The sequence below is a fragment of the Oncorhynchus mykiss genome, chromosome 13, assembly GCF_057628025.1.
Source record: "Oncorhynchus mykiss isolate SJ-2025 chromosome 13, ASM5762802v1, whole genome shotgun sequence".
Lineage (NCBI taxonomy): Eukaryota > Metazoa > Chordata > Actinopteri > Salmoniformes > Salmonidae > Oncorhynchus > Oncorhynchus mykiss.
The window spans coordinates 42,815,397-42,959,575 of NC_143034.1; the positions used below are offsets into that span (position 1 = coordinate 42,815,397).

The window sequence follows — 144,179 nt, forward strand, 5'->3', positions numbered from 1 at the left end:
CGTTCCCTTTTCTCTCGCTGTTCTCCGGGCCCTTTGTCACGTCACAGATCTATGGCATTCCAAATCTCACATTCGGATGAGTCAGAGGTTCCGATGGACGCACGTTCCCTGAAAAATGTCACATCCTTTGGACGTTTGCGTGGTTAGGCTGTTGACCCTGTATGTGTGACGGTTCAATACTGAAGGAACAGTGGTATGTAAAGGCCTACTTCAAGACGGCACATAATGACAGCCATGTTACATGAGCTACAATGCTTCCCTCTTTTTGCTCTGATGGAGATATGTAGCTACTTGGGCAAAGAGTGAGAGTGCTGAATGATGTGGTAGCAGGCTCTCTACTGTCCTTTTGTGAAGTTAAAATCAAGTACTTGGGTGGCCTATTCAATCAAAACCCCGAAGACAGGGAGTTTTCTCCTGTCATCTGCCTCTCTTCCTGTCTTAAGATGCCTCTCTCTTTCCTTCCCCTCTTGTCCACCAGGGAGTCTACGTCAGTGCTTTTCTCAGCTCTTTCCTTTGACCTATAACCCCTGTTCCTCCATTGCCATGGTCCCATCTCATTTCCTCCTTATCCGTCGCCGTGTACCTTTCTCCTCTCACTCCCTGTTTTTGTCCCTTTCACTCTGCATCTCCTTCTCCCTCTCCTCCTCCTCTCACACGCGCGTGTGTGTGTGGAGAGTAGGATCACTTGCAGGCCCGTAGGGGATTGCCGTGGAAGACGAGCAGGAAGCCAGTAGGGATTCTGACATCAGCCAAGCACTGGAGGAGACCAAACAGAGAGAAAGAGAGAGGGAGAGGTAGAGTAATTTACAGAACGATACACACACGCTGACAGAATCTTGTAGTCAGCTGGAGGCTAGAGAGGGTCAGCGTGGCAGGACTACGGGGGAGTGGAGGGTGTTTGAGGGGTTCCCATCCCTCCCCAGGGGCACGCACAATAGGGGAGTTTCTTCCGCGCCTTTCGGTGGCAAGGGGCCCCCTCCCTCACCCCTGGGCCCGGGCCCCTCTGGTGTAGTTAAGTGAGCCCTGAGTGAGATTGATGGGGGTCAAGACCCCTCCCCCACATACCCCGGGGCAGTGCCCAGCCCTCATCCCCTCCTTTTCCACCCCCTTTTAAAACACGCTTGGGCCAGTCCAGCTGCTCTCGTTCCTCTCACTCTCACTCCTCTCTCTGTAGCCTACTCTCCCCTCTTCCCTCCTTTTCTTTTCCCACTCCGTTTCTGGATTCTCTCTGATTGGGTTTGTGTTAACTGCCTCTTTGCTGGAAGACCATAAATTACACCGGTGGGAGGAAATGGGGTCCTCCGGCATCCTCCCTTTCTCTCGGTTTCCCCCCTCTTTCTACAGATATTGGGGCTGGAAGGGTCAGGGACGGGGAGAGAAAATAGAAAATAGACCGAATGAGTGAAGTCAATGAAAACGTGTAACACATTTCCTCCTCTTGAGCCGTCTTTGTTGAGCTGAACTAATTATCAAATGAAAGGGGTGTTTGTTCAGGAAATAAGGTTTTGAACCCAAAAACATACTCGTACCCCCCAAAAATCTGTGGAATTTGTCTCTTTTGAATATGAGCCACTGTGTTGTTGATGGAGTACACATGGGATTCCCAATACACCCACCTCTCTCTTTCTTTCTCTATACCAATCTATCTCTCCTCCCTCTCACACACACATCCACACACACACACACACACACACACAGAAGCCCCCTTTCTCTCTCGGCCCAGCGGTTGTTGTTTATCTTCAGCTGAGATGAAACCATCGGTCCACTCCTCTCAGTGCAGGAGGACATTTGTCTTGCCTGGCAGCCCTGCTCCCCTGACCCCTCCTTTGGTCATCTCCACTGACCAGCCATGGAGCATTCCCATCTTCCCCTCCCCTATGTCCCATAAGTCCTCCCCTCCCTCCCCCCCTCCTCCCCTCTGCACCCCCCTAGCCACCACATCCACACAACCTATCCAGCAGAGGACTCAACAGTAAACAAGCTTTTCTGTGTCCATCTTGGGCAGGGCTCCTTCATGGACCATAGTTATAGAGCATGCTGGTCTAAGGAAAACCCCAACTCTCTTCTTCTTGAAAGTTCTCTCAGCCCTGCCAGCCGTTCTAAAATGATACCTTGTTGCATAGCCTCATGGGACATGTAGTCAATGACCAACATTATTCAGGTTCTCTGTGTCTGAGTCTCCAACATGAAGAGGTGCCCTTCTTACTGATATCGCCTGTAAGACATTCTTAAGTGAATGCATTTATGGCGTGGTTGTGAAAGCCCTAAAGGCAATATGCTAATGTGTTGTCAATAGCTTTAAAAAGTGTATGTGATTAAAATGACATGCAATGACAAGCACATGAATGCTTTCTAAAAATGTGTCAATGAAGCGCCGTTAGGAATCAATAGCTCAAATCTGAATCAACATTTGATCCTTGAAGATATTTTACACCAGAGGATGAGAACACCATGCCACATGATTTGGCTTGAATGAAAAGCCAAACACAAAGGCACACAACATCAACAACAGCTGAAGCCTCTGCCTGACATTAACGTAGTGCCAGAATTGTGTTTTTAATGGCCATAACTTTCTTCTCTCTGAATTTTCTCATTGTCTCTCACCTGCCTTTCTATGGTTTCTTACTTTCCTCCTTTCTCGCTCTCCCTCCTTTATTGTTGCTCCCTCTAATAGTCTCTATATCCATCTCTCTGTCTCTCATATTCCATTTCCCTGTCTCTCATATTCCATCTCTCTGTCTCTCATATTCCATCTCTCTGTCTCTTATATTCCATCTCCCTGTCTCTCATATTCCATCTCCCTGTCTCTCATATTCCATCTCCCTGTCTCTCATATTCCATCTCCCTGTCTCTCATATTCCATCTCTCTGTCTCTCATATTCCATCTCTCTATCTCTCATATTCCATCTCTCTGTCTCTCATATTCCATCTCCCTGTCTCTCATATTCCATCTCTCTGTCTCTCATATTCCATCTCCCTGTCTCTCATATTCCATCTCTCTGTCTCTCATATTCCATCTCTCTGTCTCTCATATTCCATCTCTCTGTCTCTCATATTCCATACTGCTGTCTCTCATATTCCTTCTTTCTGTCTCTCATATTCCATCTCTCTGTCTCTCATATTCCATCTCCCTGTCTCTCATGTTCCATACTGCTGTCTCTCATATTCCATCTCTCTGTCTCTCATATTCCATCTCTCTGTCTCTCATATTCCATACTGCTGTCTCTCATATTCCATCTCTCTGTCTTTAATATTCCATACCACTGTCTATCCTCAAGATCATCTTCCTATCTCTCTATTTCCCCTCTCTCTCCCTCCCCCCTCCTTCTCAACATTTTACCCCCCTCCCTCCCTCCCTCAATCCTTCTCTTTCTCTCCCTCCCTACCTCGTTCTCTCCGCAGGAGCAGCGCTGTAGCAGAGAGATAATGGCTGCCGGCTCCTCAATCTTGCAAGTGTAATGTGTTTCTGACGTGGGATTGTGCCGCCCGCCCCAGGGGGAAGCATGGAGACAACACCATGATCGAGTGTCAGGTGCTGCTGGCAAATATCTCTGTGTGTGCACTGTGCAGAGTGTGTGTGTGTGCGTGCGTGCGTGCGTGCGTGTGTGTACAGTGTATATGTGTGTGTGCCGTGCCGTGCTGGAGGACTGCTGTGAATCGCTCCGCATATCAAGAAGTTACATAACGATGTCTATTTTCTTAGCCAGTATCCTTGACAGGTGGGACCACCAATGTGTTTTTCCCAAGAATTCCTTCAGAAATGGATTGGGAGCGACTCTATTCAAACGTGAGAAAGTGATGGCCCCAAGCTCCCACTGTTATGACCAAGGAATCATCATGCCATGCTGTCCTCTTCAGTTACTGCGGTGTGACATGTGGTTTGATTGTACTGTATGAGTCTAATGGGCTGCGTGTGCTGCAGGAGAACACTCGCTGGCCACGCAACTCGACGTGCCGAGGCGTCGATTTTGTCCTGCCCTGCAAACTCCCTGTCTCGGGGTTTTGATAGAATAGGCCACCCAAGTACTTGATTTTAACTTCACAAAAGGACAGTAGAGAGCCTGCTACCACATCATTCAGCACTCTCACTCTTTGCCCAAGTAGCTACATATCTCCCCCAGAGCAAAAAGAGGGAAGCATTGTAGCTCATGTAACATGGCTGTCATTATGTGCCGTCTTGAAGTAGGCCTTTACATACCACTGTTCCTTCAGTATTGAACCGTCACACATACAGGGTCAACAGCCTAACCACGCAAACGTCCAAAGGATGTGACATTTTTGAGGGAACGTGCGTCCATCGGAACCTCTGACTCATCCGAATGTGAGATTTGGAATGCCATAGATCTGTGACGTGACAAAGGGCCCGGAGAACAGCGAGAGAAAAGGGAACGCCACCTGATACTGCACATCTCTGTAAGAGACGGCCTTCCTCTGAGAGAGCGCCATGCTTTATGACTACAGGGTCTGACCTCAGAGGCCTGAGCAGAGAAAGAGAGAGCCATTTAAAAACAGATATTTCTCTGTCCTGCTGGCACGGGGGATCCCGTCATCAGAAGCCTACGGCGACACAGAAGCCCTGTGCACGGATCATGTCCACGTTCTGATTGTGCTCACATTTTCAGACAGGTGTAGATGATTAAAAGGGGCATTGTGAACTGATTGTGATCAGATCTTGTAAGTATAAACGCACAAGATCAGGAAAAAAATGACGCATGTTAGAACCATATATAAACGGGGTTACTGAGGCCATACATTACCGGCCTGATTGACTCAAGGGAAGAAGAAGTTTTTTTTTCTGGTATGAAGAAGAGAGCTTGCTGGGAAAAGTGGGCGACTGAGGACAGTTCTGAATTCAAAGATGTTGGGTTGTTCGAGGAGTGCATCTGAGAGAGTGATTTTGTATGTCTGTGGATATATATCTGTGTTCTGTAAATGTGTACAAAGTACAAACCTTTGCTGCCACTATCTACAGCAGGGGTTCATTTGGCTGGCAAACTAAATACCTGTTTCTTTATCCCATCTATGATCATTGTGTATGTCCTTGTGTATGTTTGATGTCTGTCCGTGTGTGTGTGTGTGTGTGTGTGTGTGTGTGTGTGTGTGTGTGTGTGTGCGTGCGTGCGTGCGTGCGTGCGTGCGTGCGTGCGTGCGTGTGTTTGTGGGCTGTGCTGGGCTGGGCTGAACCGAACAGCAGTCACTTGCCGACATTAGGAAACACTTCCCACAAACCCTTATGCTTCCCCAACATCATAACACAGCAGGCCGTGAGCAGTCCTGTGTGTCTTAGTTGGTAGAACATGGCGCCTGCAATGCCGAGGGTCGTGGGTTTGATTCCCGCTGGGGCCACTCATGCGTATGACTAAGTTCCTTTGGATAAAAGAGAACCCTTTTTGTCCCCTAAGAGTGTATGTAACAGTGCGGTTAGCGTTCATATCGTTAGCATAGCATGCAAAGCGATTGTATAATTTCACCTATAGCAGGCCACGACTCAACGTTGGCTCGAGAACTTTGTATTTTGCTGTAGTCTGTCTTCACTGGATGTGTGTGACCAACTCCCAGAGAGGGAGAATAAGTGTGTGTGTGTGTGTGGGTGGGTGGATGGATGGGAGTGTTCTAATGAGACAGGGGTGTTAATTAATTTGGGGTAATTGATTATTACCATGTAGCTATTAAAACTGTGCCGGCGGTGTGTGACTCACTTGAACAACAACGGCAGTGTGCTTCTAGCTGCTAGTATAGCAGTGGTTCCCAAACGGAGGGTTCGGCAGGGGAGGTGGGGGGGTAGTAGTAGAATGCACAAAGGGCAGTTTCGAAATTGGGTAGTGCATCATCAGTTCCTCTTGTCATGTCAGTCATTGCAGACCTTCGAGAGCTTTTTATGACTTGTCGGGAAATGTCCAGATCAACTAGCCCACGTCAGCTAACGGGTTTTTTTTTTGCGTTGTTTTTTTAGACTATAGACAATGTTGTAATGTTTGAGTCACTCATATATCACACGAATACACATTAGACATGAGCTTTTCTCTGCACCCCATCACACCGTGTGTAGAATTGCGGGAGATAAGCTATAAACCTGCAAAACTTTGGAGTCCCTGATGAATAGCATCTTTCAATTAGGATCTTGATAGAAATCGAGAGCTGTGGTTGAGAGATTAGGTGTTGTAGCTCTCGGGACGGTGGTTAGACCGGGTGGTATTGCTTTGAAGTGTCTGTCTTTCATCCTCAAGCAGCATAGTGGAGGGAAAAGAACACATTAAAACGGTGTATTTGTTGTGGTAGGTTTTCTGAGGAACTGTGCTTAGTGTAGCCTAACTGTGAGCAAAGGTTTTATCTTCCACTAGCATATTATCAGCAACCTAAACTCAGCAAAAAAAGAAACTGTCTTTCAACGATAATTTCCTAAAAAAATCCAAATAACTTCACAGATCTTCCTTTTAAAGGGTTTAAACACGGTTTCCCATGCTTGTTCAATGAACCATAAACAATTAATGAACATGCACCTGTGGAACGGTCGTTAATTAATAACCTCTTTGGGCTAGTGGCACTATTTTCACGTCTGGATGAAAAGCGTGCCCAAAGTAAACTACCTGTTACTCAGGCCCAGAAGCTGGATTTGGATAGAAAACACTCTAAAGTTTCTAAAACGGTTAAAATAATGTCTGTGAGTATAAGAGGACTTATTTGGCAGGCGAAACCCCGAGGACAAACCATCCAGGAAAAAAAAAATTGAGGTCACTGTGATTTCAATTGGTTTTCTATGGGAAACTATATTTATGAGGAACCTGGCTGCAGTTCCTATGGCTTCCACTAGATGTCAACAGTCTTTAGAAATTGGTTGATGTTTTTATTTTGAGAAATTAAGAAGTACATCTGTTCTTTCTAAGTGTCAAGCCAAGTGGACTCTATTGTTTGTTGCGTGCGAGCTGGAGCGCGGACAGCTGATCGTCCTCGCAGTGTCAGACCACGTGTAACAACACCTGCACAGGATCGGTACATCTGAACATCACACCTTCGGGACAGGTACAGGATGGCAACAACAACTGCCCGAGTTACACCAGGAACGCACAATCCCTCCATCAGTTCTCAGACTGTCCACAATAGGCTGAGAGAGGCTGGACTGAGGGCTTGTAGGCCTGTTGTAAGGCAGGTCCTCACCAGACATCACCGGCAACAACGTTGTCTATGGGCAGAAACCCACCGTCGTTGGACCAGACAGGACTGGCAAAAAGTGCTTTTCACTGACGAGTTGCGGTTTTGTCTCACCGGAGCTGATGGTCGGATTCACGTTTATCGTTGAAGGAATGAGCATTACACCGAGGCCTGTACTCTGGAGCGGGTTCGATTTGGAGGTGGAGGGTCTGTCATGGTCTGGGGCGGTGTGTCACAGCATCATCGGACTGAGCTTGTTGTCATTGCAGGCAATCTCAACGCTGTGTGTTACAGGCAAGACATCCTCCTGCCTCATGTGGTACCCTTCCTACAGGCTCCTCCTGACATGACCCTCCAGCATGACAATGCCACCAGCCATACTGCTCGTTCTGTGCGTGATTTCCTGCAAGACAGAAATGTCAGTGTTCTGCCATGGCCAGCGAAGAGCCCGGATCTCAATCCCATTGAGCACGTCTGGATCTGTTGGATCGGAGGGTGAGGACTAGGGCCATTCCCCCCAGAAATGTCCAGGAACTTGCAGGTGCCTTGGTGGAAGAGTGGGGTAACATCTCACAGCAAGAACTGACAAATCTGGTGCAGTCCATGAGGAGGGGATGCACTGCAGAAATTAATGCAGCTGGTGGCCACACCAGATACTGACTGTTACTTTTCATTTTGACCCCCCCCCTCCCCTTTGTTCAGGGACACATTATTCCATTTCTGTTAGTCACATGTCTGTGGAACTTGTTCAGTTTATGTCTCAGTTGTTGAATCTTGTTATGTTCATTCAAATATTTACACATGTTAAGTTTGCTGAGTTTATCTCTAGATTAAAAAACATGAAGCATTTTAAACATGACTGATCATGTCCAATTTAGTAGCGAAATCATGGGAAGTTGTTTATATATTTCCTGAAACAATCACGTTTTGGTTAGTTCAACCACTACACTTACAGCTTCCAATGTGCTCAGGCTACGAGTTTCTGGTTCACTCAACTGGGGTATCAAATTATACCAGTTCTGAGACCCCACACTCACTTAAAGAGAAATAGAGACAGACATGGGGAAAGAAAAGGTCAAAAAGAGGGGAGAAACGTGTGCTTGGGTGGCAGGGAAACAGGAGGAGGACAAGGGGGTTGAAACACTAAAATCAATTTCCCCAACCTAACCAGATGACCCTAAACACTCTACAGCCCAGTAATGGCGGGGCCCTCCCATGCTAAATCTGATTTTCTAAGCAGAACCAACTCAATTTGTGGATCCATTTGGCCCACGGGGGGGAGGACCGACTCCCCCCAGCCACCGAGGCTCCTTTTGCATATGTTCCAGTTCCCAAACCTAATCACAGTGACTCAGAGGGCCCTGGGAGACCCCCCTCCTCTCTCCTCATCTCTCCCCTTTGACAGCTTTGATCAGGGAGGGGGGTCCAATCTAAGTAACGCTCACGGACAAGACAGGACTCTGATCACTCGGAGTCAGTGCAGTAGTGGTTATGTAATCTTTCACATGCTGAAAGGTGTTGGTTTTCAAGATAGATAACTGAGGAACTTGTGGAAAATATGAGAATGAAGGAGAAAGGGGTTATCTCTCAGTCTCCTTTGCATTGAGTGCTATCCAGAGGGATTCACCTAGCCTTGAAGTCAGTCTTTCATTTCCGTGCTACTACCTGACTTGTGAGACTAGGGCTCACCAGGAAGTCCTGCCCCGTAATACCATAGTGACAGGGACACTATGCCTACAGTACAACCTCCTGAGACATTTCCGCAGAAATCTACTGTCATAACTAAGGCTCTGGGTATTTCCTGATCATGTGACATGACCAGAACCAGAACCACAAACGTTTTCCTTGTCTGGTCTGGTCATGTGGTCAGGAGAAACTCCTGCCCCTTAGTCATAGCATATGACACTAACACGACACTATGCTGACATAAATAAAGTCACAAGATGACATTCACTGAGTGTACAAAACATTATGAGCAAGAATTGGAACGGATATAGGAACGGATATTGGAACGGATATAGACTATGATCACAGACACATATGCCCAGCAGAATGAAACAATGATTAGATACATCTATGTTGGATTGTGTTATGTCTATAAGCATGACTTCTTTCATTTATGTGCAATGTGCGTGTGTGTGTGCGTGTGTGTGTGTGTGTGTGTGTATGTGTGTGTGTGTGTGTGTGTGTGTGTGCGTGTGTGCGTGTGTGTGTATGTGTGTGTTTCTATTTGTGTGTGTCTAGGCCTCAGCAGTGATCACTGATCCCATGTGAATGTGTGTTTGTATATATACTGAGTGTACAAAACCTTAAGAACACTTGTTCTCTCCATGCCATACACTGACCAGGTGAATCCAGGTGAAAATGATGATCCCTTATTGATGTCACTTGTTAAACACACTTCAATCAGTGTAGACGAAAGGGAGGCGACAGGTTAAAGAAGCCTTGACACAATTGAGACATGGATTGTGTGTGTGTGCCATTCAGATGGTGAATGGGAAAGACAAAACATTTTTAAGTGCCTTTGAAAGTGGTACGGTAGTAGGTGCCAGGTGCGGCGGTTTGTGTCAAGAACTGCAAAACGCTGCTGGGGTTTTCATGCTCAAACAGTTTCCTGTGTGCATCAAGAATAGTACACCGCCCAAATGGGCCAGCATCCCTGTGGAACGCTTTCAACACCTTGTATAGTCCATGCCCCGACGAATTGAGGCTGTTCTGAGCGCAGAAAGGGGGGGGGGGATGTAAATCTAAATAAAGAAGGTGTTCCTAATATTTTGTATACTCAGTGTAAATCTGACATTGACAAATCAGGGCAGATTATGACAGCTGGCATTACTTTTAAGAAAACTATACATATTGAATATTTGAAGCTTGTCGTGTTACAGTGTAATGTATGCGATTATAAATATGATACATGAGTTATACTTTATTTTACTGTCCTCTAGTTGCCTGGTATTTATTTAGTATTGACTTGGGAAATGTAAATTGCCTAAGTAATTGCAATGAGATTTTATTTTCTTTCATCTTAATTGAAACAAGCACATGTACCATCTGGTTTCCAGGGTCGTTTTCATGTTGCATTCTTTAATTTTAGCTCTACGACAGGACTCCGTTTCAGTGACCCGGTGTACTCTGTGTAACCCAATGAGGTTGACGTAGGTACGGGGTTTGAAACAGCAGGAATGGACGCAGGTTGGTAAACTGAGCAATATTGGTGATGGCAGATGAATCCACTAACACCAAGTGTGTCAGTGCCCACTGTGCCAAGACAAAGATTTGGACACACTAGTCACGTTTCCTGATCCTTGTATCCAAATATGTAATCTAGAGTAATTGGACAGGCTCAATACAAAAACCTCTCACAATCCCTCCCTCCTCTTTCTCTTTCTCTCGCTCTCCCTCTCGTCTTCCTTCCTCTCTCCCAGCAATGCAATAGGACAAGCAAATCCCTCTCTCTCCTTTTCTCTCTCGCTCGATCTGCTTCTTCCTCGCTTATTGGTGAGTTGTACCTCTTTTCTCGTACACCATTGGACAAGTAGAAATCTCCTTCTCTCCCTCTCTGTCACGATGCTGCCCATGATAAGCACTGAGCTGGGGGTCTGTCCAATCATTGTCGGAGCCATCAATCAGGGCTGACAGGCCCAGACGACATGAAAAGGAGCGGCGGCGGCAGCCATTAACCGCCGCCCCACACCCCCCCCTCTGCATCCCCCCGGCCCCCTGCGCTTTGTTTTCCTTTCAGCGGACAAAAACAGACTGACAAGATGGAGGGCTGGACATTAATCAAACCACCCTGTGGAACAACCTCTTCCAAGCAGACAATAAATAAATTCCACTCCTCTCATTGGACAGCTGCTCTCATTTGGGCCCTAACCCTGCTTAGTTGCCTGCCGACGTACCCAGCCCACCTCCCTTTTTCCCTTTGCCTTCTCTCTCTCTTCCCTCACTACATTTTAAGGGTCCTCATCTGCTCGCTGCCACAATTCCCCACAGATCATGAGTGGGCAGGTGTTAGTGCTCTGTGAGGCAGACCCGGGCCGGGGCTGAGTCGAGCCCTGTCCCCTGGTTCAGAGTCAGACATCCCCCTCCTCTCCCCTCACACACACACACACACACAATCTACGATCGGCCATCTCGAGGGACTGGGGTTGCCTTGGCAACCGGCCATGCTGTGGTGATCGGTGCGTTGTGTGTTTGGCTGCTGGGGGGCGATGGTAACCTCTTTTACCGCCTGGGCTCCAGACAGACATACAGACCGACGGACAGACAGACAGACACCGAGTCGTCCCCAAGAGGAGCGGCTACCATCAGAGAGAGCACTACCACTGCTCCTTGCGCCACGGCAAAGAGATGACACTCACATGGACATGTGTACGTCTCCAAATACTTATGGATCGCAGCGGTTTTGTACGTGAAGACAAAAATGTGCGTCCAGTTTACACACACACACACACACACACACACACACACACACACACACACACACACATAGACACAAACGTCAATTCCTTTATTCTACCCTCTCGTAACATAGTGTTTATGAGTGTCCTAACCCTTTTCTTTGTTTCGCAGAGAGAGAGAGAGAGCGAGGCCATTAAACAGAGCAGAGAAGCGGATCACTAGCCATTCAATCATGCAGACCAGACCCTTGTCCTAGGAGCCTTCTCCTGTTCTGTTCCCGACCACTGTCCTAGATCCTCATTGGGGACTTGAGGAAAATGATCCCATCTCAACATGTTCCTGCATCGCTGTGATGACTGTACGGCCCCGCGGTTGTTGTGACATCACAGGACTCTTGTTTGTCTGCTGAGTGTCATGGGAACTGAATAAGGTAGAGGTGCTAACGCAGATGAGTGGACAGCTACAGTGTTAGCCACTTGTATCAGTGTTATTGGATTCCATACGGTCCTATTTCTGAGTACTGTAACACCTGTAAGCCTCTCTAGGCTCGGTCTATGGGACACATCACAGTTGAGGACATTGGGAAAGCATGTGTTCCCTACACAGCCTTGCCAACTGACTGGCCACATACATTCATTGGAATAAAGCTGATTTGAAGAAATATTGCTCATAGCTTACAGCATTCTTGAGCAGAGAACAACTTAATATCCTAACTGTAACAGTTATACATGAACATTGCAGACACAAATGAATTTCCAGAGCTACAAATCTAAAAAACACTTGTTTGGAAGAAATGTATTGTTGCCAAACTCCTCACAACTAAGACAAATCATTCTTCTGTCAATTAGACAGTCTATTTTCCCCCAGAATCATTTTTCTACGGTTTGACAGAGATGGGAGATGAATATAATGTAAACGCGGCGCGTGGGTTGTGCGAGTGTGGCACTGTGGGTACCCTGGCGCCCTGCGTTCCAAGGCATTGTGGGATATGTTTGCTTGCCACCGGAAACGTGGTGTAAATGATATATTGAAAATTCACAGCAGGGGAAAGACACTCAATTCACTTTTAATACACGTCTAATCTGTGTTTCCCTCCCTGCTGTTTCTGACCCAGTTCAGGGAGAGAGCCATGGTGAGGTTATACATCTATCTATGTCCCCCACGGTTTAGAGAAGAGGGGCCTGAAGGGGCCACAGTTATCTAGGCCCGGTCGTTACGCCACACCTTAGGAGAAACCTCTGATTCCTTTAATTGAGAGGTGACTATCTTGATGTTAGATGGTCTCAAAAATGTACTGAAAGAGAAGATCTCTGGATCACAAATGAATAGGTATAGTGTCACAGAGCAATGTATTTGGGTAGAATAATATCTATTTTTCAAGATGTAAGGCAACATCTTTGATGATTTGCTGAGAAAATGACAGGGACACATTTTACTCATTAATATTGCAGGACAGAGACACAGTGGCAAAACAAGGCAGATGCTCATAACACAGGAATGAAATCTACAGAGAGGGGTTTCGACACACACACACACTTTCATACTCTTCACATACGCTGCTGCTACCCTGTTTATCTACCCTGATTGCCTAGTCACTTTTACCCCTATGTACATATTACCTCAACTACCTCCTACCTCCCCTGCACATTGACTCGGTACCATGCTCCTCGTATACAGCCCCGTTATTGTTATTTTATTGTGTTACCAAATCAGATTTCTTTTTTTAACTCTGCATTGTTGGGAAAGGACCTCGTAAGTAAGCATTTCCCGGTAAAGTCTACGCCTGTTGTATTCGGTGCATGTGACAAATATCATTTGATGGCTGAGATAACCGATTGTCCAAAAAGAGACACTCCCTTGTCCCACCCAGGTCTAAATCAACCCTGGTCCTACTCAAACCATCGTCGCAGACTTATCTGTGGTGTTATTGACACCCAAAATGATTTAGCTTCATGCAGCACAGATAATGACGGAGCAGATTTGTGGGGTACATACGTCTGTCTGAGTGTGTGTGGGTGTGGGATAAGAGAGAAAGCACGGGGGTGTATTGATTATGGAGCATATGTGGTTCCCACGCCATCCTTTGTTCCCGGTGGGAGACTCTCCGTTGTGGGTCTTTTGTGAGGAGCACAGCTGGTGAGTGGGGACGAGGCTGGGTTCCTCTGAGGACCCGGGGGAAACTCCTTTTCATCCTGGGGCTTCAGGAAGAACACAGGTCCTTTAGAAAGACAGCTGAATCTTGTGGCCAATATCTGGTGAAGTTATTGGTCTCCAGTTGCACTGGCATAATTGTTAGGTAATAATTAGGGGTTCATTTTGATGCAGCATGCAACGTAAAGAGTAATCATTAGAAAAGGGTGGGTTGAATCTCTTCATTTTTAAATAATGTCAATGTAATGTTTTACAAGATACCATTTTGAAAATGTCTCGAGGGTATTGCTGCTATGATAACATGACGTGTAAGTATCAGTTCTAGCTGAATTTTTTTCTTTTAAAAAGGACAATGATGCTTTTGGGGGGGGGGAAAGTATTTTTTTTATTTTTTATAATTAATTCAATACTAAGGCTAGGTTCATTTCACGAGGTCAATGACAATACTGTACATCAAACTGAAGTGACACAGAGTGCAGCGCAGCTTCACTGACGGCTATGTTGTTCGGGGCTTCTGTTACGACTTCTCTATGGAGCACCGACTGACTGCTACCTCTTTCACAGAAACAAGAGTACTAAACTTGGTAACAAATCACTTGCCATCTACTAGGCCTACTACTGCTGGCTGGCTAGCTGGCTGAGGCTTGCGAACGATGCCAGAGGACAGAGGAAGAATAAGCTACAGTATCATCTTACTTCACCTGAGCAGTAACTAGTCTTGATCAGACTGGAGTCCATAACACTTCCCCTGGAATGATCACACTGTCAGACAAATAGACTCCTCCCTCACTAGCCTATTTCTCTCCCAGCCCAGAGACGTGGCTGGGAATGGACAGACAAACAGATAGACTAGACTGGTGTTGATAAGGCTGCTCCATTTTGGTTCCCTCTCACAGCAGTTTTTACGTGTGTCTCCCTCCCATAATTGCACTTTAACCTGGACAGAGGCAGGGCACTTCACTCCCTGGGTGGAACAGGGGGTGGGGTTTGGCGTGGCCACACCGCTTAGGTGTAGAAAGTAGTCTCTGCCCCCTCAGCCCCGGCCTCGGGCTCCACCTTCACGGCCAGATGAGGCTTCTTGCGGAGCCGCTTGGCTTCGTTCTGCAGCTTCTGGCGGATGTAGCCCTTGATCTCCGAGTCCGTCTTCCCTGGGAAGTAGTGCTGCACCGCCCCTGTGGGTGAGAGGTCAAAGATCAGAAACCTATAGAGATGTAAAGTTATCATTACTTTGGAAATAACCCATTTTTGCATGGACATTGCCGTTCCACCATTTTAAAGGCGTCAACTGGGTGGGGATTCCTATGAGTTGGGAGCGATCAGCCAAAAATCAGAGCATCAGAGCATTGTCAAATGCATTTGTCACATGCGCCGAATAAAACAATGAAGAGGTGACTCTGGGATGCTGACCTTCTAGACAGAGTTGCAAAGTCAAAGCCATATCTCAGACTGGCCAATAAAAATGTAAAATGAAGATGGGCAAAAGAACACAGACACTGGACAGAGAAACTCTGCCTAGAAGGCCAGCATCCCAGAGTCGCCTCTTGACTGTTGACGTTGAGACTGGTGTTTTTCTGGTACTACTTAATGAAGCTGCCAGTTGAGGACTTGTGAGGCATCTGTTTCTCAAACTAGACACTCTAGTGTCCTTGTCCTCTTGCTCAGTTGTGCACCGGGGCCTCCCACTCCTCTTTCTATTCTGGTTAGAGACAGTTTGCGCTGTTCTGTGAAGGGAGTAGTACACAGCGTTGTATGAGATCTTCAGTTTCTTGGCAATTTCTCGCATGAAATAGCCTTCATTTCTCAGAATAGAGTTTCAGACGAAATGTCTTTGTTTCTGGCCATTTTGAGCCTGTAATCGAACCCACAAATGCCGACGCTCCAGATACTCAACTAGTCTAAAGAAGGCCAGTTTATTGCTTATTTAATCAGAACAACAGTTGTCAGCTGTGCTAACATAATTACAAAATGGGTTTCTAATGATCAATCAGCCTTTTAAAATGATCGACTTGGATTAGCTAACACAACGTGCCATTGGAACAGTGATGGTTGCTGATAATGGGCCTCTGTACGCCTACGTAGATATTCCATTAAGCTACAATAGTCATTTACAACATTAACAATGTCTACACTGTGTTTCTGATCAATTTTATGTTATTTTAATGGATAAAAAATGGATTTTCTTTAAAAAACATGTGCGGGAATACAGGCTAGTCAAGGTCATTTGCAAAGTGACTATGCATAGATAATAAACAGTGAGTAGCAGCAGTGTAAAAACAGAGGGGAAGGAGGGGTCAATGTAAATAGTCCGGGAGGCCATTTGATTAATTGTTCAGTTGTCTTATGGCTTGGGGGTAGAAGCTGTTAAGGAGCCTTTTGGTCCTAGACTTGGCGCTCCGGTACTGCTTTCCGTGCGGTAGTAGAGAGAACAGTCTATGACTTGGGTGACTGGAGTCTTTGACAGTTTTATGGGCCTTCCTCAGACACCATCTAGTATATAGGTCCTGGATGTCAGAAGCTTGGCCTCAGTGAAGTACTGGGCCGTACACACTACCCTCTGTAGCGCCTTACGGTTGGATGCCGAGCAGTTGCCATGCCAGGCGGTGATGCTCAGTCGGTCAGGATACTCTCGATGGTGCAGATGTAGAACTTTTTGAGGATCTGGGGACTGATGCCAAATCTTTTCATTCTCCTGAGGGGGAAAAGGTGTTGCGTAACCTCTTCACAACTGTCTTGGTGTGTTTGGACCATGATAGTTTGTTGGTGATGTGGGCACCAAGGAACTTGAAACTCTCGACCCGCTCCACTTCAGCCCCATCGATGTTAATGGGGGCCTGTTTGGCCCGCCTTTTCCTACAGTCCACAATCAGCTCCTTTGTCTTGCTCACATTGAGGGAGAGGTTGTTGTCCTGGCACCACACTGCCAGTTCTCTAACCTCCTCCCTATCGTTGTCGGTGATCAGGCCTACCACTGTTGTGTTGTCAGCTAACTTAGTGATGTTGTTGGAGTCGTGCTTGGCCACGCAGTTGTTGGTGAACAGGGAAAACAGGAGGGGACTAAGCATGCACCTCTAAGGGGCCCAGTGTTGAAGATCAGCATGACAAATGTGTTGTTGCCTACCCTTACCACCTGGGGGCAGCCTGTCAGGAAGTCCAGGATCCAGTTGCAGAGAGAGGTGTTTAGTCACAGGGTCCTTAGCTTAGTGATGAGCTTTGAGGGCACTATGGTGTCTTCTTCAGCTAATTGTTTTGCCTAGTTTGTAAATGGCTTAAAGCTGTATCACTGCCATCTATCTAATGGGCACAATAAATGAATGATAAGATTTGGTTTAAGACTCCAGCACTGCAGGTGGCGGTAAATCACCGATATTAGCTTTACACTTTTTTTCAAACATCAAACTCTGTAAAATGGAGAGAGCCTCAATGGCGCTGCCCATGTTGTCAGATGCCATAATGGCACAGATACAAAGCTGAGATCTCTATACATCTCTATGACTGTACCAAGATTACTGCGGTCTATAAACGACAGTTTGAGTCCCAGGCAATGTCCAGAAGTCAAACGGAAATAACAGCACTGTTACAGCAGTCATTTAGCAGACACTCTTATCCAGATCGACTTACAGTCACCGCTTTAATAGGAAAGTATGAAGTTGACGTGAAAGGTATTTACATTGTAGCATGATGTTAGGGCGGGAAGTGTGACATAGCTGTTATCAGGGGTGTGCCTAACTGTTATGAGGGGGTGTGCCTAGCTGTTATGAGGGGGTGTGTCTAGCTGTTATGAGGGGTGTGCCTAGCTGTTATGAGGGGGTGTGCCTAGCTGTTATGAGGGGGTGCGCCTAGCTGTTATGAGGGGGTGTGCCTAGCTGTTATGAGGGGTTGTGTTTAGCTGTTGTGAGGGGGTGTGTCTAGCTGTTATGAGGGGGTGTGTCTAGCTGTTATGAGGGGGTGTGCCTAGCTGTTATGAGGGGGTGTGCCTAGCTGTTATGAGGGGGTGTGCCTAGCTGTTATGAGGGGGTGTGTCTAGCTGTTATGAGGGGGTGTGTCTAGCTGTTATGAGGGGTGTGCCTAGCTGTTATGAGGGGGTGTGCCTAGCTGTTATGAGGGGGTGTGCCTAGCTGTTATGAGGGGGTGTGTCTAGCTGTCTCAGGCTGCAGTACAGACGAGACCTTACTCAGTATTGCCTGGATCTCGTCTGCAGGCAGGGCAGGCTTGGGTTGGCCCCTCTTGTTGTTGACGATGCCGGAGATGGAGTGAGAGGCCAGGCAGTCCCTCTCATAGAGGCCCCGGAGCAGGTCGTTGGTCAGCTTCTGGGCAGTGGTCCCCGTGTTACAGCGGTCAAGCAGCTCTGCAGTGATGAACTGGAGGGCATAAGCCATTAGGTTGCGTCTTTAACATTGTCGTGGCCCATCCCATTTTAGAGATACAGTGGGGTCTGCAATCATTGCACCCTCGATGGGCATAAAAGACAGTATAAATAATACAAATACTGAGCTGTACTGTATGCAAAAAAAGAAAAGAAAATTATATTATTTTATTTTATACTAATACAACTGCTCAGAGAAAGAGAGAGGGGTCAAAATGATTTTGCTTCCACTGTTCCCGGGGCCCTTATGGTCAACGGCATCGTGAGCTTTACCCGGTACCAGGACATTTTAGCCCAAAACCTGGTTGCCTCTGCCAGGAGGCTGACACTTGGCCACAAGTGGAACTTCCAGCAAGACAATAACCCCAAGCACTAATCAAAAATCCACAAATAAATGGTTAATTGATCACAAAATCCACATTTTGCAATGGCCACCTCAGTCTCCGGACTTGAACCTCATTTGAAAACCTGTGGTTTGAAGGATATTAAGAATCTGGAAAGATTCTGTATGGAGGAATGGTCTAAGATCCCTCCCAACGTGTTCTCCAATCTCATAACACATTTTAGAAAAAGGCTCAGTGGCATTATCCTCACAAGGGGGGGGGGTATGCAAGAGCATTGAAAACAGGGGTGCCAATCATTTTGACACCTATATTTTATTGTATTACTTGTTAAACAAAATCTCTTTCTCTGAGCAATTGTATTAGTATAAAATAATGACCTTTCCCATTTTTTTTGCATACAACACAGCTCAGTATTTGTATAATTTATTTTATACAGTCTTTTTTGCTCATCTTTATCAAGGGTGCCAATCATTATGCCCCCCACTGTATACTGACATTCTGCTATAAGACCAAGACCAAAGCCCTATTCAGTTAACTTCAAAGAAAACATATAATTTTGCATATTGCATGACATCAAAAGTGACTTCTAGTACAGCTTTGAACCTCTCCCGAAAACCTTTGCTATATATTTTTGATGTCAAAGACACTTAAAAGTGGTTCATCACCTCCTGATAGAGAGGTGGTCCGTTGATCTGGGAACCCCCATCATGAGACCCCGGAGGTTGTCCATTCTGGTGGGGGTGGAGGGGCTCTAGTTTGGTCGCCCAGCACCCGTTCAGCACCCCTGGAGAGGCCAGCAGGGCCGACGTTGTCATGGCACCACTCCTCACCAGGATCTCGGGCATGCTGGGAGATGTAGTTCTCCGGTCCGTGCTGCTCGACCACACCTCCGTCCTCTCGATCAGGGCCTCCAGGTTACGTGCCAACTTTCCACACGCTAGCATACGATAGATTGTATGGCAGTCAATAGCATGAATCCCACAAGAATTCAAGAGATTAAAGCATCCTGGGTTGCTCTTAGGCACAGATGTAGGAACAGCATACCCTCCCTGACTCCTGACCTTAATCATTAGCAGGGGAAATTAAAAACTGAACTTAGATCAGTGTCTAGGGGCAACTTCCTCCTTATTCTCCTGCCTGGACCTCACCTGTGAGGCATCTGATTTGCTCCCTCAGGTTGTCCATCTCTCGCTGCATGCTCAGCACCATGGCAACCAGGTCAGCCTTTGAACGTGACTGTAGGCCTCCAAGACCCTTTAGAGACATTAAGAAGTCAAAAAGTCATACATAGAAAGTCTAAACCACATGCATGCAATCACACACACCCACACACACAGCCATCAGCCAGTGTACCTCTGCCATGAAGTCACCCTCCTCGATGCGTTCCACACTGGGGTTGTCTGACACTGGTATCTGTTTTGAGATAAGAAATCAGTCATATACGTTGTCTCACGTGTGTGTAATTGTCACAGTTTTTTTAATGTATTATATTATGTATAATCAGCTATGGTCTGCTATGGTGAAAAATCAGAACCAGGTTGAAACAACAGAAAATCCCTGTGATGATACCATATTCTTCTTCATAAATTATTTTGTCTTGACAAAAAGTAAATAAAGTTTCATTGTCAAGCTATGATTCAGCATCCTTCCTTTATTTAGGAGTAGTAGCAACAACATGTTACTTGTTGCTGTCTTGGCTTGTCGTTCTTTTCTCCACTTCCCCTTGCCAAAGGTTTGTGCTCTCCTCCTCCTCTCCGTCATTGAGATCAATGGCTGCCCTCACCATGCCCCTCTCACAATAAGCGCCATTAGAACAAAACACCGCTGAGAGGTGAATGCGCTCTGTGTCACTACTACTACAGCCTTGTGGTTCCAAGTTGTAACCCCTTAAGTGAGGAGGTGGGGTGCTATATTTCTAACGTACAAATAGGATTTATGTCGGTCGGTCAACATGCTCATATGATGCCACCACAATGAGCAGACGCGTGCCAACCCCGAAAGATAATAGAGAAAACTTTGTCGCAAAAAAATATGATATGATAATAGTCGACCCAAACCCTCGTTTTCAACTTCTGGAGAGCAATGTTGCATGGTGGATTCTCTTCTACGTTCTCATTCACCGGGTGTGTGTGCTTTCTTCTCTTCTGCAGTCTGTGCTGTAATAGACAGTCCGGGTAGGGTAATTAGCGACATAAATCGTGAGCGACAAATACTCGCCCCTCACGGAATGGGCAGTTATCGTTACTGTATGAAGACCAGACTACAAATAACCGTTAAACGTTTACGTACACATGGAGGCTGGCTGTGCGATGTCGTGTTGCCAAAGTCTTCGTATTTGGGGTCTTCCTCCTCCTCTTCTTCATATTCGAGGTCGAAAATGCGCTTTGCTATTGTTTTCCTTCTCATCTTTCTCCCATTATCCTTTCCCCCCACTGAAACACTGGCTGCTTCTTGAACATGCTGGTCAATACACTGTGCTCGGCTCCCCGACTTTCGCGTCAATGCTGGGTAGGCACCCGCATCAGCCGTGGTGCGGGGAACAATATTTGTTACGGTTGTCCTACTTTGTGTACTTATTGCATCTCAGTTAGTAGAACTGTGTTCAACACACTTGATTTAAAGCTGTTTTTCGGTGAAATGTACCGTGGCATGACATGGCAAGATTGGACAAAGCCTGCTCAAGATGAAAGCAGCAGTTATAGCTTTGGGCATGATCATGACTTTCAAGTACATTTATTGTTTAATTATTTCACAATTATTTGAATGGGAGGGTTTATTCGAAGGGATAAAGTACACTATGTGAATTTCAATTGCATTACTAGGCTATAGGGTACTAGGGGGTAACTAGCCCCCTGGCTTTTCTGAAAGGGGGCTTTTCTAAAAATGTTAAATAAAAAGTTACCCCAGTAGAAGATTATGGGATAGGGTTTCACGCAAGTGTGTTAAAATCCATTTAATCCGTTTTATCAAGACATTATTTAGTGAGTAATACTTACAAGCTAAGTCTACTTGTCTTATTTTAATTATTTAAATAAAATATGGGGGGAAATGTTGTTGCACATGTCCCAATGAATATCCGCACTATGAGCAGATATGATGTCAAGTCCCTCTTTTTAACTCACCTGCACATTCATTTCCTTTGTTATTTCTTTGTTGATCCTTTTCAATACAATCCATTATGTACAATTGCACAAAATATGATTTGAATATTGCGATATGTTTTATCGCAGCTGTCTTTAAAATGACATTCAGGAGCAAAAGGTTTTCAATAGTTGTTTTTAATTCATTAAAAAAAATGAATTGGAATATTGGAATGGAACATATCTAATAACACTAAATAACATTAGAATATAAGCATTAATAAGAATAACTCATAACTTAACTGATTCATTCAGTCTAATATTGATGTGGCAACTCTCTTATGCTCTGCTATTGCTCAATTCTAATTTGTACATAGGTCACAAATAAAGCTATCCCCAGTCAAATCTGAGCACAACTCATGAGGCCACCTCCTGCTCTGCTCACATCTAATTCAATCCCCACCTGTGACTGAAAACAGGGGGTGAGATGCCAATTGAAAGCTCTCTCTTAAAAAACGTAGCTAGCTATTTAGCTATATGACATAAAATGCTGTGTAAAATAGCTAAAAGGCAATAAAGTAACATCAACTGTAAAGCTATCAGTCACTAGTGGAAATGCTTACAACTGCAATTAAGTCACGTTATCTTTTTTAATGTATTTTACCTCAGATGATCTAGTAGTAAGGTCGCTAGTTAGCACTAGCTAGCAGCTCATGCTAACTAACTATTTACTGCTTGTGAAGTTGCCAGCTAGCAAGTTAGCATAAACTAACGCTAACAGGGGGGGGGGCAATACACTCATCCAACATATTACTTCTTTACTCAAGTACCAGTCAAAAGTTTGGACCTACTTATTCAATGGTTTTTCTTTATCTCTACTATTTTCTACATTGTAGAACAATAGTGAAGACATCAAAAACTATGAAATAATTAATGGAATCATATAGTAAACAAAAAAGTGCTAAACAAATCAAAATATATTTTACATCTGAGATTCTTCAAAGTAGCCTTGGCGAACACTTGGCATTCTCTCAACCAGCTTCATGAGGTAGTCACTTGGATTGCACATCTTAACAGGTGTGCCTTGTTAAAAGTTAATTTGTGGAATTTTTTTCATTCTTTAATGCGTTTGAGCCAATCAGTTGTGTTGTGACAAGGTAGGGTTGGTATACAGAAGACAGCCCTATTTGGTAAAATACCAAGTCCATGTTATGGCAAGAACAGCTCAAATAATCAAAGAGAAACGACAGTCCATCATTACTTTAAGTCAAACTGGAAAATCTCATGAACTTTGGGTCTTCCGTTCCTGTGGCGGTCCTCATGAGAGCCAGTTTCATCATAGCGCTTGATGGTTTTTGTGACTGCACTTGAAGAAACCTTCAGAGTTACCTCTGCTGCAGAGGATAAGTTCATTAGTTACCAGCCTCAGACATTTCAGCACAAATAAATGCTTCACAGAGTTCAAGTCACAGACACACCCCTCACACAGAGGAGACTGTGTGAATCAGGCCTTCATGGTCGAATTGCTGCAAAGAAACCACTACCAAAGGACACCAATAAGAAGAAGAGACTTGTTTGGGCCAAAGAAACATGAGCAATGGATATTAGACTGGTGGAAATCTGTCCTGTGAAATTTGTGGATCCAACCGCATTGTCTTTGTGAGATGCAGAGTAGGTGAACAGATGATGCAGATGATCTCTGCATTGTAGTTCGCACCATGAAGCATGGAGGAGGAGGTGTGGTGGTGTGGGGGTGCTTTGCTGATGACACTGTCATTGATTTATTTAGAATTCAAGGCACACTTAACCAGCATGCCTACCACAGCATTCTGCAGTGATACACCATCCCATTTGGTTTGCACTTTGTGAGACAATCATTTGTTTTTCAACGGAACAATGACCCAAAACACACATCCAGGCTGTGCGTGGGCTATTTGACCAAGAAGGAGAGTGATGGAGTGCTGCCTCAGATTACCTGGCCTCCACAATCACCCAACCTCAACCCAATTGAGAAGGTTTGGGATGAATTGGACCACAGAGTGAAGGAAAAGCAGCCAACAAATGCTCAGCATACTCCTTCAAGACTGTTGGAAAAGCATTCCTCATGAAGCTGTTTGAGAGAATGCCAAGAGTGTGCAAAGCTGTCATCAAGGCAAAAGGTGGCTTCCTTGAAGAATCTAAAATATGAACTATATTTGGATTTGTTTAAGACTTTTCTGGTTACTACAGTTGAAGTCAGAAGCTTACATACACTTAGGTTGGAGTCATTAAAACTCGTTTTCAACCACTCAACAAATTTCTTGTTAACAAACTATAGTTTTGACAAGTTGGTTAGGACATCTACTTTGTGCATGACACAAGTAATTTTTCCAACAATTGTTTACAGACAGATTATTTCACTTATAATTCACTGTGTCACAATTCCAGTGGGTCAGAAGTTTAAACACACTACGTTGACTGTGCCTTTAAACAGCTTGGAAAATGTCAGAAAATTATGTCATGGCTTTAGAAGCTTCTGATAGGCTAATTGACATAATTTTTGTCAATTGGAGGTGTACCTGTGGATGTATTTCAAGGCCTACCTTCAAACTCAGTGCCTCTTTGTTTGACATGGGAAAATTAAAAGAAATCAGCCAAGACCTCAGAAAAAAATCATAGACCTCCACATGTCTGGTTCATCATTGGGAGCAATTTCCAAACACCTGAAGGTAGCACGTTCATCTGTACAAACAATAGTACGGAAGTATAAACACCATGGGATCTCGCAGTTGTCATACCACTCAGGAAGGAGACGCGTTCTGTCTCCTAGAGATTAACATACTTTGGTGTGAAAAGTGCAAATCAACACCAGAACAACAGCAAAGGACCTTGTGACGATGCTGGAGGAAACAGGTACAAAAGTACCTATATCCACAGTAAAACGAGTCTATATCGACATAACCTGAAAAGCCACTCAGCAAGGAAGAAGCTACGGCTCCAAAACCACCATAAAAAAACCAGACTATGGTTTGCAACTGCACATAGGGACCCAAGATCATACTTTTTGGAGAAATGTCCTCTGGTCTGATGAAACAAAAATAGAACTATTTGGCCATAATGTTTGGAGGAAAAAGGGGGAGGCTTGCAAGCCAAAGAACACCATCCCAACTGTGAAGCACAAGGGTGGCAACATCATGTTGTGGGGGTGCTTTGCTGCAGGAGGGACTGGTGAACTTCACAAAATAGCTGGCATCATGAGGCAGGAAAATTACGTGGATATATTGAAGCAACATCTCAAGACATCAGACAGGAAGTTAAAGCTTGGTCGCAAATGGGTCTTCCAAATGCACGATGACCCCAAGCAAACTTCCAAAGTGGTGGCAAAATGTCTTAAGGACAACAAAGTCAAGGTATTGGAATGGCCATCACAAAGCCCTGACCTCAATCCTATAGAAAATGTGTGGGCAGAACTGAAAACGTGTGTGCGAGCAAAGAGGCCTACAAACCTGACTCATTTACACCAGTTCTGTCAGGAGGAATGGGACAAAATTCACCCAACTTATTGTGGGAAGCTTGTGGAAGGCTACCCGAAATGTTTGACCCAAGTTAAACAATTTAAAGGCAGTGCTACCAAATCCTAATTGGGTATATGTAAATTTCTGACCCACTGGGAATGTGATGAAATAAATAAAAGCACAAATAAACAGTTCTCTCTACTGTTATTCTGACATTTCACATTCTTAAAATAAAGTGGTGATCCTAACTGATCTAAAACAGGGATTTTTTACTAGGATTAAATGTCAGGAATTGAGTTTAAATGTATTTGGCTAAGGTGTATGTAAACTTCCGACTTCAACTGTACATGATTCCATGTGTTGTTTCATAGTTTGATGTCTTCACTATTATTCTACAATTTAGAAAATAGTAAAAATAAAGAAAAACCCTTGAATGAGTAGGTGGGTCCCAACTTTTGACTGGTACTGTGTATAGATCTAACTTCATCTACAATTTTTACCACATTTGTTGAATTGGAAACAGATCACTATCAGTGGTTCCTCTTCTTAACAAACAAAACACAACGGCACCACAATACTCTGCATCAGAGTTCCCTAATTCGTGATGTGTAGCCAATTCCTGGGTTGTAAACTTGTGACCAGATGCATGTTGTGTGGTTTATCAAGATCTTATCATGGTGCCAATGTGCTCTTGGTGTTTTCTAGACACTGGGCAAAAACGGGTTGAATCAACATTGTTTCCATGTAATTTCAACAAAGAAATGCAATGTGATGATGTTGAATCAATGTGGAAAACGGACTGGATTTGCAAAAAGTCATCAACGTTAAAGAATTAAAGAATGTATTTTTTTCACCCAACGTTTAACCTAAATCCAACGACTTGGTGACATTTTTTAAAATTTTATTTCACGTTAGTTGACAAGTCAACTGAATGTAAATCCAAAACTAGACGTTGAAATGATGTTTGTGCCCAGTGTGTAGTGACTCATAATAACCACCGAAGTAAACAATATGACCCACAACTTGTCGCCTGATGTGCAATATGAATCAATAGCCTTTTCATTCATGCCCAGTTCATTCCTGATATCCTGATAGTTCCCTTTGTGTCCTTCTAATAAAATGTTTGTAGAACGTAATCTCATTGTGACCTAAAATGCCAGGATTTATATAAAGTGTGGCATTGAACTATGACATGAATGTTGAATAAGTATATCCAAGAAGTGTATATTTTGACTCTAGCTAGACATAAAGGATTTACATAAATGTAACAGTCCTTTTCCCGTGTAGCAATTGTGTCTCACATAGCACAGAGCGGCTTCCCCTGGGAATAACCTATTGATCCACCCACTGCATATTTTTCACACTTAAGTGGGTCTGACACAGGAGAAGCAGGAATATTGATAACACATCGGCATCTACTGTTCTCTCAGAGAAAGATTTGTCTGCAGAGCACCAGCAAGCCATCGAATCTATACTTTGCCTCCTGTCTTTGATGAGAGAGAGAGAGAGAGAGAGAGAGAGCGAGAGCACAAAACACACAAACCCAACCACAGTTATAGCTTGTTTGCTTCACCTCCCTTCTTCTCATGCAATCACACTTATTTTTAGAAGCCTATCTCCACCAAGCCAGGTGACTGGCCCCTGCTCAGGGCCCTGACTGCCCCACTCAGGGGTGTCCCTATTGACAGCTGAAGAGCCAAACACAGATTACAGCGATATTAGAGGGGCCAAAGTGGGGGTTCAAAGGAAAAAGTCATGTTTATCAGGCGGCAATAAGGTTACACATTGAACCTCTCCTCCGGAGTGAAATTGAAACTGTGGCCCCATGCCCCTAGAGATAATTGAAAAACGAAGGCTCCAACCAACAGAAGCAGGACTTTTTCCCTCCCTCCCCGGCCTGGCCCCCGTTACAGATTGATAGAATGAATGGGGCCATAAAGAGAGAGGCTGGACTTTGGCATTGAGTGGGTTTTGATTGACCAGACGGGGGCGTCAGGGTTGAACTTTGACTCCTTACCCCAGCAGCCCTGGAGGGCTGTAAATTATTTTTGTGCTGATGAACAGAGCTGGTGGTGGCCGAGATAGACACACACAAGCACGTTTATGCAAACACACACACACACATATACAAACACATATTCACATGGGATCAGTGACCACTGTTGAGGCCTAGACACTCACACACACACACACACAAGCACACATACAGTGCACTCAGAAAGTATTCAGACCCCTTGACTTTTTCCACATTTTATTAAGTTATTCTAAAATTGATTCAATTGTTTTTTCCCTCATCAATCTACATACAATACCCCATAATGACAAAGCAAAAACTGGCTTTACATTTTATTTTCAAATGTATCAAAAATAAAAAACTGAAATATCACATTTACATAAGTATTCAGTCCCTTTACTCAGTACTTTGAAGAAGCACCTTTGGCAACGATAACAGCCTCAAGTCTTCTTATGTATGGCGCTACAAGCTTGGCACACCTGTATTTGGGGAGTTTCTCCCATTCTTCTCTGAAGATCCTCTCAAGCTCTGTCAGGTTGGATGGGGAGCGTCGCTGCACAGCTATTTTCAGGTCTCTCCAGAGATGTTTGATCGGGTTGAATTCCGGGCACTGGCTGGGCCACTCAAGGACATTCAGAGACTTGCCCCAAAGCCACTCCTGCATTGTCTTGGCTGTGTGCTAAGGGTCGTTGTCCTGTTGGAAGGTGAACCTTCGCCCCAGTCTGAGGTCCTGGACGCTCTAAAGCAGGTTTTCATCAAGGATCTCGCCGTACTTCGCTCCGTTCATCTTTCCCTCAATCCTGACTAGTCTCCCAGTCCCTGCCTCTGAAAAACATTCCCACAGCATGATGCAGCCACCACCATGCTTCACCGTAGGGATGGTGACAGGTTTCCTCCAGACTTGACGCTTGGCATTCAGGCCAAAGAGTTCAATCTTGGTTTCATCAGACTAGAGAATCTTGGTTCTCATGGTCTGAGAGTCCTTTAGATGCCTTTTGGCAAACTCCAAGCAGGCTGTTATGTGCTTTTAACTGAGGAGTGGCTTCCATCTAGCCACTTTACCATAAAGGCCTGATTTGTGGAGGGCTGCAGAGATGGTTGTCCTTCTGGAAGGTTCTACCATCGCCACAGAGGAACTCTGGAGCTCTGTCAGAGTGACCATTGGGTTCTTGGTCACCTCCTTGACCAAGGCCCTTCTCCCCCGATTGCTCAGTTTGGCCAGGCGGCCAGCTCTAGGAAGAGCCTTGGTTGGTCCAAACTTCTTCCATTTAAGAATGATAGAGGCCACTGTGTTCTTGGGGACCTTCAATTCTGCAGACATTTGTTAGTATCATTCCCCAGATCTGTGCCTCGACATCCTCCTGTCTCAGAGCTATAGGGCCAATTCCTTCGACCTCATGGCTTGGTTTTTGCTCTGACATGCATTGGCAACTGTGGGACCTTATATAGACAAGTGTTTGCCTTTCCAAATGACCTCCAATCAATTGAGTTTACCACAGGTGGACTCCAATCAAGTTGTAGATACATCTCAAGGACGGTTATTAAGGGAAACAGGATTCACCTGAGCTCAATATCGAGTCTCATGGCAAAAATTTATGTAAATTAGGTGTTACTGTTTTTTATATGTAATACATTTGCTAAAATTTCTAAAAACCTGTTTTTGCATTGTCATTATGGTGTATTGTGTGTAGATTGAAGAGGACATTTTTTCATTTAAGAATCAGGCTGTAACGTAAACAAAATGTGGGAAAATGCACTGTACATTACACATGAATGCAAGAATTGATGCTTATAGACATAACACAATCCAGCATTGATGTATCTAATCATTTTCTACTCTCTTTTATTTCTATCTCGTGTGTGATTGTGAATCAAAGAAATATGAGTCTATTTGTTTCATTCTGCTGGGCATATGTGTCTGTGATCGTGGTCTATGTCTGTGTGTGTTCCTGGCTGCCTGTGCTTCTCTGAGTGTAGCATGAGTGAGCTTGTGGCTAACCTGCTGTGCTTCAAGTCCACAGGCCTAGCGTTGATGGACAGGTTGAAAGTCAATGTTCAGAGAACGTTCCACGCTCTGTCTCTCAGATCAGACCCCCCCCCCACCGTGCCGATTCTTCCTCTCCTCTGACACTGTTTTGTTCGCCCCTCATGAATATGCAGCGGCTGATTTGAGGGGATGATAATGTTTTCTGGGAGAAGCATGCCCTGGCCATAACTAAGACTGACACAGTCTTCCTGAGATACGAGTAGAGGGAAAGGCCTCAGACATGAGAAACCATATGGAGAGCAGAAGTTCCAGCTGCTCGCTCAGCAACCCTTATAAAGATTAATGCTTTCTATTTCTCCAATGGGACTAATGCTGTTTGAAAATATATGGAGGTAGATTGGTTGAAAATGTAGGGATGTGGTTTGGATGTAATTGTAATGGAGGTGGTTTGGTTGTAAATGTTTGGAGGTAGTTTGTTTGAAAATGTAGGGATGTGGTTTGGTTGTAAAATGTATGGAGGTAGTTTGGTTGAAAATATAGGGATGTGGTTTGGTTGGCCAAGGTGCACTATTGTGATAGTTGTGAGCACAGTCATCCAGAAATACTATATGGCAATGTATGGCCTTGGTATAAATCTGAAGAGAATTTAAATTAATCTGCTGAATTGATTGATACTGAGACTGGATTGACCCCAAACGTCCCAGATACAGTACATGACTACAAATGTCTTAGAGAAGTTAGCCATTTTGTCTTCAGGACTAGCAGTATAGTTTTGGGTGCTTTAGTTGTCTAGATGCCATTCACCCCGCCAAAACCCTGTCAGCCAGTCTGTCATGTTTTATGTCAGCCATCTTAGCCTCTGTGTCAGCCATCTTAGCCTCTGTGTCAGCCATCTTAGCCTCTGTGTCAGCCATCTTAGTCTCTGTGTCAGCCATCTTAGTCTCTGTGTCAGCCATCTTAGTCTCTGTGTCAGCCATCTTAGCCTCTGTGTCAGCCATCTTAGTCTCTGTGTCAGCCATCTTAGTCTCTGTGTCAGCCATCTTAGTCTCTGTGTCAGCCATCTTAGTCTCTGTGTCAGCCATCGTAGTCTCTGTGTCAGCCATCTTAGCCTCTGTGTCAGCCATCTTAGTCTCTGTGTCAGCCATCTTAGTCTCTGTGTCAGCCATCTTAGTCTCTGTGTCAGCCATCTTAGTCTCTGTGTCAGCCATCTTAGTCTCTGTGTAAGCATCTTAGCAGAGTCCTTTTTTCCTCTCCCCTCAGTGAAGTCACCAATGGGAGTTTCACCCCTGTTATATCATTTGGCGCAGGTCACTGCAGAATCCGGACAGCGGGCTTTTTGCATGTGCTATAATTCACAGTGTGACTTTGATGATAATAGCACTAATAGTGGTGTGACACTGACGGATGGGGCAGAGCGGCTTTAGAGGTCTACAGACTGACCCCTGGTCCAATCAGAGCACTTCCAGGTTAAAAGGCTTCTACTGCCCACCAAAGGCCTTCCTCACTGTGAATGAATGAAAGAGAGAGAGAGAGAGAGAGAGAGAGGGCGGGGGGGAGGGGGGTGCTGGGAGGTTCAATCAAGATCCCTTAGTCAGGACTATAGACAATAGACACACACACCAATTCCTTCAAACACCATCCATCCAAACATAAATTATTTTCCTATTCATCGGAATCCAACCCACCACCATAGCTAACGAAAACGCAAAGGCAAAAACATTCCCTAGGCCCGAACCAAACCACACGTCAAAATCCCTGAGAAAAAAAGATTGTTTTGTTTACCGCTTGCCAAAGCGGTGGTCTACGACGCCTGGCTTTTGGTTGGTTCCTCTCTTGATCAGAGAGGGCGCCTCTTCTGGAGCTCTGGTGGGAAAGTTGCGCCGGCCAACCAGGGCCATGTGTTTGACATTAAGCCCAATCAGGCTGGGTCTCATTTCTGGTGAGTGCCGAGAGATTGAGAGGCAGGCAGATCCAGCGGGTGATAGATGGCTGGGCCTACTTTCCAGTGGGCGGATGGAAATCAAACATCACGACAGAACCATGGGGGCTGTTTGCTTTATTTGCAAGGCCCGTCAAGACCCAGAGATTTATTGCAAGCGCACGCGGGGTCCTGATTAGCAGAAACACGACTCTGCGTCGAGAGAGAAGAAAGACCCGCGGTGGGATGTGTGACCTGTGTCAGTCGTAGAGGTGTATTTTTATTCCTGTATGACATAAACCAGCGTTCCAACCAATGGAGGTTGGATCCTTTACAACGAGTAATGGTTTCATAAGTGGAGAGCTGACGTGGGGTTGAGGGAACACTAGAGACAGCTCCAGCCTCAAACTGCTGGGTGCAATTTGCATCATTTGGATCATAAATCTCTCTCAGCCCTCCGCCAGTATGGCCTCAGACACTGATACTAACGCCTGCTTGTACTTAGACTCAGGCACACACTCTCGGAGGTCCATTGACTTGAGATGTACCAGTAAGTCGAGCTTTCAATCAAATCTTCCACTGACATCAGCAGAGGCTACATAGTATGCACCAATGCCAATAGATTCACTTGACAGTTTGGGCTACTCCGTGACAATCAAGTCAGTCGCTTCATGACGCGTGTTTACTATCATGAGCACGTCTGACATACGTCCGGAGTTTGCTCCTCCTTCAGCCTCGCACACTCCTTCATGTGACTGCCTGCCTGTGCTTTCCTCCATGGTTCTCCTCAGAGTTCTCAATGTGTCGACCTGCACTCTAGGGCCTCCTGTCCCATCCCGTCCTGCTCATTGATTCTCATCCCTCATACCTCGTAGCTTCTTGCACATTGGATCCATTCTAATATCATCACAGGAGCCTGCTTTGCGATTAGCTCAATTAGAACCCCCGCCCCCTGCTCCCCCAATGCCCATTAAACACCGGACCGCCCCCTGCTCCCCCAACGGCCATTAAACACCGGACCGTCCCCTGCTCCCCCAACGCCCATTAAACACCGGACCGCCCCCTGCTCCCCCAACGCCCATTAAACACCGGACCGTCCCCTGCTCCCCCAACGCCCATTAAACACCGGACCGCCCCCTGCTCCCCCAACGGCCATTAAACACCGGACCGTCCCCTGCTCCCCCAACGCCCATTAAACACCGGACCGCCCCCTGCTCCCCCAACGCCCATTAAACACCGGACCGTCCTCTGCTCCTCTGCCACTCCGACCCTCTGCCATTGATCCCCTTCCAGCCTTTCGGATCAGCCTTAATCACCGACCGCTGTCCCCTCGACCATAAACAGCCACGCCATGTCAAAACCCTACGGGGGTGGCGGGATTTGTCGGATCCTTAAAGGTAGGAGTTTACACAGGGGAAGGAGAGGAGGCCAGCGTAGTCTGCAACATGGCGGGCGCCCGTCTGAGCTGCCTAGCGTGTCATAGTACAGCCCCAGAGGCCCCAGGACGAAGCGTGGATGGCGGATTGATTTAGTGTCACGGCAGGTCTTGCCCCCTTCATGTGCCTTAATTAAGTGATCCGCGGAGCGTGACAGGTTGACGTTATTGAGGAGCACCCCGCTCACTCGCCCGTCTTTTCCGTTATCCACCAGTGCATTGGCGATACCTTTCTTCTACCTTCTTCCTCTAGTCCCATCTCAGGTCGTCCTCTTTCTTTTCAGGGAGAAACATTGGTTAGTTGTTGTTCCATTTTGTCACAGCCATTTTGGCCTCCAGCTTTCCAGTGTTGGCATGGCCTCAAGGGGACTTGGGAGGCAGGCTGTGTTCGGTCACATCACACCTGGAGGGGTTATTTTGCTGACCTTGTACCTCTATATGTAACACAAAACAAAAGGGTCCTTGTCCCCCATTCGTGCAGCATGTGAGCCAATTAAAATATTTCGTATTAAATTCTATCTGTTGTCCTTCAAGTGATTTTCAAATCCTCATGCTACCATATCAAGCCCTATTTTTGTATATGTTTGTCTTACATTTAAGTGAACAGTTTAGATAGTCAGTTAGAAGAAAAGGGACATCAAGAAAGAAAAAATATGAACTCGTCAAAGTCTCAGAGTGGGGAGACCTTTACTGTCTGTGGTGGCTGATTCCTGGTAAATCCTAGCCACTCATGGCGTCTGATTTCCTAGAAGAACAGAGCAGTTCCACCCAGGGTGAGTCAGCTGATTCACCAGTTAGCAGAAATAGACAAAGCACACATAGTTGAAAGTGTGTCATCCATTTTTTTTTACACTGAGCGTTACCACACCCTCCGTGCAAAGCCGAGGTAGTTTATGGGCTTGAGCAAAACATGCTCTTTGATGTTAACTCTCTCTGGTACGGTTGTCCACAGAATGCGTAGAAATATATATTACTCTGCCTTTACACAGTCTGATAAAGAAGAGGCTACATGTCAAGCACAGTACATGAGAATGAACATCCTTGGGGCTGCTTTGTGTATGTCCAACTTTCTAAGGATCTCTGCGTGTCTGAATGTGGTGTGTCCTGTAATTGCCACAGCGTCTGCTTGTGAACTCTTCTCAAACACTTACAGAGACCATTGTCTTTACAATTTGCAGGACTAATAAAGCATTTGAGAACAGTGTCATGCGAAATATTTATGCTTCTCCAGACCAGTGGTTAATAAACTTATTCTAAGTTCACTATACTCCCAGGGGTGCATCATGGGCCTCTATGTGGCCCTGCAACAATCTCCAAAGTTATGTAACAGCTTGAACTACTGTAACCTCTGAATGGCGACTTCTTCATTCAGCAGGTGTGTTTTTGTTGTTGTTTTTTACCTTTATTTAACTAGGCAAGTCAGTTAAGAACAAATTCTTATTTTCAATGACGGCCTAGGAACAGTGGGTTAACTGACTTGTTCAGGGGCAGAACGGCAGATATTTTTACCTTGTCAGCTCGGGGATTCAATCTTGCAACCTTTCGGTTACTAGTCCAACCCTCTAACCACTCGGCTACCTGTCCCCCCAGTGTAACCTGGGCGCTGTGTTAAACCTCTCTCGCTATCACTTTTGGTTTCCCTCTCAAACCCTTTTCTCCGTCGCTAACATCCCTCTCCCCCCTCTCTCTCTTTCTCTTGCCAAGGCCTGCCACCAATTACGTGTGTGTCTGATAGTCACACCCACCGTCTGACATCACAGCCCTCCACCAATTTCTCCGCCCTGTTTCGCAAGGAGAGAGAGCGAGAGACAGACAGACAGACAGACAGACAGAGACAAAGACAGAAAAATGTGTTTGTTTGCGCCTGTGTGAGCATTCTGACAAGCCTTTGTCGACTGTGTCGGCCTTTGTAAATCTGACCAGTGATGGGGTACTGAGGCGACATCAGTCTCCCACACAACCGCCCTAACTGCCATGCTTTGTCAATCATAGCCAGCCACAGCCAAGCAAGAAGCCTTCACTTCCCAGTCACCACCACTATTTGGTCCAGCTAAATAACTGCAGTTGAAGGCAAGTGATGGCCATTGAAAGCATTTGACAGCGGCAGCGTTTGAAAGTTTGAATAAGCTTTGGTCCCTATCTGACCCGATTAAACTCGACCCTTGGGTGTCAAACCCCAAAGTAACGTCATGGCAACGTTTTCAGAACGCTGCATTCCACGTATGCCTTCCTATTGAGTTTTATCATGGAGTATAGGATGGGGAGTTGGTGAGAGAGTGCTTGTTTACATAACACACCATGACATTTTGATAAAACTCTGGAAATTGACATGCATTGTAAACCAATGGATTGTAATCGTACTGGAAAGAACTTATAAATATACGATAGCTCTGTAAACCTCTACCATGTATGTTTACCTTGTATGTTTACCTCGTGTTTCCCACACTGTGTAGCTGTTTATGTTTTAATCATCCTCCTTTGTATTCAGACTGTCTCATGTTTGAAGCAAATGTCTTTGTTTTGGGAAGATTCTTCTGGAATGACTGTGACCACATTTGCTATTGAAGACAGGTTTGTTATGTCTGTGTTCATAGTTTTGGACTGAACGCTCTGAAGATGCATTTGCAGCCAAGGTGGATACCGTCATTGTATCTCATGATAAAGATATGAGCCCACGTTGGTTCCTCTTAGTGCCGTTTGTATGTAACACACGTCACCAGTTTTATTTTACGGCCAGAGACTGTAAAGTCCATGGAGAATAAGAGCACCTCCTGCCAGCGGCCCACTGCACTGAGGGTAGGAAACATTGTCACCACCGATAAAACTACAACAATCGACAATTTCAAGAAGCATTTTTCTATGGCTGGCCATGCTTTCCATCTGGCTACCCCTACCCCGGCCAACATCTCAGCACCCCTTGCAGCAACTTGCCTCCCCCCACTTCTCCTTCACCCAAATCCAGACAGCTGATGTTCTGAAAGAGCTGCAAAATCTGGATCCCTACAAATCAGCTGGGCTCAACAATCTGGACCCTCTCTTTCTAAAATGATCTGCCCGAAATTGTTGCAACCCCTATTACTAGCCTATTCAACCTTTCTTTCGTATCGTCTGAGATCCCCATAGATTGGAAAGCTGCCGCTGTCATCCCCCTCTTCAAAGGGGGAGACACTCTAGACCCAAACTGTTATAGACCTATATCCATCCTGCCCTGCCTTTCTAAAATCTTCGAAAGCCAAGTTAACAAACAGATCACCGACCATTTCGAATCCCACCGTACCTTCTCCACTATGCAATTTGGTTTTTCCGAGCTGGTCATGGGTGCACCTCAGCCACGTTCAAGGTCCTAAACGATATCATAACCGCCATTGATAAAAGACAGTACTGTGCAGCCGTCTTCAACGACTTGGCCTAGGCTTTCGACTCTGTCAATCACTGCATTCTTCTCAGCAGACACAATAGCCTTGGCTTCTCAAATGACTGCCTCACCTGGTTCGCCAACTACTACTCAGATAGAGTTCATTGTGTCAAATCTGAGGGCCTGTTGTCTGTACCTCTGGCAGTCTCTATGGGGGTGCCACAGGGTTCAATTCTCGGGCCGAATCTTTTCTCTGTATATATCAATGATGTCTCTCTTGCTGCGGGTGATTCTCTGATCCACCTCTACGCAGACGACACCATTCTGTATACATCTGGCCCTTCTTTGGACACTGTGCTAACAAACCTCCAAACAAGTTTCAATGCCATACAACACTCCTTCCAAAGCCTCCAACTGCTTTTAAATGCAAGTAAAACTAAGTGCATGCTCTTCAACCGATTGCTGCCTGTACGTACCCTCCCGCCCAACTAGTATCACTACTCTGGAAGGTTCTGATTTAGAATATGTGGACAACTACAAATACCTAGGCGTCTGGTTAGACTATAAACTCTTCTTCCAGACTCACATCAAGCATCTCCAATCCAAAATTAAATCTAGAATCGGCTTCCTATTTCGCAACAAAGCCTCCTTCACTCATGCTGCCAAACGTACCCTCGTAAAAGTGACTACCCTACCGATTCTTGACTTTGGCGATGTCATTTACAAAATAGCCTCCAACACTCTACTCAGCAAATTGGATGTAGTCTATCACAGTGTCATCCGTTTTGTCACTAAAGCCCCATATACCACCCACCACTGCGACCTGTATGCTCTCGTTGGCTGGCCCTCGCTACATATTCATCGCCAAACCCACTGGCTCCAGGTCACCTATAAGTCTATGCTAGGTAAAGCCCCGCCTTATCTCAGCTCACTGGTCACCATGACAACACCCACCCATAGCACATGCTCCAGCAGGTATATTTCACTGGTCACCCACAAAGCCAACACTTCCTTTGGCTGCCTTTCCTTCCAGTTCTTTGCTGCCAATGATTGGAACTAATTGCAAAAATCACTGAAGCTGGAGTCTTATATCTCCTGCTCTAACTTTAAGCATCAGCTGTCAGAACAGCTTACCGATCACTGTACCTGTACACAGCCAATATGTAAATAGCACACCTAACTACCTCATCCCCATATTGTTACTTATCCTCTAGCTCTTTTGCACCCCAGTATCTCTACTTGCACATAATCATCTGCACATCTGTCATTCCAGTGGTAATGCTAAATTGTAATTTTTTCACCTCCATGGCCTATTTATCACCTTACCTCCTTACTGTTCTACATTTGCACACACTGTACACAGATTATTCTATTGTGTTATTGACTATACATTTGTTAATGTGTAACTCGGTGTTGTTGTTTTTGTCGCACTGCTTTGTTTTGTCTCAGTGTCGCAGTTGTAAATGAGAACTTGTTCTCAACTGGCCTACTTGATGAAATATATATATATTTTTAAAGACTGAGGAACGATTTTATTGTGCTTGGCTTTACTAAAGACCATTGTACTCTACTGCCATCTACTTGCCAAAAGGAAGTACCACTTGCATGCCCATCATGTTTATGTAGCATGTCTATACACTGAGTATACAAATATCAGGAACATCTCAATATTGAGTGGCCTGTCATGGAAGATCAGGTGTTCTTAATGTTTGGTATACTCGGTGTATAGGGAAAACAACTCTTGTGTTCTATGAGATACTACAAATAATTTATTGTTCCCCAAAATCAAATAATTATGAATAAGCCTTTAAATATGTAAGTGTAATACATTTTACTAATTGATTAGGGGTTACTTAGTTATAAACAAACAAATGATAGCGTACCAAACACTTATTTCATCGTTGTCAAACATGTGTGTTAGAGTGTATGCATTGAAGGAATAAAAACTCCGTAATTGGCCCTCAATATTTTGCATGAAATGGACCTTGATGTGAACTATTGTAAACATAAACCGTTGGTAGGCAAAACAATTGCAATGTCCAGATTTGGGGAAATATAGGCCTTTTTTAAAATTTCAATAGACTATCAAATGTAAACTGATGCCTACATGTTTATTTTCCAGATAGCTTACCATATACATTACATAATTTGAATTAATTTGAAACGGAATTCAAAGTTTAAGTGTAAAGTGTAGCCCTAAAGCAAGGCTATAGGCTATGTTTTATGTTTTATTTAAATATATATATATATAATGAAGCACATCAAATTATGGTGACATAGCCTAAATATAGAGGCCTATTGGACGCTCTGGGCCTTTTAGTGACAGCGTGTGGTGTTTTGGAGACCCGAGTGTCCAGGTCCAATATTGGGAAAATAGCCTACAAACTTCGGCCTAATATGGCATTTGGAATCCCATTTTCAAAACAAGGTAGTCTAGGTTAGCCTACTTCAGCCTTTATTTTCCAACATAAGGCTCGAATTTACTTTCGCTTGATTGACTTCCTGTTAATTATGTTTTTTTTTGGTGAAACCTCTCAGCCCCGCCGGTCACCTCATATTTTCAGAAACCTGTCGCTTGTTTACCTTTCCAGACGATAAATCGTTTTATTTTTTTCTAATTTGGCTCCATTTTACGAAGACTGTGCGTCCGCGGTCTGAGATTGTGTGCAGGTTTATTTGTTTAAGAATGGGCCATCATTTATATCCCGCGCGCTCTGTTTGGGCAGATGGTGGGCTTTGGTACGCCAAACGGGGCTACGTGTTTATTTGAAATGGAGCATGTGGCACGCTAGGGTGCAAAACGGCCCCAAGGAGCATGTGGTCCTCCGTCGCTGATTGAGAAACGAGAGTTTGGCAGCCTGACTCGGTTTTTGACAAGATGCAGGAGACAGGACTGGTGTTCTGTTGAAACAGACTCGCCTGTTTCCACGGGGCCGGGCGCCGGGCACAGAGACTGACTGGCCTCGAGTGCGGGCTGTTGGCTGTCCGTATTCTTTATGGCGTCGTTCGCAACCCCGTGTGGATGTGATAATGAATTTTATATGTCCAGCTGGAACTTCATAGAAATATAATTACATTTCAAGATGACATTAAATATGACATTTCACAGGCTTAAAGCGTTGGATAGTGGAAAAAATATTGGAGAGTTTAAAATGTGCTAATTGCAGGACATCTTGTGCTTCCATAGCGCAGGTGAAAATATGAAATTAAACTTTCGTGTTGAACCAATTCAATCTTTGCAAGATAATTCGATTGGGAAGGGGGTTATTGATTGTTCAATAAAAACAAATGCAGTCCTTAAAACATAATAGATACAGGGCGTACTACCAGTCAAATTATAGTTCCAAAATGATGATGGTCTATACTCCACAGCCAGTCATCAATAGACCTACAGGGTAGAAGGGCTCACATTAAAGTTCACAGCACTAAGGCAGAGGCATTTGACAGCTATAGCCGAGAAAATAAAATGGAGTTCATGAAAATGTTACAATCTTATATAAATTGTAATTCCATAAGAGGTTTAAGTTCTCATAGGCCAGTTAATCAGTAAAGCACTTTCCATTTGTATTCTTGATTTATGCTGTTATAGACAACACATAACATGATGTTAGACTGCAAAACACGATACAACCTATAAGTCATCCCACAGTCTTATTTAAAGAGAAACAACAAAAAAAATAGCACGTCTTCCTTTGATCACAGTTGATGATTGACAGTGTACCCCCCTATTCCACCCCACCCTTCCCTGTCTCCATCCAGCTCAGCCCACTTTTACATCATCACTGGAATATCCAATCAGCTGGAGACCAATTTGTCAATGTCAGGTCACACACCAATCGGCGAAAGATATGGTAATACATTCGAGCCAATAAGAATCAGCCTTTGTTCTCCATGGCTATAAATAAATATATATATATATGTATATATTGGACCTGGGCTGCATCTGTCACATAGACAGTTGGGAGCCAGCTGGATCATTGTATGGAACTAAATGAAACTGAGCAGAACAAACCTAAAGGCTGATGTTATAGGCGTATTGATGGAGACCAGGAGTTGATCAAGCTCGATTACTTTTGTATTGGGATGTAGGCCTATCTTTGGGGAACAGAAAGGCCGAAAGAAAGGATATACACACCTATGTGTGTGGGTGTCCTTTCTGAATGAGATTTCCGTCAATACCAACTACTTAAGTATCCTACGTTAAGAACATCAAAAACATGAATAACACATTAGTAACATTACACAACAGCCTGAAAATACATTGATAGAGTGGACAAGGGCAGGATTTACGGAATGACATAACCACATTCTAGGTCTGTCAGTAACACTGTCCAGTGTTGTCTTAGCTAAGTGCACCCTTTCTAATCCTATGACCCCGTTTTTGGGGAGAATCTGACCCAACGGCCCGACCGCAGTCCATGTGTCTCAGCAATCTCAGCCCCAAATACTCATTCTACTCCTGGACACTCCTCCTGAACCCCTCCCATTACCCAGAGCACCATGGCCCCATCATGGCCAATGCAATGCCTCTGCCTGGCTTGTAGAAATCACCCCCTGTCACTCTGTCAGAGCTGTGCAACATAATTCACCCTGTTTGACTTGGCTCTCTCACAAAGGGGGGCTGAATGTGTGTAAGTGTGCGCTTCCCACTTGTGCTCAGAGCCTCGGACCTCTGCGTCACACCTGCTTTGGTGGAGGCCAGACCATGGGGCTGCAGAGCCAGTGTGTGTGTGTGTGTGCGCGTGTGTCTATTGTTCATAGTCCCTCACTCTCTCTCTCTCTCTCTCTCCTATCACTGCTCTCCTCCCTCGCTCCCTCTCAATTTCCCACCCTGTGTATTTTCTCTCTCATTCCATTTCTCTCTATTTTTCTTTCGAACTCACCTGCTCATATTTGTAGGCTATCCCTGTGTGAAAGCCCCTTGTCAAACTCCCACTCCCACTTAGGCTTTGTCGGTGGGCGTCACAGGCATGGGGGCTAGGGGCTAGGGAGGTTGTTGCCAGAGAGCCCTCCTCATTCATCCTCTCACCAGTCACTGGCAGCTGTTTGAGGGCACATTTTGACTGATGATATGGCCACTTCTCTGAACTCAAGCTGCTAAAAGATCATACAACCTAAATAAGATGTATTTTTTGTAGGTATTTATGGGAAAGGGTGGTGTGAAAGGCATTTTTAAAATTTTCTCTCTCTCTCTCTCTCTCTCTATATATATACGTATATATATTTTCATATTTTACTTTTCTCTGATTAGCTCTGTGGCTGAAACCAATATGAATTCATCATTTTACTTGGTAAGCCTATTTGCTAGGCCAAGGCCTATAGGTCTATCAAGCTATAAAAATAAAAACTGTTTCATATCTGACGTGTGTTAAAGTGTCTGTTTTAATTGAATTATGGGGCATTTGCGTCTCCTCGTGAATTTGAACTACGGCTGACCTTTCAGCATTCTCTTCTGCCTCCGTCCGATATGAGATGATGGAACCACGTGTTTGTGTGCGTTCCATTTTCCCCATACAGTTCAGACAGAGCGCATTTGAGAAAACGTCTGGAAAACAGATGTTCGTAGGCAACAGAAAAAAACATGCTCATAAAAAGGCCAGCTGGGTTGCTTTTGAGTTTGCCGTGACAGATGGAGATGTATCTGATATCTATTAGCACTCATGCCTCGCTTCTAAAAGGCCATAATGGATGTTGCGAGTTTCCTGAGGATGTGGCACACATGCGTCGCTCGCTCACAGTCAACTGGTGCGTTGATGACGATAGCTGGTGCTGAGTGCAGCTAAGGAGAAGAGAGGATGTTGTGACATGACCCTTTCGCTCAGGAAATGTATCATCCCACGTAATTAACCGATTAATGCCACGTAAATGCCACAGACTGGAATATATTCTGGGATTCATCTGATAGCATCGAGGAGTTTACCACACCAGTCACCGGCTCCATTAATAAGTGCATATACGCCGTCATCCCCACAGTGACCTTACGAAAATACCCCAACCAGAAGCTATGGATTACAGGCAACATCCACACTGAGCGAAAGGATAGAGCTGCCGCTTTCAAGGAGAGGGATACTCTTCCAGACGCTTATAAGAAATCCAGCTATGACCTCCTGGGCGAGCCATCAAACAGGCAAAGCATCAAGACAGGACTAAGATCGAATCCCGCTATGCCGACCTCTGACGCTCAACGAATGTGGTAGGGCTTGCAAACTATCACGGATTACAAAGGGAAACGCAGCGGCAAGATTCCCAGCAAGGCTGCAGGGCTAGACAGAATACCAGGACGCATACTCAGAGCATGCGCTGACCAGCTGGCAAAGTGTCTTCATTGACATTTTCAGTCTATCCCTGACCCGGCCTGTAATACTACCTTGTTTCAAGCAGACCACCATAGTCCCCGTGCCCAAGAATGCCAAGCTAACCTGCCTAAATGACTACCGCCCAGTTACACTCACATCTATAGCCATTAATTGCTTTGAAGGCTTGTCACTGCTCACAGCACCCTGGACCCACTCCAAAATCGCATACCACCCCAACAGATCCACAGGTGACCAGCCTTTCAAAGCATTTCATGGCTACAGATGCGAGTGCTACGGGTCGATAGTCATTTAGGCAGGTTAGTCCCCTCCAAGCTCATCACCAAGCTCAGGACTCTGGGACTGAACGTCGTTCACTTCCTGACGGGCCGCCCCCAGACGGTGAGGGCAGGCAACAACACATCTGCCACGCTGGCCATCAACATGGGGCCCCTCGGGGGTGTGCGCTGCTTAGTCCCCTCCTGTACTCCCTGTTCAGCCATGACTCCACGGCCGCGCACGACTCCAACACCATCATCAAGTTTGCTGACGACACGACGGTGGTAGGACTGATCACCAACGGCGATGAGGCAGAGCTTCAAGTTCCTTGGCGTCCACATCACTGAGGAATTAACGTGGTGCACACACACCCACGCAGTCGTGAAGAGGGCACGACAGTATCCCCTCTCCCCACTCGTGGGCCCAGAGTCTTGGCTGGCTGCATCACCGCTTGGTACGGCTACTGCAAAGCACCCGACCGCAAGGCTCTGCAAAGACCTGCGAGTACGGCTTAGTACATCACTGTGGCCGAGCTCCCTGCCATCCAGGACCTCTATACCAGGCGGTCAAAGACTCCAGCCATCCAAGCCATAGACTGTTAGCCATAGACTGCTACCGCACAGCAAGCAAAATACCAATGCACCGAGTCTGGAACCAACAGGACCCTGAACAGCTTCTACCTCCAAGACATAAGACTACTAAACAAAATGCTAAATAGCTCATCAAATGGCCAACCGGACTACCTGCATTGTCCCTTTTGTTGCACCAACTCTCTTGGACTGACTCTACGCACACACACGGGACTCTACCCACACATACTTAAACTGACACCCCAACACACACGGGACTCTACCCACACATACTTAAACTGGCACCCCAACACACACACGGGACTCTACCCACACATACTTAAACTGACACCCCAACACACACGGGACTCTACCCACACATACTTAAACTGGCACCCCAACACACACACGGGACTCTACCCACGCATACTTAAACTGACACCCCAACACACACACGGGACTCTACCCACACATACTTAAACTGACACCCCAACACACACACGGGACTCTACCCACGCATACTTAAACTGACACCCCAACACACACACGGGACTCTACCCACACATTCTTAAACTGACACCCCAACACACACACGGGACTCTACCCACACATACTTAAACTGACACCCCAACACACACACGGGACTCTACCCACACATACTTAAACTGACACCCCAACACACACACGGGACTCTACCCACACATTCTTAAACTGACACCCCAACACACACACAACATACGCACACATGCATACTGACGACACACACACGCTGCTGGTGCTGTCTATTATCTGTCCTGTTGCCGAGTCACTTCACTCCTACCTATATGTACATAGTTACCTCAATTACCTGGTACCCCCACACATCGGTTCTGTACTGGTACTCCCTGTATATAGCCATGTGATTTGGACTCTTTAAAATGATTTGTTACTCACTGTGTATTTATTCCCCGTGTCAATATTTGTGTTTTATTTTCTATTTTCTTATCTTTATCTTAAATTGTTCTGGAAAAGGGACCTGTAGGTAAGCACTTCACTGTTAGTCTACACCTGTTGTTTACGAAGCATGTGACTAATAACATTTGATTTGATTCGAAATAAAAGCTTTGGCTAAGGCACAGAGGGAAAGTGAACTACGCTATAAAAATGAAGTTTCAATCGTTGTAGATAAATACAGATTACAATAAACTTACTATTGGATTATAGAAGGTTCTGAAATAACCTAGGCCTATATGGTTTTTCAATTATTATTAGCCTATGATTATGGAAATTGTAATAAGCCTAATGCTAATGAACAAAACGTGATAGGCTATTTAAGTATAGGCCAACATTACTACAAGGCACTAGTACTAGGCGATCCATGATGAGATTGAGATATTCTGGTAATATTCCCAACTATTTGATTGGGCTGGGTGATGAGATTGAATGTCATGGTAGTTTGTCAATCCCAATATTATGTGAATGATATCCCTATCAGTGACTTTTCGGTGGGGAGAGAGGGAATGACTCCACATTAAATGCTGCAAGGCGGTGATACGCCACTAGATGGCAGCAATGCCAAGGTTGGGGAAACTAATCCTTGGTGGGCAGTGTACGCAGACAGGTTTTATCATCAGGCCGATTATAATTATGAGCTGGCAATTTCGTGCGTTCGATAAAGATTCATTCGTTTTTGGTGTCGTTAAAACTAATGAATGGACCACTGTAGCCTAACACAATTTATAGCTTACAGACCCTGTGAATTGAATATGTTGCATTTGTCTTCACTATTACACATTTATATTCACAGATACATTTTAAAACGCCAGACTGACAAGCGTTTTGAAGCGTATGTAGCCTATAATACAATTTTTATTTATTTATAATGCAATTGTGCATATTATTTTCAAACGAAAATAGGCTAAACACGAATGGCAGTAAAATTGCATATAACATCGTAAACTAAAGATTTAGAGAGTTAATTCGATTTTTAGATGTGTAGGCTAAATAAATATAATGTAATCCGTTTCCTTTTCCTCCATCCTTATATGAAAGTAGCAGGTGCGCCTTGTACATTTGGACCAGTGTTCATTTTAAGAGACCTATATGCCCTCTTGCCATGAAATTCGTTAAACATTATAATTTCAGAATCGAAATAATTCTTAAAACCTATAATAAATGTTTTCCAATTATATAATAGCGAACCAGTTCTACAAATTCTTAAATCTAAAGCATCGCAATGTAATCTAAAATAGGCCTTACAAGCAACTTTGCTTGCTATTCAATGTCTTTACATGTACTATAATATTCACCACAGACACATCTTCATTGTCTGTACTAAATTTGCCTAATTACAGCCTACATTGAACAATTAAAACGATATTTAGCACAGAATGATATGGAACACAGAAAACTCCACCCTGCACCAGACACATCCAATCACAATTTTATATTTAACATCTGAAACGCTTCATTGGCTCTTGATATGAAGGCGGGGATTTTGACGTCAGACCCTGACGTCCAATCAAAACAGACACATCCCATGTCTCATGAATATTAACAAGTAAGATTTCATTTCAAAAGACACTGGGCTACAGCCTTCACTACTCACAGGAAGCCTTTTCGAGGAAACAAGATTTTTTTTGTTGTTGTCAAATTAGATATAAATATGGAACAAGAGACATTTTGACAACACAAAATACAAAAAAATAGTTTAATTAGCTTGACAACAGGCAGACTCAAATTAGAAAACAGACGGCAATATAAATCAACAAAACTAACAATTATTAGCCTATCTTCCTATTTGGCGTTAAAATGAGGAAATATTCAAATAGTTTATTTGTCCATCACAGGCTAGTAACAAAATATATTTTATTATTGTCTTAAAGGTGTTCTCAGTGCTTTAGAAAAAAACATACGCCTACCTACCTATGCCAACTTCGTTTTATTATGAACACACAATCATTCTATAATGAACATGGGGGTAACCTGACTTTCAACCAGAAACTGAACTACTGTAACAACACACAGGCTATTGCCCTTTTTCTGTTAAACTTACAAAGCTTTAACATGTAGTATATCAAAATGTCATGTTTAAAGTTCTCTGTAACATAACTTCATAATCATTGAAGCCTAAGCAACAGTTCCCCTTGTTGTGTAGGCCTGAGCAAATTAAAACAAAATTCAGTTCTCTTGGTTTGTTTAAAACGTTCTTTACAGAGCATTTTGTGTGGGTTAAGGGAAATTAACAAAATCATATGCTATAATCTAGCATAATTCTTCAGATTTTTATTGCAAATCAAATAAATTAAAACAGATTATTTCCAAAATAATAATTACAAATATCATCTTGCCTTCATAGGAAAACCACTGTATTTGCCACTAATTACTATAAATATAGCCTATTTAAGCATAAATCGCTAAATACACCCCTTAATATTTACACATAAATTCGTACTGTCCATTACTGTAAAACATTTGACCTTTGGACAGGCAGTGTAGATCATTTGAGTATTGACCACTTTATTTGTTCTTTGGCAGACTGCATTATCTGGAGAGAAAAAAAAACAGAAAACACCTTTTCAGATTGAGTGTGGAGAAACGACACTATCGCAGATCAATAATAGTAGCCTATTATAGTATACTGTAGTAGTGTTAAATGTATTGTTAATTGTGACACAAGTCAACCAGTAGGTGTCACTATTGTATGCATGTGAATTTGAATGGAACTCCTCAAATGTTCATATTTTACATGAAACATGAGCCCCATAAGCTTCGTAAGTGTAACAAACTTTGTAAGTGTATTTTGTGTAGTAGACACAAAACAAAGTGAGTCGGCTTCTCTGAGCAGACTTAAAATGAATTTTCATCTAGCTTAGAAACACAATTCAATTCTATTCAATATTGGTAACGACCTGATGCAAGTGTGCCTCTGATATATAATCGTCACTCTCCCTGCTAAAATGAAATTCCACAAGAAAAACAGAGACGCAGAGCGTAAAACTATACACCAGGGGGCGCAAGGAACCCAGGTAAAAGGATAAACTTGTGTCTAGTGTCTACGTCTAGTAGTTTCCGTTCAGTGTTTTGTGTTTATTGTCTAGGTCTAGTTTAAAAAAATAAATAATAATATAGGCACCATGACAATTCCATGTCTCTTAGAGGCTTTTCAAGGTATTGTCGTTTGAAGTTTGGTTCCAACTTGGGAGAGAAAATACCACAAGGCAAATAGTTAATTAATAGCTTTGGATATGAACCCTTCCTTGCAAGCAGGGTCTGATTCAGGAGTACAGGGCAGTCTGAAAGTCACACAGAGATGACCAGTATAGAACAGTCATGTCCATTCTATATACTTCATATCTATCTATCTATCAGGGGCGGCAGGTAGCCGTGGTTAGAGCGTTGGGCCAGTAACTAAAAGGTTGCTAGATCGAATCCCCGAGCTGACAAGGTAAAAATCTGTCATTCTGCCCCTAAACAAGGCAGTTAACCCACTGTTCCTAGGCCGTCATTGTAAATAAGAATTTGTTCTTACCTGACTTGCCTAGTCAAATAAAGGTTACATTTAAAAAATATATATATTATTATATCTGCAACATTCTGGTCTTCTGAACAAGCCCCAGGAGACTCAAAATGTCCCACGTCGGAGGGTGAGGAGTGAGAGGACTTACATTGGAGGTCATAGCCAATTTGTCCGTAATGTGCTGTGAGGGTTAAACCAAAGTGTTAGGAGAAGAAGGAAAGAGGAAGTAACAGGCAAAGCATTGCATGATGGTAAGAGCAGTTAATCAGCCAAGCTGATCATGCAATGTGAGCCATTCCATCATTGACTATGCAGGTGTGAGCATGGCATCAAATTCAGATGCAGGTTAGTACATGCTGGAAATTCTCCTAAATGATATCGAAAGCATTGTGTGAATGCAGTGTGTTTGGCGCACATAAAGAATACACGAGTCAAATGGATGAACCTATGACTGAATGCAGTGACTTCAGTCAAATGGATGAACCTATGACTGAATGCAGTGACTTCAGTCAAATGGAAATCCTATTGTAGTATTGACAGCATGTCATAACACTGGACCCGATCAATTAAATCAACCAGGTATTATGAGTAGTAATATTTGATCATTTTAAAAATTGAACAACACTGGGAGACAATTATCCATATATTGTGTACTGTGGCTTTATTCTACAGAGAACGTAGTGTACAAATGATGAAAATGGGTAACTGGGAAGATAATAATCAGGGTTGGGCGCAATTCCATTGAAATTCCAGTCAATTCAGAAAGTAAACCAAATTCCATTTCAAAGCATTGAAGATAATTGGAATGACAATGTGTGTACCTCCTGAATTGACTAGAATTCAAAAACGGAACTGACCCCAACCCTGATAAGAATCATGTTATAGTTTATACGCAATTCATATACTGTATATGACAGTAGAACAGAAGGTTATGTCATCAGGTGTGAGCGGAAATTAAATGGCTAAAGTCCTATCAATAGAAAAGATAGTCGTACTATACATGCAGGGTGCCATTGCTTGGCGTGTGGGTGCGTGTGTATGACCTCACCTGAGCCACGCTCTGCTCTGACAGTGGGTTCTCATCCGCCTGGAATAGATACCGTAAAAGAAAGAGGGGACATGACGCCATAGCAAATCAAGCGCACACACCATTAGGGGCTGTGTGCGTAAAGAGTCAAACACATAGGGCAAGCAAGATAACATAATGCCCTAAAAAAAGGAAATTGATGCCTTGCATTGCGAATGTAAATTCACTCCGACATTGGTAAATATGTCAGTGACCACCACAATCTAATTAAAATGGCTGCCTCACACAAGGCATGCATTGTGCAAGGGAGTACAACAAAGGGCCCTGCTGCTCTTAGCGTACCAACACCTGTGGCATTTCCTAGAACCCCATATGGACTCCTTGAAACACGCCGGGCAACCGGAGGCTAACCACTGACAAACCACAGCAAGACACAGACTTAGAGGACAGTTGTTCCAACGTTGTGAGGTGGTTATCTGGAGGTTATCAGAACCTAAAGTGATATGCTCTCTCACCATGCAGTTACCTGAGCTGGATCTCCCTCACCCGCTTATCCCTCACCCGCTATCCCTCACCCGTCATCTCTGGTGGTAGGGGCAGTCTGTTGCTATGCACACTGGCTTCTGTCCGTCTGTTCATCAATGTTACCAACGATGTAATCAAAGAGGCCTAAGCCGTAGGCTTGCTCTGAACCATCCAGCTGACAATGTGAGGGTGGGGTCAGGGGAGAGAGGACACATGAGAGGAAGATGGACCTGGTGTTGAGGGGGGGGGGGGGGGGGGGGGGGCCTGAAGACTGGCATTTGGTGTTGTGACATCAAATAAGTTAATTAATTTTCCTCAAACATACAGGTTGTCAGATTCAACAACAATCCACGAGACACAATCCCCACGTCTGTTGGTCTGAAAATAAAAATCACCATTTCCTATAGTCATCTGTGTCTTCAAGTATTGTCCCCATATCAGAATCCATGTATTCATCCATACAGTAGACACAGTCAGTGACTGTAGCTGTCTTACCCTGTAATTGACCTTCTGGATGACCTGTTGGGGGTCGCTTTCCAAGATCACCCTGGTAACACAACGGTAAGGTCAGTCATTAAGAGAACACAGGATAGCATACCAGTAACTCCCAACTCCATCCCTTGAATGATACCTCAAATCAAAGTGTATTGGTCGCATACACAGTATAGCAGATGTTATAGCGGGGTGCAGTGTTACTAGCTCCTAACAATGCAGTAATATGTCAAACAAGGACACAAATAAAAATCTGATTTGTTTTGCCAAAACAAGAAATCAAGAACGAATCCAATTATCAACCCAATCTATACGTTACCCCCCGTCAATAATTTCGTCCACTACTAAGAAGACGCCGTCCATGTTGTCCAATAGGCACCTTCTCTCCACATTTTTCCTGTGAGTAAGAAAACTTCATTGACTGACTTGAATTGTGGTTAGTATGTCTGAGCCAATAGGGCTGAAACCTGTGATAGGATCTCATATTATTGCCTTGTGGGCCAGAAATGCAGGGCTCACAACACCTTAGGCTATTCTGTACATTTCAAAACACTGACTTAAATTAACTTCCTGTAGCACCAGTTGTCAAGGTTTGAAATGATACCGAACAGTTGGCATTTGAAAAAAAATATATAGGAGAAAACTGCATGAAAAGGAGTGGAGAGAGGAAACAAATAGATTCATTCACTCCCTCCCTCTCCCTCCCTGCATTGCTACTGCATTGGTTTCTATGGTAACGGCACCAGCCCCTGTCAAGCTGTTCCCCTTCACTGAGAGGCCAAGGGTGTGTCACTGTCGTCCCATTATATATATATATATATATATATATATATATATATATATATATATATATATATATATATATATATATATATATATATATATATATATATATATATATATATATATATATATATATATATATATATATATATATATATAACCCAAAATAAACAATCACTAACTTAGTGCAGCCTTCAACTGACACGGTTCCCCATATTTGGAACGCACGAAGGAAACAATTACACCAGAGCTAGTCAAAATCTGAAATTAACTTTTCTAATTTTGTTGACCTGTCCCTATATTTGGGGCGGGAGGTAGCCTAGTGGCTAGAGCAGTAACCCGAAAGGTTGCTAGATCGAATCCCCGAGCTGACAAGGTAAGAATCTGTCATTCTGCCCCTGAACAAGGCAGTTAACCCACTGTTCCTAGGTCGTCATTGTAAATAAGAATTTGTTCTTAACTGACTTGCCTAGTTAAATAAAGGTTAAATATATATATATTTTTAAATATTTACGAGATGTTCTCTAATAATTAACCAAACTATTTTGAATAATCGTTTCATGCATTGCTGTTGACTGTTACATTTTTCTCCTGCAATCGTTAGCCCCCTAAAGGAGACCGACTTCCTCACATTTTAAAAAGGGAGGTTACTTCAACATAGACAACACTTACCTTAGGATTTGACCGAGGGACTCAAACAGACAGTTCAGTACAGCCATGAGCATGAGCTATAGGAAGAGAGAGCAGGGCAGTGGGTGAGGGGAGGATGAAAGGAAAACAAGAGAATTGAGAAGTATAGATGGAAGCCAGGCGAAGTAAACAGAGAAAAGGTTGTGGGAAAGGGACAGAGAGAACGAAAAGTCAGGTGTGGTTTAATCACAATGCCTGTAGAATATAAATGCCAATTTGCCATAAAAGGACTGGTCCTTCGCTAGCAACGTACATAGCAACAAGAAGTGCTGAAGAAAATCTAATTATAAGTCATTTATTCTCATGGGCATTTGCAATATATAGGGTCTCCAATTATGACGTCATGCCAACAAATGACCAGTGGCGTGTATTCATGGATGCAAAAGGAAGCCAGCGCCCCCCCCCCCCCCATAAAAAATTACATATACACACTGTGTATATGTAAAAAAATATATATACAGTGCCTTGCGAAAGTATTCGGCCCCCTTGAACTTTGCGACCTTTTGCCACATTTCAGGCTTCAAACATAAAGATATAAAACTGTATTTTTTGTGAAGAATCAACAACAAGTGGGACACAATCATGAAGTGGAACGACATTTATTGGATATTTCAAACTTTTTTAACAAATCAAAAACTGAAAAATTGGGCGTGCAAAATTATTCAGCCCCTTTACTTTCAGTGCAGCAAACTCTCTCCAGAAGTTCAGTGAGGATCTCTGAATGATCCAATGTTGACCTAAATGACTAATGATGATACATACAATCCACCTGTGTGTAATCAAGTCTCCGTATAAATGCACCTGCACTGTGATAGTCTCAGAGGTCCGTTAAAAGCGCAGAGAGCATCATGAAGAACAAGGAACACACCAGGCAGGTCCGAGATACTGTTGTGAAGAAGTTTAAAGCCGGATTTGGATGCAAAAAGATTTCCCAAGCTTTAAACATCCCAAGGATCACTGTGCAAGCGATAATATTGAAATGGAAGGAGTATCAGACCACTGCAAATCTACCAAGACCTGGCCGTCCCTCTAAACTTTCAGCTTATACAAGGAGAAGACTGATCAGAGATGCAGCCAAGAGGCCCATGATCAGTCTGGATGAACTGCAGAGATCTACAGCTGAGGTGGGAGACTCTGTCCATAGGACAACAATCAGTCGTATATTGCACAAATCTGGCCTTTATGGAAGAGTGGCAAGAAGAAAGCCATTTCTTAAAGATATCCATAAAAAGTGTCGTTTAGAGTTTGCCACAAGCCACCTGGGAGACACACCAAACATGTGGAAGAAGGTGCTCTGGTCAGATGAAACCAAAATTGAACTTTTTGGCAACAATGCAAAACGTTATGTTTGGCGTAAAAGCAACACAGCTCATGACACTGAACACACCATCCCCATTGTCAAACATGGTGGTGGCAGCATCATGGTTAGGGCCTGCTTTTCTTCAGCAGGGACAGGGAAGATGGTTAAAATTGATGGGAAGATGGATGGAGCCAAATACAGGACCATTCTGGAAGAAAACCTGATGGAGTCTGCAAAAGACCTGAGACTGGGACGGAGATTTGTCTTCCAACAAGACAATGATCCAAAACATAAAGCAAAATCTACAATGGAATGGTTCAAAAATAAACATATCCAGGTGTTAGAATGGCCAAGTCAAAGTCCAGACCTGAATCCAATCGAGAATCTGTGGAAATAACTGAAAACTGCTGTTCACAAATGCTCTCCATCCAACCTCACTGAGCTCGAGCTGTTTTGCAAGGAGGAATGGGAAAAAATTTCAGTCTCTCGATGTGCAAAACTGATAGAGACATACCCCAAGCGACTTACAGCTGTAATCGCAGCAAAAGGTGGCGCTACAAACTACAACTTAAGGGGGCTGAATAATTTTGCACGCCCAATTTTTCAGTTTTTGATTTGTTAAAAAAGTTTGAAATATCCAATAAATGTCGTTCCACTTCATGATTGTGTCCCACTTGTTGTTGATTCTTCACAAAAAATACAGTTTTATATCTTTATGTTTGAAGCCTGAAATGTGGCAAAAGGTCAAAGTTCAAGGGGGCCGAATACTTTCGCAAGGCACTGTATATATTACATGCAATAATAATAATCTTTCATCTCTCTGTGTTTCATCATTTTCCTACATTCAGCCTCTTTTGCAAATTGATCTCACAGGAGAAAGCACCCGAGCGAGCGAAACAGCGCCCCCTCTGTCTCTCTACGTGTAGGCCATCTGTCTGATACTGTCTGGTCCAAACGAGTACGACATTGTTGCCGCCCGTAGCATTGAACGCAAGGGAAGCCAACGAGCATTTGGCATCCCTCGATTAAAAAGAAGTATACAAAATTTGCCAATCAGCGTTGGGCTAAAACTGAGCGAGCTCAACTATGAGTGATCCTGGCGCACCAAAAAAAAGTGTCAAGGTGAAGCCAGTTTGAATTTTTTTTATCACTCCTCTCAAATTGCAATAAAAGCATATGTCATTGACAGAAACATCTCATTGTTTTGTTGTCTTCCGGTGGTGAGCTGGCTAGCTCAAATTTGCACATTCCTAAATTAGCCGTGGACTTGTGGTTGTAATTGTTTTTCTGTACTGGCCATGGAGATTCTGATCCAACCATTAATTTATATATGGTTGTGCCCTTAGCCTGAGAGGATGGAAGTTCAAAATACGCTACAGGTCAAAAGTTGTAGAACACCTACTCATTCAAAGTTTTTTCTTTATTTTTTACTATTTTCTACATTGTAGAAAAATAGTGAAGACATCAAAACTATGAAATAACACATGGAATCATGTAGTAACCCAAAATGTTATATTTGAGATTCTTAAAATAGCCCCCCTTTGCCTTGATGACAGCTTTGCACACACTTGGCATTCTCTCAACCAGCTTCATGAGGTTGTCACCTGGAATGCATTTCAATTAACAGGTGTGCCTTCTTAAAACTTAATTTGTGGAATTTATTTCCTTAATGCCTTTGAGCCAATCAGTTTTGTTGTGACAGGGTAGGGGGATATACAGAATATGGTATTTTACCAAATAGGACTAAGTCCATATTATGACAAGAACAGCTCAAATAAGCAAAGAGAAACAGTCCATAATTACTTTAAAACATAAAGGTCAGTCAATAAGGACAATTTCAAGAACTTTGAAAGTTTCTTCAAGTGCAGTTGCAAAAACTATCAAGCGCTATGATGAAACAGGCTCTTATGAGGACCGCCACAGGAATGGAAGACCCAGAGTTACCTCTGCTGCATTCGATAAGTTCATCAGAGCTCCCAGCCTCAGAAATTGCATCCCAAATAAATGCTTCACAGAATTCAAGTAACAGACACGTCTCAAAATCAACTGTTCAGAGGAGACTGTGTAAATCTGGCCTTCGTGGTAAAATTTCTGCAAAGAAACCACTACTAAAGGACACCAATAATAAGAAGAGACTTGCTTGGGCCAAGAATCACAAGCAATGGACATTAGAACAGTGGAAATATGTCCTTTGGTCTGGAGTACAAATTGGAGATTTTTGGTTCCAACCGCCCTTTCTTTGTGAGACGCGGTGTGGCTGAACAGATGACCTCAGCATGTGCATTTCCCACCGTAAAGCATGGAGGATGAGGTGTAATGGTGTGGGGGTGCTTTGCTGGTGACACTGTCTGTGATTTATTTAGAATTCAAGGTGCACTTAACCAGCATGGCTACCACAGCATTCTGCAGCAATAAGCCATCCCATCTGGTTTGGTCTTAGTAGGACTATCTGTTTTTCAACAGGACAATGACCCCAAAACACCTCCAGGCTGTGTAAAGGCGATTTTACCAAGAAGGAGAGCGATGGAGTGCTGCATCAGATGACCTGGCCTCCACAATCCCCCGACCTCAACCAAATTGAGATGGTTTGGGATGAGGTGGACCCCGCAGAGTGTAGGAAAAGCAGCCAACAACTGCTTAGAATATGTGGGGACTCCTTCAAGACTGTCGGAAAAGCATTCCAGGTGAAGCTGGTTGAGTGAATGGCAAGAGTGGGCAAAGCTGTCATCAAGGCAAAGGGTGGCTATTTGAAAAATATCAAATATATTTGGATTAGTTTAACACTTTTTTGGTTACTACACGATTCCATATGTGTTGTTTCATAGTTTTGATATCTTCACTATTAAATAGTCAAAATAAAGAAAAACCCTTGAATGAGTAGGTGTTCTAAAAACTTTTGACCGGTAGTGTATATAGATGTACATATAGATGTAGAAAGCTCATGTTACAACTTGCTAACGTTGCCTATGAAAGGAAGTTAGGCTAGCTAGCAATCATTTTAGCCAGGTAGTCTGGGACAACAAAAAATTAAATTGTGTACTGTATGACAGAGCGATTGACCATTTCGTCAACGTGAGAGAGGAGGATGGTGTTGGCGTTTCACTACAAGTAGGGTGAGTCAACATGATTTCCTACTTGCACTAATGCGTGTGCACGCACACACAGAAATCAGAACCATGGACAGGCACATCATATTTAGCTTACGTTGACTGGATGAAATTGTTTTTGGTATCTTTTTAGTTGTCACTATACTAGACTAATCAGAGGAGATTTGATGATGATGAAATGTTGAAGTTGAAATGGTGCTGGACTAGTGAAAGCAGCGCTTTGTGGACTTCACGGGACAGAGGTTGCTCTCCGGTTGTGTGATAAAACAAAAAGGTGTGGTTGAATTTATTCTGCCACTGTGTCTTCTTATATCATGGTCACAAGGCATATTAATTAACAGGTTAAAGACGAAACAATGCAATTTTCACAACACATAGGCTGTAATTCGGGGGGGGGGCTTGGCTTCCCAGTGATTTCACCCATGCACCGCTACTACAAATTACATGTTGCTTTCTGAGATCCGAATTCTAAATTCATATGTGAGCGCTTAACTCAGACTGTGTGAATTATGCATTGATGCCAATGGAAGATTTGTGCAAAAAGGATCCGGGCCATAATGTATAGTCTTTGAAGCACCAGTCTAGCCTTGTACTCCCTCTGCATCAGATTACCTACCTCATTCTCCTGTGCACTGCCCACCACGTAGAAGAATAGGTCGATGCTGCACTTATACACGATCGTCATCCCCTCCACGAAGGCAATCTCATCTGCTTGGGGGGGGAAGAGAGAGAGAGAGATCAAGCCACCAAGTAAACATTAAAGCACATTCACACTTACCGAGAATACCCAAGTGAGAGGTTTTATGGTCGTCTTCCAATTTAAAATGTGAGTTTTGTCATATAAAATGCTCAACTCCTATGTGTGTGGGGAAGAAGGGATGGAGAGGAAGGAGGGATATAGAGATAGAGATTGGGCATCCTCCTTAGGGGCAGGTGGACCCGGGGTGTCGGATGACTGCTGTGAATTTCATTGGAACAAAAGAGTGCGAGAGCTGTCTGTCGCTGAACTGGTTCCCTCCCCTTTTGTTCGATGTAACGTGAGCTTGGGAGGACTGAAGAACCCAGAGGAACCAATACCGTTTCTCGTGTTTAGATAAACTGACCCATGAGGGTTGAGCCGCAGGCTAATGCTATACAGCTAACACAGTCTCTTGTTTTTCTATGGTGGAGGACACACAAAAGGGTGTGTGAACAACGGGTCCTAAGTAAATCATTATTTACACAGTCGTCTACTAACGTGAAGCCAAAGACGACTGGTACACATATGCATTGATTTACATTATGATCCTGTTGATACTGATTTCCCTGATGGTGCACATCTTCTCAACATCTTCTCAACTCTCTCGCCACATTGTTAGAATGTTTTTTATTTTTTATCTTACAGGTTCATTAAAACTATAACATGGAATAGACTATCAGGACTCAAGCTCAATCATCTACTCCTATAGTCTCCTGGGTCATTTTTTTTTTATGGGGCAAAACTTACTGTCAGCTTTGTGTGTCTTGTTGAAAACGTTCTTTTCAAAGTTCTTCTGCTCCTTCATGGAGGGGTAGAGCTCTGTGTCGTAGTACTAAAAACACATCGGAAGTCAGACATTAGCCGCATTAGTTATGATGAATACACCTCATTTGGGGTAGGTAGTTGGGGAAGTTCTCACAATGTCTTGACGCCACAACAATAGCCAACGTGGGCCGCCATGGGACAACTGTCATTAGCATACCTTTGATAGAAGTCTATTGCCATCGTTGTCCAGAATGAAGACCGCTTTCACGGTGTACAGCGAGGGTTCCTGAAAGACAGTGTGACCACACGTTGACTAGAATAAAAAGGACAATTTGCATTTCCCATAGGGACCCGAGGCGTTACTGAACACATTCCTAAACGGTTATTGATAGAGCACTGATGATGAAGACAACATTTTGGTGATGATAATAAAATCTAGTCGTGTTCTTCAACAACATGAGGGATACGACAATGTCAGAAAGAGACGTGAGCGTAGATGTCGATGGTCCTTCAGATCCTTCAGTTCTTTTCCATCCCACGGTGGCTTGGTTGAACCCGGGCCAAAGTTCTGTTATGCACTGACTACCACAGACTCAGAGCCTAAGTGTATCACAGAACTTGGGCCAGGAACATCACATTCGGGACTTTAGACCTCGAATTGAGATGAACTGGAGGAAAGTGCAAACCAGTCATCCAGATGTCTGTGTCAAATTAGAAACAGTCCACAGTGGAACTCATTCGTTGAAAAGTTCAATGAGGTGCAGGTGTCAGGTCAACAGTCCCAAGGTCCTTTGTGCAACATTATCTTGTGAATTAAGCACAGTGAATATCAATATCAAGAGTGCATAACTTATGAAGTCCACATCCAGACACTGTACTGTGCAGCCATAATGACTGCCTACTAACAGAAAACACTGGGCAATACATCAGATACAATTATATCAGTAAAAAAAAGTGTATATATAGATATATCTATATATATATATATATATATAGAGAGAGAGAGATATTTTGAGGCCGAGGGTCAAGTACAGCAGGTTGGATAATCAACGAAAAGTAATTGCGGCCTTGTCCAGCGCTGCTTGTTTTATTCTAAATTTAAATTACAGTAGAAAATACTAACACAAAAACAATTTATGCAACGATCATCTGTCTAGAGTTTAGTTCAAAAGTGGAAAATTATTCTATGCATATTTAGTTGAACAACCCACCTGTGGAATCAAGTTTTTGGTAAACGTAAAATGCTGCGAAACGCAGCTCCTCCGGTTGAAACCAAATATCGTAGACGTGGCACACAATATATCCAGTGTTCACCCTTCAATGCTTGGGCAGGCTGATGTCAGTTATAATAAAAGTATAACGGATAGCCGACAACTCATGTCATTCATTTAAGTGTAAATCATAAATTATGTTATAATCTCAGATATGCGACATGGGGTAGCTTTTTAGACAGTATGCCCCTCTCTCTGGGCTAATTTGTCAACTGTTCGAGTTTGTACAACAGCAATTGCCCATTGACGAGGAAAAGTGCAACACATGTTGCTGTTGGTTGTGGAATCTCACTACACTACACTCAAATAGCGCATAGACTACATTCAGATTACAACGATAGTTGTGCAGAATACAGTACCTCCTAATGTCTGCTATCGTACCTGAAAATATTAGATCCAGCCAGTCAGAGACCTAAAAAAAATCACTTCTTAGGCTGGGCATGATGCAAAAATACTGAATACAACATTTTACGCAGCAAAGGGCTATAATGAATGCTATTCAAGCAACTGGCCTAATCATGCATTTACAAGGTAATACTCGTTTAGAAAATATATAAAAAGCTCCATATCCCTACCGATTGCTTACCAAAGACGCGATCTCCATAGTGGTTCTCTGGTGTTGACGTGGACAGGTTTGAGCTGTCATTCTAGTAGACCTCACAAAATCCTCTGACTCATGGGTGGGCGGATCCTCCGCTGGCCTAGAGGAGGCTCCGCGAAACCAAGCCCCTCATTCGGCCATGTTGGCTCCCTCAAATCCGTGAATGATGTTAGGTCCTTGTTCTCTAGGAACCACAATGGCGTCAGTTTTTTACAGTGGTGTTTTTACGCGTTACTCCAAAATGAACACCGATAAGGTTTTGATGGCCAAGTAGTGAATTATGGGATATTATGCACATACATCCTATCAGTAGTATCTTTAATCTCATGTGTATAGAATATGTAAAAAATCAACTACTCTTGTTACAAGTGATAGCCTACTTTATTTAAAAAATATATGTGATTCAAACCATGTTGCGAGGCTCGTCTGGATTATCCAGCGTGGATGTCTTTCTGTTCTAGTTCATTCTAGCACGGCAGATGGCAGCAATGCACATAGGGATGGACTGACAGCCAGACAGTAGGATATTCTACTTTGGAGCCTGCGTACGGTGTGGCTGTGTGTGTGTTCAATTGATTTGGCAGGGTTGATATAGATGGGCGGTATAGCCTATAGGGGGGTATGGTTTTTTGACGCCGCGTAGTTATAGAAAAGAGAAATGGTAGGCTTCACGTCATGTAGGGAGGGGACAGCGAGCTGCTCGGTGAACTGAGCAGGGTTTAAAATTCTCCACTCTCTGATTTAGAGTCAGAATACAAAATCTTCCAAAAGGATTGGGCTTGCTGCGTTTCCACTGATGTGCCCATTCGTTTTGACAACTCCTGTCTCCATAGTCCGGTAAGAGAGTCAAACCAGGAAACTAACATTACCTACACTTGTTTGTGTTATTTGACAGTTATGTAGGCCTAATATGGGTGTTATTACTGTACGCAAATGTGTAAACAGGCTGTACACATTGTATACCTTAAATTGAGATGAAGTGGAGTTTACGGGACAGTTAAAAACAGTTCTACATTCAGTTGCTCGACCCATTTCTATTTGCCAATAAAAGTGGAACATTTCTGAATGGGGGTGGACAATTAATATCAACGGTTTTTAGATCCTTGACGTCCATACATAATTCCAGATATTTTCAAATGAACTTCTAATGATTTCGCGGGTTCCTTCAGTGCCATTTGATGAAAAAGCCCACAGGTTAAATTCTCAACGTTCTCCCTGTCAGACAGGTTCAAATTCAGTAATTTAATCCATTTTTGGTTGAACGGGCTCCTCACATGACATGATGTTTCATGCAGGAACAACTGCAATAGACATGCCTATTGAAAACATTACGTAATACAATACAAACAGTAGCCTACAGTTACCGAAGTAATTGCGTTGTCAAGTTATTAATTGACCCATTGATTGGCAGAATATGCTTGTTATTTCCCGGGTAACAGTGTGATTACATAATGTGTAACCTTCACCACTGTCTGTCTAGTACCCGCCCTGACGCTAACTACTGTACCAAACAACTTCTAGAACGAACAGAAGGAAGTAAGTGGAAGTGAAGTCACTGGTATTTGTTGGTAATAAGAACACTCCCCTGTTTGTTATCTTTAGGAATATTTTTTTTACATTCGCTTTGGGTCATACTCTTTAAGTATACAATAATCGTATATAGGGCACACTTAAGCCTTTTGGGGCCCCGAAGCAAGATTTGGTTGGGTGCCTCCCCCACCTCTTGACGGTGGAGAGACATTTATTTGTTTTTAAATTAATCTCCCGCAACTCTACACATTTTGCCATGGGGCATAGAAAAAAATCTGTTTTATAGCAAATTTCCTGCAATTCTACACATTTTGCCATGTGGTGGAGAGAAATGTCTGCAGTTTTAAAGCACATTCATGCAATTCTACACATTTTGTAACGACAGGCATATTAATATAATATCTGAGTGAGAATGACTAACAAAATCATTGGGGGCCCCATGGAGGTCAGGGCCCACGTGCTCAGTCAGTATTCGGCCATGATTACTACAAGTTTAGATAGTCTATGAAGCTAACAACTAATCTAAAAAATATGTTATTTTTGGGTTACGGGACCCCTAGCGGCCGTAGGCCCTAAGCGACCCTGATCTTATAGCATGGTGTTGAATTCAGCAGCCTTTTCCTCTGCTGTTTCATCAATTACATTGGATTCACTACTTTTTATTTTATGAATGGTCTTTTCAATGTGATATTCTTTTGAAATAACTAACCAATTAATTGTATTATCTAACTTTATTCTTTCATGTTGTGTTTGTCCGTATAGGATTTAATGATATTTGGAAGAGTGAAGAGGACACTTTTTTTTATCTCACCATAGTGTCCATTTTGGTGTATCCAAAATAGCTTTATTTTGCCTCTTTATTACATTGACTTGAAGCTATAGATAACCCATCAACAGACAATAAGTCTTCTGAGGCTTGCACTTGGCATTTTGCCACCCACCACGTCTCCATTCTCTTTCCCTCGTGTCTTGCACTCGCCCTGTAAAACTCTGAAGACAAGACATAATGTGCCTGAAGAAATATTTCACAGAGGGCTTGATCCAAGTCGCCATCCTGCTCAGCCTGGTTGGCGTCAGATTAGATGTGGGCCCTTACTTGCCCGCCTCGCACGAGATGATCCTGGGCCCCACCTCTACCCTCACCCAGACCCAGTTCCACAACCAGCTGGACGGCCAGGACCTCCACCCCAAGAGTGTAGACCTGGACGGCTTCTTCACAGCCCGGAGGCTTCTGGGCTGGGTCCGCTCCCTGGACCGCCTCCGGGTGCCCAGCTCGGAGCTAGAAACCTGGCTGGTGCGGCGCGAACCTGATGCCCTGGTGGTGGGGGCTCCTGGCCAGCCAGCCACCCTGGAGGGAGGTGCAGGTGGGTTGGAGGTTCATGCGGGTGACCAGGTGGGGTCGGTCTCGAGGTCAAGCGTGGTGGCGGGGTCGGATTACGGGCCAATCGGAGAGGACAATCTGGACACCATGGTGGCCCTTCTAAGAAGAAGCCTTGAGGAGGAGGATAAGGATGAGGATCTCTATGAAGAGGTAAACTATGGTGAACTCTTCTACACTCTATGTCAGTAATACCAGTGGCAGCATAGAGTGGTGTTCAAGAGAATTGGCTGTGTCAGAGCTTATTCCATGTTCAAATACAATGCAGTGCCTTAAACAAATGAATGCACAATAGTGAACTACATTACTGCAAATCAGTCCAAGACTATGCCACTGGAGAAGTGGGTTCAAATAGGCAACAATCAAACTGTTGATTTACAGTAGGCAAGTGATACACCGGTCATATATCATTAGGGATCAAGGGCAGGATTTACCGGCGGCTGAGATCACTATAAAAGGAGGCTTAACTGGGAGAGAAGAACACCCTTGTATGAAAACAGCCTTTCAGTAAACACAGTGGGGATTCCCACCCTCCTCGGATTCAAGCAAGCGAAAGCTTCCTGGTTGTATTTGCTGTATCATGCTGTTCATTTCAAACCTGCATAACTAAGAGATTGCGATGCACACAAGGCAAGATATTTACTATTTATAACTCCCTTAATTTACAGTATCTAAGATTGCAAGTCAAGAATGAAGTGTAGGTTACTTTTCAGAATAAGTGACTGATAACTAATCCTCAAGGCTTGCAGACTGTGCGATTTTAGCCGTCTTACGCCACAATTTTGCCGTCTCAGACAAGATGTCCACGTCGTGCGCAAATCCTTAGGTCGTCAACGATTGCCAGACGTCTTGGCTTATTCAGTGTGACTAACATACCTTAGCAGGCGTAAAAGAGATGCCTGAAATTAGATCCCCTACATACTGGTCTTGACGAGAAGGGGGGGGGGGGGGGGGGGTTGGGGGAGGTTCCCTTCTGCACTATTATAATCAAATCTTATAATAATCGATTATAACTATGTAATAATCGTAAAAGACTGAATCCGACGTACAGGGTCGGGAGGCCTTAAAATTAAACATTTTTCCTGTTATAACGTTTGTTTTATTATAGTAAAAGGGTTCCCGGGGATTGTATATTTGGCATGGTGTCTGGTGGGCTGGCCTCTTCAGATTTCAATAGCAGAAGTATCATGACCAATATGACGAGGCAAACCACTTAGGTCATTAGTAGTCAATATTTACTCTCTGAGGACTTGCTGAACTTGAAAACACGACATAAATCACATTAAAAGACGAACAATTATCAACAGTCTTGTTTTATCCAGTCTATTTTTTGTTAAGTGTGGATATCCAACTGTTTTGCAACAGTTACATTTGAGTAATGGTAAGAAATTACAATTAACCCATGTCACAACCCCGTCATTATGTTTTAGCATGTGCTCACTTTTGTTCGAGCCTGTGTTTTGGCACCCGAAACACTCATTGAGCAACAGTGTTGGGCATTGAATGACAGAATCACGGGGAGTTAGTGCAGCAGCATGCCAAAAGCTTGGCTGGACATCCCCTTGTTTTTCCAACAGCTGAGGGAGAGCTGCTTGTTGATATGTTCCACTGTGAGGGGCGCGCTGGCCGGGCCCAGGCGACTCTGTGTCAGGGGGAAAGTAGGCCAGAGAGGGGTGTGTGACTGGAAATGTGTCCCACTTTAGCCACTGGCTGTTCAGTCTTGCCCCATACATACAGCTTTCCATACCCATCGAAGCCCAGCAGATGTGGTGTAGGGATAAACTGTCAAAGTACACACATTCCGTGTAGGATAATTGTATTTGTACACCAATCATATTTAGAAGTGAAATCACAATAATCCTTGATTTTACTGAGGAAATAAATATATCTGAAGATACCTGAAATATTACAGTTAAAACATGTATTTATTTATTTACTCTTCACAGAGAGACAGCTTTTACACAGGGGACAGCAGGGGACAGCTTTTACACAGGGGACAGCAGGGGACAGCTTTTACACAGGGGACAGCAGGGGACAGCTTTTAAACAGGGGACAGCATTTACACAGGGGACAGCTTTTACACAGGGGACAGCTTTTACTGCTAAAACCTAGACCTTGAAGGGAAATTCCAAAATCACTTTCATTTAGCACTGAGGTACAATATTAGACACTTTGGGAGTGTAGGGAGTTTTCAGTCACTTTAGGGTGTAAATATATATCTGCTTGGCAACAAGCCCGAGTACGCACCCTACACCGGACTTGTTTTGGACTGGGGAAAGTATGGGGGTTGTTTTGTTTTAGTCCTCTGCGTGTCATTGCCATCTCCTGGATTCTGGTCTTTTGGGTTATTTGACTGTGTACCCAGTCTCAACCACGATGACTACCCCCCCCCCCCCATGGATAGTCCTGTTGACAAATATTTTGTAACATAGTTAAAAATATATATTCTTGAGGCTCTTCCTACCATAGATGGTTATGCTTTCTGGGTCATCCAAGATTCCAGTAAGGGATATTGAACTGAGCATCTGAGACCAAGTTAGGTGCTGCAATCGTGATGCAACGATTCAGACATACTGATACTCTTAGTTCCTTCCAAGGATCCAAGTGTCCCTGATAACGATCTTCACCCAGACGAACTCATCAGTGAGGCAGCAACCGCACCGAGAGAGCTGGGCTGTATTTTTTAACCCCAGCAGGTTCATATTGTGGCAGCAATGTGTGGTACTGTCTGGGTCTGGGGCATGTCACCACATCTCCCCCTCTTATAGGTGTTGCTATTTTTACAGGGCTAGGCTGGACATGTCTAGCGTGCCAGACATCACCAGTCCTACAGTATTAAGTGAGAGGAGAAAAGTCAACAAAGCTTCCTCTGGGATAGTGCTCTGTGAACCCTTTGCCCTCTCCCCTCGCTCTGTACATTCGTACAGAGGGGCCAAGGACCTCTCCTAAGTCCATGTGCGATAATTTGTCTTAACTTCCCAGACTTGTTCTATTACAACTAATCTCTGCTCTATTACCTTGACTTGCTCAATGAAACACAAATGCTGCCTAGTTCATTTGTCTGAGCATCTCAGGGCAGTAATATTGTGACGCGTCAATATTGTGGAAGGTGGCAAACTGACAACATTAGTCTGGACTCGCCAGCTCTGCTGTAAACCACAGATGTTTGTCTTGGAAACTTGGACTCGGAGCTCAGAGAGCTTTGTAGTTATGCTACAATCAGAACATTGCCCCCGTGACCACTGCTCGTTTGTTTTGTAACACGAGGTGGCATCATTCTAGCACACAGTTAAACCTTTGATTTCACAACGCTTGTTTACCAACTTAGGCTAGTAGTATATTACCTCTTCAGAGAGGCACATGTATATGTATAGCCCTATACCACATAGCCCCATGGACCCCATCCACTGCCCAAATCTGTCCAGAGCTGCTGCCTTTGGCCTCACACCCCCCCCCTTACCTAACATTTCTCATGTTGTGCTTTATGCTTGAGGAAAACATGCTGTGCAATCCTTTCCAGTCACATTCAGGTACACATTGACCCAAACCCATAAGAGTGATGCCAGAGTAGCAGGACCACGGGCCTCAGGGAATGGTCAGAGGCAGGGATTGGAACCGGTTCAGGGAACAGAACAGAAAACCAGAGGAAAACATTTTGAGGAAGGGAAACAGAACCTGGAACCAAAGTGATCTCTATTCTTCCAGAACAGAACCGTTATTTTCTAACCTTGAGAACCGGTTATAAATGTTATTTTCTGTTACCAAAATATTCCTAATGTGTAGTGTATAATTTCGTTTCCAACCCCTGGTCAGACGTCAAACATGTTGTCAAATACGGTTCAAGGGGTCACAATATCAGAATGTTCCAAACAGTCAAAGTGTCAAAGCCAAGGAGAGGCCAAAGACGGTTTGTTAGTCAGTTTCAACCAGGTCGCTGTACTGTAAGGTAGAATCGGGGCATCACCCCGAACTCCAGTAGTCCCTTTTCAGTGGAGGGCGAGAGGATCAGCTACAAATTTAGAACTGGTTTAGGGACATGACTGGAGCAGTTGGTATCACTAAGCTCCAACTTAAGGAAAAGGTTAAGTCTATTCATAGGCATCTCACTGTTTGTATGCAATGTCTACTAATGTATTGGCCTTCATGGAAAAAATAAACAATAGTAGATAAAACGCAAAGTGGCTCCGATCCCCTCTTTTTGTCCCCGGCATGTGTCCCATCTAAAAATGGTACAGCGATAACTTTAATCAAACATACAAGGGTACATAGGGCATTGTGTGGATGATTGAATGTCATAGTTATGCTTAATATGGAGGTGCAGATAACATTGCTACGCCTAACATTTCAATTATTATTGTGTGTTCACAGGATACAGATACACTTTGGCAGGATCAGTCTGATCGTGGACGCCATCAGTGGCCTGAGGGGGGAGAGGAGGAGCTGCTGGTGGGGGACACCTGGAGAGAAATCTGGAGGGATGGTGGACCCTCTTACGACCGTGCGAATAGAGAACTTGCACAGGATTTATCTGATCAGGTGGGACTCAGGTGGGACTGGTATTACCTGGATTTCTGCATAAATTGGTCATCAAATTTGATCTGATCACAACAATAGACAAACAGTGTACTTAAACGAATAACACACAAATTATTATATTTTTCTTGTCTATATTGAATACATCATTTAAACATTCACAGGTTGGAAAAAGTATGTGAACCCCTAGGCTAATGACTTCTCCAAAAGCTAATTGGAGTCAGGAGTCAGCTAACCTAGTCCAATCAATGAGACAAGATTGGAGAGGTTGGTTAGAGCTGCCTTTCCCTACAAAAAAACTTTAAAAAATTGAGTTTGCTATTCACAAGAAGCATTGCCTGATGTGAACCATGACTCGAACAAAAGAGATCTCAGAAGACCTAAGATTAAGAATTGTTGACCTGCATAAAGCTGGAAAGGGTTACAAAAAGTATCTCTAAAAGCCTTGATGTTCATCAGTCCATGGTAAGACAAATTGTCTATAGATGGAGAAAGTTCAGCACTGTTGCTACTCTCCCTAGGAGTGGCCATCCTGCAAAGATGACAGCAAGAGCACAGCACAGAATGCTCAATGAGGTTAAGAAGAATCCTAGTGTCAGCTAAAGACTTACAGAAATCTCTGGAACATGCTAACATCCCTGTTGACAAGTATACGATACGTAAAACACTAAACCAGAATGGTGTTCATGGGAGGACACCACGGAAGAAGCCACTGCTGTCCAAAAAAACATTGCTGCACGTCTGAAGTTTGCAAAAGTCCACCTGGATGTTCCACAGCGATACTGGCAAAATATTCTGTGGACAGATGAAACTGCAGTTGAGTTGTTTTGAAGGAACACACAACACTATGTGTGGAGAAAAAAAGGCACAGTACACCAACATCAAAACCTCATCCCAACTGTAAAGTATGGTGGAGGGAGCATCATGGTTAGGGGCTGCTTTGCTGCCTCAGGGCCTGGACAGCTTGCTATCATCGACGGAAAAATGAATTCCCAAGTTCATCAAGATATTTTGCAGGAGAATGTTAGGCTATTTGTCCACCAATTGAAGCTCAGAAGTTTGGTGATGCAACAGGACAACGCCCCAAAACACATAAGTAAATCAACTACAGAATGGCTTCAACAGAAGAAAATACGCCTTCTGGAGTGGCCCAGTCAGAGTTCTGACCTCAACCCGATTGAGATGCTGTGGCATGACCTCAAGAGAGCAGTTCACACCAGACATCCCAAGAATATTGCTGAACTGAAACAATTTTGTAAAGAGGAATGGTCCAAAATTCCTCCTGACCGTTGTGCAGGTCTGATCCGCAACTACAGAAAACATTTGGTTGAGGTTATTGCTGCCAAAGGAGGGTCAACCAGTTAAATCCAAAAGTTCACATACTTTTTTCCACCCTGCACTGTGAATGTTTCCACAGTGTGTTAAATAAAGACATGAAAACCTATAATTGTGTTGTTGTTATTAGTTTAAGCAGACTGTGTTTGTCTATTGTTGTGACCTAGATGAAGATCAGATCCAATTTTATGACCAATTTATGCAGAAAGGTATTTCCAAAGGGTTCACAAACTTTGTCTTGCCACTATAAATGTCCATATGCCATATATACCTGTACACTTGGACATCCTGGTTCAATTATGTTATAAACGCACATGCTGAAATGTTAAGACATGGCAAGACTGGCATTCAAGATGGAATAGGAGCCGCTTTCCCCAAACACTGGAAACTTTCTGCCTCAGCTCACAGACCGATTGAGAGGCCCTGACAGGTGCACTTTGGGAAAGCGTAACACTCCGGTTGCTTGAAACAAAATATGGGTTTTCTATCCTGGCTGTGCGTCATGAAGCAGGATAGGGTGTTTGGGGTAAATGAGGTGTAGATAGGAAACAGTCTTCCCAAGTGTGTAAAATAAGAACATAACCCAGAAACCTTCCCTTTTATAGGGCAGTTTCTAACCCCAATCTCTTGCACTCCTACGGGTTAGAAGAGACCTGAAACCCTTCCTAATCCGCTATACCTAAATATGGGAACCGGGGCAGCCACATATCATTACAAAGGCATTTGCATGCCTCAGTGGTGTATAGCTGGAGCATGAGATTACTGTGTTCCTCCTTAGGTCAAGCAGAGTGAAATGAAATTGACATTCGATACCACACTACAAAATGATTCAGATAAAGCCACACTGTTCTGTTTAGTTTACCCTCTTGCCATAACATGTTCTATAAAAGCCTAAATCATCTCCACCATCTATGTCAGTTCAGCCCGGAAGAAAAGGAACCATTGTCACCATCCAGAACATCCAGGTAGCTCTCTGCTCACTCCCCTTCTCTTCTCCATCAGTTTGCCAGCTTGGAAGCTCAGTCCTCAATGTCCTTCCAGGAATGTCTACGGCTCTTGGAAGACACCTTCCCCTGTGGAGAGGAGACGGAGGTACAGTACAGTTGTTTTATTTGATGGTACTAGGGCAAGAGATGACCATTGATAGGTTTGTTGACCATTGGATGACCATTGGGATGTTTCTGTTTTTAGCCGTCAGACCCAGTTGGCGTAGATCTGAGGGAAGCCAGCGGAGAGGACCCAACCCCTGTCCGAGAGCTTCTTCTGTCCCCCTTGTCGTCCCACGGGGATCCCTCCCTGGACTTGGAGCAGCAGTGGCATGATATTCTTGCCATCATGGAGCCAGAAGTAAGTCCTAAGTGGTTTCTGATTTTATCCCCCTCATAATTTATTTAAAATGTTGAAAAGTGTATAAACTCTGAAATACTCTGGCCCTGAAAGTAAGAACATCTAATCTAACTTCTTGTACTATTTTGGAAGGATATGGACCTTGGCACAGATGTAATGCAATCTGGATCTATTCAGAGTTCCAGCTTGATGGACCCCGTTCACCAGGATGTCAGCCTTCAGCAGGCAATCCTGCCCAGAAGCAGCCAGGATAGTCACCCCTTCAACTCCAGCTTCGGGGGCAGTGTTCCCCTGGAGGCCCCACTCCAGCTAGCCCTGCTCAGTCCGTCCTCCAGCGTACCTGACTTTGACCTTAACTTGACCTTTGGCCCATCTGACCTGACAGATAGCGCCCTTTCTTTGGAACTCAATGGCACAGTTGGCAACCCCATGCCTTCCATTCAGTCAAGTCTCTTTCTGGAGGAACCAGTCCTGCCTAGTCCACTCGGCTCCCTCTTGGATGATGCCTTGCTGGATGAGCTTAGCTTCCAGGACCTGGCTCTGGAGGAAGGCTTCAACCCAACACAGGCCTCCCAACTTGAGGAGGAGCTAGACTCTGACTCTGGACTTTCTCTGACCTTCAGCCACAGCCCTGCATCCCCTAGCGGCTCAGAGGCATCCTATTCCTCTTCTTCGTCCTCTACATCGTCTGACTCTTCTGTGTTTTCTGAAGAAGGGGCTGTGGGCTACAGCTCTGACATGGAGGTTATTGTGGAGCGAGAGGAGGGTGCTGTGGGAGGGTACTCCCCAGAAGTCAGCAAGATGTACAGCACAAGCTACCAGAAGCCTGGGCGTTTCAACAACCTCCCTTGGCTGGAACAAGTGGGCCACGACCATACCTACAACCAGCCTAGGGCCACCTCTCCCAGGCAGGGAAAATCCCTCAAGCTTCCAAAGTCGCGTTACAGCAAACCCTATAAGCATGACATTTCCGATAAGCTTTGGGGCCGTGATGAGCGCCGGGCTCGCACCATGAAGATCCCCTTCTCCAACGATCTCATTGTCAACCTGCCCGTGGAGGAGTTCAACGAACTTCTGACCAAGCATCGCCTCAGTGAGACCCAGCTCAAACTGATCCGAGACATTCGCAGGCGGGGCAAAAACAAGATGGCCGCCCAGAACTGCCGCCGGCGCAAGCTTGATGCCCTGTTTGGGCTCGAAGAGGGGGTAGAAGGATTATGCCGCCACAAGGCCCGCCAGTTGAAGGAAAAGGCAGAGAACCTTCGCTCCGTCCGGGAAATGAAGCAGCGGCTCAGTGGTCTTTACCAGGAGGTTTTTTCCCGTCTGCGGGATGAGCAAGGAAGACCCTTGCCTGCCACTGACTACAGCCTCCAATTTGGCAATGATGGACAGGTCCTGCTTGCTACACGGAACGGTTCAGCCAGTGAGCAAAACTGCAAGCCCCACAAGAAACAGAAGGATGGAAAAAAGTGAAAAAATGATTTGGGTGTGTAGTTTGGAGTCGATTGACAAGGGGATGGCTGTAATGTTTCAAGAATTTCTCACAATAAGAGGGACCTGAAAAGGCAAGATGCAAGAGGGTGCTCTTCCTAAATCGGTTTAATCTGCACTGATACATTTATTTTCTGGAAAGGACATGTAGCACAAATATGATCATGCAAGAATCTTGTGATGGTCATGGAAAAACAAAGGGAAAACCTGTCTCAGGAGCAGAATAACTGTTGGGAGGACCCTGTCAGCTTTCCAAAGAAATACAGCACATAAAACACTAAAAGGTGACAAGAAGGAAGGGCTAGCCTAAGGCCTTCAGCCAAAAGACAAGACCGGGCCCTTAGACCAATGCGGGCACATTGCTGTTCCGGTTTTCCAGTGCCTATATGTTGAGAGGTTGGGCCTAGGTTCCTTGAAGTCATCACTCACAGGGCAGTTTATTAGGTATACATCTAGTACCGGCTCAGACCCCCCTTTGCCTCCAGAACAACACAAACTCTTCTGGGCATGGATTCTACAAGATGTCGGAAACTTTTGTTGCTCAATTGGTATCAAGGGGACCTAACGTGTGCCATGAAAAACATTCCCCACACCAGTACACCACCTTCACCAGCCTGTACCAGGCAGGATGGGTCCATGGACTCATGCTACTTATGCCAAGATCTGACTCTGACATGAGCATGACACAACAGGAACTGGGATTCAGCAGACAGTGGTGGTGATTGTGATAACATGCCCACTGGAGTCACTTGTTTTTAGCTAATAGGAGTGGAACCCGGTATTGCGTCTGCTGAAAAAGCCCATCCGTGACAAGGATCAACGAGTTGTGCGTTCCGAGATGCCGTTCTGCACACCACTGTTGTACTACGGCGTGATTTGGGTTTGTGGCCCAACTGTTAGCTTGCACGATTCTTGCAATTCTCCTTTGACCTCTCTCATGAACAAGCTGTTTTTGCCCACAGGACTGCCGCTGACTGGATGTTTTTTATTTATTTGTCGCACCCTTCTCGGTAAACCCTAGACACCGTTGTGTGTGAAAAGCTCAGGAGGGTGGACGTTTGAGATACTGGATCCGGCGAGCCTAGCACCGACGGTCATACCGCGCTCAAAGTCACTTAGGGCACTCATTGCCCATTCTAATGTTCAATCAAACAGTAACTGAATGCCTCAATGCTTTATATAGCAAGCTTCGGCCACAAGACTCACTGTCTGTAGGAGTGATCCATTTTAATGAACGGGGTTGTGTACGTAAACAAATTGACCGGTGAGTGTATACCCTATTAAAAAGGGTAAGACAGGGGAGCCTGGTTGAGAACAAAAGGGAACCAAAAAGGTTTGCTCCTGTCTAAAGCCTACCGAACACAAGTTGCCATTAACTAGTAGTGAAGGAGTTGGATAGTGCCTTTAGTAAAGCCTTAGTTACCCACACAGCTATCTGTGGTTCTCAGGGGATGTGACTGCATGATATGGTACAATGATATTCAGGAAATAGACTAGTTTAAAAATACCTGGAAATAGTATCTACTCAGGCCCAGGGCCAACAATATTGTGTTAATGATATGGTTGTGGACTTTTATTTGTAGCAAGTTGAAATTGGAATATAACTGTTAAAGCTGCATAAAATATCACAGCATTTTTGTAAACGTTAAAAAAAAAGTTTGAAATGTATTAAATGCCACTACAAGTACTGTGATTGTGTCCTCACACTACTGTTTAAAAGTTTTGTCAAGCACTTTCCAAGTGTCCAATATCAGCAAAAAGAAAAGTATTGAACAAAAACACTGATTTGGAGGTGCTTTATTGTATTATTGGTTTCAAAAGAACACGATTTTGTTTTAGGAGGTGTTCTCACCCCATTTCTGTTTCATACTTTTGAATACTTGCTGGCAACCAAGGGATGTTACTTTTGGGTGGATAAAACATTTTCAACCTTACATCTCTTTTTGATCCCTTATTCCTTGACGATTTAGTGATATTACAAAGAATTCTAATACGTAGTAAAAAAATTACAAGTTAACTTGCTTCCACAAATTATATGAAACACCATTGTTAACAAAAAAAAAGATTTATTTTCCAAAAACGTTTAAACAAGTGAAAGTAACCACTGCAAAATGGTGACTGATTGGAAAGCAAGAAACATGCAACAAGAGATGTATCTTCAGTAGACACAAGAAAGAGCCAGAGACAAAATAACAAAAAGCTTACATATGAGCCACTTGACTAGGATATAGAGATATATATATATATATATATATACACACAGTGCCTTGCGAAAGTATTCGGCCCCCTTGAACTTTGCGACCTTTTGCCACATTTCAGGCTTCAAACATCAAGATATAAAACTGTATTTTTTTGTGAAGAATCAACAACAAGTGGGACACAATCATGAAGTGGAACGACATTTATTGGTTATTTCAAACTTTTTTAACAAATCAAAAACTGAAAAATTGGGCGTGCAAAATTATTCAGCCCCTTTACTTTCAGTGCAGCAAACTCTTTCCAGAAGTTCAGTGAGGATCTCTGAATGATCCAATGTTGACCTAAATTACTAATGATCATAAATACAATCCACCTGTGTGTAATCAAGTCTCTGTATAAATGCACCTGCACTGTGATAGTCTCAGAGGTCCGTTAAAAGCGCAGAGAGCATCATGAAGAACAAGGAACACACCAGGCAGGTCCGAGATACTGTTGTGAAGAAGTTTAAAGCCGGATTTGGATACAAAAAGATTTCCCAAGCTTTAAACATCCCAAGGAGCACTGTGCAAGCGATAATATTGAAATGGAAGGAGTATCAGACCACTGCAAATCTACCAAGACCTGGCCGTCCCTCTAAACTTTCAGCTCATACAAGGAGAAGACTGATCAGAGATGCAGCCAAGAGGCCCATGATCACTCTGGATGAACTGCAGAGATCTACAGCTGAGGTGGGAGACTCTGTCCATAGGACAACAATCAGTCGTATATTGCACAAATCTGGCCTTTATGGAAGAGTGGCAAGAAGAAAGCCATTTCTTAAAGATATCCATAACCAGTGTCGTTTAAAGTTTGCCACAAGCCACCTGGGAGACACACCAAACATGTGGAAGAAGGTGCTCTGGTCAGATGAAACAAAAATTGAACTTTTTGGCAACAATGCAAAACGTTATGTTTGGCGTAAAAGCAACACAGCTGAACACACCATCCCCACTGTCAAACATGGTGGTGGCAGCATCATGGTTTGGGCCTGCTTTTCTTCAGCAGGGACAGGGAAGATGGTTAAAATTGATGGGAAGATGGATGGAGCCAAATACAGGACCATTCTGGAAGAAAACCTGATGGAGTCTGCAAAAGACCTGAGACTGGGATGGAGATTTGTCTTCCAACAAGACAATGATCCAAAACATAAAGCAAACTCTACAATGGAATGGTTCAAAAATAAACATATCCAGGTGTTAGAATGGCCAAGTCAAAGTCCAGACCTGAATCCAATCGAGAATCTGTGGAAAGAACTGAAAACTGCTGTTCACAAATGCTCTCCATCCAACCTCACTGAGCTCGAGCTGTTTTGCAAGGAGGAATGGGAAAAAATGTCAGTCTCTCAATGTGCAAAACTGATAGAGACATACCCCAAGCGACTTACAGCTGTAATCGCAGCAAAAGGTGGCGCTACAAAGTATTAACTTAAGGGGGCTGAATAATTTTGCACGCCCAATTTTTCAGTTTTTGATTTGTTAAAAAAGTTTGAAATATCCAATAAATGTCGTTCCACTTCATGATTGTGTCCCACTTGTTGTTGATTCTTCACAAAAAAAATACAGTTTTATATCTTTATGTTTGAAGCCTGAAATGTGGCAAAAGGTCGCAAAGTTCAAGGGGGCCGAATACTTTCGCAAGGCACTGTATATATATACACACACATATACACACACACACACACATACACACATATATATATATAGAAATCTTCCGGTCTGGTATATTAGAAAAGATATGCAGCCTTCTTAGACGTGTCATGTTAAAATGAGCAGTAAAATACCAATGAAAAATAAATCCAAGGCAACAGGCTCTATACCAGGGCTGTAAAACCCCTGGTAACGGTGGTTGTCTTCAGTACCTAAACATTTAAATGTTAGTCACCATTAAATCGGTTAAATCGATTAACAATTTTTCATACAAGCTATTGTTAGCCGTGATGAATCAATTCAATTCATTACTTTAACAATGTAGGATTTAAAAGATGCCAGAAGAGGGATATTCAGACGCGATAGAGCAGTGAACAATTCTTCAATTAATTGAGAGGTAGCAAAACCCCACAAACCAAACTTGAATATAACCCAACCCACCTCTGTGAGGGTGTCAGATCTTTAATTGGCAGCTCATTTTAATATAACAGATCCAGACACGCCGAGAATTAACATCAGCGCTCAAAGGTAAAGTCTGAAAGTAGAATTAGCTTGGAGAGGTCGTCTTCATCTGGTCTTGCGATTTCAGTTTGTCAGTTGTGTGAGATGAATACATTGCTAGATTGATCTATATCCCATGGCTGCCAACACCTTGGATAGATTTACTTTACAGACCACCATAAAACCGTTGTATTTACTTTGAATCACAATATAGACTACCTAAGGACCCGTCGTCTGCATTTAAAACAGGGATTTAGTAAAACAGAAGTCCACGTGCATAGACCAGGGCATTCTCCTGTTCCTGGAGAGCTACTGCCATGTACAGTTGAAGTCGGAAGTTTACATACACCTTAGCCAAATACATTTAAACTCTGTTTTTCGCAATTCCTGACATGTAATCCCAGTAAATATTTCCTGTCTTAGTTTGGTTAGGATCACCACCTTATTTTAAGAATGTGAAATGTCATAATAATAGCAGAAATAATTTTTATTTCAGCTTTTATTAATTTCATCGCATTCCCAGTGGGTCAGAAGTTTACATACACTCAATTAGTATTTGGTAGCATTGCCTTTAAATGGTTTAACTTGGGTCAAACATTTCAGGCAGGCTTCCCACAATAAGTTAGCTGAATTTTGCCCCATTTCTCCTGACAGCTGGTGTAACTGAGTCAGGTTTGTAGGCCTCCTTGCTCGCACACACTTTTTCAGTTCTGCCCACAAATTTTCTATAGGATTGAGGTCAGGGCTTTGTGATGGCCACTCCAATACCTTGACTTGTTGTCCTTAAGCCATTTTGCCACAACTTTGGAAATATGCTTGGGGTCATTGTCCATTTGGAAGACCAAGCTTTAACTTCCTGAGATGTTGCTTCAATATATCCACATAATTTTCTTTCCTCATGATGCCATCTATTTTGTGAAGTGCACCAGTCCCTCCTGCAGCAAAGCACCCCCACAACATGATGCTGCCACCACTGTGCTTCACGGTTGGGATGGTGTTCTTTGGCTTGCAAGCCTCCCTCTTATTCCTCCAAACATAACGATGGTCATTATGGCCAAACAGTTCTATTTATGTTTCATCAGACCAGAGGACATTTCTCCAAAAAGTACGATCTTTGTCCCCATGTGCAATTGCAAACCGTAGTCTGGCTTTTTTATGGCAGTTTTGGAGCAGTGGCTTCTTCCTTGCTGAGCGGCCTTTCATGTTATGTCGAAATAAGACTTGTTTTACTGTGGATATAGATACTTTTGTACCCGTTTCCTCCAGCATCTTCACAAGGTCCTTTGCTGTTGTTTTGGGATTGATTTTCACGCACCAAAGTATGTTAATCTCTAGGAGACAGAACACATCTCCTTCCTGGTATGACAGCTGCGTGGTCCCATGGTGTTTATACTTGCATACTATTGTTTGTACAGATGAACGTGGTACCTTCAGGCATTTGGAAATTGTTCCCAAGGATGAACCAGACTTGTGGAGGTCTACAATTTTTTTCTGAGGTCTTGGCTGATTTCTTTTGATTTTCCCATGACGTTAAGCAAGGAGTCACTGAGTTTGAAGGTAGGCCTTGAACTACATCCACAGGTACACCTCCAATTGACTCAAATTATGTCAATTAGCCAATCAGAAGCTTCTAAAGTCACTACATAATCTTCTGGAATTGTCCAACCTGTTTAAAGGCACAGTCAATTTAGTATATGTAAACTTCTGACCCACTGGAATTGTGATACAGTGAATTATAAGTGAAATAAATAAACAATTGTTGGAAAAATTACTTGTGTCATGCACAAAGTATGTGTCCTAACCGACTTGCCAAAACTATAGTTTGTTAACAAGAAATTTGTGGAGTGGTTGAAAAAAATTGTTTTAATGACTCCAACATAAGTGTATGTAAACTTCCGACTTCAACTGTAGGTTTTCATCAACCCCCGTTTTAATTGACCTGATTCAACTTATCAACCAGCTAATTATTAGAATCAGGTGCGCTAGATTAGGGTTCGAGCAAAAACCTAAAGGATCGTAGTTCTCCAGGAACAGGGTTGGAGAGCCCAGGCATAGACACTACATTTTCCTCTGTGTATACCTCTTGGGATAGATTTGGTTGCATTGCAATGAAAATAAAAATGCCATTTGTTTTGTCCATCCCTCATCTTCGCAACCACATTAAAACCATGGGTCTTGACTGAGCCGAACCCTTCCCACCACCTTAATCCAAATCCACGTATTTCCAGTGCAGTTTGACAATAATACCAAACCTCCTAAAAGCCCCAATCACCTCAAGGAAGCCTGTGAATGGTGAGCATGTACTGCACGTGGGAATAGCTCAACAAGAAATAAGGACAGAATATGTGTGTGTTATAGTAAATAAAGCTTTCCACCAAAGATTCATCTGTGTGAAAGCCGATCTTTCGCATCTTCATCTCTAGCTTCTTACTTGGTGCCTCTTTTCTGAGGGTGTGTTATCTGGCAGGAAAGTAGATCACACCAATCAATTATTTTTAACCATGGGTACGAAACCAAACAACTCAGGTTACATAGGTCATACTGGTGCTCCACAACAAAGTTAGTAGCTCCAAACCAGGGTTTCTGTTAGCCGGTAATAAGACTTTTTTTGTCCGATTAAAAAAAAGTGAAAAGCCGATAAATAAAATTGCCGCTAGCCAATTGTCTGTGAGGAAGAAGGAAAAACATCCCATTGCAAAATAATGCTCTTTAGCTTATTCATTGATGCAAATACATTTGACTGGTCAAGCGTATCTGTCTATAGGTTAATTTGCATAATTAAATTGCTGCATGGGTATTTCTGTTAGTCTTTATGCATCTTATTTACCACAAGCACACAGATGCAGAGGCTAATTTGAGTGGGGGAAAAAAAATTGGTCAGACAACGGAGGAGCTGCTGGTAAAGCGTCTCAAACCGCCTGTTTGTTGCTGCTCGAGTGAAACGTGCTTTTATAAATAGTTTTTTTGGGGGGTTGTATCATTTACAGAACATGCTTACCACTTCAAAGTTTGCAAAATATTTTTTTGTGAAACAAACAAGAAATAAGACCAAAAACTGAAAACTTGAGTGTGCATAACTATGCAAAGTCAATACCTTTTGAAGCAATTACAGCTGCAAGTCTCTTGGGGTATTAGCTGGCCACTGAGCTTTTTGCCCATTCTTCAAGGCAAAACTGCTCTAGCTCCTTCAAGTTGGATGGGTTCCACTGGTGTACAGCAAACTTTAAGTCATACCACAGATTCTTAATTGGATTGAGGTCTGGGCTTTGACTAGGCCATTCAGATGTTTCTCCTTAATCCACTTGAGTGTTGCTTTAGCAGTATGCTTAGGGTCATTGTCCTGCTGGAAGGTGAACCTCCGTCCCAGTCTCAAATCTCTGGAAGACAGGTTTCCCTCAAGAATGTCCCTGTATTAAGCGCCATCCATCATTCCTTCAATTCTGAACAGTTTCCGAGTCCCTGCCGTTGAAAATCATCCCCCCAGCATGTTGCTGCCACCACCATGCTTCACTGTGGAGATGGTATTCTCAGGGTGATGGGAGGTGTTGGGTTTGCGCCAGACATAGCATTTTTCCTTGATGGCCAAAAAGCTCAATTTTAGTCTCATCTGACCAGAGTACCTTCTTCCGTATGTTTGGAGACTCTCCCACATGCCTCTTGGCGAACAACAACTGTGTTTGCTTATTTTTCTCTTTAAGCAATGGATTTTTTTCTGGCCACTCTTCCATAAAGCCCAGCTCTGTGGAGTGCACGGCTTAAAGTGGTCCTATGGACAGATACTCCAATCTCCGCTGTGGAGCTTGGCAGCTTTGGTCTCTTTGTTGCCTCGAATTAATGCCCTCCTTGCCTGGTCCGTGAGTTTTGGTAGGTGGCCCTCTCTTGGCAGGTTTGTTGTGGTGCCATATTCTTTCCATTTTTTTAATAATGGATTTAATGGTGCTCTGTGGGATGTGTTTTATAACCGGACCCTGATCTGTACTACTCCACAAATTTGTCCCTGACCTGTTTGGAGAGCTTGCTTGGTGGTGCCCCTTGCTTAGTGGTGTTGCAGACTCTGGGGCCTTTCAGAACAGGTGTATATATACAGACACAGATCATGTGACACTTAAATAAAGTCCACCTGTGTGCAATCTAACTAATTATGTGACTTCTGAAGGTAATTGGTTGCACCAGATCTTATTTAGGGGCTTCATAGCAAAGGGGGTGAATACATATGCACACACAACCTTTTAGCTTTTTGTTGTTTGATTTTTTTTTTTTAAACATGTCATTTTTTTCATTTCACTTTGCAAATTTGAACTATTTTGTGTATGTCCATTACATGAAATCAAAATAAAAATACATTTTAATTACAGATTGTAATGCAACAAAATAGGGGGAAAAAAAACGACAAGGGGGATTAGTACTTTTGCAAGGCACTGTATGTGAAGAAATAATAGTTTAATCAACATTTTAAGCTAAATGTTCTGATCGGTTGCATCAACTTCATTGCTTGAAGGTTATTCTTATAAAAAAAATTATGTAGCCTAAGCCTACTGGTTGTATGCATTTGGGATCTGTTGTCCCAGAGTCTGTCTGGAGTAGGCCATTTCTTTCTCGCACAGAACGACAAGCTGACCAATAAATAGGTCAAATGTTCTACTATGGGGGAATAGTATATTGACATAGGCTAGGGATTTTTGCTGTTCGTTACTCATCTTGTTGGCTGAGGAAAAGTAAATGTGGACAGTTATTCTAACCTCTTCAAAGTGCGCATCGGAATTCGGTAAGGACGCACACTGTTGCGTCCTCGATTTGCACGTTCTTTTAAAACGAATTACCATCATCTAAAATGTGAGCTGTCATTCTGAGCGCCGTGGCTGTACGCCCTAATCAGGTCACGCACACAATGCATATGGGTCGGGAAAATGTCTCAAATGTCTGGTAAATTAAAATGCTGCCAGTCAAATGTTCAGCACCACGTTTTTCTAATGGAAACCCTGCTCCATACCATTGTTCACAACTCTATACACCCCCTATGCGTAACACTTAGAGAACAGGATCTAGGTTAACTCTAGTCTGAACATCCCAAAAAATCTCAAATAAAATCCTTCTTAGATTGCTCTCATAACCAATTAAAACTAACCAAATATAACCACGACTATTTACACATTATATGATAATGATATGGCAAGGGAAGGCAGGTGCCAACACTTAAAACAGATTTCTTAAAAAGTAGAAAGACAAACAAAAAGCACTGAGTTGCTCAATGATGGATGTGTAGGTACAAGGTAATGTTCTGACAAGAAATCAACTTCAACATTTCACGCAAGAAAACTGGAAATTAAGATTGGCTATTTCAATTGAATTAGCTGAGAACTTTAGCTGGGTCGTGTTTTGGAATCTGACCATTCCATTTTGTAAACTCAGCTGCTGTAGTGATACCTCGCTAACTCAAAAGTGTATCTTGACAAAAGCTTTTCAGAGGTGAAACTACAGTATGAGGAGCTGGTGATTTTGAAGCAATTCAGTGCTCAAGGACTGAAAACTACTTATCCCATGATTCTAGCTGATGAGACCAAAAGTGAGGCCTGATAAAGTGATCTTGAGACTTAGGGGTTGTATTTACCCATGCCACCCCCCAACCCACCTCCTTGCCAAGTCTTATCATCCCTACCCATCTGTCAACCTCTGTTTTAGTTGTAACAGTCCGGGTTTGCAGAAAGGTTTTGAAATAAATCAGCTTCTCTATCCCACACCCTCCACTCTAAACCCCACCCTCTGTACCCCCTTCCCGTTCATCCTGGACCTGTGGCTAGTTCTTATCATCCTTCTTCTCTTCCTCCTCGGTGGGGTAGGAGTGCCATGTCAGACGCTCCTCATAGAAGGAGATGACCACCTGTGGACATTTAATGTTGGCCTCCTTGGCCGGCACCAGGTCAGCCTCATCACTGTTCTTCCTGTGGAGACAGAATTTAAGGGTGAAGCCACTTCAATCAGTTATGTCCCACTTCTTTGGAGGGGACAACTAGTATTTGACCAATCTTCCACTCTCGCAGTACCGTATAGCGAAAAGTGTCAAAATCCCAATGCAGCCCAGAACTCACCATTTCATGAGGAACATCAGCTCTCCACTGGAGTCCGTGGCTCCAATGATCCGTTCGGGGTCAAGACCACGAGCAAAGCCTCTGGGCTTCTCTACCTGAAAGAGTGATGGATAAGGAGAGAAGGTTCAGTACAGGGCCACATTCACGGTCTACAGTATCAGGCATGTTCTTTAATATTGACACCAAGTACAGGCTCTCACCTCATCTTTCCTCTTCTTGGGCCTGCCTTCTTCACCCCCTGCCTCTGTGTCAGACTCGCCAGCTTTCCTCTTGCCACCAGACTCTTTCTTGCAACTTTCTTTTTTGTTATGATGATTCTGCATGTACTCCGCAATCAGGTCAGGGCAATCCAGGTTGTCCTGCGGTTCCCATGTATTGTCCTCACTGTGGTAAACAAATACAGGTTAAAAAGGCTACAACAGCTTGAATTTCCAAACTAAGACACTACCTGTAAAAGGACCATTTATACCTGGGCTCCAACCATCAGATGATTCGGTTCCAAACCCCCCAGAACCAACTGATCGAAGGTTCCCCAGCCCAGGGACCACCTAACAATTGAGATCATTCCAACGTGGTCGTAATAGCACATGGGGGGGGGGGGGGGGGGGGAGGTGCAGGGCCCGATGTGGCAGGACTACCACCGCAACACTGGAAGATGAAGTAGCAAAACAGACAGATGCCAAATATACAGCAGCCGAAGACCAAGCAAGTCCCATCTCTGTGTCACCATGGACCAGAAAAAGATGGAAATGTTTACAATGGCTACTGACTCTTTGTAGAAAGATGAGAGCAACCAACGAGAGCAACAACATACAAACAAAGGAAAGAATAAGAAGAAAGAACTTAAAAACTAATTCAGCAAGCTTTGACACACTGACAGTCTTTATTTTTATTTAACTAGGCAAGTCAGTTAAGAATGAATTATTATTTGACGGCCTAACCGGACAACGCTGGGACAATTGTGCGCAGCCCTATGGGACTCCCAATCACGGCTGGTTGTGATACCACCTGGAATCGAACCAGGGTCTGTAGTGATGCCTTTAGCACTGAGATGCAGTGTCTTAGACCACTGCGCCACTCGGGAGACCACGGATGCAGTGCCAAGCCCAAAGAGTAGGGCCCTATAAAATCTGCGATATGGAGAACCCGGACAGAATCCAGACATTAAAATGGAATATTCAAACATGTATTGAACTTAGGACATCAACTAAATGTAATCTATAATTTAGAAAATGTATTTTCCCAAGGTTATAATAAGACATAAACTAAAAGCATAAGGGATTCATATTTTCCTTTAACTTTGAAGGAGCCCCTATGTGTGCACGAGTTTGTCTGCCACATAGCCACTTGCGATGATGATAACTACAAGGCTTTCCCAAAAACCTTCTCAATTAAATGTTTACTACAAAGTAGTCTATGTCTACCTGGCAGAATTATTATTTGCATCAATCCAGTGGTGATTTGTTTAACTAATCTAAAATCATGTGTGCTACAGGTCTCTTGCTGGTGCCAGGCTGCACACTTGAATATAAAAAAGGGTATCTACACCCAAAAATGTATATTTTTCCCAGACCTCAAAAGAGGTCTGCTGGTGTGGTTTAAGCACTGCTGTGGACTTACAACATCCAATTTTGTTCTATAATAAAAATGGGGGGGGGGGGGGGGGGACAAACGGAATTAGGCAACAAAAAAAAAATGATTTTATAGGGCCCAAAAGGAGCATACGCAAACTTGTGTAGGGAGCTGGAATTGGGTGATGTACCCCAGTTCCATAATCTTTCCTGGTTGTATCTTAAGCAATTCCGTACACTAGTGGAGTTGGTGGTTCCTCTAAATCAGGAACCAAGACACCAATTTCAAGGACAGCATTTCTGCGATTCCTGACAACTGGTGAGCAATAGCTAACCTAATTTTTCAATGTTTGATGTTGGTATTAGATGGTCATCATGACAATGAGACAACCATGAAGACAAGTAAGGGGAGACCCCCATGAAATGGACAAAAATGAATGGCAGCTTACTGGCATTGGGCGAACAATATACACAATCGCAAATACCACAAATAAACGGCAGATCATCAAAAACATTGCAAGCGGAACATGCCAAGTGTGATACTCCAAAACTCCCAAAGGTGGCGAGTGAGCGCTACTGTAGATTTTCCATATGAGAAATGGTCACAAAGTCAGATCTCAAAGGTGACATTTTCAAAATCACAAAATAAATTCACACTTTTAAAACATCATATATTATACATATGTAGTAACTTTCTGGATATACATTTGTCTTATTTTATTGAGTTGTTCCATAAGGCCCATGTTTTGTCCATTTGCCATATATGATCATAGGAAGTCGGATTCCGAACCCAAAAGTAAGTGAACCATGTCCAAATGACATAAGAAATGTCCAAATGGCATACATACTGAACAAATTATAGATCACTATGTTAAGCCCTGAATCAACCTAGAAGATCTATTTGTCATGTTTGATCATAGGAAGTAAGAATTTCTCGTTGATGTTGATTCAGCATGTCCATTTCAAAACGGGAAGTCCTTATGGATACGCAATGGACACTGTCAACTTGCAGAAGAGCATGTTCACACTGACAATATAGCATATGTGTAATGGACACTGTCCAATCGCTCGTTGGTGTTGATTTCAGCTGTCCATTTGGTGATATTAAATCCCTTATTTGTACATTTCCAATTGTACCATCACGAATTGGACATGCTGCAGAAATGCCCAATTGACTGGCTTGTTGAATTAGGCATGGCCGAGCAGTGATAGTGGTTCCTCTCCATCGCTCGTTGGTGTTGATTTCTGCCTCTTCATTTGGTGATGGTAAACCCCTCAGTAAATCCCTCATTAAGATGGCTTAGCAGTCGGAAGTGTGTTTTGTCTTGTCCCATCATATCCCGTTGTAAATATAGTTTTCCTTGTATTATTTCATTTATATTTTAATCTCACTTTCCATCAACAGACTGAGTATACTCTCCTGCAACCCACCTCACCCAATGTAGTATGGATCTGCTATTTTTATACTTTAGAACCAGAACCCCCATCAGAGGCTAGCCAGCTAACTAGCTACAAGCTACTGGTCAGTTAGCCACAGCTAGCGGTCTTCACCTTCAACGTCTCTGTCCCGAAGAAGCCATGTTAGCCTCTAGCTAGGCCCAGCTTGCCTCTAGCTAGGCCCATGGGGCGGGAAGTAGCCTAGCGGGAAGTAGCCTAGTGGTTAGAGCGCTGGACTAGTAACCGAAAGGTTGCAAGATCGAATCCCCAGGCTGACAAGGTAAAAATCTGTCGTTCTGCCCCTGAACAAGGCAGTTAACCCCTAGGCAGTTAACCCCTAGGCCGTCATTGAAAATAAGATTTTTTTTTTTGCATTTTTTACCCCTTTTTCTCCCCAATTTCGTAGTATCCAATTGTTGTAGTAGCTACTATCTTGTCTCATCGCTACAACTCCCGTACGGGCTCGGGAGAGACGAAGGTTGAAAGTCATGCGTCCTCCGATACACAACCAACCAAGCCGCTGCTTCTTTAACACAGCGCACATCCAACCCGGAAGCCAGCCGCACCAATGCGCCGGAGGAAACACCGTGCACCTGGCCACCTTGGCTAGCGTACACTGCGCCCAGCCCGCCACAGGAGTCGCTGGTGCGCGATGAGACAAGGACACCCCTACCGACCAAGCCCTCCCTAACCCGGGCGACGCTAGGCCAATTGTGCGTCGCCCCACGGACCTCCCGGTCGCGGCCGGTTACGACAGAGCCTGGGCGCGAACCCAGGACTCTGATGGCACAGCTGGCGCTGCAGTACAGCGCCCTTAACCACTGCGCCACCCGGGAGGCCCGAAAATATGAATTTGTTTTTAATTTAAAAAAGAAAAATCTCCCTGCTTGCCGAAGAGGTCCACCAGCTAATTCATAGACTACAATACCTCTTTTGCCAATTGGCCTGGACCCTTTACTGCCGACACGGAGCTCCGCCGACCCATCACGACTGGTCTGCTGACGTAATCGTCCGAGGTGGTTTCAACAGGCTCTACCGTTGTGACATTGCCAAAGGCCCATCTGCTAGCCTCGGCCCGCTAGCTGTCTGAATCGCCGTGTCTCAGGCTCGCCTAGCGTAGTAGCGACTAATTGAATCACCTATTGCTTCTCATTGGACCCTATGATCACTCTGTGACACATGCCTTGCCCTAATGTCAATATGTCTTGTCTATTCCTGTTTTGGTTAGTGATTGTCTTATTTTACTGTAGAGCCCCCAGCCCTGCCCAATGCCTTAGATAGCCTTTTTGTCCCACCCCCCACACATGCAGTGACCTCACCTGGCTTATCTGGTGCCTAGGTTTACTCAATGCCTAGGTTTAACTCCACTGTACTTACATCCTACCATACCCTTGTCTGTACATTAAATCTATTATTCCGCACCCAGAAATCTGCTCATTTTACTCCCTGTTCCGAACGCACTAAACGACCAGTTCATATAGCCTTTAGCCGTACCCTTATCCTACTCCTCCTCTGGTAGTAGAGGTAGAGGTTAACCCAGGCCCTGCAGCCCCCAGCACCAGTCCCATTCCCCAGGTGCTCTCATTTGTTGACTTCTGTAATCGCAAAAGCCTTGGTTTCATGCATGTTAACATCAGAAGCATCCTCCCTATGTTTGTTTTATTCACTGCTTTAGCACACTCCACCAACTCGGATGTCCTAGCTGTGTCTGAATCCTGGCTTAGGAAGGCCATAAAAAATCCAGAAATTTCCACCCCCAACTACAATTTTTTCCAACAAGATAGAACTGCCAAAGGGGGCGGAGTTGCAATCTACTGCAGAGATAGCCTGCAGAGTTCTGTCATACTATCCAGGTCTGTGCCCAAAGAATTCAAGCTTCTACTTTTAAAAATCCACCATTCCAGAAAGTAGTCTCCCACCGTTGCCGCTTGTTATAGACTCCCCTCAGCCCCAAGCTGTGCCCTGGACAGCATATGTGAATTGATTGCCCCCCATCTATCTTCAGAGTTTGTACCGTTAGATGACCTAAACTGGGATATGCTTAACACCCCGGCCGTCCAAAACCTAAGCTAGATGCCCTCAATCTCACACAAATGATCACGGAACCTACCAGGTACAACCCTAAATCCGTAACCATGGGCACCCACATAGATATCATCCTGCCCAACTTGCCCTCTAAATACATCTCTGCCGTCTTCAAGCAGGATCTCAGCAATCACTGCCTGCATCCGTAATGGGTCTGCAGTCAAACGACCAACCCTCAGCACTGTCAAACACTCCCTAAATCACTTCAGCGAGAAGGCATTTCCAAATCGACCTGGCCTGGGTATCCTGGAAGGATATTGACCTCATCCCATCAGTAGAGGATGCCTGGTTGCTCTTGAAAAGTGCTTTCCTCACCATCTTAAATAAGCATGTAGAACAAAGAACAGATATAGCCCTTGGTTTACCCGACTTGACAGCACGTGACCAGTACAGAAACATCCTGTTGCATTCTGCATTAGCATCGAATAGCCCCCGCGATATGCAACTTTTCAGGGAAGTCACAAACCAATATACACAGTCAGTTAGGAACGCTAAGGCTAGCCTTTTCAAACAGCAATTTGCATCCTGTTGCACTAATTCCAGAAAGTTTTGGAACACTGAAGTCCATGGAGAATAAGAGCGCCTCCTCCCAGCTGCCCACTGCACTGAGGACAGGAGACACTGTCACCACCGATAAATCTACGATAATCGATCATTTCAATAAGCATTTTTCTGGGGCTGGCCATGCATTCAGCCTGGCTACCCATATCCCGGGCAACAGCTCTAAACCCCCCTGCAGCAACTTGTCCAAGCACCCCCCCCCCCCCCCCCCACCTAAATCCAGATAGCTGATGTTCTGAAAGAGCTGCAGAATCTGGATTCATACAAATCAGCTGGGCTAGACAATCTGGTCCTCTCTTTCTAAAATAATGTGCCGAAATTTTTGCAACCCCTATTACTAGCCTAATCAACCTCTTTCGTATCGTCTGAGATCCCCATAGATTAGAAATCTGCTGCGGTCATCCCCCTCTTCAAAGGGCGAGACACTAGACGCAAACTGTTATATACCTATATCCATCCTGCTCTGCCTTTCTAAAATCTTCGAAAGCCAAGTTAACAAAACTTCCCACTGTACCTTCTCCACTATGCAATCTGGCTTCCGAGCTGGTCATGGGTGCACCTCAGACACGCTCAAGGTCCTAAACGATATCATAACCACCATCAATAAAAGACAGTACTGTACCGCCGTCTTCATCGACCTGGCCAAGGCTTTCGACTCTGTCAATCACTGCATTCTTATCGACAAACTCAATTGCCTTAGCTTCTAAAATGACTGCCTCGCCTGGTTCACCAACTACTTCTCAGATAGAGTTCAGTGTGTCAAATCGGAGGGCCTGTTGTCCAGACCTCTGGCAGTCTCTATGGGGGTGGCACAAGGTTCAATTCTCGGGCCGAATCTGTTCTCTGTATAGATCAATGACGTCTCTTGCTGCGGGCGATTCTCTGATCCACCTCTACGCAGACGACACCATTCTGTATACATCTGGCCCTTCTTTGGACACTGTGCAAACAAACCTCCAAACAAGTTTCAATGCCATACAACACTCCTTCCGTGGCCTCCAACTGTTTTTAAATGCTAGTAAAACTAAATGCATATACATACTACACACCACTGAGACCTGTATGCTCTCGTTGGCTGGCCCTCACTACATATTTGTCGCCAAACCCACTCCAGGCTCCAGGTCACCTATTAGTCTCTGCTAGGTAAAGCCTCGCCTTATCTCAGCTCATGGGTCACCATAGCAACACCCACCCGTAACACACGCTCCAGCAGGTATATTTCACTGGTCATCCAAAGCCAACACTTGCTATTGCCGCCTTTCCTTCCAGTTCTCTGCTGCCAATGACTGGAACGAATTGCAAAAATATCTCCCTCTAACTTTAAGCATCAGCTGTCAGAGCAGCTTACTGTACAGCGATCACTGTACCTGTACACAGCCAATCTGTAAATAGCACACCAAACTACCTCATCCCCATAATGTTATTTATCTTCTTGCTCTTTTGCACCCCAGTATCTCTGCTTGCACATCATCATCATCATCTGCACATATATCACTCCAGTGTTAATGCTAAATTGTAATTATTTCACCTCTATGGCCTATTTGCCTTACCTTCCTAATCTTCTACATTTCAACACACTGTACATAGATTTTTCTATTGTGTTAATGACTGTATGCTTGTTTGTGTAACTCTGTAGTTTTTTTGTCGCACTGCTTTGCTTTATATTGGCCGGGTTGCAGTTGTAAATGAGAACTTGTTCTCAACTGACCTACCTGGTTAAAAAAAAAAAAAATGGAAATGTACACTGTCCATTTGCAATATAAAATGTACAATATATTATACTGCCATCAGGTCAGCCATCAGTCAATAAGATATCATACCGACACCAAACTCACTTTGTCCAACTCTTTTAAAAGCCAACTATCACATATTTCAGAGTCGGCCCACAATTCACAGCGCCTCCTGTTAAAATATATTTTTTAAACGTCAAAAACAGTTACATTCAAGCTGCAGGTGCAGTTCTGACATTATGTGCCTAGGCCTAGCTGAGGCGACCCCGAATCCCGGGTTTCGGCTCGATAGGTCATTCGGAGACTGAGCAGCGACCTTAATTAGTTCTGAAAATTCACTTTTTTCCCGATCATTGCTACGGGGTCCCTGAGAACTATCGGACAGAAACTTTAGGGTCTGTCTCTATGGGCCGAGGCAGTTTCAATGCGCCTAGTCTTGTGATTCTGGGACTTTTCTAAATGTCGTCACTTTCGCAACGTTAAAAATGAATTGAAGTTAAGTTATTGCAAATGGAGGAGGCTGTTTCTCGGCTTGAGAACCTTCTAGAGCCACATAACTCACTGTGCTGGATTTTCTTGGCACACAGCCAAGACAACGCAAGCATAGCTTCGGGGCAAGTCTCTGAATGTCCTTGAGTGGCCCAGCAAGAACTTGGACTTGAACTCAATTGAACATGAAAATGGTGCATGAGGAGATGGCTCTCTCCTAAGGAATGGTGCTATTGTGTGTTCTCACATTATTTGTAACTGATTTTGTACGTAATGTTTCTGCAACTCTCTCTTATGACCAGAAAGAGCTTCTGGATATCAGGACAGCGATTACTCACCTCGTACTGGAAGAAGATTTTCTCTTTAACGAGTCGACACAAAGGACTTACTTCACACACCCGACAAGGCCCTCATCCTAATCATTCGCAGGAGAAAGACTGAGATATCAGTGAAGTAGGTCGGGGTGCCTTGTAAGGATCCGACGGTGAGTGGGTAATCTGCCTTTACCATCAGTCCTATTAGCCAACATTCAGTCATTGGATAATAAAATAGATGAACTACGATCACGTATACCCTACGAAGGAGACATTAAAAACTGCAACGTCCTAAGTTTCACCGAGTCGTGGCTGAACGACGACATAACTTACAGCTGGCGGGTTTTACGCTGCATCAGCAAGATAGAACAGCCGCCTCTGGTAAGGCAAGGGGTGGCAGTCTATGTATATTTTAAACAACAGCTGGTGCACGAAATCTAATAGTAAGGAAGTCCCGAGGTTTTGCTCGCCTGAGGTAGAGTATCTCATGAAAAGCTGTAGACCACACTATCTACCAAGAGAGTTCTCATCTATATTCTTTGTAGTTGTCTATTCACCACCACAAACCAATGCTGTGACTAAGACCACACAATGAGCTGTATAAGGCCATAAGCAAACGGGAAAACTCTCACCGAGAAGGCGGCGCTCCTATTGGCCGGGGACTTTAACGCAGGGAAACTTAAATCTGATTTACCTCATTTCTACCAGCATGTAAAATGTGCAACCAGAGGGAAACACATCTAGACCACCTTTACTCTAAACACAGACGCATATAAAGCTCTCACTCGCCCTCCATTTGTCAAATCTGACCACAATTCTACCCTCCTGATTCCTGCTTTCAAAAACGAAAGCAGGTAGCTCCAGTCACTCAGTAAATTAAAAAAAACAGGTCAGATCAAGCAGATGCTAAGCTACAGGACCGTTTTGCTTGCACAGACTGGAATATGTTTCCCGGGATTCTTCCTATGCCATTAAGGACATCAGTCGCCACATCAGTCACTGGCTTCATCAATAAGCCCATCGATGACGTCGTCCCCACAGTGACTGTACGTACATACCCCAACCAGAAGCCATGGATTACAGGCAACTGTTGTGGCAGAATCAGAATTCTTTAGGTAACATTGATAAATAAGATGTTTTATCAATGTTCATATGTATGCTTATGTGGAAAAAGTTACTTTTGGCCCAGAGAGGGGAGAGGTCAGGTTTGTCTTATATGTGAATGTGTCTAACTATTCCTAAACCATGTGAAGGGATGGTGTGATTAATGGGGAACCAGTTAGTTGGCTCCACAATGTCTGTGTGCCAGTCACTCCTCTCATTAGATTTTGTCCAAGAGGGGTTGTATTTTTGATGGGAGTATCTAGATTTGACAATTGATATATGCCATTGGATGAGGTAATGTTTTGGTCCTAAGTGGTACCAAGAACGAGATAAGAACTTCGTTTAGGAGACCAAACTGAACAATAATTTATAGCTAATGCTATCTAGCTATGGGATCGTCCTTTTTCAAGTAAAAGGTTATTTGTGTAATGTTCCTAATATCTGTTATTTGTCATGTGAGTTGAGATGGGTGTGTCTTGGCTATAAATGATACTAAGAACTGTTTTGTAAGCACTCTCAGTGAATTCATTTATAGACACTGAATTGATCTGAGTCAAACAGGGCTATGGTGAAGCTCAAATAATTAAATATGGACTTTATAATATACTTGTGTGTGGTTTGCTCTCTCATGATTTGGTAATACAGGAAATTTCCACAACACAACATCCACACTAAGCTAAAGGGTAGAGCTGCCGCTTTCAAGGAGTGGGACTCGAACCTGGAAGCTTATAAGAAATCCCGCTATGCCCTCCTACAAAACCATAAAACAGGCAAAAGCATCAATACAGAACTAAGATTGAATGGTACCACACCGGCTCCGACACTTTCCGGATGTGGCAGGGCACGCAAACTATTACAGACTAAAAAAGGGAAGTACAGCCGCAAGCTGCTCAGTGACACCAGCCGAGCTAAATTACTTCTATGCTCGCTTCGAGGCAAGCAACACTGAAACATGCATGAGAGCATCAGCTGTTCTGGACAACTGTGTGATAACGCTCTCTGTAGCCGATGTGAGTAAGACCTATAAACAGGTCAACATTCACAAGGCCGCAGGGCCAGACGGGTTACGGATATGTGTACGCCGAGCATGCACTGACCAACTTGCAAGTGTCTTCACTGACATTTTCAACCTGTCCCTGACCAAGTCTGTAAGATCAACATGTTTCAAACAGACCACCATAACACCTGTGCCCAATAACACTAAGGGAACCTGCCTATATTACTACCGACCCGTAGCACTCACGTCTGTAGCCACGGTGTGCTTGAAAGGCTGGTCATGGCTCACAACACCATTATCCCAGAAACCCTAGACCCACCCAAATTTGCATACCGCCACAACAGATCCACAGATGATGCAATCTCTATTGCTCTCCATACTGCCCTTACGCACCTGGACAAAAGGCATTCAACACCATAGTGCCCTCAAAGTTAATCACAAAGCTAAGGACCCTGGGACTAAACACCTCTCTCTGCAACTGGATCCTGGACTTCCTGACAGGCTGCCTCCAGGTGGTAAGGGTAGGTAACAACACAACTGCCACGCTGATCCTCAACACAGGGGCCCCTCAGTGGTGCGTGCTTAGTCACCTCCTGTACTCCCTCTTCACTCATGACTGCACGGCCAGGCACGAATCCAACACCATCATTAAGTTTTCCGATGACACAACAGCTAACGATGAGACAGCCTATAGGGAAGTCAGGGACCTGGCCATGTGGTGCCAGGACAACATCCTCTCCCTCAATGTGATCAAGACAAAGGAGATGATTGTGTACTACTGGAAAAAGGAGGACCGAGAATGTCCCCATTCTTATCGACGGGGCTGAAGTGGAGCAGGTTGAGAGCTTCAAGTTCCTTGGTGTCAAACACACCAAGACAGTCGTGAAGAGGGCACAACAAAGCCTATTCCCACTCAGGAGACTGAAGAGACTTCAAAAGGTTATACAGCTTCACCATCGAGAATGGTATGACAACTTCTCAGCCTCGACCGCAAGGCACTACAGAGGGTAGTGCAAACGGCCCAGTATACAAGCGGGGCCAATATTCCTGCCATCCAGAACCTCTATACCAGGCGATGTCAGAGGAAGACCCTACAAATTGTCAAAGACTCCAGCCACCCTAGTCATAGACTTCTCTCTGCTACCACACAGCAAGCGGTACCGGAGCACCAAGTCTAGGTCCAAAAGGCTTAACAGCTTCTACCCCCCAAGCCATAAGACTCCTGAACAGCTAATCAAATGGCTTCCCAGACTATTTGCATTGCCACCCGCCTCATCTTTTACACTGCTGCTACTCTGTTAATTATCTATTCATAGTCATTTTAACTCTACCTACATGTACATACTACCTTAATTACCTCGACTAACCGGTACCCCCTATATATAGCCTCGACACTGTTATTTTACCGCTGCTCTTTGATTATTTGTTATTTTTTACTTAACACTTATTTTTCTGAAAACTGCATTGTTGGTTAAGGGCTTGTATGTAAGCATTTCACTGCGTTGTATTCGGCGCATTTGACAAATAAATATTTGGTTTGAAATAGCTGTGCAGCAACGCTCCCCATCTAACCTGACAGAGCTTGAGAGGATCTGCAGAGAGGAGTTTTTTTTATCAAATGTGCAAAATAAAAAAGCTATTTGTCATTATGAGGTATTATGTGCAGATTGATGTGGGACATTTTTTATTTATATCCATTTTAGAGTAAGGCTGAAATGTAACAAAATGTGGAAAAAGTCAAAGGGTCTGAATACTTTCCAAATGCACTGTACTTGCCAACCACTGGCAAGTGTTCCACACCACCACTTGTCACAAGCCAGAGACATTGGAGACCATTGTAGACCTTGCACAACATGCTCTGTGAGGAAAATGGCGACCAATACGTCCGACCTGTTGCAGATCAGGAGGGCCCAGGTTTTTTTTTTTACAACTCCTGTTGCATGGCAACAAGACCCCCAGCTTCCCCAAGCGGCACTACCCCATAGGTACCAATAAAGAGATGCAAAATTATAATAAAAAAATGTATACAGGATTGTATGTAATGTATGATCATTTCATTTCTGTGACTGTAGCATTACAAGCATCAAGTCTCAACTCACTCGGAGAAGCCTTTCCATTTGAGCAGAAACTCCACGCGTCCCTTTACCACCCGTCGGTCCAGCACCTTCTCCACCACATATTCCTCCTCCTCTTCCTCTACCACCTCCTCCACCTTCTTCTTGGTCTGTTTCTTCCCTGTTGTTGCTGCCAACTTGACCTCTTCCTTCGGGGGCTCTGGTGAAGGGAAGGAGTGCAGAACAGTTTGGTTAGACTCCAAAGACTTTGTTCACAGCTATAAAGCCCCAATGATTATGGGCACACTTCACTATGATCAGATTTCACAGAAGTGATTCGTGACAAAACATTGGATTCAAGTCCAAATCGAGTCTGTTGGACTTGATTTGCCAATCAAAATGCAAAATTGTGGTCTTTTTCACAATTAAGCAGCAGTGGCAGAATGGCAACCTTTGTACCTTTTTATCATCAACCCTGTTTGCCAACCCTTTTTTCATTACAGTTCATGGAATTGTAGAGGCGGGCTCTCTGATGTAGGCTTCAGTGTGCCTCAAGATTTCTGGCTCTGAATAACTAGCATCTGGTTGATCCACTTTCAAATTGGGTTTTTGTAAGTCTGTAAGTACAACCAAACCATGGCAATGGGTTTCTGTATTCAAATAGAGATCCTCATGGATTTGTTTTTAGAGGGAGTTAGATGAGCTTGGTATGCTCCTGGGGTAGTTTTAAGGTGTCCGGTATGGGGAATGGACACAAGGATTTAACATTTCAAGGACATACACTACCGTTCAAAAGTTTGAGGTCACTTAGAGATGTTCTTATTTTCCATGAAAACATACATGAAATGAGTTGCAAAATGAATAGGAAATATAGTCAAGACGTTGACAAGGTAATAAATAATGATTTTTAATTGAAACAGTGTCCTTCAAACTTTGCGTTCGTCAAAGAATCCTCAATTTGCAGCAATTACAGCCTTGCAGACCTTTGGCATTCTAGTTGTCAATTAGTTGAGGTAATCTGAAGAGAATTCACCCCATGCTTCCTGAAGCACCTTCCACAAGTTGGATCGGCTTGATGGGCACTTCTTACGTACCATACGGTCAAGCTGCTCCCACAACAGCTCAACAGGGTTGAGATCCGGTGACTATGCTGGCCACTCCATTATAGACAGAATACCAGCTGACTGCATCTTCCCTAAATAGTTTTTGCATAGTTTGGAGCTGTGCTTTGGGTCATTGTCCAGTTGTAGGAGGAAATTGGCTCCAATTAAGCGCCGTCCACAGGGTATGGAATGGCAAAATGCAGTGATAGCCCTCCTTCTTCAAGATCCCTTTAACCCTGAACAATTCTCCCACTTTACAACCACCAAAGCACCCCCAGACCATCACATTTACTCCAACATGCTTGACAGATAGCATCAAGCAGTCCTCCAGCCTCTTTTCATTTTTTCCACGTCTCACAAATGTTCTTCTTTGTGATCCGAACACCTCAAACTTAGATTTGTCTCTCCACAACACTTTTTTCCAATCTTCCTCTGTCGAGTGTCTGTGTTCTTTTGCCCATCTTAAACTTTTCTTTTTATTGGCAAGTCTGAGATATAGCTTTTTCTTTGCAACTATGCCTAGAAGGCCATTATCCCGGAGTCGCCTCTTCACTGTTGACATTGAGACTGGTGTTTTGCGGGTACTATTTAATGAAGCTGCCAGTTGAGGACCTGTGAAGCGTCTGTTTTTCAAACTAGACACTAATGTACTTATCCTCTAGCTCAGTTGTGCACCGGGGCCTCCCATTCCTCTTTCTATTCTGGTTAGAATTTGCGCTGTTCTGTGAAGGGAGTCGTAAACAACGTTGTACGAGATCTTCCGTGTCTTGGAAATTTCTCGCACGGAATAGCCTAGACTGACGAGTTTCAGAATAAAATTATTTGTTTCTGATGTGATGGTTGCTGATAATGGGCCTCTGTACGCCTATGTAGATATTCCATTAATTTAAAAAAGCTGTTTCCAGCTACAATAGTCATTTACAACATTAACCATGTCTACAATGTATTTCTGATCAATTTGATGTTATTTTAAAATGGACAAAATGTCTTGCTTTTCTTTCAAAAACAAGGAAATTTCTAAGTGACCCCATACTTTTGAACGGTAGTGTACATACACTGTCATGGAGAAGGATGCACTATCATTGCTGATTTGAAGCCCAAATAGACATACAGGTTGGGCAAAGGATAAGTGGTGCCACATACAGCCAACGAAAGGTTTCGGTCACACTTTATTTGGATATTATCTGTAGAGCATCTACAGACGAACTATCAACAAACTATCTGTTGATAAGCAACTGCTTGGTGAGGTTAAGGTTGAGAATAAGGGTTAGGGTAAAGGTTAGGGCTACGTTTAGAGTTAGGATAAAGGTTGGGCAGATAATTAGTTGAAATGTTACTGATAGTCTGTAGAGCATCTATAGTTCGACTAGCTAACAAAAAAAAGTGTTACCAATTGTTTTTGAAACTATGGTCCACCTCTAGCGTGGACCATAACATCAAAGGGAGGGTCTGCAGCCTTGAACAAGTCAAGGTCACGACCTATAAGATTCTTGGATATCTGAAAGAGGTTGGACAAGATGGTGTTAAGGATGACGATCAAAGCAAACAGTCACATGAGTGCATAGTTGACGAATGCGTGTGTGTGTGTGTGTGTGTGTGTGTGTGTGTGTGTGTAGAGGGTGGACACAGTGCATTACATATTAGGCTTGGGCACTATACCGTATACCGGGGTATTTGGAAAAAACCCATGGGATGGTTTTTCCAATACCGTCAATACTGTTTAAACTATTTATTTGAAATTTTTTAATAAATTGGAATATTTGTAGCTACTTAAGTAAATACCTGTAATATGTTAGATTTCAGCTGTCACATTATTATGAAGCTTACGTTAGCCCACAGTCAGGTGATTTGTTTACAAGCACAAAGACGAAAGAGCGGAGCCTTGAGTCACTCACTGTTGTGCAGCATGCGCCAGGTAATCTAATTACAGCATGGAATTCACAGTTAAATGTTTGCCAGCTAGATATCTTATTACTATTAAGTTAACTGTTTAAATGTGCTAAATGCTCTGCAGTTGTGCATATAGTTTGCTAATTTAGAAGCTAGTTAGCTAAGTGGTTAGTTTCTTCCAAAATCAAGCATTTGCTTGGTAACAGCAGAGAACCCCCTCCGGGATCAAGAGCCTTGCTGGCTAATATTTGTTATTCGAGTGAAGCAAACTGAGTATCATTTTTGAGTTACAAAATGTTTGCAATGGGCTTGTTAGCATTTAGTTAGCATTCTCTATGGAATTTTAGATGTACTTTTTACATTGCTAACCTTCAGATTACTGAGTATCAGTGGTGTTTGAAAACATGGCCCCTTGTGTTCAGTGCCAGTATTATCTCCCGGTATGGCACAAGGTCTGTATGAAGGTATGACAATCTGGATACCGCCCAAGCCTAGTACATATCCCCCTAATCTTGTCAAGGTGGGCAGCCAAGTAAGAGAGAATCCTTTGGAGGCCCCATAAAAAAATATTTGGCGGTAAATCCTCTTTCAGAGCAGAAAAGCTTGCTCAGGTTCCACCTCTGAAGAATGATGCAAGCAACATTACATATTCACGAATTGGAAGTGAGAAGGAACGTAGAGGGAATGATCTCAATTGCAGAACCCTCACGTCCTCATCTTCTCAAAACCCATTGGATGAGAAAGCCAGAGGTCCTTCCCCTCTGACCTTGTCCTCCAATGGGTTTTGAGAAGGAGACGAGAGAGGACGCGAGGATTGTGCAATTTTGAGATCTTCCAGAGGTGATTTCCACGTGGAGTGGAAAAACTTGAGACTGAAAAGTATTAGCACGTAATCACATAGGGGAAACACATTGACACGGAAAATATCTGAAGTTATCACTTCAAGCCCAAATATATCATACTTTGACTAAAGTAACTGACTTAAATCCTTGTGCAACATCATGGGTAAGCTACACGGCATTGTCTTTTACCCCCCAAAAAAACGAATTTCCGCTTGCGGGCGTTTAAGTTCTGCCGAAGCTGGCCAGTCCACCACCCACCCCCATTGCATTCACAAGACAGAAACAATGGATTACCGTTTGCATTAGTAGAAGGTTGATCTACACCTTCAGTGGTAACACCAGTAGTAACAATGGGGGTCACATCGCTAGGGGGTTCTGTAGCAGTAGGCTCACTCATTTTCAGGCTGGGAGAAGGCAGTGGAACCAGCGGGTTCCTTGTCAACAGAGCTAAACAGGGTGAGAGGGGAGGGGTGTTACTTAGGCATAGTTGATGGGAGAACCGGGAGGGGGGGGGTCATGGATCAGAGGCATCAGGGAGATATCACAGAAGGCAGGAGAGAATGACAACGGTAAGATAACCACATGGTATCATCTCTCACAGTCAAATAAATTACTAACGTGTAATGCATGCATACCACGACAGCTCAGATGGAACATCTGTCTCATTATTCTATCGGCTGTGTACATGTGAAGTATCCAGTTTGGCATTTCCGCTCACCACCAAATATGGTGACCAGAGGAAGACCAGTGGTTGGCAGTGGGAGAAGATGGAGCGAGATGGATTTTGGCCGACATTCTGCTTATTTTCTCATCTATAAAACATTTGATCTCAATACAGTTCTGTGACCAAAACTCCATTCTGTTACAAACAGAAAAAGTCATATGCGCCTCTTGGAAACGTCTATCTTGGGTTAGTTCTAAAATAATCTTTGGTCAGTACTACATGGTCAGTACTAAAACGCATGGAGCGGCGATATATTATGTTTCTATTAAAAAAACTGCCATGCATTGTACTGCAAGTCTGCAACTAATACAAACAAATACACAGAAAAGCAAATATTTGACTAGAAGCCCTCTTAGGTTTGTCATCACTACTTCCAGAAATATTTATGACTAGAGATTCTAAGGGATGGTACACTGTTGGCGTGATTCCCAGAGGAGAGCCCTGGGGGTTGGTACCCATCTTGAATACATGATCTCGGCAGGGGGTAGGGACTATAGGAGTTCTTGAACATTCCATTGGGCTGTAGCCTTGATGTGGTGCAGACCAACGCACAACTACTAATATGTTTGGAAAGTTTAAAATGTCAGAAGCACAATCATATCAATCAGACCAGCAATCACGCAGTCAAGCACATCAAATGACATGAGATTCAGCATGAAGGGGTCAAGCTTCAAATCAACTTAGGCACACAATCACTACAAACCACTGGTAGAAAACAAACATGGTGAGAACAAGGGAATGTCTGGGGGGCACACAGACGCCCTGATTCTTACCCTATGGAACACAGGACACCAAGAAAACGCTTACCCCCACCCCTTCCTAACTCAACATTGGGGTAAGCATCACTATCATACAAACACAAATGTATTCAAAGCATAATTAAATAAGACAACGTTTTTCAGTATCATCAAAATGTTGTGTAGGCTAAACAACGCATTTGAGTGCCAGCTCTGACGTGCAATTCAACAGTTCGTTTCAAAATGTAAGTCATTTCAACAAGGTGATGATTTCTGATTCCATTGCCCTATTGGGGTAGCATTGATTTTAGGTGAACGCTGCAGTTCGCTGGTGGCTACACTGTTCGTATTAACGGGCAATGTCAATCAATGATGTGAATTTAGCCACTTGTAAATCGATGCAAATATATTTGTCTAATAAGCAGTCCTTTCTTTGCTACAGCACGTTTCCTCTCTTTTAGGAGTAACCAATTCGACGAGCCACATTCCTGCCCGAACGGGGGTAATGAAATGTTGCAACCTAAATCGTTTTCCTACTTCAATAATAACGGGCAATCGCGCAGTGCAACCAAGTAAAAGGGTCGAATACAGGGGAAATGTAAAGAAAAGGGTCGAATACAGGGGAAATGTAAAGGGCTACACACAATTCCAATGTATTAACCAACCCGTTCACTATGCCATCAGCCGATCCCGTTTCACATGATGGTGCTAGGGGGTTTCTTCCCCCCCCCCAGAGCTGTCGAGATGGAATGACTAGTCGTCCATGTTGACCTGAATCATAGCACGAGAGCAATCTACACGAACTCGCGCGAAAACAATACCATTGAACACTCCAAACAGAATCCGCATGCAACAATGTAGCAAGATGCACATTGCCGTGTCAATATATTGGCCTATCGAGATATGTTTATCACCCACTGTGCATAATACAAGGTTAACGCTGGGGGGACCACTAAAGAGCAAAGGCGATGGTGAAGTAACTAGCCACTTACCTTTACAGAGATTTGACTCTAATGAATGAATTGTCGTAAATTTAGTTATTTTTATCAAATGAAAACCAGTATTACACCAACGGTTTGTCTAAAAAATATATATAGATGTTGTGCTTATCTTATGTAAAGATCAGCTTGTAATATATTTTAAAAGGACACTTCTCGTTTTTGCGTAAAGCTACAGACAATAGCCATCCAGTGCCTCCCTCGTACCCGCCAACTCCGGCGAAGCGTGGCTACGCAACGTGTTATTGTATGGCACCATGGGAGATGAAGTCTTTAAACATGTTATTGTTCTTTCTTTCTTTTCTCTATTATAAACAAATTATTCAGAGATGTTTGATGATCTTTATTTTCAATGTTTAGTTATTGGTCAAGCTTGCCAATGGGTAGAGCAATAACTTTACTTAATGTCTTGTACTTAGTTCTATACTCTAGAGTCTCAGGATTGATTCATGAATTTTACCATTAAAAAATATATAATATTAGAAAGACAGCAGTAATTCAAAAACCTATGATCAGTTGTGGAAGCCTGAACTCCCCCCACCTTGCTCTCCATGTTTCTCTCGCTATCCCCTTTTGGCTGGTTAGCCTTCACTGACTTCAGCCAGTGAAAAGCAAATGACAGTCTTTCCCTTCTTCTTCTCCACTGCCAGATGTATTTTTTAACTGACTGCACTGACACTTACATCATGCATATTCTGAAGGTATAGCATCTTTGATGTCCCGACTGACAAACTGCTGTATGTGAAAACCCTCAGAACTCTGATGAAGATGTCACCCATGAGAGGTGCCATCTCAATCAATCAATCAAATTTATTTTATATAGCCCTTCGTACATCAGCTGATATCTCAAAGTGCTGTACAGAAACCCAGCCTAAAACCCCAAACAGCAAGCAATGCAGGTGAAGAAGCACGGTGGCTAGGAAAAACTCCCTAGAAAGGCCAAAACCTAGGAAGAAACCTAGAGAGGAACCAGGCTATGTGGGGTGGCCAGTCCTCTTCTGGCTGTGCCGGGTGGAGATTATAACAAAACATGGTCAAGATGTTCAAATGTTCATAAATGACCAGCATGGTCGAATAATAATAAGGCAGAATAGTTGAAACTGGAGCAGCAGCACAGTCAGGTGGACTGGGGACAGCAAGGAGTCATCATGTCAGGTATTCCTGGGGCATGGTCCTAGGGCTCAGGTCCTCCGAGAGAGAGAAAGAAAGAGAGAATTAGAGAGAGCATATGTGGGATGGCCAGTCCTCTTCTGGCTGTGCCGGGTGGAGATTATAACAGAACATGGCCAAGATGTTCAAATGTTCATAAATGATCAGCATGGTCGAATAATAATAAGGCAGAACAGTTGAAACTGGAGCAGCAGCACAGCCAGGTGGACTGGGGACAGCAAGGAGTCATCATGTCAGGTAGTCCTGGGGCATGGTCCTAGGGCTCAGGTCCTCCGAGAGAGAGAAAGAGAGAAGGAGAGAATTAGAGAACGCACACTTAGATTCACACAGGACACCGAATAGGACAGGAGAAGTACTCCAGATATAACAAACTGACCCTAGCCCCCCGACACATAAACTACTGCAGCATAAATACTGGAGGCTGAGACAGGAGGGGTCAGGAGACACTGTGGCCCACTCCGAGGACACCCCCGGACAGGGCCAAACAGGAAGGATATAACCCCACCCACTTTGCCAAAGCACAGCCCCCACACCACTAGAGGGATATCTTCAACCACCAACATACCATCCTGAGACAAGGCTGAGTATAGCCCACAAAGACCTCCGCCACGGCACAACTTAAGGGGGGGGGGGGGGGGGGCGCCAACCCAGACAGGATGACCACATCAGTGACTCAACCCACTCAGGTGACGCACCCCCTCCAGGGACGGCATGAGAGAGCCCCAGTAAAGCCAGTGACTCAGCCCCTGTAATAGGGTTAGAGGCAGAGAATCCCAGTGGAAAGAGGGGAACCGGCCAGGCAGAGACAGCAAGGGTGGTTCGTTGCTCCAGAGCCTTTCCGTTCACCCTCCCACTCCTGGGCCAGACTACACTCAATCATATGACCCACTGAAGAGATGAGTCTTCAGTAGAGACTTAAAGGTTGAGACCGAGTTTGCGTCTCTGACATGGGTAGGCAGACCGTTCCATAAAAATGGAGCTCTATAGAATGGAGCTCTAAATGGAGCTCATCTTCACCCTCTCTGTGTCCTCTGGGATATCATTAGAAGCCACCCTGTTCATTTTCTTTATATTAATCATAATAGTTTACAGTCAATATGTGCAATCATTATGTTGTCATGTAAATCGAAAGGAACACACACACAAAAAAACACAAAAGTAATGTGTTAAGGATTTAAATACCAGTAAAAAGCTTGCATTACCTGCACATGCACCAGTCACAGTTTTGTTAAAAACAAGACTAGGCTGCTGCGGAGCTTGGCCTTGCGGCTGACACTGTATCCAACGTGTTTGTGTGTGTGTGTGTATGTGCTTGTGATGATGAGTGTGTGTGATATTATGATTTGTATCTGGAATGCACGAACCAAAGCCATTAAACAGGATCTTCCGCTCTCCCACATCTACAGTATGTAATCTTGTCAAAGCACATAGGGCCATATCCTCTTTGTTCCTTTGACACTAAAAACAAAGAGGTGTCCAACCCTACCTGTACTTTTGGAATGGAAATGCCTCTCCGTTTCCCATCAAAACCACAAATCCAATCAATTGGATACAATTGAATTAGAGAAGGAATGAACTCATAGGTCTATAAGGGCAGGTGGACAGTATAATGTATATTTGTTTATGTAGACCCCTAATTGATTTGACTGTGTGGCGAAGCGTTAAGGGTTAGGCAGGATGACAAGTGGTGTGATCGTGTCCCCTGTCTCCTGAGGCTGGGTAACATATGTGTTCTTCAAATACATGAATACACACAACACGCACATGTATGCAAACACACCTATTCCCCCTCCAAACACACATCTGCACCCCTACCCCCTTTTGTATGTACACAAACACATGCACACATGTGGTGTCTGCATTAGAAGTATGAGTAAGTGGGAAGAGGAAGGAGATGCAGAGGGGGAGAGGAGGGAGATGGGTAGGGGGAGGAGGACAGGGCAAACAACACGTTCAGCTTCATTAGCCAATAGCAACCCCTTTTAACAGGAAGCCCATTATTCACCCAGGATCCCAAGTCAATTACAAGTAGGAAGGAGGTGACTTTCGTGGGAACTTTCAACAAACCCTAACTCTCATGGTATATGAAGAAAAATGATATAGTGGCCAAAGAACTTCTCCAATTGTCTAGTCCATGTCCTTAATTTAGTATTGCCAATTTTATATTCAAATGTAAGTTGCAGACACAAATCAGCATGTTGCTGTCACTTGCCACAATGTTCTGTTGAAAATCAGAAAAGAAAGAACATTCTCTATCTATCTTCAACCAGCAATCTCAGTTCCCAATAGAGGAAAGAGGTGAGCAAAAATTGAAACAGGTTGTGAACGAACTGGAAGGAAACGGGGACAAGGAAAAGTTTGAGATCTTACTGAAAGAGGGGAGGATAACCGAGGTTGAGAGGGGTGAAGTCTACCCCAGTAGGATGAAAGAGGGTATAGAGAGAGAAGGGGTGAAGGGAGAGGTGGGGAAGGAGGGAGGGGGATAAGGGGTGAGAGGGTCTCTCTCAGGTAATGTTGAGGAAAGAAACCTGATTGGGTTTTAGCGGAGAACAAAAGAGGAGAGCACACAGAATTCATCTTGTGTCTCTGCAGCATGATTGGTCTAATTACCCCATTACTCACTAGGACCAGGGGCCCTGTGGTATGAGAGAGAGAGAGAGAGGGGGGGGGGGGGGGGAGACAGAGACAAAGAAGGGTAGATATAGAGAAACAGAGTAATAGGAAAAGAGAGGGTCAGATGAAGAGAGAAAAATAAAGACAGAAAGTGATGTGTTGTAGAAAAGTGTCTACAATCTACATACAGTGATGAGCCTGAGATCAACCTTCCAAGAGATGTGCTACCATTGGAATGACTATTATAATTAAGCAATAAGGACTGAGGGGGTGTGGTATATGGCCAATATACCACAGCTAAATTCTTATGCGAGAAGTGGAGTGCCTGTATACAGCTCTTTGTCGTAAATAGAACAGTAAACAAGTATTTTTGAATAGCGGTGGATTATTGTCCGATATACACACGGCTGAAATGCTGTTTCAGCCAATCAGCATCAAGGACCCATCTGGCACATGCTTCATAAACAATAGGCGTAGACTAATAGTGAAATGCATACTTTCCAACAATGCATAGTTAAATATATATTTATATAGAAATAGTAACATGAGGAATAAATACACAGTGAATAATGATTAACAATAACAAGTAAAAATAGCATGGCTAATACAGGGAGTACCGAGTCGATGTACAGGGGTATACGTTAATTGAGGTAGCTACACTATACAGTGGGGAGAACAAGTATTTGATAACCTGCAAAATCATCAGTGTTTCCTACTTACAAAGCATGTAGAGGTCTGTAATTTTTATCAGAGGTACACTTCAACTGTGAGACGGAATCTAAAACAAAAATCCAGAAAATCACATTGTATGATTTTTAAGTAATTCATTTGAATTTTTTGCATGACATAAGTATTTGATACATCAGAAAAGCAGAACTTAATATTTGGTACAGAAACCTGTGTTTGCAATTACAGAGATCATATGTTTTCTGTAGTTCTTGACCAGGTTTGCACACACTGCAGCAGGGATTTTGGCCCACGCCTCCATACAGACCTTCTCCAGATCCTTCAGGTTTCAGGGCTGTCGCTGGGCAATACGGACTTTCAGCTCCCTCCAAAGATTTTGTATTGGGTTCAGGTCTGGAGACTGGCTAGGCCACTCCAGGACTTTGAGATGCTTCTTACGGAGCCACTCCTTAGTTGCCCTGGCTGTGTGTTTCGGGTCGTTGTCATGCTGGAAGACCCAGCCACAACCCATCTTCAATGCTCTTACTCAGGGAAGGAGGTTGTTGGCCAAGATCTTGCGATACATGGCCCCATCCATCCTCCCCTCAATACGGTGCAGTCGTCCTGTCCCCTTTGCAGAAAAGCATCCAAAGTTTCCACCTCCATGCTTCACGGTTGGGATGGTGTTCTTCCATCCTTCTTCTTCCTCCAAACACAGCGAGTGGAGTTTAGACCAAAAAGCTCTATTTTTGTCTCATCAGACCACATGACCTTCTCCCATTCCTCCTCTGGTCATTGGCAAACTTCAGACGGGACATGCGCTGGCTTGAGCAGGGGGACCTTGCGTGCGCTGCAGAATTTTAATCCATGTGTGTTACTAATGGTTTTCTTTGAGACTGTGGTCCAAGCTCTCTTCAGGTCATTGACCAGGTCCTGCCGTGTAGTTCTGGGCTGATCCCTCACCTTCCTCATGATCATTGATGCCCCAATGATTAAGCTGCTTGCCTATTGTCCCGTAGCCCATCCCAGCCTTGTGCAGGTCTACAATTTTACCCCTGATGTCCTTACACAGCTCTCTGGTCTTGGCCATTGTGGAGAGGTCGGCGTCTGTTTGATTGAGTGTGTGGACAGGTGTCTTTTATACAGGTAATGAGTTCAAACAGGTGCAGTTAATACAGGTAATGAGTGGAGAACAGGGGGGCTTCTTAAAGAAAAACAAACAGGTCTGTGAGAGCCGGAAGTCTTACTGGTTGGTAGGTGATCAAATACTTATGTCATGCAATAAAATGCAAATTAATTACTTAAAAATCATACAATGTGATTTTCTAGATTTTTGTTTTAGATTCCATCTCTCACAGTTGAAGTGTACTTATGATAAAAATACATGATACAGACCTCTACATGCTTTGTAAGTAGGTATACCTGCAAAATCAGCAGTGTATCAAATACTTGTTCTCCCCACTGTATATACAAAAGTATGTGGACACCCCTTCAAATGAGTGGATTTGGCTATTTCAGCCACATCCGTTGCTGAAAAGTGTATAAAATCAAGCACACAGAAATGCATTCTCCATAGACAAAAATTGGCAGTAGCATGGCCATACTGAAGAGCTCTGTGACTTTCAACTTGGCATCGTCATAGGATGCCACCTTTCCAACAAATCAGTTTGTCAAATTTCTGCCCTGCTAGAGCTTCCCCGGGTCAACTGTAAGTGCTGTTATTGTGAATTGAAAACATCTAGGAGCAACCATGGCTCAGCCATGAAGTGGTAGGCCACACAAGCTCACAGAAAGAAACTTCCAAGAGATGAAACCAGTAGTGCGTAAAAATCGTCTGTCCTCGGTTGCAACATTCACTACCGAGTTCCAAACTGCCTCTGGAAGTAACGTCAGCACGAGCTGTTTGTCGGGAGTTTCATGAAATGGGTTTCCATGGCCGAGCAGCTGCACACAAGCCTAAGATCAACATGCGGAATGCCAAGCGTTGGCTGGAGTGGTGTAAAGCTCACCGCCATTGGACTCTGGGGCAGTGGAAAAGCGTTTTCTGGAGTGATGAATCATGCTTCAACATCTGGCTGTCTGACGGGCGACTGGGTTTGGCGAATGCCAGGTGAACGCTACCTGCCCCAATGCATAGTGCCAACTGTAAAGTTTGGTGGATGAGGAATAATGGTTTGGGGCTGTCATGTTTCGGGCTAGGCTCCTTAGTTCAAGTGAATGGAAATCTTAAGGCCATTCTAGACAATTCTGTGCTTCCAACTTTGTGGCAACAGTTTGGGGCCCTTCCTGTTTCAGCATTACAACACTCCTGTGCACAAAGCGAGGTCCATATGGAAATGGCTTGTCGAGATCAGTGTGGAAGAACTTGCCTGGCATGCACAGTGCCCTGACCTCAACTTCATTGAACACCGTTTGGATGAATTGGAACGTCGACTGGGAGCCAGGCATAATCGCCCAACCTCACTTATGCTCGTGGCTGAATGGAAGCAAGTCCCTGCAGCAATGTTCCAGCATCGAGTGGAAAGCCTTCCCAGAAGAGTGGATGCTGTTAATGCAGCAAAGGGGGGGACCAATTCCATTTTAATGCCCATGATTTTGGATTGAGAGAGTAGTTGGTCATGTAGTGCATGTATTGTGCCAAATTCAATTCAAAAGTCGAATGGGGTGGGATGGTGCTCACACGAAAGATGAAACATCATTGGGCTACTGAGTGGCACAGCGGTCAGTAGCAACTAAGTGCTAGAGGCATCACTACAGACACCATGGTTCGAATCCAGGCTGTTTCACAACCGGCCGTGATTGGGAGTCCCATAGTGCGGTGCACAATTGTCTCAGCGTCGTCCGGGTTTGATAGGTGTAGGCCGTAATTGTAAATAAGAATTTGTTCTTAACTGACTTGCCTAGTTAAATAAAGATTAAATAAATACAATTGCGCGAACCAACACTTGAGTTGCGAGAATGGAAATGTTGTCGAGCGAGCAGGGGACGGGTCTGGCGAACGCAGGACAGCGTGGTGCGCAAATTAAACTAGAGTTTGGGAGTACCACTGCATTTATGCATGCAGAAAATTAATAACAGGGCAGATCTTTTTTGTTCGCCTGAAGAAATCCCTACATGTCCTATACGGATGTCTTTTCTCCCTCTCACACCAATTTTCCAGTTTTCTTTCGCTACTGCTTAATATAATTTTATAACAGGTGAAAATTCTAGCCAATGAACAGGGTGGGTATAAATTGTGGAACATTCCAACAGGAATCCAACAAACAACGCATTCAAAGTTGTATCGCGGGCGAATAAAATACCGAGTAGGGAGTGGACTATTTACATGAAGTATTTCACTCACCACGTTTATTCCGAAAAATGTCTGTCCTCACTCTGGTAGCCTATGGCCAAACATTAAGAATAAACTACGTGGTGAGTTGATGCCTATTCTGCAGCTAGTTAGCTAGGTTAATTTATCGTGCTACTTTGTATGCGTTGTTTGTTGGAAATCTTGTACTTTACGAAGTTTTTGGAACAGATTCCTGTTGGAACGTTCCACAAATTATACCCACCAAATGAACACAGCCGGTGCTGTAGCAGTCTGCTGAAATCCACTTGGTCAGATTGTTGGACCAATCACGGATTGACTGTTCTCTAACCAGATTTTTAACCATAGAGGTCAAAGGGGCACATTGAAAGATGAACGATGGCTGACAAGAATAAAGAGGCAAGTTCAATAGTTTTTCAATAGAGGTACTAGCTAATCAACTATGATTTCAATATTGACATTGAAGTGGTTATTTGGTCTTCTGTTATTAAAGCAGGTAACGTTAGCTAACTGTTAGCTAGCGTTTAACCATGTGGTTTAGTTTAATATACCGTCTCTGGTTTAACTAAGAGCACTGTACCTAAATTGAGTATGGGTTTAGTAAAGGAGGACTTGGAAGACCAGCATGACGGGGTGGCAGAAGAGGGGTGAGAGGCAGGGTGAGAACCGACAGGGGAAGAGGTCAGTGATTGAGGATGGGTAGCCAAGAGAGATCAGGCTCTTAATCAAATAATAGCCATTGTTGTAAACTGCTAACTGCATAATTTGAGATATACAATCTGATTGAAATAAAGATTTGTAAATGTCACTTTTTTTGTGCAGTTACAATAAATGAGATTGACCTTAAACTCTTTCTTTCTCTCCATCCCTCTTTCCATGTAGGTCCACTGTCACCAACATGTAGTGGTGAAGTTGTTCTCAGCTCAGCTGACAAGTGACGGGAGGTACAGGAGCCCATTCTGTTCCAAGTAGGTTACCTTGGCCCTCCTGTATGCACAGCACTCTGGAGACTTCCTGCAGGGAACCATGACATCCACCAATCACCCATTTTAACTTAATCATTAGTGGTACTGAAAGTTCCTCCAATTCCTTTGATGCTGTATGAAGGCATTGTGCATAGGACATTTGTCACGTAGAGAGGATGATGACCAGCTGCTGTCTATTGGTTAGAAAGATGGTTCTATACTGAATGTGTGTGATAGTCATTGCTAAACAATAGCTCTCCACGAGGTGGGTTGGGCATGAAATGACAGCAGGCTGTTCAGTACTGTACAGGACAATTCCACAGTTTCAGAGTATTTATATTTATTATGGATCCCCATTAGCTGCTACCAACGCAGCAACTCTTCCCGGGGCCCAGCAAAAGTAAGACAGTTTATACATTTAAAAAAAAAAAACATTATGATACATTCACAGATTTCACAACACACTGTTGTGCCCTCAGGCCCCTACTCCACCACTACCGCATTTTATATTATATATATTTTTTATTTAACCTTTCATTTAACTAGGCCAGTCAGTTTACAATGACGGCCTACCGGGGAACAGTGGGTTAACTGCCTTGTTCAGGGGCAGAACGGCAGGCTTTGACCACATATCTACAGTACAAAATCCATGTGTATGTGTGTGCATAATGTTATCGTGTGTGTGTGTGTGTGTTGCTTCACAGTCCCCGCTGTACCATAAAGTGCATTTTTATCAGTTTTTTAAAAAATCGAATTTTACTGCTTGCATAAGTTACTAGATGTGGAATAGAGTTCCATGTAGTCATGGCTCTATGTCGTACTGTGCTCCTCCCATACTCTGTTCTGGACTTGGGGACTGTGAAGAGATCTCTTGTGGCATGTCTTGTGAGGTGTACATGGCTGTGCGCCATTAGTTCAAACTGACAGCTCGGTGCATTCAACATGTCAATACCTCTCATAAATACAAATAGTGACAAAGTCAATCTCTCCTCCACTTTGAGCCAGGAGAGATTGACATGTACTTCCAAGGGCCAGCTGTGCTGCCCTGTTCTGAGCCAATTGCAATTTTCTTAAATCCCTTTTTGTGGAACCTGACCACACGAGTGAACAGTAGCTCAGGTGCGACAAAATTAGGGCCTGTAGGACCTGCCTCGTTGATAGTGTTGTTAAGAAGGTAGAGTAGCACTTTATTATGGACATACTTCTCCCCATCTTAGTTACCGTTGTATCAATATGTTTTTACCATGACAGTTCATAATCCGGGGTTAATTCAAGCAGTTTAGTCACGTTAAACTAGCTCAATTTCCACAGTATTTCTTCCAATATTTAGTTGAGGTTTAGTGAATGATTTGTGCCAAATACAATGCTTTTAGTTTTAGAAATGTTTAGGACTAACTTATTCCTTGCCACCCACTCTGAAACTAACTGCAGCTCTTTGTTAAGTGTTGCAGTGATTTCACTCACTGTAGTAGCTGACATGTATAGTGTTGACTCAAAGCCACCTGAACAGTTTCTTCCCCTGTGCCGTGGCCCTCACCAACCATCCACCTGGTTCACGATTAACCTCTCATCCGTGGACTTTGCACTATTCGTCCACAGACTATGCACCTTGGACTATTATCCCAGAACTGCACGTTGCTCTTTGCACTCTCCTCACATCTTGTACATGTGTAGCACATGGGGATGTGGGAAACGTAATCCTCAGCCTTAAGTGTCCCGTTTGTGTCTCCTTATTACAGGGATGACACTAGTCACCTTTTGGCCAAATTTGCCGTTTTGAATCCAAAATAGGTGACCTATGTGATCCGTGTAGATCCGATGGGCTTTGGATGACTACTGGCTGTAAGCGAACGAGTTATGCGCGTTTGGAGCAATACTGGCTGCAGGAAGTGCAACCCCAAAAAAAGAGTCACCTTTTTGGGCCCATTCCTCCTGTTATTAGCTAGCTTTTGAGGTGGTGCGATTGGCTAAGACGCTTGAGAGATGTGTGTTTGTGAGGCAAAGGTCCTGAGTTTCAGCCAGGTATGGGCTGACTCTAGAGGAAGTGGCACTCGCTAAGCAAGCAGCGTGACATCCTTTACACATGCATCATTTATAATGTAGCTTATTGTGCTCATAGTGTACATACTGTATGTGGATTTGCATCTGTGTATTGTGTTTGTGGTAGCACCATTTCACGTAGTCATATTCCTGTACATGCTAATTTATTTGGTGAATTAAAGCTGATTGACATGTTTTAACTTGAGTAGCTGGTTTATCATGTCAGTTTACATTCTATTATTTTTGGACTGGTTATGTACTGTATGAACTGCAGCAGGTAGCAGCTTCTCCCCTTTGTGTCTTCCCCTATGTGTCTTCATGTATGTTGCAGGGTCTACAGACAATCACGGATTACAAAGGGGAAAACCAGCCACGTCGTGGACACCGACGTCTTGCTTCCGGACAAGCTAAACACCTTCTTCGCCCGATTTGAGGATTACACAGTGCCACTGACACGGCCCGCTCCCAAGGACTGTGGGCTCTCGTTCTCCGTGGCCGACGCGAGGAAGACATTTAAGCTGCTGGCCCAGACGTCATCCCTAGCCGCGTCCTCAGAGCATGCGCAGACCAACTGGCTGGAGTGTTTACGGACATACAGTGGGGCAAAAAAGTATTTAGTCAGCCACCAATTGTGCAAGTTCTCCCACTTAAAAAGATGAGAGGCCTGTAATTTTCATCATAGGTACACTTCAACTATGACAGAAAAAATGAGAAAAGAAAATCCAGAAAATCACATTGTAGGATTTTTAATGAATTTATTTGCAAAATATGGTGGAAAATAAGTATTTGGTCAATAACAAAAGTTTATCTCAATACTTTGTTCTATACCCTTTGTTGGCAATGACAGAGGTCAAACGTTTTCTGTAAGTCTTCACAAGGTTTTCACACAATTTTGCTGGTATATGGTCATAGTTGAAGTGTATCTATGATGAAAATTACAGGCCTCTCTCATCTTTTTAAGTGGGAGAACTTGCACAATTGGTGGCTGACTAAATACTTTTTTGCCCCACTGTATTCAATCTCTCCCTATCCCAGTCTGCTGTCCCCACTTGCTTCAAGATGTCCACCATTGTTCCTCTACCCAAGAAAGCAAAGGTAACTGAACTAAACTATCGGCCCCGTAGTTAAGGATCATATCACCTCTACATTACCTGACACCCTAGACCCACTTCAATTTGCATACTGCCCCAATAGATCCACAGACGATGCAATCGTCATCGCACTGCACACTTCCCTATCCCATCTGGACAAGAGGAACACCTATGTAAGAATGCTGTTTATTGACTACAGCTCAGCATTTAACAACATAGTACCCTCCAAGCTCATCATTAAGTTTGGGGCCCTGGGTCAGAACCCCACCCTGTGCAACTTGGTCCTGGACTTCCTGATGGGCCGCCACCAGATGGTGAAGGTAGGAAACAACACCTCCACTTTGCTGATCCTCAACACAGGGGCCTCATAAGGGTTCGTGCTCAGGCCCCTCCTGTACTCCCTGTTCACCCAATACTTCGTGGCTACGCACGCCTCCAACTCAATCATCAAGTTTGCAGACGACTCAACAGTGGTAGGCCTGATTACCAACAATGACGAGACAGCCTGCAGGGAGGAGGTGAAGGGCCCTGGCAGAGTGGTGCCAGGAAAATAACTCCCTCAACGAAACGGAGGTGATCGTGGACTTCAGGAAACAGCAGAGGGAGCACGCCCCTATCCACATCGACAGGACCACTGTGGAGAAGGTGGAAAGCTTCAAGTTCCTAGGCATACACATCACTGACGATCTGAAATGGTCCACCCACACACAGTGTGGTGAAGAAAGAGCAACAGCCCCTAAGACCCTCACAAACCTTTACAGATACACAATTGAGAGAATTCTGCCAGGCTGTCTCACCGCTTGGTATGGCAACTGCACCGCCCACAACCGCAGGGCTCTCCAGAGGGTGGTGCAATCTGCCCAACGCATCACTGGTGGCACACTGCCTGACCTCCAGGACACTTACAGCACCTGATGTTACAGGAAGGCCAAAAAGATTGTCAAGGACATCAACCACCCGAGCCACGGCCTGTTCACCCTGCTATCATCCAGAAGGCGAGGTTGGTACTGTTGAAACCGGGATTCATCCATAAAGAGCTCACAATGAGCATTTCCCCATTGAAGTCCGTTATGACGCCAAACTGCAGTCAGGTCAAGACCCTGGTGAGGACGACAAGCATGAAGATGAGCTTCCCTGAGACGGTTTCTGACAGTTTGCGCAGAAGTTCTTTGGTTGTGCAAACCTACAGTTTCAACAGCTGTGCGGGTGGCTGGTCTCAGACGATCCAACAGGTGAAGAATCCGGATGTGGAGGTCCTGGGCTGGCGTGGTTACACGTGGTCTGTAGTTGTGAGGCCGGTTGGACGTACTGCCAAATTCTCTAAAATGGTGTTGGAGACAGCTTATGGTAGATGAACATTAAATTATCTGGCAACAGCTCAGGTGGACATTCCTTCAGTCAGCATGCCATTGTGTTGTGTGACAAAACTGCACATTTTAGAGTGGCCTTTTATTGTACCAAGCACAAGGTGCACCTGTGTAATGATCATGCTGTTTAATCAGCTTCTTGACATGCCACACCTGTCAGGTGGATGGATTATCTTGGCAAATTATAAATGCTCACTAACGGGGATGTAAATACATTTGTGCACAACATTTGAGAGAGAATATTTTTGTGCATATCGAACATTTCTGGGATCTTCGATTTCAGTTAGGTGTAAAGTGAACTAGGCAAGAGGATAGATAGTAGACTGAGCTGTAGCAGGAGTGCTTGTGCTTGACGTCCGTATGCATGTGTGCACATTTTGTGTGGGTGTCAGTTGCGGTGTCAGCTTGAGTATGTGGGTAGAGACCAGTGTGTGTGTGCACAGAGTTTGTGCAAGAGATTTTCATAGTTTTTTTTTTAAAGGGTCGATGCAGGTGGCTGGGGTAGCCATTTGATTTTCTATTTAGCAGCCTTGTTTAGCAGTCTCATGGCTTGGGGTAGAAGCTGTTCAGGGTCCTATTGGTTCCAGACATGGTGCACTGGTACCCCTTGCTGTGCGGTAGCAGAGAGAACCGCATTTACCCCACTACTTTTCCATCTGGTGTGGTGACAGAGCAGCAGCACCTACCAGGCCAGTTCTCAGTGCATTTGTGCGTTCCAGTTTAACATTTACCTGTTCTGTCGCAGTCCTACCATTTGAAACTACATGCAGAAAAGTCGTGCTATTTGGAATTTAGCAATATGTTTGGCCGTTCATTCAAGCACCACGAAACTCCCACGAGTCACTCACAACTTCTCGAGCAGTACAGAAGTTGATAGCTACGCGCACGGCACGTGCAAGTGGTCCTGCGCAAAAAGAAGCACCCGTCAATCTAATCGCTGAGTTTATTTATTTGAGGGAATGTAATTTACAAAAGTAAACCTTACAAACGTCTTGGGGCTAGGCCCCTTTTTTTTCTAAATTTTCGCCTGAATGACACCCAAAGTAAACTGCCTGTTGCTCAGACCCTGAAGCCAGGATTTGCATATAATTGGTACCATTGGAAGGAAAACACTTTGAAGTTTGTAGAATTGTTAAAATAATGTAGGAGAATATAACACAATAGATATGGTAGGAGGAAATCCAAAGAAAAACCAAACAGAATTCATTTTGAGACCATTCTTACAATGGCAAGTATAAAGGAAATGTTCAATTCTAGCTCCCAGGATGCAATTCCTATTGCTTCCACAGGGTGTCGGCAGTCTGTTAAAGGTTTCAGGCTTGTAACTTCCAAAACGAATAAGAAATATCAGTTTTAGTACAGGGACACGGTCTTGGAATTCGTGTTTGCGTGCGCCATTAAGAAAGGACGCACCTGCTAAAATCAGTTTCCTATTGAACATACTTCATTCTGTAAGAAATATTATATTTTGATTACATTTTAGGGTATCTGAGGAGTAAATAGTAACATTTTGACTTGTTGAAACAAAGTTCAGGGGTATATTTTCAGATTACTTTCTATGCATGTTGAACAAGTAGATTACTCAAATCGATGGTGCCAACAGACTTTTTGGGCTATAAAGAAGGATTTTACATGTTATAGCTGGGACAAATCAGAGGAAGATTTTCAAAAAGTAAGTGAATATTTAATCGCAATTTGTGAATTTATGAAACCTGTGCCGGTGGAAAAATATTTTGATGTGGGGCGCCGTCCTCAAACAAATCGCATGACATGCTTTTGCTGTAATAGCTACTTTAAATCGGACAGTGCAGTTAGATTTACAAGAATTTAAGCTTTCAACCGATGTAAGACACTTGTATGTACCTACATGTTTAATAGCCATAATTTTTAGGATTATTTATTTGAATTGCGCGCTCTCCAGTTTCACTGGAAGTTGTCCCGCTAACGAGACGCCTAGCCCTAAGAAGTTTTTAAGTAGTAGTGAACAACAAACATTAGTGTTGGATCCTGTCATAGACTACAAATAGGACCCAGAGTTTTACCTGACCAGGTCATGAGATCAGGAAACTCCAGGCCCCAGAAAAGACACATACTAATTTTGCCAAACCCCTTTTGATTGTGGTGCCACCTCTGCCAAGTGGTGATGCAGCCAGTCAATATGCTCTCAATGGTGCAGCTGTAGAACTTGTTTATTTTCCGAGGACCCATCCCAAATCTTTACAGCCTCCTGAGGGGGAAGAGGCACTGTCATGCCCTTTTCACAACTGTGTGTGTGTGTGAGGAACTTGAAGCTCTCGACCCACTCCACTACAGCCCCCTCGATGTGGATGGGGGAGTGCACGTCCATTTGTTTCCTGTAGTCCACGATCAGCTCCTTTGTCTTGCTGATGTAGTGGGAGAGGTTGTTGTCCTGGCACCACACTGCCAGGTCTCTGACCTCCTCCCTATAGGCTGTCTCATTTGTCATCAGTGATCAGTCCTACCACTACCGTGTCATCAGCAAACTTGATGATGGTGTTGGCGTCACGCACGGCCACGCAGTCGTGGGTGAACAGGAAGTACGGTAGAGGACTATGCACACACCCGTGAGGGGCGCTGGTGTTGATGGTCAGCGTGGCGTATGTGTAGTTGCCTACCCTCACCGCCTGGGGGCGGCCCGTCAGGAAGTCAAGGATCCAGTTACAGAGGGAGGTATTCAGTCGCAGGGTCCTGAGCTTGGTGACGATCTTGGAGGGCACTATGGCATTTAATGCTGAGTAGTCAATGAACAGCATTCTTACAAAGGTTTTCCCTTTTTCCAGGTGGGTGAGGGCAGTGTGGAGATCAAAAGAGATTGTGTCATCTGTTGAGGAGGGTGCAAATTGAAGAGGGTCCAGGGGGTCTGGGATCATGGTATTGATGAGCCATGACCAGCCTTTCAAAGCATTTCATGGCTATACGTGTGAGTGCTACGGGGTGATAGTAATTTAGGATGGTAACCTTGACGTTCTTAGGCACGGGGACTATGGTGGTCTGCTTGAAACAAGTTGGTATTACAGACCGGGTCAGGGATAGGTTGAAAATGTTAGTGAAGACACTTGCCAGCTGGTCAGCACATGCTCTGAGTACATGTCTTGGTATTTCGTCTGGCCCCGCGGCATTGCAAATGTTGACCTGTTAAAAGGTCTTACTCACATCGGCTACGGAGAGCGAGCTCACACAGATGTCCAGAACAGCTGGTGCTCTCATGCATGGTTCAGTGTTGCTTGCCTCGAAGCACGTATAGAAGGTATTTAGCTCATCTGGTAGGCTGGTGTGGGCAGTTCATGACTGGGTCCCCCTTTTTAATCCGTTATGGTTTGCAAGCCCTGAAACATACGTTGAGCATCAGAGCAAGCTTAGTAGGACTTGTTCTTAGCCCTGTATTGACGCTTTGTCTGTTTGATGGCTCATTGGCGGTCGTAGCAGGATTTTGTATAACCGTCCAGATTAGCAGTGGCATGTATTTGGAGATGCCAACGAACGCTAGGCTTCCCAAAACAATGTTCCAAGATAATGCAATATTTATCTTCTCTGTGTTTCATAAATCTCCTTACATTCACAAGAAGCTGACTGTATCTCACTGGAGAAAGCATCAAAGTGAACGAAATGGCATGTGTCGTGTGTGTAGCCCATCTATCTGATGCCATCTGGTCAAAAAGAGTATGGCATTGTTGCCACCGTAGCATTGAATGCAAGGAAAGCCAGCGAGCATTTGGCCTCCCTTGATAAAAAAAATATAAATAATAAAAGCCGCTAAGCATTTAGCTAAACTGAATATGCTCAGCTGTGAATGGTCCTGGATCACCCCAAAAGGGAAGCCAGTTGGGATTTGGCTTCGCACCAATCACATCACAACAGAAGCCAAATGTCATTGACAGAAAAAACACTTGAATTGTTGTTGTTATCCTCCGGTGGCTAGCTAGCTAAAATTGTCCCTTTCCTAAATTAGCATAGATAGGGATTTGGACTTGTGGTTTTACTTAATTCTCCATACTGGCAAATTATTATAATGGCGATTCTAATCCAACCATAAATTCATACACTGTGCCCCTGGCGTGAGAGGATGGAATTTCAACATGTAGCTAGATATAGTAGGCTAATGTTAACTAGCTGGCCTGGCGCATCGTTGCCCATGGAAGGGAGTTAGGCTAGCTGGCAAGGATTTTAGCTAGGTAGACTAGGACAACAAAAACGAAAAAGTGTGTACTGTATGACAGTCATAGATCATTTAGGCAACAGGAAAGATGAGGTTGGCATTGGCGTTTCTCTGCAAATAGGGTGAGTCAACGTGTTTTTTCTAGTTACACACACATACACACACACACACAAACACACATCAGTACCATGGACAGCCACATCATATTTAACTTACGTTTATTGGACTAAATAGTTTTTGTAATCTTTGAGTTGTCACTGTATTAGTATAGGTGATTAGATTATGTTGAAGTTGAAATGGTGGCGAATAGTGGAGGCAGCATATGTTTTCTTTGCGACTTGCAGTAACTCTCCGTGGTTCTAAATCAATAGTTGTTTAGTAGTCCAAAAATGTCTGAAACATTAACATGTTTGAACATGCTCTAGGTCATGTAACTGTTTGTTACATGCATTATGTTTTGTAGACTTTACTGGACAGATGTTGCTCTCCGGTTTTGTGATGAAACAAAGGTGTGGTTGAATTTATTCTGCCACTGTGTCTTATTGCCTCGGCCTTAGGCCTATATACCACAGTGTCAAGTCATATGAACAAACGGGTTATACAGAAAACAACGCAATTATCACAACACGTAGGTGTAAAATGGCTTTTTTTTTTCTGACTTGGCTTCTCCAGTGATTTTTATTTTATTTTTTATTTTATTTTTTACTGCGGATTAGTGTCCCACTCCATGAAAGCAGCAGCTTTAGCCTTTAGCTCAGTGCAGATGTTGCCTGTAATCCATGGTTTCTGGTTGGGATATGTACAGTCACTGTGGGGACGATGTCGTCGATGCACTTTTTAATGAGGCCGGCGACTGATGTTGTAAACTCTTCAATGTTATCGGATGAATCCCGGAACATATTCCAGTCTGTGCTTGGGAAACCATCATCAGACCACTTCCGTATTGATACTGGTACGTTCTGTTCGAGTTTTTGCTTGGAAGCAGGAAGCAGGAGGATAGAATTATGGTCTGATTTTCCTAAAGGATGGTGAGGGAGGGCTTTGCATGAGTTTGTGTTTTAATAAAGATGATCTAGAGTTTTTTTTTTCACATCCTAGTTGCACAGGTAAAAAGGAGGTAAAATGGCCAAGAGAAACCTTTCAATGTGCATTTTCTTGTTTGATCGCCAATGTTACCGACTGGCCTGCCTCTTTTTCGCCGCCGCTTCCTCTTTCTAGTCCTGGGGATTAGGGCCTGTTCCGGAGTAAACGGAACGTCCGGAGCAGCCGACTCGTTGAAGTAGGCATAAAAATGTAAAGTTAGGATCAGGGTACAAAAAAACACACAAAATAGCAGAATTGGTCAGGAGCCGTAAGAAGGCCACTGCAGCACCATCTAGCACCCAAACTACGCAGTTTATAATACTATTTAATATACATTTCTACAAATAAAATGTATCTGAATATCATCATTCTGAATGTTAGTGCTAGTAAATGAAAGGCACAAAACAGTTGTTACTGTTAAAAGAACAATTCTGTTTTATTCAGTATATATGTTTTAGTTAAATATAGAGCTCTCGTGGAGTGTGGTTGTGGGACAGTGAGCAAAGGTCTCCATAGTGCTGGTCAGTGGGAAGTATTGCCCTGTCACTGAAGCAGTGGAGGCTGAGAGAGAGGCTCATCTCCCTAAGGCCTTTTACAGGCCTGCTGAAAGCCAGGGGCGAGGGCCTTTTGATGACACACTCAACCTGGTCAAACACTGAGGTCATTGGCTCCTTTGGCCAATCAGTGGTGTTGACAGGATGGAGGTCCCAGACCGATGAGTTGTCTACTGAAGGCTCCTCCAGGGCCAAGCTCCACCACATTTCACACAGGGACTTCTCAAAGGCAGAGAGAGGACCCCAAAGCTGATAGGATGTATATGAACCCATCCTTTGACACTCAGCGGCACACCCAACATTACCTGTCCGCTATGGTAGTTTAGAGACTGGCGCTAGAGTAATGGATTAATGGCAAACCTGTTGAAGCTCTAATTTATGATAAAAATAGACTTACTTATCCACAAAATTGCAGTGAATGTTTTCTCTTTGGTAGCAATGTAGAGCTGTTGGATTTGGTGTAGAATGTAGTTTTTGGTCCACTCTTAGAATGTAGAGTGTTTAGTGTTGCCATGTGCGGTTGGGATACGTTGTATGTGTTATAACGTTCTAGGATGATTTCAGTTCGAATTCAAATGCTATGTTTTTTCTTTTGATTACTGCATGTTGTCGCGATGTTAAGAGACCTTTATGGCATCACCCACTTCTATCTCTGTTTTGTGCTCAAAAACACTACTTTGTACGCATCATGGGGCAAGAGGCACTGCAGGAGATGAGGAAAGTAAACACATGACTTAGTATTGGAATACAGTGCGCATCTTCTGAACATGCCGTTGCATTGTCCACACCGGTTAATGTGGAAGGATACGTTCCTAAGGTTATTCAATGCTGCCACCTTGTGGATAAAAGTGTGGTGCTCCCTTTTAGCAAATACTGAGAGTGGTCACTGACGCAATAAAATGTAGAACAATTGCAATTAAAATTGTGAAGATTATTATTTTTTTTCAGCCCAAAGGAAGCCGTGGCACCTTTGTCACAGGCAAAGCAGACTATAGAGTGTTCTGTCATTGGTATACTCGGTGTACACTACTATGCAAAACATTAGGACCACTTTCCTAATATTGTGTTTAACCCTACCCCAGGAATGCTGGCTCATGTCAACTCCAATGCTTCCCACAGTTGTGCCAAGTTGGCTGGATGTCCTTTGGTTGGTGGGCCATTCTTGATACACACAGGAAACTGTTAGCGTGAACCCCAGCAGCGTTGCAGTTCTAGACACAAACCAGCGCCCCTGGCAGCTACTACCGTACCCCATTCAAAGGCAATTAAATATTTTGCCTTCGCCCTCTGAATGTCACACATACACAATCATGTCTCAATTGTCTCAAGGCTTAAAAGTCCTTCTTTAACCCTGTCTCCTCCCCTTCATCTACACTGATTTTGAAGTGGATTTAACAAGTGACATCAATAAGGGATCAGCTTTAACCTGTGTTCATCTGGGCCAGCCTGTCATGGAAAGAGCAGGTGTCATTAATGTTTTGGAAACTCAGTGCGTGTAATCATGTATATCAATTGATACAAAGGGGTATTTTAATTGAATGTCATGACTGCTTGTGGGAACTGTTATGCCGTGTTTAACAAGGAAGCTTGATGAGATTGGGTTGATGTAAAATGTTGCTGTAGCAATAGGTAGTACTGGGGGATTCACGTGTCTTTAGTGGCAGTTTAAAGTACAAGTTGAATCCGATATAAACCGTCCTTTCTGTGAGATGTTAAAACGAGGCCCTGACTCTCTCAGTACAGATCCCTCGGAGAGGAAATTGTCGCATATAACCCGACCCCTCTGAATCAGGCAGTGGTCACTAAGAGCAGTAATGGTGAATGAGAATGTGTCCAAACACAATCCATCTACTGAATGTTTCTGCCCTCTTTTTGGGTGTAGTTACAGCAATATTACATAAGCATTTCCCAAACATAACGATATTTACAAGCAGAGCACTACCAGAGCAGAGTGCATACTCAGCCTATGTGCCCTTGGGAGTGTATATCACTTTGGACCTCACTCCACCCTATCCTGTAGTATACTATCTAGTCTAGTGTGTAGAGGGCTTGCACTGTCACTACAGTGAACAAGAGAAATCAATACATTATTATCTCCGTTGGCTTGTCTAAGCCATAAACCGAGCCACAACTAATAGCAGGCTTTGATACGAATATCCCACCCCAGGCGTTAACGGGATCGTAATATACCTCCTCTGTCCGATACTGAATGCTTTACAGCTATATGCTTTTCTGCTTTTGGCCACGAGGTGGTGCTTCAGAGCAAGGTTTATTTAAAGCTGTATTGATACTGTAAGGAAGGGATCGTCAACTATATGTAGATTCAGCCGAGGGACGATTTTGTCTTGAGCATATGCTCGGCGGCAGAACATAATTACAAATAATTTTATAGACTGGAAATTGACCGCAAGAAGCCCCCCAAAAATATAATATTTGACACAAACAATTTCAATCCATGCTTACGTTTGTATACTATTCTGCGTGTGAATACTTGGAACAGATTGACAAAAATGTTATCACTTGGAGGTGATAACATTTGAGGTGATTTACTGGTGTTTTTTTTACAGTATTTTATGTACAACAATTAAAAACAAATTTCTCATAACTTAGGGGGGCCAAATAAAATAACCGAACTTGCAGACAAACAGTAGAAGATCTAATTAAAATATGCTTCCTCGCTGTGTTTTACGAGTGACGACCATTCTGGTGGAGGGAGGGAGACAAGAGAAGACACCCTCTGTCTAATGTTACCATGGTCACAGAGTTTGTTTGTTTTTTGTCAGCTGCTAGGAGCCATGTCATCTACCCTTGAACCATTTCAGACGGTGCTGATCATTACAGTGTTTTGCGATTGCTTACACACTTGTTGCGGAATTTGCCTCGCTGTGTCAAAACGCTACACACAAGCCAACTAAGACACAACACTTGGAGATAAACATCTCACTTCTATGTCAAAATGAAACTATGCAATCAAAATCTAATAATCCTTTTTCAAAATGGCATTTTTGCTACAAAATGATACACACATGCACCATTTGATTGATTATGTCAATGCAGCAACACACTGATGTACTTTATACAAAACACTGCTATCTTTAGTACTTTGTATACCTTTTTAATTTGTCTCATACAGGCTTCTGTGAAAGATTGTTCCAGTACAGTACATCTACTCACATTTCAATCAACACAAAAAATAGAAAGACATCAGGAAAAAAAAAAAAAAAAAAAAATATATATATATATATACAGCTGATTCTTTTCCCATCGCAGGTTTTTACAACAAACAAAAAAACACAAAGAAAAGTAGAATTACAGTACAGTAATCAATACAAGATGTTACTGTAAACTCACAAACTAAAATAATTACAGTAAAATTACAGTGCAATAGTCAACAAAAAGTATTGTAAGGGACTGTAAGGGATGGGGTTGATGGTTTATTGATCCCGCCTTCTGTCAGGGTCTGGCCACATCACCTCATCCACATGAAGCAATGTCACCCCTGGCTAGGTATCCGACCCTGGACTGACCCCACCTCAATGTCTTCGCATGCCTCTTCCATTACTTGCAGAAGAGGCAGGCGGTCATGTGGTTGGCGGTCCTACACTTTCCAACGCCAAGCCGAAAGTAATTCCTCAATCGGATTGAGAAATGGGGAGTAACGGGAGCAAGTATACAACTGAAGTTATTGTGGTTGGTGAGCCAGTCCCTGACCAGAGCAGCCCGGTGGAAACTAACAGTATCCCAGATGACAACAAACCTGGGCTGCACTGGTCCGTCCTGTACAACTGTATTATGTAGTGCCTCCAGAAATATGATTGTGTTGCAGTATTGTAGGGACCGAGGGTGGCATGGTGATGGAGTACTCCTTGCAGACTAATGGCGGTGATATTTCCCCCTGCGCTGCCCAGGGACATTCACAACGGCTCTTTGTCCTGTAACAGTTCGGCCCCAACGCCAGTTTTTTTTAGCTAGATTGAATCCAGCTTCATCAATGGAAATGAACTCAAGAGGCTGTGCAGCTGCATCAACGTCCAGGACTCTCTGTAACAGAAAATGCAAACACACTGTACTGTGAATATGGTGTAACTCAAAACACAGGACTACAACGTCTACATTCTCACACAAGGATGGGTTGGGTTGGGTCAGACACATTCAGTCAAAATTACAAGCTGCAGGTGCCCCCACAGACAACTGCCTAGGTGACATACATTCAGACAAAGCAGTATCTATGCAGTGCCAATAGGACCCAATCTACTGCCATTACTGTATTACAGTATAGTACAGTGAAACTTACTTGCACATCGTCATAGCGAAGGTCTTTGACTCCAACGCTGTTCCTCTCAAATGGAACCCTGGACAGCGGCTTCATCGTACGTTGGTGTTGACGCAAGATGCGGCAGAGGGTCGACATTCTGACACGGTTGATATTATGGAATGTGGTGTGATCTGCGAGGATTTGCTCTCGTAGTTGATGTAGGTGGATGGTGTTGTTTGCCAACACTCGATTGACAACGGTCAGTTCCTGTTCATGGGTGAACAGACTTTGCCGTCCACCCTCAGGAGGTCGTCTGGCAGTTCTGTGGAAAATTCAAGAATATGATGTCATTGGTTAGGTCATTTTTTACATACTGTACTGTCATACTGTACACAGTAACATCAAAACTGTATGTAAAAAAAAAATGTGTTCATTGAGGAGCATAGACCTAATACTGTAGAACTACATTGTATTGTACTATGATGCAGAATGATGTGCAACAATTACATAGGTACAGTCTAGTGTAGAACGTTGAAAACATACCTGTTCTCCAGTCTAAATGTCGGTATTATAGATGCTACCGTGTAGCGACTCAGGTTGGGCTGGACTCTCTGCCTCCCTCATCGTCAGGCCATGGTTTATGACATGGGTCCACCAAAGTAGCCCTTAATGTCGTCCGAAATATGTCTCTGTCTATTGCCTGGTCCCCTTCTTTGTTCTTGTCCTCCCTCTCGATCTCCTCTCTCTCTCTCCCTGTCTGTTTTGCATTTTTAATAGAACTGTTTTCCCAATTATTGCAAGAGATTTCATTCTTGAACAAATGGTCCAATATTGTTTTGCAAGTGTGTTGCAGAATTGCAAACAAAGTGCAAAGGAGAACATGTGTTTGTACTTTTGAGGCATGGTTACACAAGTTAAGGTTTTGATGCTTTTGTCAAAGCATTCACTTTCAGTGTGTAAGCATTCTGCAAAAACTGTAAGGTGTGTGTGTGTGTGTGTGTGTGTGTGTGTGTGTAGCTAGAGCACATAGTCACAAAAATAGAACGTCTTCCCCCCATGACACTGATCTAAGGTCATTTTTGGACTTCACCACCCGTATGGGATAAAGTTTAAGACTTAGAGAAAAGGGAAATTCTATTTCTGCACACATAAATGTCTTCTATTTCTGCACACGTAGCTACAAACCCCAGCACCCCAATGCAGCAAACAGAAACACACTTTGGCTGTAATGACAGAGACACACACCAGAGAACGCCCCAACTCTCACATCCCAAACCATTGATCCTGCCCTTCTCTTCTGATGGAGGGAACGAGGAGAAGAGAGAGCAGGAGGATGGCTAATTAAACAAGTGTAGCCAAGAGAGGGACTGGTAGAGCAGAAAAGATGAGAGACACACACACACACACGGTCTTGTATAACACACACACTCGCATTCAAAATCCTGTTTTCCCTAACCCATAACCCTAAACTTTAACACTAACCTTAACCCTAAACTTAGCCCTAACATTAATTCTAACCTTAGCCCTGAACCCCCTAGAAATAGCATTTGACCTTGTGGGGACCAACATAATGTTTTTTCTCTTCCCACAAGTAAAGTTACACACACGCAGTCCCTTTTTTCCCCCTAATCCATTCCTTCCATTCCCTTCTTTCCTGCTCACAACTTTTATTTTACTCCTTCTCAAATCCCCCCTCCTCCTCTGCTCTCTCACTCCCTCTCTCCTCTCTCTACACCCCCCCCCCCCCCCCCCCCCCGCCGCAAGAGAAAAGGTCTTTCTGATGATCAACACTGCCTTTTTTTAATATGCTTCTACATCACCAGATGCACCGAGCCAACGCACCCAGGCACTGGTGTATATGCCCTTTCTCTATCCCTCTCGCCTCTCTCTCCTTTTCTCGCTCCCTCTTGTTCCCATTCTCCCTTTCACCCTCTCCTGCCTTTTTTCACTGAGACTGAGCGAGTTCACGCAGGGTACATACATTGACAACGTTAGTTTAGGTGCATACGGTTTGCACTTTGTGACTACTAGTCATCCCCTCCCAACCCCCACACCCACTCTCTCCCCTGCTGCACTTAAAACTACTCCATCTAGCCCCTATGGTCCCTCACATCCTCTTCTCTTCACTCCCCTCTTTCCCTATCCACCATGTTAACCCCCCCCCCCAACTGTGTGCTAGCCCAAGCCAGCCTATCCCATTCCAGGGGAAGGACCTTGGCGCCATGCCTCATCCTAACCCATTACCCATCATCCCCGCTCAATTGAACTTATTTTGACTCTGCCGCTATGCTCAATACTTCTGATCGGCGTGACGCTTAAACTACCATCTATAAGCCACTCTGTGACGGGCCTGACGATGGAAAACAGGTTGATTTGGTTAAGGGGGCAACGGGGGGGGGGGGGTTATAGGAATGTCAAGGGAGAGGTGGGGATGGTGTTAGGAAACATTACACAAGAGGAGAAGGCAATTGACGTGTAGAGAAGGATGTACACTACCGTTCAAAAGTTTGGGGTCACTTTAGAAATGTCCTTGTTTTTGAAAGAAAAGCTATTTTTTTTTTCCATTAAAATAACATCAAATTGATCAGAAATACAGTGTAGACACAAGTCTCAATGTCAACAGTGAAGAGGCGACTACGGGATGCTGACCTTCTAGGCAGAGTTCCTCTGTCCACTGTCTGTGTTCTTTTGCCAATCTTAATCTGTTATTTTTATTGGCCAGTCTGAGATATGGCTTTTTCTCTGCAACTCTGCCTAGAAGGCCAGCATCCCAGAGTCACCTCTTCACTGTTGACGTTGAGACTGATGTTTTGTGGGTACTATTTAATGAAGCTGCCAGTTGAGGACTTGTGCGGTGTCTGTTTCTCAAACTAGACACTCTAATGTACTTGTCCTCTTGCTCAGTTGTGCACCGGGGCCTCCCACTCCGCTTTCTATTCTGGTTAGAGCCAGTTTGCGCTGTTCTGTGAAGGGAGTAGTACACAGCGTTGTCAACGAGATCTTCAGTTTCTTGGCAATTTCTCACATGGAATAGACTTCATTTCTCAGAAAAATAATAGACTGATGAGTTTCAGAAGAAAGTTTGGAGCCTGTAATCGAAACCACAAATGCTGATGCTCCAGATACTCAACTAGTCTAAAGAAGGCCAGTTTTATTGCTTCTTTAAACAGCACAGCAGTTTTCAAAAGGGTTTTCTAATGATCAATTAGCCTTTTAAAATGATAAACTTGGATTAGCTAACACAACGTGCCATTGGAACACTGGAGCGATGGTTGCTGATAATGAGCCTCTGTACGCCTGTGTAGATATTCCATTAAACACCTGCCGTTTCCAGCTACAATAGTCATTTACAACACGAACAACGTCTACACTATATTCCTGATCAATTTGATGTTATTTTAATGGACCAAAAAAATGTGCTTTTCTTTCAAAAACAAGGACATTTCTAAGTCAGCCCACACTTTTGAACGGTAGTGTGTGTCGTATGTGAGAGGGGTAATCGTAGGGTTAATGTTCTGTGGTGATGAATACTGCTGCAGTTCGATGCTGGGAGCAGTCAGAGGGAGTGAACCACTGTAAATGAATGTAAATGGATGCATCATCTGAAGAGCGAGAAAATGTACACCTCCCTTAGAAATCCGTAGCTTCTCTTCCCTTAAAGGGCAATAGGCGAGGTGAAGCCAAAGTCCGTTTTTGGAGACACTTTTGGATTCATCTTCTTCCTTCAAGCTTTGTGTTGATGATGTAGCTGAATTCTGACCTTGAACTCTTGACCTATGTATGAGGGATCAGTGAGGCTTTGGGCTGAATGGGATTCTGGCTTTACGTATGTTTCCACTCTCTCTGGTGTTTCTCAAACTGAGCCGTACGGCTTAGCGCAGCGTAGCATGACTTGGAGAGAGTCGAGTGGTTTTCAACTCAAACAGACTGACACACCCTTGAGAACTCTCAAATGCAATTGCAGTGCCTTTCCGAAAAGTATTCAGACCTCTTCAGTTTTTCCAGCCTTATTTACATTTACAGCCTTGTTCTAAAATTGATTAAATAAAACATTTTCCTCAGAAATCTACACACAATACCCCATCATGACAAAGCGAAAACAGGTTTTTTGATTTTTTTTTCAAATGTGTTACAAATGAAAAAACATACCTTATGTACATAACTATTCAGAACCTTTGCTATGAGACTTGAAATTGAGCTCAGGTGCATCCTGTTTCCATTGATCATCCTTGAGATGTTTCAACAACTTGACTGGAAGCCACCTGTGGTAAAATCAATTGATTGGACATTATTTGGAAAGGCACACACCTGTCTATATAAGATCCCACAGTGCATGTCAGAGCAAAACCAAGCCATTAGGTTGAAGGAATTGTCTGTAGAGCTCCGAGACAGGATTGTGTCAAGGCACAGATCTGGTAAAGGGTACCAAAAACATTTATGCAGCACTGACAGTCCTCAAGAACACAGTGGGCTTCATCATTCTTAAATTTGGAAGTTTGGAACCACCAAGACTCTTCTAAGAGCAATTGAGGGAGAAGAACTCGATGGTCACTCTGACAGAGCTCTAGAGTTCCTCTGTGGAAATGGGAGAACCTTCCAGAAGGACAACCATCTCTGCAGCACTCCACCAATCAGGCCTTTATGATGGAAGCAACTCCTCAGTAAAACATGAAGCAACTCTCCCCGTCCAATCTGCTTTAGAGGATCTGCAGAGGGGAATGAGAGAAACTCCCCAAATACAGGTGTGCCAAGCTTGTAGCATCATACCCAAGAAGACTCGAGTCTGTAATCTCTGCCAAAGGTGCGTCAACAAAGTACTGAGTAAAGGGTCTGAATACTTATCTAAATGTGATATTTTAGTTTTTTATTGTTTATATATTTGCAATAATGTCTAAACCTATTTTTTCTTTATCATTATGGGGTATTGTGTGTAGATAAGGGGAAAAATCATTTCAATCCATTTTAGAATAACGTAACGTAACAAAATGTGGAAAAAGTCAAGGGGTCTGAATACTTTCCGAATGCACTGTATGTACAGTGTACAATATATACGCACATCATCATTACATACAAACAAACACACCCTTTATTACACACAGTCACACAATGTACTCATAAGCAACCAAATTCAAATCAATCTTAACATTCACTCTGCTCTTCTACTGAAGAAGCCCAGACTACAAAGGTCTTATTTCTGATGTGATCGAGACAGATCCATCTCTTCCACCAGCCCTCACATCTCCCAGCACCATACATCAAGGTGATACCCCCTGGCATGGCATGTCAGACCGTGGTAAATCACCTCTCTCTCAGTGTAAATCAGGGTAAATATGTGGGAATCACAAGATTTAACTCTTTGGCCTGAATGCCAAGCGTCACGTCTGGAGGAAACCTATTCCCCCCCCCCCCCCCCCCCCGCCGCTATGGCAGAACACTCTCTCTTAGAACAGTGAGGGGCTCTTCATCTCCCAGACACCACGGGAACCAACCCGCATCACTAGCGTGACTCCATTTTGGGGTGGATGGAGGGAGACAGGGAGGGTAAGGAGGATGAGGAATGTGGAAGGGGGAAGAATGTACAGAGGAGATAAGAGGAGAATGAGAACAAATGGAGTGAGGGGAGAGAGAGCGAGGGAGGGAGGGAGGGCTTTCGTTTCATCGGCGGAGGGAGCAGAGAGCAGTGCAGCGCAGCACCACAAGGGAGCCTAATTCTTTCTGCCGACCTCGCAGCGACCCCACCGCTGATGGGGTGAAAGGCAGGTGGAAAGAGAGAGAGAGACATGGAATGGGATGTAGAAAGAGGGAGGGATCCATACATGTATTGAAGAAATCAAGGGATGGGTGTGGGGGCAGAGGGAGGGGAGAGGGTTAGGGTGCTGGTCGCCTAGACAACGCCTATAATGGGGGACCCGTGATGTCATGTATTTACCGCCGAGGGGGTGCGCTGGCACTGGAAGTGTAACGGCGTGGGTGAGGGTAGGGAGGTGGATGATGGTGAGGGATGATGTCACTTATCACAGGGCGACTTGTCATCCTCCATCATTTCTCTCTAATGTCACCCATCTCTCTCCTTCTTTCTTCTGCCCTCATTCGCTCTCATTTCCTTTCCTCTTTGGTCCTCTTCTCTTGCCATTCGCTACATTCAGCCTCTGCCCTCTCTCCTGTCCTCCATCTTGTTCTCTCTCGATCATTCCGGCTGTTGTACAATATGGGGCTCGTTTGGTACCTCTGAATACTTAAAAACACAGACACACACACACATGGAGCAGTTGGTTGCTAACAGTAGCGCTACTCTGCTTTGCGTTGCCTGCCCCCAGGGCTGGGTTGTGATGGAGAATGGGAAGTCTGTCATTGCCCTGCTGTTGAACCCACAGCCTGCATCTCTCCCTCCTCCTTCTCTCTCTCTCTCTCTCCCCCCTTTTCACTCTCTTTCTCTCACACACACACACACACACCCACCCACTAGCTTGCTACCGGCCCTTATTTGCACAACATAATGAAATTCATCCCTTTTTCATGCAAACTCAGGAAGACCTCTAAACATGATCCACGGCCACAATATCATAACATCTAGGTTTTACAGTGTCTGTTTCCTCGGCTAACAGGGACATTGTGTGCTGTCCATGTGATGCTTTGACAACATTTGACAACACACGTCAAATAGCTTTCTGGAGGGCTAATTTGATTTGGCACCCTCGACATTGGTAAGCACACCAACTTTAATTATAAAGGTAAATAAATTCCCAAGAAAACGATGGAGGCCATTTTGAAGCCTCTGTGCGACCGTCTGGTGACCTCCTCCGACCCCCGATGCCCCCTGAATGGAGGGGAAGGGTGAAGGCCGGGTCACGGCGCCTTGCCCAGTTCTCTGAGGTGATAGCGCCCTCCTCTGGAGGAGCTTGACCATAATGAGGAACACTCAGGTCAACAGGTTAGACTGAGACTGAGCCTAAAGGCGATCATGAATACAATGACAAAACATCACGGGAGAGGACACAGTAACGCCTCAACAAAGGACTCCCTTTCCCAGTCTCATTCTTCCTCCTCCCTCTGGACACACCCTCCCTCTCTCCTGCTTACTGAGCAGACATTACGGATGGCCCCTTAGCCATAATGGCCGTTTAAAGTGGACGTGAGTGCGCTGCAGAGTGTCTGTAATGATGGCTGTTTACGCTGCTCCCCCCTCCATTTGTAATGATTAGGCCGTGGATGGATGGGACCGCATGCCTTCGGGACTGACCAACGCTCCAGGAGGGGGGGGGGGGTTCGGACAGTGACACGCTGTAGTTGACCTGCAGGTGACCCCGGGCTGACCCAGCCGGTAGAGGAGCTGGCTGTTAGATGATCGTTGTCCCCACGATGACAGCGCGACCCCAGACTCAACCCCGTCGCCATGGCCGATGGTTGACCCCTCAAAGTGTACGTTTGGAGTTGTGGTCGTCTACTAGGGGACACAAAGGCCACAGGGTGGGTCTCCACTGGACACAGAGATGGAGTAAGAGAAAGGCACAGAAAGAGAGAGTGAAGTTTGAGAGAAAGGAGTCAAGCCTGAGGCGAAAGGTCAGGGCATGGTTTTTTGCTCTGTCCATTTGAGTCAGTGTGAGGGAGGGAGAGATGGCCTGACCTCCTGCTGGGCCATAAGTTGGGGTTGACCTCTGACCACAGGACTTCCCCTGACCGAGGGCGTCTCATTGGACCACATTGGCACAATATGGTACGCTCTTTCCTGTCAAGGCTATGGTATAAGGGTCTGTGTTTCGGAGGGCTTTTTGGAAGAGTGGGCACAAAGACTGAGACCAGGAGTTTGAACCTCCTGAACCTAATCATGACACTGAAACAAATGTGTGTGTGTGTGTGTGTGTGTGTCACACTTGGTGTCACGGTATGCTGATTTATGCCAATGTAATGCACACCATAACAATATCACCGTGGAGAGAAGCCCCATATACAATCAGCATACCATTACAGTGAAAGATCAGCGAGCAGCGCTGCATGCTAAGTACACTGAGAGCCCCGCGTCACATACCACTGCTGCTGAAACAGAACCGGCGTGATGCGCCATCGGGGAACGCGTGGCCACTGACGAACGGTCACTGGCTGACATAGGCTACAGCGGTGTTGTGTGATGACAGGAACAAAGACCAGCTACATAGCAACAAGGACATACCAGAGTGAAAGAGACACAAGTCAAGGTGAGGTTTCTTGTTTTGCCATTCTTGCATTCAGTCATGATGGGCTCATTTGGACCATTTGACCTCACAAGGGGTCAGACTGAGTAGACTTACCAGAGAAAATAATGACTGGCGAACCTGAAGCAGTCACAGTACAGATGAACCCACTTCTGTCTTCCAATGGACCTACAGTATAAGTAGCAATGGAAGGCAGTGCCTGGGTTTGGCCCCTAGGTGTCAGCAGTGACCGTTCGAGACCGTGGCGTTGGAGTGTTGTTCCAAACGATCCCCTTTCTCAGTACCACATAATGACTCGCATAAGAAGCCCACTTTCATTCACTCTCATTCTGATTTAGTCCAACAATGATCCTCTCATGCGCTTCCACAGGAACCCTTCTCATTCTGAGTCACAGGCCAAACAAGAGTCACACACTCTACGTTGCAAGTTTAGCCTCTTGCCATTCGTAGTCATTTCTCTACATTAATAAGAATGCACCTCCATTTTGACTACACCCTGCTGCAACCAACCAATGAGGAGTGGCCGGGGTCTTGGGCTCTGCCTGTGGCAACGTTACCTGGGCAACCTGTCGCTGAGCGACCCAAGGGGCAGTTGGCCAGCCATCTAATGAGCGGAGCAACGTCCTGCCAGGAGAGCGCCAGAGAGATTTACTGCCTATTACACACCAGCTAGCACACAGCTAATATCTGCTGTTACACTCCCTGCTCACGTGTGGCAGCCATTTTTTTTTAAATCAGAATGTACACCACACATCAGATGTCGTGACTGAACAAGGCACTTCAATGTGAGGAGGACAACAGAAAAGTCTAACCTTTCTTCTTGAATAACGTCACGTGTGTCTATTCTGAAGATCACACTGACGATAGGCGGGGATCTTCAGAGGGTGTGTAATGCTGTAGTATGCTGGTCTATCCTCAGCCAGTACTCCAGCCAATAAACACAGCTAAAAGACGGGGGTCTTCCCTACGGTAAATGCAGAGCAGCGTGAAATACACTGTGAATGATGTGTGCATGTGGGGAATTCCAGTAACTGAGTTAAAGCCTGAGGGATCCAACATGGCAGCTTTATCTGGATCGATGGGCCTGATGGATCGACTCACAGGACAGCCACTGAAGGGACACCGAATTCTGCTGGGAGAGAGGGAGAAGAGCGAGGGCAAAGAGGGGGAGATAGGAAGAAGAGAGGAAGACAAGGGGGAGAAGAGTTTTTAATAGCAACACAGCTTCTGCCATGTCCCTTGAATGCGTATTTATCTGAAACTGGCGTATTCATCCAGCGTTGGGAGCTTTCAAAATGGTGGTGAGGAGGGAGGGTGGGTAGAGAGAATAGAGGGGGCAATCAGGGAGCCGTTTCAGGGGGAAAGAAAGACAGTCTTATGGGGACCTCTGTAAAATCTGCACCTGGGAAGGCCAAGATCCCTCCGCTCGTAAATCTGGCCCGTGGGAACACTGGAATGCAGACTGTCGGTTGGCCTGCCCCCTCTGAGGAGGAACCTTTCAGTCCCACATGCATAAATTGGAACCCTGACACCTCGGAGGGGCCTATGGCGTGGCAGGGTGAACTTGTGTATGAAAGAAGAGTTCTTCAGCTCCGCCTTCTTCATAGAGGTGACCTGCCAAATCAAATGTGGAGCTACTGTAGATGCTGATTGGTGGAAAGAGAGGCTTGGCTTTTCTCACAGAACTCTGATTAGCTGGTGTGTTGTAGATCTGTGTCTCTGGTGAATGTAATGCACTTTTAAAAGTTGTTACATTTGAATCGCATTGAGAACCGACAACCTTTTTTGTCAAATGTAACTTGAATTTGTGACAGGGAGTCTACGCACGTAAGACAACTTTCCCCTTCTCTCCCATGGAGCCAGAGGAGATGAGAAGCTTGTCTACTTCACCACCTGAGAACTCGCTCCTTACTTCTAATTAGAAATGGAAATCATAAAATCCCTCCTCCCCCTGCCCCTCTCTCCAAATGTCAGAGGGAGGGCGAGGCAGGGGTGGCAGGGTTGCGGGGCGGGCGTAAAGATGCCAGATGGATGGTGGCATTAGACACTATTTCTTGTTTCACTGTGCTGGGTGCCGGAGGAGAGGGGGAAGAGGGTGGTGGGTGTGTGTGGTAGCGTGTGTGTGTGAGAGAGAGAGAAAGAGAGAGCATTGTGTGTGTGTGTGTGCTGTAGCAGCGGAGTCTGCACGCAGCGTGAGATTAATTCAGCCAAATTAATTGGGCCGAGATTGAAAATGAGAACGAGTCGCAGCTGAGCCCCAGCATCCCTGCCTTCATCCCTCCTTCCCCTCGTTTTTACACTTATTTCTTCTGTTATTTATTTAGCTGTAAGGGAAAAACTCATATGCCCCCAAAAAACAATTATAGACATACAAAACATACTTCGCGCATGCTTATGTACAGAGGAATGCACCCACCCCACCACAACTCACTGCTGGAGCTGAATTATTTTATAAATGTGGTTCTGGAGGATTCTGTGCTGTTGCTGAGAGGGGAAGAGAACATACCATCTGGAGAGGGGGAGAGGAAGTGAGAGGGGGAGAGGAAGTGAGAGGGGGAGAGGAAGTGAGAGGGGGAGAGGAAGTGAGAGGGGTAGAGGAAGTGAGAGGGGGAGAGGAAGAGGAAGAGAGAGGGGGAGAGGAAGAGAGAGGGAGACGGGGAGAGGGAGAGAGAGAGGGAGAGAGAGGGAGGTGGGAAGAAGAAAGAAAGAAAGAACGCGACAGAAGTGGGGAGAGAGGGCAGAAAGAGATGGAGAGGAACAGGAAATAGGAGGTAGGAGTCGGGGACAGTCACTCCCAAACACATCTCTGTGAGACCTGACATGACAGGTCTTCAGCCACCTGCCAGCGGTGTGGCGACACAACTTTACCGTTGACACTGTCAGTGACCCAGCCGTCAGACAGTGTTTCAGTGGGAACACAATACTTTCACGACACCACAGTAATGCTTAGTGACAGGACACTATTTCAGGGGCAGGTGGTAGGGTAGTATGCCTACTTATGTCAGGGCAGTATTTCAGTGATACAGGAGTGGCTTAGACCTACTAAATGTCTGGGGAGGAATGAGGGGGGGGGGGGGGGGTAGTAATGGCAGTAAAGTATGTTGACAAGCACTCGGTTTGAGTGACGGTTCAGTGTTTACAGTGATTGAGCAGGTCATGTGTTAGTGAGAAGACAGTGTGTGTGTGTGTGTGTGCCATGTTTTAGTGAAAAGACAGAGCTTTAGAACCAAGACAGAGAGAGAGTGACAGGGTGTGGTTACAGAGCCATTCCTGGACAATGGATATGTGACAGTAAATAATGTTAACAGTATATTACCCGAAACAATATCTGGGACAGAATTTGACTCGTTTGAGTGACATGGTTAAGGTCTGCAGTAAAGTGACCAGACAAAGTTTTGACTATGCTCGGTCACAAGGTCACTTCAGAGGAATGAGTAGGCAAATTGCAGAATTGTGCACTTCACAATATCTGTGTGTGTGTGTGAGTGAGAGAGGGAGAGAGAGAGAAGGGGTGTGTGTGTGTGTGTGTGTGTGTGTTCATTGGAGGGTGCTTTCTGAGAGAGGGGGACGGGGGAGATGAGTGGAGTTACGAGCTCTCTTTCTTTCATTCTCTGGTTCTGTACCTTTAGTACAAAGCGACACAGAGTCTCGGTCTCGCCCGAGTGAGCAACTCAATTATCTCCTTTAATACAGCCTTAGCCTCGTACACCGATACCATTATGCCACATCACATCCCCGCCGGTGACCACACCGCGCCGTCTCTTAGCGACAAGCCACCAGACTCTCTCTCTCTCTCTTTTTCTTGTGTAGTTTCTCTTCAGAAGCACCGGGCGCATTCTGCTCACTTTAATGTGGAAAACGAACGGGCCTCACAAGCGTGCTGTATATGTACATACCATCTCAACAGGGGGAGAAAAATGCTACATTCCATTTTCCCTTTGTTGGATGGAAAATCTCTGGTCGGTGGTTTCCCAGATTAGATCTACGATTTTTTTAAGTGCATAAATTAAAACAATAACACTTCAGATACATGTTCAATGACCAGGCCAACGTCAAAACAAAGGATATACATTGCAGTGATAATGCACTCCAAGCCGGTGTTTGGAGGATATATTGGCACTGGTGCTGCTTCGAGGGCATTATCACATTATACAACAGGTTACCAACATATTCAAATAATGATTTACATGTTTTCTTTAAAAACGTTATTTTGATGAATGTGTTATACTATTTCATCCTTCCACAAGATATAGTCCTGACGCAAATCTAGGGTTGCTACCCAAGCCGGCTGGTCGTCTGTTCTATCGGTTCGGTTGCTAGAGACGCGACCCAGTCGTTCAGTCTTTTTGTTCTGTATCTATTGGCGCGACCCAGTTGTTCGTTCTAAATGTTCCATTGCCGTACTGGCTGGCAACGTTCTGATCCCTTCTTTGCTAGCTAGCCAACTACGGCTAATTTACAGTCACGTCAAAAAGTGCAGCCAGAATAACAGAATAGCTCCATTTGCATTTGTTTAAGCTGTTTTCTAGTGACATTTATTTGGATACATCCATAACAATAAGCAAATGAGGCGTGATTTCGCCTGGCATAGAAAATGTGCTCTCTCGCTAGGACACTGTTGTTCAGAGGAGCTAGCCAACAACACAGCTAACACAATCACTTCAAACTGAAGCTGGAAAGACTGCAAACTAGCTGCACTTTGTTTCATTGTACCTTTTTTCAATTGACATTTCTTAGTTTTCATGGATTTATACAATGCCAGTTGATTCATGATTTCGGCTGACCTGAGAAATGCTGCCTGCCTGTCTGTCTCGTCTCAACTCCCGACACGTTCATTACTATGGGACAGCTGGAGATCAAATTTGAATATTGAAACAATGTCGCAAATGTCGGAGAGACAGACGGCAAGGTTTATACAACTATCCTCTGTTGAAAACTCAATTTTAGTCTAAAAAAAATGTGCGATAATGTGTTTTTATAACGGAGATCAAGTTTATAAATTGCCTGGCTGGGCTAATGAACCAATCAGCAGTCAGGATTAGACCCACCCATTGTATAATTTTGTATTATTTCATTATTATTATTATTATTTCTTAGGGTCAACAATGACTTCTACCATAGTACCAATTACAGTGTCTTATGAAATGGGGGGGTGGTGGGGTGAGGTAAACGCATATGTCATTTGTTGTGAGCTAAATACATTTTAAAAATATTGAAGGTTTAAAAGCTTTTTAGGTTTAATGAAAAACAGAGTTTTTCTTTTCTATAACACAAATCAAAAAACTAACACATGGTGGTAGTCTACCTCTACCTTGTGGGTGTGCAGTTTGAGATGCTGGGATGTGTGGAACAGCCTGCATAGGTTGATCAGCTTCTGAGAGCCAACTGGTAAATCACTACAGGTTCACAGTCTCACCCTTACCAGCCAATATACACAGTGTGAAGAACATTTGGAGATTTCCTTCTGATATTTTTCCATGGCTGCAGCTGACGTTTGCAGCCCCCCCCCCCCCCCCCCCCCCCCCCCTTTCTCTCCCTTTCTCTCTTTCTGCTTATCAGAGGGCATATCACAATTTTTTTCTACCTGTGCCTGGTTGTCAGAGGACAGTTCTCTCTCTCGTAACCCCCCTACCTCTCTTTCGGTCAAGCATCCATCACTCACTCACTCTATTTATCTGTTTATCAAAGTACATACCACTCCCCCTTTCAGGGCACTCATCTTTCACTCAATCTCCTTCAGTCCTTCTCTCTCTCTCTCTATCGCGCTCTCTCCATCGACCTCGCTTTCACTTTCCATCATGTTTTGCCTCCACCTCACCTCATATCTCTGTCTCTCTCACCCCCGTTCTCTTTGTCTTTCTCTACCTCCTCTCTACCTCTTTTACCTCTCTCTCTCTTTGTGTACCGGTACACGGCACTGTCACACAGAAAACAAATCAAATGTAAAGTCTGTCAGTGTGGACAGATTGATGTGTCTCTCATCCCTGAGCCGACTGCACATAGCTCATCATTACTGTCTGCACTGCAGCTGAAGAGGAGAGGAGATATGGAGAGGAAGGGAGAGCCAATAAGCTGGGATGAAGGTGTGAGAGCAGGATAGGTGGTGAGAGCAGCGGGAAGGAGGAGAGGGAAAAGAAGACGGGAGAGGGAGGAGGAAAGGAAATACGGAGAAAACAAGGAAAGGGGGAAAAGGGAGCATATGGGGAGAGACAGTCGAAAAGAGGAAGGGTCTGTGCTCTTCAACCAAACCATAAGGAGCGGTATCCCAGCATGACTTCTCATGCATGTGTTTGCTTGAATAACTGCCATGTGTGCAAATGCCAGCCTACCAGCGGAGTGCGCATAAATCAAATTAGGCTGAACATGTGTGCATATCTCTGTGACTGTGTGTGTGCGTACGTGTGTTTCTGGGTACGCACATGTGAGCTGATGTGTGTCTATTCAAGAGTCCTTGCTTCATACTTTATAAGGGCCCCACCGTTTGCCATGTGCCCGACAACATCGACATGGTTTTATCTTATTGGAGGGCCAGACTGCCAGCTTCATCTGATAGGCTGTCCAATCATGTCAAATGGCAACCTCTGCTTGTATAAAACCTGCCCTCTCAAAACGAAATGAAAACTAGACAATAACATTTCCGTAACGTTAATATTTCATGTTAGCAAGGTAGCTAGTTTCCAACTAGTGTGTGTGTGTGTGTGTGTCTGTCTGTGTGGGGGACGCTCCAAATTGGCCAATTCTCATCATGTCATGAAGAGGTTTTTATTTGATTTCATTTTCATTGGCAGGTGGGTGAGCCAAACTCTGCGGTCCGAGAAACAAATGACAATTACAGGAGCAGGACAGGAGAGTCTCCGGGTTGATTTATGCAGACAATAACTGCAAATGAAAGCGGTAGAATAGAGGAGAAATGAGAAATGTAGAGGGGGAGGAAAAGAGAGTATAAAAGATGATAGAGGATGCATACTGAGCTGGTTATCACTCCTCTAAGGTTGTGTGCTTGATGGATAGGGCAGCGTACTGTGTTGGTTATTTATGAAAGTGCATAACCGTTGGTTGATCTTTGGATGTCAGACTTTTGTGGTTAAGTTTGCCATGTAGGTTACATTTGCACAAGTCAATTCGATGCCTACTCCGAACTCTATGGCACAAAGTCTATCCCGCTTTCTCTCTCATTCACTTACCGGTGGCTCGCTGGCTCGCTCCAGTTGCTCAGTCTGTCTGTCTGCGCCAGTGGCAAACGATGCGACTGGGCCCCATGCCAGACAGTGTCGGAGCCAGAGCTGGGAGCCACAGTTCCCCGGTACCTCGCCATCTTCCATCCCTGCACTTCAGTAAATGAGCCCACAGCTAGACAGGAAACGACATGCTGAGCAATCGGCATTGATCCCTCTGCCTCTACTACAGCCAATCAAGGGAAGGGTTAAGGAGACAGTGGTGGAGATGACGTAGGTGGTGTGTTGGTTTGTATGTGTGTGTGTGGAAGGGGGGGTGGGTGGGGGTGGCTAGCCTACATTGAGGAGGCATGCTTCCTAAGTGGCTTGGAGTCAGCCTGGCTTAGTAAAGAAAGAAGGAGTCTGTAAGGCCAGTGTACCATTGTGTTTTTCTATACCACCAACCGCCCAACATATCAGACTGATAAGTCTGCAGACAGCTGGGATTTCAGTGAACTGGCATTATTGACCTTTCTGGTATAACGAAGCAGTAATGTATCAGGACTTTTAAAAAAGTTCACGAGTTTCAAAATCTGTCTCCTGTTGGGGTCATGTTCTGGGGTCGTTCCTTTAAGACTTGAAGTAGAAATACTTTGTAGCGCCACCTTTTGCTGCGATTACAGCTGTAAGTCACTTGGGGTATGTCTCTGTCAGTTTCGCACATCGAGAGACTGACATTTTTTCCCATTCCTCCTTGCAAAACAGCTCGAGCTCAGTGAGGTTGGATGGAGAGCATTTGTGAACAGCAGTTTTCAGTTCTTTCCACAGATTCTCAATTGGATTCAGGTCTGGACTTTGACTTGGCCATTCTAACACCTGGATATGTTTATTTTTGAACCATTCCATTGTAGATTTTGCTTTATGTTTTGGATCATTGTCTTGTTGGAAGACAAATCTCCGTCCCAGTCTCAGGTCTTTTGCAGACTCCATCAGGTTTTCTTCCAGAATGGTCCTGTATTTGGCTCCATCCATCTTCCCATCAATTTTAACCATCTTCCCTGTCCCTGCTGAAGAAAAGCAGGCCCAAACCATGATGCTGCCACCACCATGTTTGACAGTGGGGATGGTGTGTTCAGCTGTGTTGCTTTTACGCCAAACATAACGTTTTGCATTGTTGCCAAAAAGTTTCAATTTTTGTTTCATCTGACCAGAGCACCTTCTTCCACATGTTTGGTGTGTCTCCCAGGTGGCTTGTGGCAAACTTTAAACGACACTTTTTTTATGGATATCTTTAAGAAATAGCTTTCTTCTTGCCACTCTTCCATAAAGGCCAGATTTGTGCAATATACGACTGAATGTTGTCCTATGGACAGAGTCTCCCACCTCAGCTGTAGATCTCTGCAGTTCATCCAGAGTGATCATGGGCCTCTTGGCTGCATCTCTGATCAGTCTTATCCTTGTATGAGCTGAAAGTTTAGAGGGACGGCCAGGTCTTGGTAGATTTGCAGTGGTCTGATACTCCTTCCATTTCAATATTATCGCTTGCACAGTGCTCCTTGGGATGTTTAAAGCTTGGGAAATCTTTTTGTATCCAAATCTGGCTTTAAACTTCTTCACAACAGTATCTCGGACCTGCCTGGTGTGTTCCTTGTTTTTCATGATGCTCTCTGCGCTTTTAACGGACCTCTGAGACTATCACAGTGCAGGTGCATTTATACGGAGACTTGATTACACACAGGTGGATTGTATTTATCATCATTAGTCATTTAGGTCAACATTGGATCATTCAGAGATCCTCACTGAACTTCTGGAGAGAGTTTGCTGCACTGAAAGTAAAGGGGCTGAATAATTTTGCACGCCCAATTTTTCAGTTTGTGATTTGTTAAAAAAGTTTGAAATATCCAATAAATGTCGTTCCACTTCATGATTGTGTCCCACTTGTTGTTGATTCTTCACAAAAAAATACAGTTTTATATCTTTATGTTTGAAGCCTGAAATGTGGCAAAAGGTCGCAAAGTTCAAGGGGGCCGAATACTTTCGCAAGGCACTGTAATAAAGACCCCATGGATAATTCAATACATCTGATTTAAATATATGAATAAAGAGTTGCTAAGGTACTCTGACATGCACGTCTGTGCAACCTCTGTGACTTCTAGGAAGATTTGACTGACTTAACCCCAAAATGTGTCCCAGGTTTTCAACGTCATTGTAAAGCCCTCGTTGTATTGTTGCTCTGACAGTCATTTCTGAAGATGATTATTTATTGTGTGTGATTAGTGATGCATTATCATCTGTCTCTCGTTTCATGTGAACTGAAACTATTCCTGTTCATCTTTTTTCTTTCAAAAAAGAAACATCTAAAGGTCAAATCATGGTGTAAAAGCAGGTGAGTTGGTTCTACTCTTTTTTTTGTGTCATTTTCTGATGTTTTGTGGTGTAAAACTGAAATCAACAAATCAATCCTGTTACCCATAGATAGACAGGCTAGAGCTGTTTTTAATATTATATCATTTTGGTGAAACTTCAATTGTCCCCCCCTGTTACACACAACAAGCTTCCATTCCCGCTGTCCCAGGGGATTCATGGCTGATTTAAGATTAAATCGTCAAACCTATTACGGTGAACACTGTTACTTTATTTGGCACTTGCTATAGTCATTAAAATATTTTTTTTTTACCTTGAGATGGGAACATGTGCTCTTTATGACAGAATGTTAAAATGGGTGATCATCATTATTATTATTATTATTATTATTTTTTTTTTTGACCAAGTTATACTTCTCAAAAGGCAACGAAATGCTGCTGTCTGAAATGTTCCCCAACTTGGGCTAAATACTACACACACTCTCCTAGATGTCAGTGAACATTTTGGTTACAGGCACGTAGCCCATAGCCCCTAGCTCAGAGTCTATGGATGTGTCCCAAATGGCACCCTATTTCCTATAGTCCACTACTTTAAAAGAAATGCATACAGGGTGCATTCCTGGGCAGAGTGTGGCCAAGCTGGGCCCTTTGTCAGGACAGGCAGGAGCTCTACTTGGGGCTCTGGCCAGGGGGCCTGCAGGGAGTGGCCTGACTGGGCATTGTGCCAGTGTGGCACTGTGAAGAGACAGTAGGGTAATGGGGTGTGGTACCAAGCCCTGCAGGCCCAAAAAAGGGGGAGAGAAGGGGTAGAGGGAGAAAGAGGGAGAGAAATGGAAAGAGAGAAAGTTAAAGGAAGAGATAATGAGGAAGAAAGAGAGAGGGGGTGCGGGGGGAGTGAAGAAGAAGGAAAGTTGTATCCCCAGTGAGACAGAGGGGCAGAGAATAGAGGAATGAAGAATGGTGAACAATGTATTGGTTTTAAAAGAGAGGGAGAATAAAAAAGAGAGAAGGCAGGGATAGATGGATGAACTGTAGCGTACAGGGAAGCCCAGGATAGAACTTACATCATTGTCACATCAAACCAGCAACATTCCTGCTGTGTCCTTCAGCTCTCTCAGTCTGGTGTTGTGTTGGGTTTAAAATAGTGGAGACACACCCACTCTGAGAGAGAGGATGCTTGGGTCTGCTGCCTAAATGGGAGGCTCACACGCTACGGATGGGAGGCGGGGGGAACGAGGGGGGCAAAGGGAGGCGGTCTGTTCAGAAAAAAACAACATCCGCAGAGTAATGCTCCTCTCCTGGGTAGAATTATTATCCAGGAAGCGAACCCCTCTGACGTGGCAAGGCAACCCCGCCATTGACCCCAGTGCTCCTCTCATCCAATAAAAGCAGGAGGTGCTTGTAAGGAAGGTCACCGGGAGACTTCCCCTTGGCCTGGGCCCGACTGTCCATCTGCCAGGCTCTCCCTGAGAGCCCATTACCACTACGGGGAGCAGGAACGGAGCGGAAGAGAAGGGATACGCCAGGGCATTCCAGACATTCCTCCCAGTCCCTCCGACTCCTCCAGCGTCTCCGTGAACGCTGGGAACGTCTCTGCGCACACAAATAATAATACCTGAAGATTCTAAGGTTCTGGGAATGAGATTCTTATTGGATTGTAATTATAAAACACAAATGATTTGCCTATTCCATATCGGCATGGTATATCATATATAGGCTTTAGTATATTTCAATATGTTAGTATATTGGTATGTACATCATCATGTGTCTGTGACCTCACTTTCTGTCCCGGTGGAGGACAGCTTCTGTTTCCTCTCAGACAGGAGAGAGAGCCGGTGTTTCCTCCCTCAGTGGCTTCCTACACCACTCACACACATCCACACACATGAATATATACTCACACAAGCCCACTTATTTATATATATATATACATATATAAAAAAAGTAGCACCCTGTTAACATACAGCCATGACCACTAAAATCGGAGTAACCCACTCATTCATTCACTGTAACCAACCATCATACATCCCCATACAGGTCCCCTTTACACAGGGCCGCCAGTACAACCACACACTCACAGAAAAGTTTCAGTGGACATCAACACTTCCTCATAACCAAATGCACCCTGAGGACCCAGCGAGGGCATTAGCATCGATTCAGATACTTCTTCCACCAACCAGGCTTCAGGGCCCCTGTCCTCCCCTACTTGTCCCCCCTTTACTGCCCCCCCCACCCACAACGCTACTCCCCCGCTGACCAGCTCAGAGCGGACGGGGGCATGGGGGGGGGGGGTCCAAACGAGAGGAGGAGAGGAGCTGGTCCAGAACGGCTCTCCCCTAAATTACCCTCATTAATTGTCATCAGCTCCTCAGGATGTTGGAGTGGATTATCTTAATAGCAGCAACTAGAGCTTCTTCTTTAAGAACGGAAAGAATAACAAAAAGTCATTAAAGGACAGAGGCTTTGGTTTTGTGGGGAAACTTTACATGATTCCATCAGTCCGGTCTAACTGAGTTTTATGTCACTTTATGTCACTATTTAAAAGTTGTGGGGGTAAACAACGAGGAAACAAAATACAGGACAGCCTTGATGTAGCACATTCTGCTAAGATGTTTTTCCACAGGTGGGTGATTCTCATGAAACCAGATTTAAACATGTCAGTAGCAAATTGAGTTGCAAAACCATGGTGCATCTGCAAAAATCAACTATCTGAAATACTCCAGATTCTCATTACTGAAATGTGTCTGGATTAAATTCTCTGGTAATTTTATGGAATTTTACTTGAGTAAAACCAAATTTATTTCAATAAAACACCAAATATTTAGCTGTAGTTTGTCCATAAATCATAATAATTGTACACTAGTTAAAGTTTTACATGAATTTATAGTATTTATTATGGAAATGTGTCTTGTGTCTCATTGCCATAAAACATTTTCTAGTTCCTGTAAAAACTCCAGACAGTTTTTAAATAAGGTTTTATTCACCCGTGATGTATCATCTGGAAGAGTTAAATTCATTTATTCACTTATGCCTTCAGAATTAGATTCTCAAACATCCCCTTTATCTCAATTGGCCTTCTCATTACTGAAAAGGCTATAAAGCTCAAATTGGGAAAAAGTCAGAGACCCACTATCTTCCCAACACAGAGACATGAATGGGCTTTAGAGATAGGGTCAATTGTTTGCTGACTCATAATGTCTCCTATTATTTGCATATTGAGCTAAGGTCATCTCATTACGAAACACAAATGTCTCATTACTATGTCATTTTTTAGGTCCGTTTCGGTAATGAGAACCATAATGATAATAAGATAATTCTAATGGCTGTGCTCTGCTGTTAACTTTATTTATTTACTATGACCTATTGTATAGATGAGTTTTTTTTTTTTTTTAAATGTATTTTATTTCACCTTTATTTAACCAGGTAGGCCAGTTGAGAACAAGGCCAAGATAGAGCAAAGCAGTGCGGCAAAAACAACACAGAGTTACACATAAACAAACGTACAGTCAATAACACAATAGAAAAATATATCTACAGTGTCCAAATGTAGAAGAGTAGGGAGGTAAGGCAATAAATAGGCCATAGAGGCGAAATAATTGCAATTTAGCATTAACACTGGAGTGATATATGTGCAGAGGATGATGTGCAAGCAGAGATACTGGGGTGCAAAAGAGCAAGAGGGTAAGTAATAATATGGGGATGAGGAAGTTGGGTGTGCTATTTACAGATTGGCTGTGTACAGGTAAAGTGATCGGTAAGCTGCTCTGACAGCTGATGCTTAAAGTTAGAGAGGGAATTTTTTTGGCAATTTGTTCCAGTCATTGGCACCAG

General features: G+C 44.0%; 4 protein-coding genes across 38 annotated transcripts; 1 reads left to right on the top strand and 3 right to left on the bottom strand.

Annotated features, from left to right (window-relative positions):
• Positions 1-14,060: 14,060 nt before the first annotated feature.
• LOC110486160 (BEN domain-containing protein 6) lies at positions 14,061-21,120 on the bottom strand. 4 transcript variants are annotated; one of them, XM_021557557.3, is made up of 7 exons: positions 20,698-21,120; positions 20,466-20,564; positions 19,762-19,821; positions 19,557-19,662; positions 19,074-19,345; positions 17,873-18,059; positions 14,061-14,873 (listed from the first exon to the last, which is right to left on the bottom strand). In XM_021557557.3, the coding sequence occupies exons 1-7, from the start codon at positions 20,812-20,814 to the stop codon at positions 14,707-14,709; spliced, it is 1,008 nt and encodes a 335-aa protein (XP_021413232.3). In that variant the 5' UTR covers positions 20,815-21,120; the 3' UTR covers positions 14,061-14,706. The 4 variants fall into 4 exon arrangements, with proteins under 4 accessions (XP_021413232.3, XP_021413233.3, XP_090052361.1 ...); XM_021557558.3 differs by having other exon boundaries at positions 20,529-20,564; positions 20,698-21,114; XM_090196235.1 differs by having other exon boundaries at positions 20,091-20,564; positions 20,698-20,988.
• Positions 21,121-45,507: 24,387 nt separating this feature from the next.
• Positions 45,508-59,192, bottom strand: LOC110486162 (coatomer subunit zeta-1). 28 transcript variants are annotated; one of them, XR_005035522.2, is made up of 12 exons: positions 59,040-59,184; positions 58,616-58,814; positions 56,976-57,044; positions 56,741-56,825; positions 55,871-55,965; positions 50,830-50,885; positions 49,694-49,771; positions 49,378-49,429; positions 48,933-49,057; positions 48,379-48,417; positions 47,479-47,511; positions 45,508-46,358 (listed from the first exon to the last, which is right to left on the bottom strand). XR_005035522.2 is itself a non-coding variant. In XM_036940814.2 (11 exons), exons 2-11 carry the CDS (start codon positions 58,673-58,675, stop codon positions 46,311-46,313), a joined length of 612 nt encoding a protein of 203 aa, XP_036796709.1. In that variant the 5' UTR covers positions 58,676-58,814; positions 59,040-59,192; the 3' UTR covers positions 45,508-46,310. The 28 variants fall into 28 exon arrangements, 24 of the variants coding, with proteins under 24 accessions (XP_036796709.1, XP_021413240.1, XP_036796710.1 ...); XR_005035521.2 differs by lacking the exon at positions 47,479-47,511; XM_036940814.2 differs by lacking the exon at positions 48,933-49,057 and having other exon boundaries at positions 55,871-55,962; positions 59,040-59,192.
• Positions 59,083-72,178, top strand: LOC110486161 (endoplasmic reticulum membrane sensor NFE2L1). Of its 3 annotated transcripts, XM_021557563.3 has the most exons (7): positions 59,157-59,467; positions 60,111-60,166; positions 60,923-61,691; positions 65,907-66,074; positions 68,409-68,498; positions 68,598-68,753; positions 68,886-72,178. In XM_021557563.3, the coding sequence occupies exons 3-7, from the start codon at positions 61,167-61,169 to the stop codon at positions 70,224-70,226; spliced, it is 2,280 nt and encodes a 759-aa protein (XP_021413238.3). In that variant the 5' UTR covers positions 59,157-59,467; positions 60,111-60,166; positions 60,923-61,166; the 3' UTR covers positions 70,227-72,178. The 3 variants fall into 3 exon arrangements, with proteins under 3 accessions (XP_021413237.3, XP_090052362.1, XP_021413238.3); XM_021557562.3 differs by lacking the exon at positions 60,111-60,166 and having other exon boundaries at positions 59,083-59,467; XM_090196236.1 differs by lacking the exon at positions 60,111-60,166 and having other exon boundaries at positions 59,103-59,467; positions 68,417-68,498.
• Positions 72,179-75,515: 3,337 nt separating this feature from the next.
• On the bottom strand, positions 75,516-99,590 carry LOC110486164 (chromobox protein homolog 1). Of its 3 annotated transcripts, none has more exons than XM_021557575.3 (6): positions 99,346-99,590; positions 97,187-97,339; positions 93,103-93,277; positions 80,916-81,099; positions 80,716-80,810; positions 75,516-80,568 (listed from the first exon to the last, which is right to left on the bottom strand). In XM_021557575.3, the coding sequence occupies exons 2-6, from the start codon at positions 97,287-97,289 to the stop codon at positions 80,424-80,426; spliced, it is 702 nt and encodes a 233-aa protein (XP_021413250.1). In that variant the 5' UTR covers positions 97,290-97,339; positions 99,346-99,590; the 3' UTR covers positions 75,516-80,423. The 3 variants fall into 3 exon arrangements, with proteins under 3 accessions (XP_021413250.1, XP_021413252.1, XP_090052363.1); XM_021557577.3 differs by lacking the exon at positions 99,346-99,590 and adding an exon at positions 99,019-99,335; XM_090196237.1 differs by lacking the exon at positions 97,187-97,339 and having other exon boundaries at positions 99,346-99,587.
• Positions 99,591-144,179: the final 44,589 nt, after the last annotated feature.

Coding starts and splice junctions, on each gene's coding strand:
- LOC110486160 (XM_021557557.3), bottom strand. CDS start 20,814: ATGAGAAGGAAAACAATAGCAAAGCGCATTTTCGACCTCGAATATGAA. Junction 19,822..20,465: donor TCCAGAAGTTGAAAACGAGG/GTTTGGGTCGAC, acceptor ATCTCAAAACAG/ATACCAGTGTCAGACAACCC. Junction 18,060..19,073: donor GACCACCTCTCTATCAGGAG/GTGATGAACCAC, acceptor TATGCCCTCCAG/TTCATCACTGCAGAGCTGCT.
- LOC110486162 (XM_036940810.2), bottom strand. CDS start 58,675: ATGACAGCTCAAACCTGTCCACGTCAACACCAGAGAACCACTATGGAG. Junction 55,966..56,740: donor CAAGACACACAAAGCTGACA/GTAAGTTTTGCC, acceptor TCCCCCCCCAAG/CAGATGAGATTGCCTTCGTG. Junction 49,430..49,693: donor GACGAAATTATTGACGGGGG/GTAACGTATAGA, acceptor TTGTGTTACCAG/GGTGATCTTGGAAAGCGACC.
- LOC110486161 (XM_021557562.3), top strand. CDS start 61,167: ATGTGCCTGAAGAAATATTTCACAGAGGGCTTGATCCAAGTCGCCATC. Junction 61,692..65,906: donor ATGAGGATCTCTATGAAGAG/GTAAACTATGGT, acceptor GTGTGTTCACAG/GATACAGATACACTTTGGCA. Junction 66,075..68,408: donor CACAGGATTTATCTGATCAG/GTGGGACTCAGG, acceptor CTTCTCCATCAG/TTTGCCAGCTTGGAAGCTCA.
- LOC110486164 (XM_021557575.3), bottom strand. CDS start 97,289: ATGAGTGAGCCTACTGCTACAGAACCCCCTAGCGATGTGACCCCCATT. Junction 81,100..93,102: donor AAATGGAAAGGCTTCTCCGA/GTGAGTTGAGAC, acceptor TGTTTACCACAG/TGAGGACAATACATGGGAAC. Junction 80,569..80,715: donor CTGATGTTCCTCATGAAATG/GTGAGTTCTGGG, acceptor CTGTCTCCACAG/GAAGAACAGTGATGAGGCTG.